The sequence below is a fragment of the Cupressus sempervirens genome, chromosome 3 (assembly GCF_028749045.1).
Source record: "Cupressus sempervirens isolate cs-2001-9-10 chromosome 3, ASM2874904v1, whole genome shotgun sequence".
NCBI classification, from domain to species: domain Eukaryota; kingdom Viridiplantae; phylum Streptophyta; class Pinopsida; order Cupressales; family Cupressaceae; genus Cupressus; species Cupressus sempervirens.
Window position 1 is genome coordinate 155,744,340 of NC_143120.1, and position 144,179 is coordinate 155,888,518.

Here is a 144,179-nt window from a genome sequence, read left to right on the forward strand (position 1 = left end):
AATTGTTAGATAACTAAGAGGGGGGGTGAATTAGTTATATTTAATTATCCTACAGCGCTTTCAAAATACTTTAGTACTATTAAAACTTCATAAACGACATTAGCAATAACTTGATGGTCACATTCAACTTCACAATTCAATCTTCTAATCAATTTACTTCAAATTAGTATCTCGCTATTTTTTTAAATTACCAAGTATCAGAAATATAACTTAGCTTTTAGTGCAATGGATCTCAATTCATATATATATATATATATATATATATATATATATATATATATATATATATATATATATATATATATATATATATATATTATCATTATATATTGAAAACAACATATGTCATCATTTAATAGAATATAAAAATTATCATTAAATATTAGAAATGACATAGTATACATATGAATTCTTTTTAAAGGAAACTTTAAATATGATTTAAGTAATTAGACAATATTAAATACTACCATTATTTAATAAGTACTAACATTATTATTAATGAAAAAAGAAGAAATAAATTGAGTAAAGTATAGTCAAAGTTAATTAAATAAAATAGTAAATAAATACAACATCACCCATGCCAAGTGACATAGCCATGGGTCACGTCACGTTGAAATTAGGTAAACACATATTTATGGCCAATTAGATCCTAGATAGTGAGGGCAACATAAGATATAATATCCAATCATAATTCATGATGTCTAATTCGCAAAACTCCACTCTCGAAGAGAAAGACAGGAAAATCTAAATCGGTTCTAAACGCAACATAGCAAGGTCCATCAAAATAATCCGTGGTGACATGTAACATTCCTTGACCCATAACATATCAACGAGTCATCTTTGTTGAAGGGAGGTAGAAATCTAGCCAATATCATAAAGGCCAAACCACCAAAACTGATATCACAATCCCCAAAAGGTAAGTGATATAGTTATTTAGCAGCCTTTTACATATGGTATTAGTTATAAACATATGTGAGTGTATGTTTTTGAATAATATCTTTTATTTAAAATAATGTAGAATAATAATATTTATTAAAGGACCATAAATGAGAAGAATTTAGTATGTAATCATAAAATGAAACAATTCAATACATGATGATATTTTATTTTATTAAAGGATCATAAGAAGAAATAACTTGATAATGGAAAGGATTAACAACTACCTTATAAAGGGAAGATTGTAACTTCATGTATTTGTATAAAAGATGGGTGCACTCCTATATGGCTAATACGATGAATTAAATAGAAAACTCTTAGTGTTAATATCAGAGATGGGTATAGCTACCTATTTGGTTGATACAACAAAGATGGATGTAAAGTGTTGGTATCAGAGATGAGTGTAACACCCATTTGGCCAAACACTACTTAATGGGTACAATCTCTATAATGTTGGTATGTGAGAACTATCTCCATCTAACCAACATGCTTAAGGAAGTTTAATGGATGGAATATTCTAATGGTGTCAACATATGCATATGTGAACCTTAAAGGGTGCATTGTAGAAAGGATAGTTGACTAGTTGAGGTTAAGGAACATGATCTAGAGATGTCTTTAAGGTTTAGGGTTAAGATTAATGGGTAGAATAGTATAATGCAATTCATGATTATTATGATCCTCACAAAAAAAATTTGAAGGTATTTTAGTGTGTAGTAGTAGGGTAATTACAATGGTATCAAAGCCTAATCATGACAATTTGTGGATCCTTGGTTAAGTTTACAAAATAATGGTTGAACAACTATCCCAAGAACTAAGAAACTGTATGGAACAAATTAATGAAAGGATTGAAAACTCCAATAAACTACTAGTGGAAGCTATACAAAAATTAACAACAATAATAATCAAGGCGAAAGATATAACCTCCAAAGGGATTGTCATTTTGACCATGAGAAAAATGAACCCTCATCTCATGCACTTTTTTAGTTTGACCTTGTTAGATGGGTTTAACATAAAGATCATCTAGACCTTATCACTCCTTGATCTTGTCTAAAGATTTGCCTTCCCTAAAGGACTTACAAGTTCATCACTAATTGAAGTTACTATATAGTATTTCACAGACTTGTTAGCTCCACTTAGTTAAGAGACTAGCCTTAAGGGTTGTACTTCCATAACTCTTTAAGGGGAATCTAACTATTCTAAGGATTATCATAAGGTGTCTCACACATATCATACAAGGTATAATCCTCAACCCTATAGTTATCTTCCATATTCTCAACCCATTCTTCCCCTTCCACCTCATCTTTGTCAAAATCTTGGAATGGGGTATGATTTGGTATCACAAATATGTAGTATCCTTGTGAATATTTCTCTTTGGGAACTTCTTTAAACATATCCTATATATCATGAAGCCTTGAAAAAATCTTTAACCACTCTTCCAAATCCATCTTCTACTCAAGATAACATCAATGCCTTTTTCCAATGAATGAATGATACATAATCCCACTTCAAATTGTGTTTACTTTTGATGATTTACCTCCTAAAGAGATTCAAGATCACTATGATGCTCTTATGGTAGTTCTCCTAATCAATGGTAAACTTATTCATTTAACCTTAGTTGATAATTGATTTGGGCTTTATATTTATAGTATGGACATGATCAAAGCAACTAAAGTCAATATTTCAAATATTAAACCTAACATTAAATTTATTCATGGTTTTGATAATCTTTCAAAGAAAAATTTAGGCATCATTAAATTACATATTAAAGTAGGTCCATTTATTCTAAATACTCATATTCATATTATTCTTAGACCTCTTATTATAGCCTTCTTTTGGGTAGACATTAGTTATTATTCCTTGAACTCTTCATCAAACATTTGAGTTTATATACCATAATGAGATATACACTCTTTATGTGGATACTAAAAAAAATAGTTTTCTAAATGTTAAGGAATGACAAAATCAAGAACATAATAAATATCCTCCTCCAACAAGTATTCTTTCAAATATTAAACCTATAGTAACTTTATTCATGGTTTTTATAATGCATCTAAGAAAACTTTAGCTATCAAAAAATTACCTATCAAAGTAGATTTAGTTATTTTGAATACTCATATTCATATTATGCTTGGACCTCTTATTATAGCCTTCTTTTGCGTAGACCTCGGTTACATGCTATGAATGTGTTCCTTCAAATATTCATTAAAGAGTTGAGTTTATATACCATAATGAGATATACTCTCTATTTGGAATGACTGAGAGGGGCATAAATTAGTTATGTTGGAAATCTAATTGAAAAGATTATTATTGAAGAAGAAAGACTATTGCAAAGAAGGTGATTGTTGATAAAGAATGTGTTCAATCATTATTTTCTCACTAATGCCAAACCTTTTATTCGCTAGAATGACAATTGCTTATAAGATCCAAGTACTATCACTTAGTTGATTGATGAAGAGGATTTAATCAACAAGATGTAACAAAAGTACCTAAGGGAAAGGTTGAGCTATGGTTTTGTAAAGAAGTGCAAGGATTAGTTAAGACAATGGTAAAACTATGTATTGATAGTATACTTGAAGATACAGATGTTGGCCACACTTAGAAACACTGGAGGAATAAGTTGTAACAAGGTTGTCTACAAAGCTTAACTAAGTTCATGAGTGAGTGCTGAGCAAGCTAGTTCATGTCAAGAAAATTTTCAGTTAGTGTCAGGCAGATGCAAAATCTAGTGTATGCCAAGTGATACAATAGGAGCTAAGCAAGTAATAGGTATCGAGCATCAAAAAACTTAGTAGATGTCAAGTAACTCCATAGTAGGTGTTGAGCATCAGTAAAATGTAGTTGGTGTTGAATAACATAGTATGTGCTAAGCACCAAAATTTTAATAGTGTCAAGCTATTGCATTATGTGAAAAGTCAAAGATTCACCAAATCTGAGCCAACAAGGTTGTTACCTTGAATTTTGTGAACCAGATGGAGGATAAGGATGATGAGCTAGAGGCATAGAATTTTAGATAAACCATATTTAGGAAAATTCAGGAGGATTCTTCGTGATGTTTCTATAAGAAACAAGATATGGGTTAGATTCATTGATTCCTACCTAATTCATTTGAATAGAAATTAAAAGAGGGAAGAATCGAGTGAGAAAAGCAATTCTAGACTTCTATTTAAGAAGTCATAGGCCAAGAACATACAGTTTTTGGTGTGCCAAATTGTGAAGTGGTTGAAGGGTGTCAAGGAGAAGGCATTGAGAAGAAGGAACAACAGAGAACAAAGACTCCGCTTTGGTAAGTGGTCACGCAGAGATTGCACTAGTATATCAAGCATGATGACTCAAGGAGACAAAGCTTGAAAGGAGGACAAGTTATTAGAGTTGCAAAGACTGAAAGCCAGACAAATTGTGAAGAGCTAAACAAAGATCTAAAATCTGGAAGTTAAGTTGTGAGTTATATCACATCAAAAGCCCTTCTTGTTACTCTCTAACAATTGTATCAGTTAGGGTAAAATCCTATAGACTTAGGCTGGTTTAATAGCCATTTGTAAATCCTTTATTAGGGTGGCATTCCAAGTGAATGTTCTAAATTCCTCTAACCAAACTCACTTCTAATAGGGTGGTTAAATCCTTTAACCAAGTCACATTTAATAGTGTGTTGTAGCCTTTAACAGGGCAGGCCTTTCATAGGGCATCACTTCAAAAGAGTGAGAATTGAGTAGCATGTTACTAGTGGTTTTTCCCAAATTGGGTTTCCACACAAATCACTATGTTATGTGTTGATCTTTCAGGTGTTACTCTTGCATGTTGATTTACAGTAACTTGCTAAGTAGGAATGTTTAAGCTTAGATGCATGAATAATTTGACTGACTTAATTTACCTACTAAAAAAGTTTTATTAGGAAATTTGGACCTTGAATAATTGATTCACACCCCCCACCCCCTGCCCTTTATTTATTTTAAAACATTTCTAACAATTGGTATCAAAGCCATCTGTTGATTTAGTTTAAAGGTACTAGAAGCAGAAAAGATCAAGATGTCCAAGAGAGAAGTTCTCAAGCTTAACAGAGATAACTTCACTGCATGGCAAAGTCTAATGAAGCTACACCTAGGATCAATAAGTGATTATGCACAAACCTCAACTAAAGTAGAATATTTTGTTCCAATTGTGCCCACTGCAAAACATATGAAGAAAAAGAAAGAGCACAATCAGGCAATGTTGGAGATTACCTTTGCCCTCAACTATGTTTAATTTGATGGCATCAAAGGATGTGACTCTGCATTCAAAATGTGGAAAACCTTGACTGAAATCTATGGAGGAGATCAGAATGTTCAAAGAGAAAAAAGAGAAAGACTCAAACGAAAGTTTGATGACATGAAAATGGAAGAAGGTTAGAATGCTGCTCAATATGCCTCTCGGATGGAAGAAGTAGTAAGTACAATAAGAAGTTTAGGTGGTCATTTAGATGATGACACTATTAATAGAAAATTCTTAAGAACCTTACTCCCCATCTATGCTATTAGAGTTTCAACCGTCTAGGAGTTGAGATGTGTACCAGGAAATGCACTAACTTTTGAAGGGATAGTAGGAAGACTTACTGCATTTGAATTGTCCAACTTTGATAGCTACAGGCCTGAGAATCTTGAATCTACTTTCAAGGCCAAGCTGAGATTAAAAGACATGGAGGAGGTGAAACCAAAGAAGAAGAAGACAAAGTATGCATCTAGTGACAATAGCACAGATGAAGAAGATGTGGAACAATTGGAAGCATTACTGGCCATAAGGTTTCAAAGAGGCAAAGGTAAATTCAAAGGTAAGCTTCCTATCATTTTATTTAATTGCGATGAAGTAGGACATATTGTTGCAAGATGCACTCAGAAGAAGAACTACATAGAAGGAAACAAGTACAAAAACATAAGAGAAGATGATAGTAGAGATTACAAGGACAAAGGCAAAAAGTGCTACATTACTGAAGAAGAAGATTCTGATGATAATGATGATGAGGTGGTCTATGTAGCCATGAAGGATGAAATAGACAAAGATGAGGCAACATCACTATTAACCTATGTGAACAAAAATGACAAATGGATCATAGACAATGGATGCTCAAATCATATGACAGGAGACAAAAGTAAGTTTATTACTTTACTCAATATGATGGAAATAGTGTTATATTTGGAAATGATGCTCCATATCAAATCAAAGGTAAATTTTCTATTAAACTTACAGAGAAAATTTCATGTGACAATGCATATTATGTTGAAGGATTGAACTACAATTTTCTGAGTGTATCACAGTTAGGCAATGTAGGTTGCAAAGTAGAATTTGAAAACAAAACTGCCAAAATCTATGACACTGATGGAAATCTAATAGGAAAAGGTGAATAAACTAGGAGTAATTTGTTTTATCTAGATATGGAAGATGCAACCTATATCATTGTAAAACCTGATGATGTGTGGTTATGGCATAAAAGGTTGTGTCATGTTAACTTTGATAATTTGATTAGTATTAGCAAAATGAAGAAAGTTAGGGGTTTGCCAAAATTGAAGAAGCCTAAAAATACAATGTGCAAACAATGTCAACTAAGAAAGATGACCAAGTCAAGTTTTAAAAGCAAAACTTACACCTCCAAAGAAGTATAAGAGTTAGTCCATATAGACTTATGTGGGCCAATACAAGTCCAAAGCTACCAAGGAGATAGATACATAATGTTGTTTGTAGATGAATACTCTAGGATGATGACTTCCATGTTATTAAAACAAAAATCTAATGCATTTCAAATGTTTAAGTGGCATTTGGCTAGGGTTGAGAAAGAAACAAGAAAGAGTCTGAAGTGCCTAAGATCAGATAGAGGAAGAGAGTTCACATCAAAAGAGTTTGAGACATTTTGCAATGACAAAGGAATTAAAAGAAAAACATCCGCACCACAAAGTACCCCACAAAATGGCATTGTAGAAAGAAGAAATAGATCAATGATAGATCGTGTTAGAACATTAATTATGGAGAAGAATGTTGCATTGAAGTATTGGAGAGAAGTTGTTAGTACTACAGTCTACACCCTGAATCGAGTACAAGTCAAGAAAGGCACAAATGCAACACCTTTTGAATTATGGTATTGTCACTCACCCAATGTAAAACATTTCAAAGTATTTGGTTGTAAATGCTACATTCTTAAAGATACTAGAAATGGCAATTTTGATGCTACAAAGAGTGATGAAGGCATATTTCTTGGATACTCCACTAGAAGAAAAGCATATAAGTGTTTGACTACTAACATTAACAAGATTGTGGAGAGTGCAAATATAAATTTTGATGAGCATGCAGAAGCTCAAGATGATGAAATTAAGAAACTAGAAGAGTATAGATCCTTTGTATATTTCTATGAAGGAATGCCTACTAAAGAAGAAGTTGCCAATCAGGTCAGGATTTAGCAACAAGTTTTAGTATCATCCAAGTCACAGCCAGTAAATGTTGAGCTACATTTAGAAGCCGAGTTGTAGAATGAAAATAATGCACATTCTGACTCTAAAGTCAGTACATATGGGAGAGATGGTGATATATCAGAAAGAGATGTGCATAGTGACTCTGAAGCTGAAAGATCAAACATGGAAAGAAGGATAGAACCAAGACTATCTAAGTATATGAGAACACATCACCCTACAGAACAAATCATTGGTGACAAGGAAGCTAGACCAATGACAAAGAATAGACTAAGAAATGAATCATGTCTGATGAGAAAGATTGAACCTAAAATAGTGAAAGTTGCACTACAAGACAATGACTGGTATAAAGCTATGGAAGAAGGAATAGATCAGATAAAGATGAACAAAACCTAGATTTTAGTTCTAAGACTAGTTGATATGAATGTGATTGTTGCCAAATGGGTGTTTAGGAACAAGCTAGATGAGAATGGTGAGATCACAAGAAATAAGGCTAGATTAGTCTGCAAAGGTTATGCACAAGAAGAAGGACTAGACTATGGGGAAACACTTGCCATGTTGCAAGAATGGAAGGAGTAAGAACACTACTTGCATATGATTCCTACAAAGGTTTCAAAGTCTACCAAATGGATGTAAAGTCTGCTTTTCTGAATGGTATACTAGAAGAGGAAGTCTACATAGAACAACCAGAGGGATTTGTTGATGACAACAACAAGGATATGGTTTTTAAACTACACAAAGCACTCTATGGTTTGAAGCAAGCACTTAGAGCATGGTATGAGAGAATACACAAATATCTTGTGAAGATAGGATTTGAGAGAACATATGATAACAACAACCTGTATATCAAGATAGAAAAAGGTAAAGAGATTTTGATATTTGAGATCTTTGTTGATGACATAATATTTGGAGGAAAAGATGCCCTATGCAAAGATTTTTCTGATCAGATGAAACATGAGTTTGAGATGTCAATGTTTGGAGAAATCAAATTCTTTGTTGGATTACAAGTACATCAACTAAAGAATGGTATATTTAACCCAATCAAAATATCAAGGAGATAGTAAAGACATTTAGCTTAGAAGATTCAAAACCAGTTAGTACACCAATGGTAATGGGACATAAGCTATCAGTAGAAGTGAATCAGATATTGTATAGATCAATGATTGGAAAGTTGTAGTATGTTGTACATAGTAGACTAGACATTGCATTAGCTATTGGAATAGTGGAAAGATTTTCTGCTAACCCAATCAAAAATCATCTAATGGCAGTAAAAAGAATATTGAGGTACTTAAAAAGAACTAATGGCTTTGGCTTATATTACAAAAGGAGTGAAAAGTTTGAGTTAAAAGCCTACACTGATGCAAATTGGGGAGGTAATATTGATGACAGAAAGAGCACCAGTGGAGGAGCACTTTTCTTAGGCAAAAGATTAGTTACTTTTACTAGCAAAAAGTAAAGTTGTACCTCACAGTCCATAGTAGAAGCTGAGTATATTGCTATTACTATCAACTGCACCAATATTGTATGGATCAAACATATGTTGCAAGGTATAAAGGAAGAGGTAACTGAACCTATGATACTTTATTGTGATAACACAAGTGCCATCAACATATCAAAGAATCATGTAATGCTCGCCAAAACAAAGCATATTGCAATTAAGTATCACTGTGTAAGAGAATTAGTGGAAGACAAGCAAGGATGGAATATGACAGCTTGAAGGAACAAATTGCTGACATCTTCACAAAAGCATTACCTAAAGATGCATTTGAGTATCTTAGAGGCAAGTTAGGGGTGATACCCCTAGCTAAGGATACTTAAGTAACAACAAGATTTCCCTGCATCAAATGAGTTGATTGCTGAAATGATTCAAAGTGATGTAGAGGATACTTACTTTAGGATTTTTTTGCCTGAAGTAATCAAAGTGCAAAAGTTCCAAATCAGTCACAAGAGAGGTGATAGAGGGATAAATTGGAAGTTCCAAAAGATGCTATACTTGCATGCTAAGATGCTAAAATAGTATGTCTTTGGCATTGTTGTCAAAGAGGGAGAAATATTAGAAATTGATCAATGCAAAAAGTGATCAAATAGACAAAGGGAGAAATAGCAGAAACTGATCAATGCATACAAAGGAAGAAACAAAATGTAAGAGGGAGTCATACTAGTTAAGAAGAGCAGAGTTGATCAAAAGTAGTAAGCTACAAAAAAGAGGGAGTCATACAAGAACTAATTAGACAAGTAGATGGAGATGTGAAAACTAATGGTAGCACAATTTCTTTTTGGCATTTGATTTACTATTTTAACCTAGTTAGCATTTTGATAACTTGGTTGATCAATTTGGTTTGTCATCAATGCCAAAGAGGGAGATTGTTGGAAATGTGATTGAAAAGATCATGATTGAAGAAGAAAGACTATTGCAAAGAAGGAGATTGTTGATAAAGAATTTTTTCAATCATTTTTTTGTCATTGATGTCAAACCTATTATTTGCTAGAATGACAATTTCTTATAAGATCCAAGTACTATTACTTAGTTGATTGATGAAGAGGATTTAATCAACAAGATGTAATAAAAGTACCTAAGGGAAAGGTTGAGTTATGGCTTTTTAGTGAAGTGCAAGGATCAGTTAAGACAATGGTAAAATGATGTATTGATAGTATACTTGAAGATACAGATGTTGGACACACTTATAAACACTAGAGGAATAAGTTGTAATAAGGTTGTCTGCAAAGCTTAACTAATTTCATTAGTGAGTGTCAAGCAAGCTGGTTCATGCCGAGTAGATTTCCAATTAGTGCTGAGAAGATCCAAAATCTAGTGTGTGCCAAGTGATACAGTAGGAGCCGAGCAAGTAATAGGTGTGGAACATCAAAAAACTTAGTGGATGTTGAGTAAGTTCATAGTAGGTGCCGAGCATTAGTAAAACATAGCTGGTGATGAGTAACATAGTATGTGCTAAGCACCACAATTTCAATAGTATTGATTTGTTGCATTATGTGAAAAGTCAAAGATTTTCCAAATCCGAGCCAACAAGGTTGTTACCTTGAATTTTGTGAACTAGATGGAGGATAAGCATGATGAGTTGGAGGCATAAAATTTTAGATAAACCATTTTTAGGAAAATTCACGAGGATTCTTCATGATGTTTCTATAAGGAAAAAGATATGGGTTAGATTCATTGAATCCTACCTAATCCATTCAAATAAAAATTAAAAGAGGGAAGAATCGAGCAGGAAAAGTAATTCTAGACTTCTATTTAGGAAGTCACAGGCCAAGAAGATAGAGTTGCTAGTGTGCCAAATTGCAAAGTGGTTGAAGGGTGTCAAGGAGAAGGCATCGAGAAGAAGGAAGAACAAAGCAAAGAGACAAGTATGATGACTCAAGGAGACAAAGCTTTAAAGGAGGACAAGTTATCAGAGTTGCAGAGACTAAAAGCCAAAAAAATTGTGAAGAGTTGAACAGGGATCTGAAATCTACAAGTTAAGTTGTGAGTTGTATCAGGTCAAAAGCCCTTGTTGTTACTCTCTAACAATTATATCAATTAGGGTAAAATCCTATAGACTTAGGTTGGTTTAATAGGAATTTGTAAATCCTTTATCAGGGTGGCATTTCAAGTGAATTTTCTAAATTCCTCTAACTAGACCCACTTCTAATAGGGTGGTTAAATCCTTTAACCAGGTCACGTTTAATAGTGTGTTGTAGCCCTTAATAGGGTAGGCCTTTCATAGGGAATCACTTCAGAAGAGTGAGAATTGAGTAGCATGTTACTAGTGGTTTTTCCTAAATTGGGTTTCCACGTAAACCACTATGTTATGTGTTGATCTTTCATGTGTTACTCTTGCATGTTGATTTATAATAACTTGCTAAGTAGGAATGTTTAAGCTTGGATGAATGAATAATTTAATGGACTTACTTTACCTAGTGAATAAGTTTAATTAGGACATTTGGACCTTGAATAACTGATTCACCCCCCTCTCAATTATTTTAAAACATTTCTAACAAGTTATCCCCAGGTCTAAATGTATAAATCAAACACTTGAAACTTCAAAAAACTTAACCCAATAATTCACTGATTAAAATTGTTGACTATAATCCAACTTATTCATTCCATTATAGCTCTATGTTAGATATGTGTTGACTTGTATAAAATTATCATAGTCAATAATAAACTTAAACTTTAAAATGGTAAGTAGCATAAACACACACAAAATATCCACACAATGTTTGATACTAGGAGTTAACATGGAATCCTAATTTGCGAAAAACCACTAGTAACATGCTACCACTTTTTCCACTCTTATGAAGTGAGATTTGTTAGGAGCCAACCCTATTAAATTTTACAGAACACACTATTAGGTGTGACCTTGTTAAAGTATTTAATCACCCTGTTTGGAGTGACCTTGTTAGAGGACTTAAGAACATTCTATTAGAATGTTACCTTGAAAAAGGATTTACAAATGAATGTTATATCAACCTGATCAAAAGGATTTTATATGAAAAATCAAAATATATCAAAAACCTCCTTAAATAGGTAGCTTTGATCCTTTTTTTTCTTAAATAGAATCGAAGTTCTTAGGGTTTAAAATCAGATCCAAAACTTTTAATGAATCCATCCACATTCTTGGTCTTCTTCTCTTCTCAACACTTCTAGAAACATATACTCAAATATTAGCCTTTGATCACTCAACTAATCCTTTCCTTGCATCAAATAATATAGCTCATAAATCCTTATCATCAATACATTTTCCTTATTCCAAGATTTCAACTTTGTCGGCCACAAATCTTGATTCTCTCATAAACTGTGTAATGCTCCACCCAAAGATCCTTGGAAAAGGATAAATGAAAGCCAAGATATATATTTTTTAAAACAAGTATGGATGCACATAAAAATCAACATACAAGGATAACAAAGATCATAATGGAAGACTCAACCAACCATTCCAACAACCAATGAATCTCCGAGTGTCACTACCAAACTGACATGCTCAAATAGAAAGAAAAGAACCAAACATGACAACAGAACATAAAATCTTCGATCTGTCAAAACCTAGAAAAATAAGCAATCCTAAAGGGTACTCAAAAAACTAAAATATATTGCCCAAAAAATAGTAGAGGTACCACCTATTTTCTACATGAGGAAGGACAACAACAGTCTTGCATGAGAAAGTATGCTATGCCATGTGAGGAACTACCCTCTTGCATGAGGAAACTCTTTGGGACAACCAAAACATCTCTTCACTCTACTAACAAAGTTCATGCAAGAGATTACTCATGTGTGTGTGAGGAAGTGCCAAGTCTCATGTGAGAGAGAGTACTAACTTGTATGAGCTTCCTTTGCTCTTCAAGCAAGAGAATACCTTCTAGTGTGAGAGATCACATTCTCGCGCTAGAAAAAACTTCTCTAACATGAGGAAGTATTAAAAAAATAGGGAAAATGCAAAGAGAACAAGTAGGAAAAACAATTCCTCCATACCAGGTAGTACCGAATCTAAAAATCAAGGCTTGGACACTCGAACATAAGAGCAGCAAGATAGAAAAGAAACTAACCATTTAAACCATAGCAAGAAGGAAAATATATTGAGAGCAACATTACAATGAACAACAACAACAAAACTCTTGTGCAATTCCTCTCAACCATAATAGCGTCATGAGACCTCGAAAGGCCTAGCCATCCCTCACATGTAACATCCCAAACTACCAATTGGATAGTCAGAGTTGTCTTACAAGGGTGTCACTACTAAAACACAATAAAATCATAAGAGCAAGAACATATAATCATGCTACAAGAATAAAGTAGAAGATATTACAACTAAGTAAAGCTCATCATCTAACCATATGCTAACATCATAATAAAAGAATGTTTCAATTAACTAACATCATCTAAACACGATATCTGAGCATCCCCATAAAAGCATAGATCACAAGATAACATACTCTGAAACCTAAAGTATCAAGTGAAACAACACACACCGATCACACTTGAATAATAGATTGTCTTTGTACATCAATCTCAAATAGTGGTATAGGTAACTATGCCTCCCAACCACGTGAAACTCATAGCTCCACTTCTATTGTGTTGATAGAGATAATGATCCAACTACAAACACACATAAAGAAAATTTTCATGGCTAACACTCATGCCAGATAGTAAAGACGATTGAAACCAAGATCATGAGACAATGTACGTACAACAAGTCCTAGTCAGATACTAAATGGGTCAACTATGTAGGGACTCACCTAGAGGGGAAATAGCTTGGCATCGCATGGCCTAAGCTAGTAGTAGCATCTCGCACTCTTAGGGGAGGAACACTATTCTGTGTCTTAAGACTTAACCAAGTGCTCAAAACATTTAATTATTTTAAATTTATTACCCAATTAATTTATTTAGTTATTGCTTGTTTAAAACTTTTTCACACCAACCCTCTGGGCACAATAATCACTAGGTTGCGAGATAGAAGCTCACTCCATGCTACCCTACCCTACCCATACTCATCAACCAATGAGTGCCCATAGGCATGCATATTCCCAACACAACCTCAAATAAATATAACTCCGCCAAAATAAAAATGGGAGTTCAGGCCTTACAAGTCACCAGAAAAATGCACACGCATGTGCTCGTGTATGGCACACCACCATCACGAAGATCATAAAACTAGGACTAGATGAGAGCATAAGAAAATAACTCTCAACCAAATACAAGCTCAAGAAGATGGATTTGGCACACATCCCAATGAAATAAAAAGGTACAAAAATGGCCTAATTGATATCCTATGGATGATCCAAGTCCATGACCAACATTATGCCAAAAAAAACTGAGAAAATTGGGTGACACACAAATCGAGGTAAAAACCTCAAAACTAAAAAACTTTGAAAATAAAACCAATTTGGTTTTAGGCCACAAAAGCCACAAAAATCCAATAAAATTTAGGTTTAGACATCGTATGCAAAAATGACCAGCATAACAATGTGAAAACCCAAACCCTTATCCCAAAAATTGTGGAAACATTCATACCCATCCAACTGGGCAGAATTAACAACCAAAAATGGAGGGGAATACTAGTTCTCAGCCTCATAACATACAACTACAACAAACAAAAGTTGAAACAAAACTAGAACATGAAAAAGGGAGAGCCCTACCTGATAGCCAAAAGGGTTAAAATGAGAATCAGCCAGATAAAATAAATATCCTGCGAAAGCTGCCAAAAATTGTCGCAAACCAAAGTCCAAGACCAATCTCACAAAGATCCCATGCCCATACCTCTCACAATGAACAGAAATGCAATTCTATAGAAGAGGATTTTTGAAAAAGCTCATAAATTTCTAATTTCCAAAGGTAAGAAGTGAGGAATAAATTTCCTCTTTGGATACTTATTCACTTTTCAAGTGAATAATCGATTAGGGTAAATAATCAAGTAGCCTAGTTAAACCCTGAATTAACCCAAATGGAAATAGGCTATTCCACATAAATTGAATTAATCTATGGAAAAGCTACCAAAAATTAAAGTTAAATCAAATAAATCCCGAAAACCCTTAAAGAAAAATCACATAAAACCTTGAAAACTTTAGAGACAAGGCGAACCTCTAACTACATAGACACACTCATGAGTCTAACCACATAATTCAAATGAATTTAGATTTATTAAATCATTAGAAGGTTTAACCTAAAAAATTAAAAGATGTGTCAGCCATACAAGGATGACATTGGTTAAATGTGAATAGCTAAATCACTAACTCCATGTTCCACTACCAAGGATGTAAATCCTACACACTAAAACACATGATCAAGTGTAATTGCATATAATAACATAGTTGAAGAAATAAATGCATTAAATAGCCTAATTTAACCATTTATTTAATTATACTAAAATGATTCATTTACATCACTCACATTCACATAAAGCATAACAAAACAAGAATGAAGTAAATTACCATAGCATTAAATCTAGTATACAAAATAATCAGAGATATGTTCAAATACCAGATAACCAAATATCATCATAAAACATACTATCATCTCAAAATGGCATCATCATGCAAATTTGATCAACTGAACAACATAGTAATCTAACATCTATAATACTAGAAATCAAAGTATAACATTTGACCCTTAGTTCATCTCAAATGTAAACATATAATAATGTACAGATTGCAAACATGAGAGGCACTACATCCTCCCCTACTAGGCATAAGCTTACTCCTCCCAAGTAAGCTTATCAATAAGAAATAGGACTAATCCTCTCAACAATCTCAAATGGTCCAAAATAATGTGGCGTCGACTTAGAGCCTTTCTCATAATGAATGGGGCTCTTCCTTGAATGCACTCTCAGAAACACCCTATCACCAACAGAAAACTGATGATCCAACATATGGCCATCTACATACTTCTTCTAACTATCTTGAGCAGTAACCAAATGCTCTCTAATGTGAATAACCTATTGCTCCATATCCTGAAGCATCTCTGGACCCATAAGTACATGATCCTCCAAAAGATCCCAACTCAAAGGGGTACGACATGATCTACCATACAAGGCCTTAAAAGGTGACATGCCAAGAGAACTATGATACCCATTATTGTATGAAAATTCAACAAGGTATAAATAATCCTCCCAGTTCACCTGTCAATCCATCACATACATGTGATGCATGTCTTCTAGAACCTATTTTACTCTCTCTTTTTTACCATTGGTCTCTAGGTGATAAGCCAAACTAAAATTGAGTTGCATGCCCAAGGCATGTTGGAGAGACATCCACACTAATAAAATAACCATTGGATCTCTATTTGAAATAATCCAACAAGGGATCCCAAGCAATCAAACAATATCTTCCAAGAAAATATGTGCTACAGAAGAAACTATGTAGGATGTCCTCATGGGTGGAAGATGTGCTACCTTGGACAACTTTTCCACTATCACCATGATACAATCATGTCATCATGATGACATTGGCAACTCCATGATAAAATCAATAGATATTGTATCCCATTTCCACTCTGGAATGGTATGTGGCTGCAAAAGAATTGCCAAATACTAATACTCTGCTTTCACTCTCTTGCACTTGAGACATCAAGCAACAAAATTAGTAAAATAATGCCTCATCCCTACCCAAAAGTACAATTTTTTAAGGTTTCCATGCATCTTCTTGATGCCAGGATGTGTAGAATATGGTGCATGATGCGCTTTCAACAAAACCAAGGTACAAAGATCACCAGACACTAGTACATAAATATACCCCAAGTGTTATAGCAGTGCATTAGACTCAAGCAAATAGCCTGAAAACCTCCCCTCACCTCTTTATACCAAGTGTCAGTAGGCAAGGCCTCCAAGACATGACCTCACAAATCCACTCCCAATGACAACACTAATATCTCATGTCACCTCCTACTCAAGGCATCCATGATGACATTTTCTTTCCCTTTAATATAATGAATACCAAATTCATATTCACACACAAACTCCATATAGCAATGTTGTCATCCATTCAAATTTGGCTGAGGAAAGATATGTTGCAAGCTATGATGAATGCTATGCATCTCAAATCTATGTCCCAAAAGGTAATGCCTCTAGCACACAAGAGCATGCACCACGACTACAAGTTCCAAATCATGAGTGGGGTAGTTAATCTCATGGTCCTTGAGTTTTCTAGACTCATATGAAATCACTCGACCATATTGAATCAACACCACACCCACACCTTCCAACAAAGAATCCGTGCAAACAATAAATTGCCTACAAGATTAGGCATTGCAAGGACTAGTGCACTGGTCAAACACTCTTTAAGAGCAATAAATGTTACCTCACACTTGTCTGACTAAACATACTTCTTCCCTTTCCATTGAAGAGAAGTGATGGGGTGAGATACACATGAAAGATCCTTCATGAAGCAATGGTAATAACCTACCAATTCCATGAAACTACAAACCTCTGAAACATTAGTCGGTACTGGCCAATCCATGAAAGCTCAAATTTTCTTTGGATCCACTACAATACCATCATTAGTGATGATATGCCCCAAATACTTCACCTCTAAATGGAAGAATCGACATTTACTCAAGTTTCCATACAACTGATGATCTCTCAAGCACTACAATACCTAGTGTAAATGGACCTCATATCCCTCTATAGTCTTAGAATAGATCAATATGTCATCCAAGAATATATTGAAACACTGATCAAGGTATGTTCAAAATACTCCATTCATCACACTCATGCACACTGATGACTCATTAGTTAACCCAAAGGGTACAATTGTGAACTTATAATTCCCATATAGTGAATGAAAAGTTGTCTGATGAATGTCAGCCTCATGAATACTAAGCTGATGGTATCTTGACTTAAGATCAATCTTTGAGAACACGCATGCTCCCTTTATCTAATCAAACAAGTCATCTATCCTTGGCAATGGGTACTAGTTCTTCATCATTACCTTATTCAACTAGCAATAGTCAATTCATAAATGTGATGATCCATCTTTATTCTTCACAAAGATGACTAGTACAATCCACGAGGATACACTAGGATGAATATGGCCCTTGGCCAACAATTCTTCCAACTACAATCTGAGCTCACTCAACTCCTAAGTAGTCATGTGGTAAGGAGCTCATGAAATTGACTCTGCTCTTGGTATGAGATCGATACAAAAATCAATTTTAGGCTACGGTGGCATACCTGGTACCTAACTAGCAAACACATCTGCATACTCATGAAGGAGTGGGTGATCATTGAGTGTCACCATACAAATCTCAGCCTACTCAAGATCATTGAAAAAGATAAAAAAAATTTGACATCCCTTCTACCCACTCCACTTTAGCTGATTAGTTGTGATCATCCAAAGTGAGACTAGTCTTTGGACCCCTAACAGCTTGACCTACCCACTTATGTCATCAATACATTGCACTAACTTACATTGACAATCTATATTCTCTTGATGGGTAGCTAACCAGTTCATGAACAATAGAATTTCGTACAATCCTAGTTCTAGGATATGAAGATCCATTGTGGTGGTGAAGGTACCCAAGTTCTATCTACAACCACTGGCCAAGGAGTCTACAACCACTTTGAATCTTGTGGCTAACTCAACTTGCCACCTATTGAACTGTTGTGTTGTCGCTAGCCCACATCACTGAACAAGAGATGGTGAGATAAAAGAATCTGAAGCACCTAGGTCAATTAATATTGAAGATTAAATACCATGTAACATACCTATAGCCTCAACTATGGTACCTTGATGCTCAACTTGACAATTATAAACTACCATAAAGACTCGATGGCTTGTACCTTCATCTCCCACAGTAGGTTCTAATCTAGTTATACCTCTACTAGGTGTTGAAGAAGGTTTAGTAGGACAATTTTCTACTTTATGTCCTAGCTATCCAAAAGAGTAACACACTCGTACAAAGATGGAACTGGGTCCATCCACACCGTAAACAACACTAGAATATGGAGCACTTCCCTTGCTCGATTTTTGTTGATTACTTTGAGTGGGATGATTTTGATGGGGCTTTTGGCCACAACTTTGGTCATGTCCTCTCTTTCCTAAGGCACCTGAATACTATCCACGCTTTGATCAAAACTCTTTTTGATTCCTATGATGATGTCCACCTTGAGAGGGTACTAACTGGGTTTGGCCCTTTCTTGAGGACTAAGTAAACTAGGCATCTTGCCCTAAAATCTATGCACTATGGTTCTACAAACCTAATTTTCCACTAAACTCTCTAGCCAAATTACTCTCTGCAATTTTTTCCTTCTTCATAGCAAGGATAAGGGTCCTAGGTTGATGCATCTGAACCTCTCCAATAAGGGCATCCTTAAAACTTTAGATAAAATGTTAAGGAGTATCTCATCATGATTATAGCATAAGTATTGCCTAAGATCAAAGAATCTGATCTCGTACTTGTCCATTGATATATGTGACATATTCCCTTGTTTAATCTCTTGGAACTCATTGACATGAGCCTCTCTGAACTGAGGAGACACAAATCTTTCTCTGAATCTTTCCTCAAAGATCTCCTAGGTGAGATCTGTGATGTTGATCTAAATGTTTTCCCCCTCTATATTCCACCAAATAGATGCATGGTCCCTTAAATACATAACTACACAACAGGCCCTCAGATTGGTTGCATATGGATACATGGAAAAACAATGCTCCATGTCCAATAACCAAGTCTCTACCCTAAGGCCACCTCCCTTGCCATCATAGAATGATGGTTTGGACTACTGAAGAGATTTCATAATATTCAAATGGATTGAATCCTCATCATCACAGTTCCTACCACCTCAATGGTGTCTTCTGCCACTTGGTGGTGTACAAGACCGTTCATGCTCCTCCTCTCTATTCTTAGACATGTGGGAATCTCCATGATGAGATTCTTCTTCTTGGCCCTAGTTACATTGGTTTTCCTCTACTCGAGGTCCCAACAGAGCTATGATCTACAATAAAGGCATTAGTGCCCTAATGTCACCCTAATCATTATTACCCTATTCTTCCCCACCAACCTAACATTCTTCTTCTCGGTGTTCTTTGTCTTGGTTATTTTTTCAATTGCTACCTTGTCTACCAGGTATATGTGTAGGAGACATCACTATGGAAGAAATAGGATAAAGTTATAATCATTTGCCACAATCATAAGAGTCACAAGCATGAACTGCAACAAGATATCAAAATAGCAAACACAAGATAATAATATATGCATAGAAAGAAATAACCTAGTGGAAGCATAACATAGAGATCCCAATGTTGCAACATGGGCTCTGATACCAAATGCAATGCCCCGCCTGGAGATCTTGGATCAAGGATAAATAAAATCCAAGATTTTTTTTTCTTAAAAAAGTTTGGATGCACACGATAATCAACATACAAGGATCACAAAGATTGCAACGGAAGACTTAACCAACCATCCTGACAACCAACGAATCTCCAAGCACCACTACTAAACTGACACACTCAAACTAAAAGACGAGAACGAAATATGACAACTGAACATAAAATCTTTGCTCTATCAAAACCTAGAAAATTAAGCAATTCTAAAGGGTACTCAAAATACTAAAATGTGTTCCCCAAAAAATAGTGGAGGTAACCCTATTTTCCACATGAGGAAGTACATCTTCACACAAGAATTTGCACCATGCCACATGAGGAACTACCCTCTTACATGAGAAAATTCTTTGGGACAAACAAAAAATCTCTCTACTTTATTGCAATGGTTCGTGCAAGAGATTTTTCACATGTGCATGAGGAAGTGCAAAGTCTTACGCAGGAGAGAGTAAAATCACACATTAGCTTCCTCTACACTTCACACAAGAGAATGTCTTCTAGCATGAGAGATCACATTCTCGCACGAGAAAACACTTCTCTAACAGGAGAAAGTATAACAATAAATAGGGAAAATGCAAAATGAACAAGTAGGAAAATTAATTCCTCCACACTGATGAGTACCAAATCCATAAATTGAGGCTTGGACACTCAAACACAAGAGCAGCAAGATGGAAAAGAAACTAACTATCTAAAATATAATAGTAAAGGAAAACATACTGAAAGAAACATCACAATGAACAAAAAAAAATAAACTCTTGCACAGTTCCTCCCAACTATAATAGCATCATGAGACCTTGAAGGCCCTAGCCATCACCCTCATGTAACATCACAAACTATCAAATGGATAGTGGAAGCTATCTTATGAGGTCGCCACTACTAAAACATAATGAAATCATAAGAGCAAGAACATGTAATTATGCTACAATAATAAAGTAGAAGATATTCCAACTAAGTAAAACTTGTCATCTAACCATATGCTAACATCATAATAAAGGAATACATCAATTAACAAACATCATCTAAACATGATATCCAAGCATCCCAGTGAAAGCATAAATCACAAAATAACACACTACAAAACCTAAAGTATTAAGTGAAAATAAATGTACAAGTTGTACTAGAATAATAGATCATCTTTGTACACTAGTCCCTAGCAGTGGTATAGGTAGCTACATCTCCCAACCATGTGAAACCCGTAGGTCCACTCCCACAATACAAATGGAAATAATGATCCAACCACAAACACACATAAAGAAAATGTTCATGGCTAACACTTACACCAAATAGTAAAGATGACTGAAACCAAGATCATGAGACAATGCAAGTACAAAAGATCCTAGTAAGACACTCAATGGGTCAACTATGTAGGGACTCGCCTAGAGGGGAAATAGCTTGGTATCTCATAGCTCAAGACAGTAATGATAGCTGACACTTCCCAAGGAGGAGCACAATCCTATGTCTTTGGACTTACCTGGGTGCTCATGATATTTTATTATCTTAAATTTATTACCCAATTAATTTATTTAGTTATCACTTGTTTAGAACTTCTCCACACCAACCCTCTGGGCACAATAATCATGAGGCTGGGAGATACAAGCCCCCTCCATGCTATCCTACCCTACCCATGCTAATCAAACAATAAGTGCCCATAGGCATGCATATTCCCAACCCCAAATGAATATAACTCCACCAAAATAAAAATGGGAGGTCAGGTCTCACAAGTCACCCGAAAAATGCATGTGCATGTGTCATGTGGTGCACCACCATCATGAAGATCATAAAACCAGGACTGGATGAGAACACAAGAAAAATAAAACTCAAAAAAATACAAGGTTGGGAGGACGGATGTAGCATGCATCCCAATGAAAAAAAGGTGCAATAGTGGCCTAACTGATATCCTACAGATGATCCAAGACCACAACCAACATCTTGCCAAGAAAACTTGAGAAAATTGGATGGCACACAAATCACGGTAAAAACCTCAGCACTCAAAAACTTCAAAAAATAAAACACATTTGGTCTTAGGCCACAAAAGCCATGAAAATCCAATAAAATTCAAGTTTGGACACTATGTGTAAAAATGGCTAGCATAACGGTGCAAAACCCCAAACTCTCATCCCAAAAATTGGGGAAACATTGATACCCATCCAACCAGGCATAACTAACAATCAAAAATAGAGGGGAACACTAGTTCGCAGCCTCCTAACATATAGCTACCAAAAATGAAAGAACAAATGGATCTCTAATATGAAAATGGGAGAGCCCTACGTGAAAGCCAAAAGGCCTAAAATGGGAATTAGTGAGATAAAATAAATATCCCATGGAAGCTGCCAAAAATTCCAAAAAACAAAGGTCTCCCCGAGCTAGATCCAATAAGACTGATCTCATATTTTATTGCCTCCACTTTGGTCAAAATCCCAAAAAAGCAGAAATCTCCTAGCTCAAGGCATACTTAGCGTAGTCATTGCCTCATCAGAAAATCATCCACGCTCCCCCACTGCAATCGAATCTATCTAGTTCCTTGCTTTAGAACAATCCCAAATCCAAAGTCTCTCCAAATCATCCCCCCCAGCCAACTAGCAACCCAATCCAAAATTACACCCAAGCCTTTAGAGAGTGTTTGTCATTCTGCTAGAATTTGCTATCCAATCAATCCGACCAATCCACCAGCCTCACCAAGGTTATCATTTTGACAAAGCTTTATCTAGGGTAATCTAGCTTTGTCACTTGTTATCCCTCATCACCTTGAGCTAAAGGTTGGGATCCACAAGTGGTCAATCTCATGTCATGCCCATAGGATCATTAGTCTATCCTTTAGTTGACACAATCTCCACCAATCCAGTGCATAGGAAATCAAAACTCTCACTTTTTGACAACATGCCCTTGAAGTCTTCCACCCACAGGAAAGCCAAAAATCTCCAGCCAATCCTCCTTAGCTCTGTCATATAGCTTTGACTCTCCCTAGGAAATCCTTCATCAGCCAATCCAAAATCTGCGCTTAATCCAAATCCAACCATGAGCTTTCGTGTTCATCCATATGCAAGACCCCATCCCCTTCCAACTCATCATCAAAACATGAAATCCCAAACCTATCATGATGTGTTTGGTCGTATTGTCCTTTCTCCTGCTACATCCTATTCCAATGATGATGAAAATCTTGTTGACTATGACGGGTATCTTGAGAGCCTTAGAGGCCTTCCACCAACCATCTCCCAAAATCCAAGAGTTATTCCAAACTATCTAGTCATGCCATCTGATATCCCAGCTTCTCCTCCATCACCCAATCAACCAATCTTCCAATCCTCCACCCTCATCACACCAGCTATTCCTATCAATCCACCACCTCCACCTTTGACACATGAGTCTCCAAGGAATCTCCTAGAGGAAATACAAGAAAAGTCGCCTCCAATAGTCGATAAGCCATGTCATCTAATCCAACCATGTGAAGTAGTCAGTGATGAAGCTTCCCCATCTATAATACAACCTCCATCTCCCATAGCTACCATCCCCATACCATCCATCAAATTGCTTAAAATCCTTCCACTTCCCACAAGCATCAAATTCCCACCACCCATCAAATCGCTCCAAATCCCATCCACATCTCCTCCTCCAAGCATTATCCAAATCCCATATAATGAACCTAATGCATCCACTCCCATCCATTCCTGTCAAGTCTTCTCCAAAAGCATGTTGAAATATCCTCTGATAGAACAACAGATCTCGCCATCCCACTTATTCCCCTACATGATCCACTTTTACCATCCCCTCCATATCTAAATCCTACCATCTTACTTACTCCATCTCAAGATCCCTTTCCCTCAGCCCACCCAACTCAAGATCCTATCCTCCCATCTCCTCAGCTTCATGATCATACATCTCCCATAATCCATGATGATAGATCCATCGAAAAAGAACTAATTATCATATCCGAAGCTCCAACTCCTTCAGCTAGTAATGGACTCACATCTTGTGTTCCAAATAATGAACATCATATTGAAAAAAGCAATGAAAATGTATTTCTAGATGTTGGTATCCCTGCTATTCCTGCATGGTCCCAAGTCCTTCCATCTCCACCCCAAAGTTCCCATCCATCTTATTCCGCATCTATCTTGGGCCCTTATCCTACTCCTTATCTCCAACCCTCCATTTTGGGTCCATATATCCCTTATCTAAATCCCACACCCTTTCCATCCATTTTGGGTTCTTACATACCTAATATGAATCCTTTATCCCCTTCATCTATTTTGGGACCTACACCTTCCCCATTTCCATCTATTTTGGGCCCATATCCTTCCTTCCCACCATCCATTTTGGGAAATTATATCCATCCATATCCTATGTTCCAATCTATCCTTCCATCTCCTCAAATCCACCAGCTAGATCATCAAAGGCACTCACCCTTGAATCCCTTCCAACCTTTAAACCCTATCACTCCATCAATTATCCCTCCATCTCCTCCATGCTCTTGTTCCAATCCCATGGCTAATAGAAGCATATTGGATGCCAAATTATAAACGCATAAATCCAAAAATCCACAAAAATCCAAGTCTCAACATGTCCCTTCTAAAATACATGTTCAAAACAAGAAACATTTAATCCCAATCAAAGAAAAAGTCAAGAGGCCACAAAAGCCCAAGCTAAAAAAGTCAAAAATCATGTGGATACCCAAGATACTCATAAAAGAAATGCATCTCAAAGAAAAATCTCAATTGGCATCCATTCATGCTACTCAAAAAGCCTCATCCATCCATCCTTCATCCAAAACCCCATTTTCACTTAAGCTTTTTGCAAACCATCTACCTATCCACCTATCACCTATTATAGACATCCCATCCTTCACAAACATTTCCATCTCACAAAAAATAGAACATGAACAAACTTGTACATTTGTAACATATCTTGGTTCGTCACCTTGTACATCCTCTTTAGCTTAGTACCATTGTATCTATCCAGCGTTCGTGTCAGTTTGTCCTTGATCAACATCTTACACCCATCGCACATCTTGGTTACCTATTCCAACACATCCTTTAGCTAGATTTCCTGTCACCAAAGTGTTATCTTTCTTAGTTCAGCTTGCCAGATGCATCACTCATCCAAATCCACCAACTTTGGTGCTCTCTGATAGGTCCTTGTAGGATATAGCTTTCCTCATGTCTGATCTTGGTCCATTAGTACCTTGTCCTACCCATCTCGTTGGCAAATGGCTCTCTTTTGGATTTTCACTTTCTTTTTATTTGGGATCTTCCCTTTTGGGTCTTGAAGTATCTTTTCCAAGCAATCTCCTTGTTCCCTCCTCAAGGTTGCCACGATCTTCCATATCATGGTATGCTGCGAATGGGGCAATTAGAGCATAAGGTCTTGATTAGGTCTTTCGTTTATTTTTCTTTTCTGCTTGTGGGTTCTCTAGTGTCGTTTTCACGCTGCTTCCTCTAGGATTCATGTGTGATGTTGGGGTAATCCTTGCATGTTTGTTTTGAGTCAGTTCATTAGTCCTTTGGATGATTGGTGAAAAGGCCTTGATGTTCTTGGTAACCTTGGAAATTAACCAATAGTCCTATAGAAAATCTAGTGCTCAACTACATGGTGGTACTTCTCTTTGAAGTATCCCCTCGCTCAAAAAGCTTTAATGGAATCCCTTCATCTCCATTATCCCCCATCCATATCCAACATATGTCTCTTCTACCCCAGCTTATGCATCAGTATCTCTTTGAATCACTCCTCACCTTTAGCTTTAGGGATCCACAATCCTAGCCTTAGGGATTCACCAATCCAAATCAATCCACCAAGCCTCATCTTTCGAGATCCACAATCCTAGTCCTAGGGATCACCGAAACCCATCTTCCGCCAATCTGACTCTTTGAAATCCTATTGCATCAGCTTTATAATCCCCTCATCCATCTCCCTATCCTGGATTCCTTTTTATAGCGCTCTGCTCCTTCATCCTCCACCTTCCCTAAAGTCTTAAGCTTGCTTCCTCTTGTGCATCTGATTCTCCTTTATCATTCTCCCATAGTGAGAGTTTGAGCTAATTTAGCCCCTTCTCTTTGCTCATCTGAGTCTTCTTGCTCATCTTGGATTCTTGTACTTTTCAAAAATTCGTCGAGCCTCGCTTTCTCTCCCCGCCGCCTTCTTGAGGGGGCATCTTGCAGTCCATTCTCTCCTCTTCTGCTCTAGCCTTAGGCATCTTATTTTCTTATCTTTGATGCCATGCCACTTGCGGCATCACATCAAAGAGGGGCAAAATGTAGACACCTAAAAATCTTTAGAAAATAAAGTATTTTTATTTTCTAAAAAATTCCTGATGACATCATCATTTATTAATTAATTAATTATTTTATTTATTTATTCATTTTTATGCCATTAAATCCCTTTATCTTAATTAAAAATATTTAATTACGGAATCCCTCCCAAAAATGTTTAAATCTTATTTAAACATTATTTCCTTATTTATTAATTATTTAATTAATAAATTGACCAAAAAACCCAAAATAAATAAAAAATTTATTTTTTGCCCAAAACTTGGCCAGTTTCCTTAAGACCACTAACCTCTTCCAAAATCTTATAATCCTTCTTTAATTTTGATTAAAGGCTAATCCCATCATTTCCTACCCCTAATCCCAACTCAAAATATTTAATTAAGATTAAATATTAATCTCCATGTTTATTAAAAAAGTTTTAATAAATATCTCCTCAACCCAAACTCTTGAAATAAATAAAACTTTATTTATTTCCTAAAAATCTAATTTATCCTCATCCTAAGAAATTCTAGACTCTTCTAGAAAGTCTTCATCCTCGTCCTAGGAAATTCTAGACTATTCTAGAAAGTCTTTATCCTCATCCAAAGTCTAGATTCTTCTAGAAGATATCTTTAAACCTAATCCTAATCCCCTCCTAACCTTGTCACATTCCCTAAACATGAGTTAAAACTTCCTAACCCAAGCCAAAGTTAACAAATATCTCCTCCTTCACCCACCCTCATTAAATGCCATCCACTTGCCTATCCCTAAGCTAATCCTAAACCATCCTAATCCATCCTCTAATCATTTGCACAATCCTAAGCAAGCTTCAAACCCTCCTAATCAATCCCAAGTCAAAATTTCTCTGATCTCCCTCAAAATATCTCAACCATAAAACTTTATGAAGCCCACTAGGCCATAAATGACTCTTCCAAGCCCTTTTATTGCTCTTACAAGCCATTATGAGGGTCTTTATGAAGATTTTATCCTTTGAGCCTCCTTTGTTGACTCATCCTTCCTCTTTCCTCCATCCTCTCACCATGTGACATGTGTCACTCCTTGATTGGTTGTAAGGAAGCACAATCCATGTGCTCTCCTCTCATGCAATCTGAGCCCTCCATGAGCTTTTTCCCATCCTTGCATCTTAGCCCTCAATCCCTCAAGCCTCTTGCCTATAAATTGGATCCTTCCCCTTTTCAAAATAACACAATCCATGAAGTAAAGTCATAATGCCATTTTACATCAAAACCATACACTCACACCCAAATTCCAACTCCAATTGAAGCCCTTTTTGAAGCATAAGCTTGAGCATACATCCTAGCTATTTAGACAAAACCACTCAACAAGAGAGCTTCTCATTGAGAGAGTCCATTAATGGCTCATATTCCCAATTGAGAGTTCATCTTAGTCTATCTTGAAGTTTATGAATTTTGTTTAGTTTGTAGAAGCTTTATTTAAATTTGGTTTCTATTAGCATACTAACATTGCTCATATACATTTTGGCACGCCCGGTGGGACCCCGCATGGGTCATCTTTATTAGCTTTTTTAGTCAAGTTTTGTATGTCATTTTTTGCTTATTTTTGTGATTGGTAGGATTGTATAAATCGGTTTTGTAGGTCCACATGAGCATGAAGAAGACAAAGGAACTCATGGTATATCTCATAGTGTTTGCAGATTTTTCAAGCTTATAGGTGGACAAAGCACTTGGAATTCTTCTTCCTCTTCTTGTCTATATTCTTCTTATTCCATCTACTTCTTCTTCTTCTTCTTGTGGGAGATCTTGGCCATTTTTTTTTAAGGAAGCAAAATCATACACACTTCTTTTTAGTGCTTAAAATGAACCCCCAAATCATACTTAAATCCATTAAAAATTTAAACATTTGCAAAAAAGAAAAAATCTTTTAACAAGTGAAACTAAACCAATCCAATCATTTGCATCCTTGCAACATCAAGGTTTTAGATGCATTCATGCAAAGTTAGGAACACTTCATTTTTGGGAATTTAAAAAGAACTTCAAGTTTCCATTTCAAAAGGTTCAAAATCAACACTAAGTTCACACTAAAATCTAAATCAAACTCAAAGCATCAATCAAGGATAAAATGAACCTCATTTGCAAATATTTTAAAGTTCTTTTAAAAATATCATGAAAACTAAGAGTCCTAAATGGTTGCCAAAAATCGTCCTAAAAGCTTTGTTATTTGTTCCAAACAAATGTCTTGTTGCAAAATCTTGAATATTTCTTAGGTTTTTCATGTATCAAAACAATCTAGGAATATCATTTTTGGGCTTAAAATATGCAAACTAGAACACAAAATCGTGAATGAGAACCAAAGTCCAAAGAGTCATTTTCACTTTTGAGTCCAAAACAATCTTGAATGATCTAAGGTTAAAACAAAGCACTTCAAAGTTCTTAAAACAACACACAAAATCTCAATCTTGAATGCTCAAAGGAAAAAACTTGAATGTTTAATCACTTGTCTTTGAATGCATGTTGCTAAAATCACTCTTGAGTGCCATGGATTAAAATCAAGTTTGTTTTTTTTATGAATGCATGATTAAAACAAAAAATCCAATCTTGAATGCCATAGATCAAATAATCATCTTTTGGGGCATAAAAAGAATCCACATTTTTGAAATCTTCTAAGTTATAAAAGCTAATAAAGACGCTTTGAGTAAGTTTGTAGTTGGACTCACCCTCTTTAATCACCCATCAATTTAACCATTGGTTGCAATCTCAGTGCCATCTATGGGGATGGGTCTACCTAAGAGGGTGTTAAGTGCTCCACAAAGATCAAACTCCACTCACTTGGGTTTTTAGTGGTTTTTCTAAGTTAGAAAATTCTTTGAATGCGCATTAATCTCGCTGACACTTCATTTGGGCATAAAAATTGGACAAATCTTGACGTGGAGGGCCTTCGGGCGTGCACTTGGCAATCGAATTTCACACATCTTTGTTTTGGGCTTAAAACACTCTAACACAATCTTGAATGCCTAACAGTCAATGAACATTGCATGGTTTTGATGCATTTCAATGACGCTCACATTTCTTACACTAACAAATTCTCGATTTCCATTATGTTGACGACGCTGTCAAGTTGGAATGAACATTGTATGCCCTAATCACAAGTGTCTTCAATCATAGCTTACAAAATCTAAATCATCAATTGGAAAAGAACTCTGCTTTTTAGCCCAAGGTCATCTGAATCTTCTCTCCCCTTGTCACCTTTGCAGGCCATCTTGGGTGCATAAGACTAGGGTCCAAAACCTTGTTTTTTAGTTTTAGGAGGCCTTCTTGGGGATTTCATCACCCCTTGGGACGACCTCAACTCTAGCGTTCCGGCGAAGTATAAAGATTGGGAGGTGAATCCAAAGACACCTCTCTTGGAATCAAGATTTTGTCACTCAGGCTAAGCCTCAAGGAACTTTATACCCTTGAGAAGTGAAAGAGGAGAAGTGGGTTACCGCTCCTCTCGGCTATGTGACATCTTTTTGCTTTCATCTACAGATTTGGGCCTCACGTACCTTGCGTATATCAAGGACTCCCTAGCTATAACAAATTTCATCCATGTAGAAAGCTTCCTAGGATGTTGGTGTGTTTGACGTGCTTGCTCCAAAATTTTGTCTGCTTGTTTGTTCATAGCTTTTGAATGAATGTTTGCCAACTTTGGTCAAAATCCCAAAAAAGCAGAAATCTCCTAGCTCAAGGAATACTTAGCGTAGTCACTGCCTCATCAGAAAATCATCCAAGCTTCCCCACTGCAACTGAATCTATCTAGTTCCTTTCTTTAGAACAATCCCAAATCCAAAGTCTCTCCAAATCATCCCCCCCAGCCAGCTAGCAACCCAATCCAAAATCACACCCAAGCCTTTAGAGAGTGTTTGTCATTCTGCTAGAATTTTCTATCCAATCAATCCGACCAATCCACCAGCCTCACCAAGGTTATCCCTTTGATAGAGCTTTGTCTAGGGTAATCTAGCTTTGTCACTTGTTATCCCTCATCACCTTGAGCTAAAGGTTGGGATCCACAAGTGGTCAATCTCGTGTCATGCCCATAGGATCGTTAGTCTATCCTTAAGTTGACACAATCTCCACCAATCCAGTGCATAGGAAAGCAAAACTCTCACTTTTTGACAGCATGCCCTTGAAGTCTTCCATCCACAGGAAAGCCAAAAATCTCCAGCCAATCCTCCTTAGGTTTGTCATATAGCTTTGACTCTCCCTAGGAAATTCTTCATCAGCCAATCCAAAATCTACGCTTAATCCAAATCCAACCATGAGCTTCCGTCTTCATCCATATGCAAGACCCCATCCCCTTCCAACTCATCATCAAAACATGAAATCCCAAACCTATCATGATGTGTTTGGTCATATTGTCCTTTCTCCTGCTACATCCTATTCCAATGATGATGAAAATCTTGTTGACTATGATGGGTATCTTGAGAGCCTTAGAGGCCTTCCACCAACCATCTCCCAAAATCCAAGAGTTATTCCAAACTATCTAGTCATGCCATCTGATATCCCAGCTTCTCCTCCATCACCCAATCAACCAAGCTTCCAATCCTCCACCCTCATCACACCAGCTATTCCTATCAATCCACCACCTCCACCTTCAACACATGAGTCTCCAAGGAATCTCCTAGAGGAAATACAAGAAAAGTCGCCTCCAATAGTCGATAAGCCATGTCATCTAATCCAACCATGTGTAGTAGTCAGTGATGAAGCTTCCCCATCTATAATATCACCTCCATCTCCCATAGCTACCATCCCCATACCATCCATCAAATTGCTTAAAATCCTTCCACTTCTCACAAGCATCAAATTCCCACCACCCATCGAATCGCTCCAAATCCCATCCACATCTCCTCCTCCAAGCATTATCCAAATCCCATATAATGAACCTCATGCATCCACTCCCATCCATTCTTGTCAAGATCTTCTCAAAAAGCATGTTGAAATATCCTCTAATAGAATAACAGATCTTGCCATCCCACTTATTCCCCTACATGATCCACTTTTACCATCCCCTCCATATCTAAATCCTACCATCTTACTTACTCCATCTCAAGATCCCTTTCCCTCAGCCCACCCAACTCAAGATCCTATCCTCCCATCTCCTCAGCTTCATGATCATACATCTCCCATAATCCATGATGATAGATCCATCGAAAAAGAACTAATTATCATATCCGAAGCTCCAACTCCTTCAGCTAGTAATGGACTCACATCTTGTGTTCCAAATAATGAACATCATATTGAAAAAAGTAATGAAAATGTATTTCTAGATGTTGGTATCCCTGCTATTCCTGCATGGTCCCAAGTCCTTCCATCTCCACCCCAAAGTTCCCATCCATCTTATTCCGCATCTATCTTGGGCCCTCATCCTACTCCTTATCTCCAACCCTCCATTTTGGGTCCATATATCCCTTATCTAAATCCCACACCCTTTCCATCCATTTTGGGTCCTTACATACGTAATATGAATCCTTTATCCCCTCCATCTATTTTGGGACCTACACCTTCCCCATTTCCATCTATTTTGGGCCCATATCCTTCCTTCCCTCCATCCATTTTGGGCAATTATATCCATCCATATCCTATGTTCCAATCTATCCTTCCATCCCCTCAAATCCACCAGCTAGATCATCAAAGGCACTCACCCTTGAATCCCTTCCAACCTTTAAACCCTATCACTCCATCAATTATCCCTCCATCTCCTCCATGCTCTTGTTCCCATCCCATGGCTAATAGAAGCATATTGGATGCCAAAATACAAAAGCATAAATCCAAAAATCCACAAAAATCCAAGTCTCAACATGCCCCTTCTAAAATACATGTTCAAAACAAGAAACATTTAATCCCAATCAAAGAAAAAGTCAAGAGGCCACAAAAGCCCAAGCTAAAAAAGTCAAAAATCATGTGGATACCCAAGATGCTCATAAAAGAAATGCATCTCAAAGAAAAATCTCAATTGGCATCCATTCATGCTACTCAAAAAGCCTCATCCATCCATCCTTCATCCAAAACCCCATTTTCACTTAACCTTTTCGCAAACCATCTACCTATCCACCTATCACCTATTATAGACATCCCATCGTTCACAAACATTTCCATCTCACAAAAAATAGAACATGACTAAACTTGTACATTTGTAACATATCTTGGTCCGTCACCTTGTACATCCTCTTTAGCTTAGTACCATTGTATCTATCCAGCGTTCGTGTCAGTTTGTCCTTGATCAGCATCTTGCACCCATCTCACATCTTGGTTAGCTATTCCAATGCATCCTTTAGCTAGATTTCCTTTCACCAAAGTGTTATCTTTCTTAGTTCAGCTTGCCAGACGCATCACTCATCCAAATCCACCAGCTTCGGTGCTCTCTGATAGGTCCTTGCAGGATATAGCTTTCCTCATGTCTGATCTTGGTCTGTTAGTACCTTGTCCTACCCATCTCGTTGGCAAATGGCTCTCTTTTGGATTTTCACTTTCTTTTTATTTGGGATCTTCCCTTTTGGGTCTTGAAGTATCTTTTCCAAGCAATCTCCTTGTTCCCTCCTCAAGGTTGCCACGATCTTCCATATCATGGTATGCTGTGAATGGGGCAATTAGAGCATAAGGTCTCGATCAGGTCTTTCATTGTTTTTTCTTTTCTGCTTGTGGGTTCTCCAGTGTCATTTTCACGCTGCTTCCTCTAGGATTCATGTGTGATGCTGGGGCAATCCTTGCATGTTTGTTTTGAGTCAGTTCGTTAGTCCTTTGGACGGTTGGTGAAAAGGCCTTGATGTTCTTGGTAACCTTGGCAATTAACCAATAGTCCTATAGCAAATCTAGTGCTCAACTACATGGTGGTACTTCTCTTTGAAGTATCCCCTCGCTCAAAAAGCTTCAATGGAATCCCTTCATCTCCATTATCCCCCATCCATATCCAACATTCGTCTCTCCTACCCCAGCTTATGCATCAGTATCTCTTTGAATCACTCCTCACCTTTAGCTTTAGGGATGCACAATCCTAGTCTTAGGGATCCACCAATCCAAATCAATCCACCAAGCCTCATCTTTCGAGATCCACAATCCTAGTCCTAGGGATCTTCGAAACCCATCTTTCGCCAATCTGACTCTTTGAAATCCTATTGCATCAGCTTTATAATCCCCTCATCCATCTCCCTATCCTGGATTCCTTTTTATAGCGCTCCGCTCCTTCATCCTCCACCTTCCCTAAAGTCTTAAGCTTGCTTCCTCTTGTGCATCTGATTCTCCTTTATCATTCTTCCATAGTGAGAGTTTGAGCTAATTTAGCCCCTTCTCTTTTCCCATCTGAGTCTTCTTGCTCATCTCAGATTCTTGTACTTTTCAAGAAGTCGTCGAGCCTCGCTTTCTCTCCCCGCCGCCTTCTTGAGGGGGCATCTTGCAGTCCATTCTCTCCTCTTCTGCTCTAGCCTTAGGCATCTTATTTTCTTATCTTTGATGCCATGCCACTTGCGGCATCACATCAAAGAGGGGCAAAATGTAGACACCTAAAAACCTTTAGAAAATAAAGTATTTTTATTTTCTGAAAAAATTTTGATGACATCATCATTTGTTAATTAATTAATTTATTTATTTTTATGCCATTAAATCCCTTTATCTTAATTAAAAATATTTAATTAAGGAATCCCTCCCAAAAATGTTTAAATCTTATTTAAACATTATTTCCTTATTTATTAATTATTTAATTAATAAATTGACCAAAAAACCCAAAATAAATAATAATAAAAAATTTTGCCCAAAACTTGGCCAGTTTCCTTAAGACCACTAACCTCTTCCAAAATCTTCTAATCCTTCTTTAATCTTGATTAAAGGCTAATCCCATAATTTCCTACCCCTAATCCCAACTCAAAATATTTAATTAAGATTAAATATTACTCCCCATGTTTATTAAAAAAGTTTTAATAAATATCTCCTCAACCCAAACCCTTGAAATAAATAAAACTTTATTTATTTCCTAAAAATCTAATTTATCCTCATCCTAAGAATTTCTAGACTCTTCTAGAAAGTCTTCATCCTCATCCTAGAAAATTCTAGACTATTCTAGAAAGTCGTTATCCTCATCCAAAGTCTAGACTCTTCTAGAAGATGTCTTTAAACCTAATCATAATCCCCTCCTAACCTTGTCACATTCCCTAAACATGAGTTAAAACTTCCCAACCCAAGCCAAAGTTAACAAATATCTCCTCCTTCACCCACCCTCATTAAATGCCATCCACTTGCCTATCCCTAAGCTAATCCTAAACCATCCTAATCCATCCTCTAATCATTTGCACAATCCTAAGCAAGCTTAAAACCCTCCTAATCAAGCCCAAGTCGAAATTGCTCTCATCTCCCTCAAAATATCTCAACCACAAAACTTTATGAAGCCCACTAGGCCATAAATGACTCTTCCAAGCCCTGTTATTGCTCTTACAAGCCATTATGAGGGTCTTTATGAAAATTTTATCCCTTGAGCCTCCTTTGTTGACTCATCCTTCCTCTTTCCTCCATCCTCTCACCATGTGACATGTGTCACTCCTTGATTTGCTGTAAGGAAGCACAATCCATGTGCTCTCCTCTCATGCAATCTGAGCCCTCCATGAGCTTTTTTCCATCCTTGCATCTTAGCCCTCAATCCATCAAGCCTCTTGCCTATAAATTGGATCCTTCCCCTTTGCAAAATAACACAATCCATGAAGTAAAGTCATAATGCCATTTCACATCAAAACCATACACTCACACCCAAATTCCAACTCCATTTGAAGCCCTTTTTGAAGCATAAGCTTGAGCATACATCCTATCTATTTAGACAAAGCCACTCAACAAGAGAGCTTCTCATTGAGAGAGTCCATTAATGGCTGATATTCTCAATTGAGAGTTCATCTTAGTCTATCTTAAAGTTTATGAATTTTGTTTAGTTTGTAGAAGCTTTATTTAAATTTGGTTTCTATTAGCATACTAACATTGCTCATATACACTCACAATGAACAGAAATGTAATCCTCTAGAAGAGGATTTTTGGAAAAAGCTCTCAAATTTCTAATTTCCAAAGGTGAGAAGTCAGGAATAAATTTCCTCTTTCGATACTTTTTCACTTTTCAAATGAATAATCAACTACGATAAATAACTAGGTAACATAGTTTAACCTCGAATCGACCCAAACGAAAATAGGCTATTCCAAGTAATTAGAATTCATCTATGGAAAAGCTACCAAAAATTAAAATTAAATCAAATTAAGCTCGAAAAACCCTGAAACCAAAATCACAGAAAACCTTACAAACTTTTGCAGCAAGGTGAACCTCTAACTACACAAACATGCTCACGAGTCTAATCACATAATGGAAATGAGTCTGGATTTATTAAATAACTAGAAGGTTTAATTTTAAAAATTAAAAGATACATTGACCATACAAAGATGACATCTATTAAATATGAACAAGTGAATCACTAACTCCATGTGCCACTACTAGGGATATAAATTATGCACACTAAAACACATGATCAAGTGAATTTGCATATACTAACATAGCCAAAGAAATAAATGCATTAAATAGCCTAATTTAACCTTTTTTTTTATTATACTCAAATAATCCATTTACATCACTCAAGTTTGCATAAATCATAACAAAGCAAGAATGAAGTAAATTACCATAGCATTAAATCCAGCATGCAACATAATCAAAGATATGTCCAAATACTGAATAACCAGATATCATCATAAAACATATTGTCATCTCAAAATGGCATCATCATGCAAATATGATCAACTAAACAAAATAGTAATCTAAAATCTATTATACCAGAAATCAAAGTATAACATCTAACCCTCAGGTCATCTCAAATGTAAAAATGAAATGAGTAACAAGTATCTCTCAAATCAAAATATAACAAGCTACAGGCTGCAAGCATGAGAGGCACTACAAACTATTATTTTATTATCACTTGGTCATCATTATGTTCTTTTGCTCAGTCTTCACTTGATCTGTCAATCATCACTATGTTGTCTCACTCAGTCATCACTATAAAACCTAATTGATACTCTCACTTAGTAATATCTACCACTCCTGCAACACTGTTATGCTTGATAGTGCCTAAGTTCCTTAATCTTCTATTTTTGTTCCTTGATTGACCTTGCAATACTGATACTTGATCAAGCTTATCATTATGACTTATTTCAACTCTAAGCTTCAACCAGTTATCACCTTCACTTGATGTATTAATTAAACAATAAATTGTCTTTCCAAGTACTAACTTATCAAGTCCCCATTGTAATTCCATCTCACTTACACATCTCAACTCAACCTTTCACTAGGTCATCTCATGATCTCTTGATTTCAAATCCTCTTTATCAGTAAAATGATATAGAACTCTAAACTATTAGTGGATGTCTCTCCAATAGCTTTGACAATTTTCTTACCAATAGATTTGACACTTGCCTTACAATTAGGCTTGACATCAATGACAATATAAAAATTGTTCCAATTAAGCTCTCAATAATTTTTACTCCAAAATTCTCCCTTTTTACATTGATGGCAACACCTTTCCATCACGTTGTTTTTTCTAAGATCATTTTATACAAATGTACTAACATGGCCATTGTAATTGATGTCTTAAAAATGTAGATTTGAAGACTCATAAATATGAGAGGAGGAGACATGTCTCTATAGTTAATCATCATTAGTTAATAAATAACCATATGTATAACTCATCTTTAAGCATGTATGTAATATTAATAGACATATGTGTGTTTGTGTGTCTATATATATATATATTCTATTAATATTACATATATGCTAAGGAAGATGTGAGAAATACTTTATGAAATATCAGAATTTATGATATCTATACACAACACATTATCTAACTTTAACACTCTAAAATAGTGACTTGTCAAATAATTATAATCACCATGTTATGAACACTATAATAACATATGTTAAGATCTCTAATTGTCCAAAACAATATCTAGAGTAATTATAATTCACTCGTTATCAATTACAAAGATTACCTTCTCTCTGTTAGTTATCATGATTTCTAGCACTATGGGACAACAATTTAATAAAGTTTGTCATGATAACAGGTCTTCCATTTATAAGACCATCATCTTATAATGGTTACCTTTTGTTCATATATGTCAATGAGAGATCATCACCTTTCATTACATATCATATGTGAAATAGTACCCAGTGTGAACCTAGTCAGAGGGTCATACAAAGTTTTTCACCTCAATTCTATCTCATAAAGGAATACATTACAATAAATTTGACTTAGAACTTCTCCTAATAGAGAAGATATCATTCACAAAGGATTTCACCTGAATATTCTCCCTCTAAACAATGATCCTGGGGAGTCTAGTTACTCCCTTAGAGACTCTCTTCTCATAAGGATTCTTGTCAGAATCTCTGAATGTGATATCAATTTTCTAATCTTCTAGTGATAAGTCATCACTTCCTCATGATATACATAGGAGTAGGTTGATCAACATCATGTAGACACATACATGTACTCCCTCTAAGTATCGATCTTCTAAGCTCCTATGTCACCTTCAAAGAAGTGTCATGCTCCCTCTTAATGTAGAAAAATCTCATAATCTTAATCATGAAAGGTGTTTTCTTCAAGATCCTCATTGTATCTTTTATTTAAGATGTACACAAGGGGTAGGCCCATTCACATAGTTGTATGAATTTTAGTCCTCTTGATTGTTACAATTTATCAATTGCTGAAGATTCATCACAATATTGGTTTACTCCTTCTCAATCAATATGATCAATATCACTGACAGTTGACGAAACCATATCCTCTATTTGATCCCTCTAATAGATGTGTCAAAATCCCTCTTCGTCTTAATGTCCCCCTTTTTCTTGCAAGAACAATCTCAGAGGAAAAGATAAAGGCAAATCAATGATATAGTACGTATTAAAAATAGAAATAAGAAAGAAAGAAAGAGACTAACATAATGCTCAAGAATAATGATAATATTAGGAATAATTAGATATTCATAATAATCATAATAGTGTGATATTGTTCCTTTGGAATAACATAATTACTCTATTCAGGATGACATTCTTATTTATTATCCATAATAAAAATATTAGAGACTCTCAATAATATGTGTTTAATATATTGATTCTTACTGTACTACAGAGCCCAACTTTTAAATAAAAATATACTAATATCTTAAATTAGTAAATGAAAACAATTTATATAATGCTATCATACCTTATAGGATAGGGAATCCATTGATCCCTTTATTCTTCACATCATAAATGCCAAAAAACTCTACATCTTACCATGCATTTTGAATTTACCCTAATTTTGTATATTATATATGTGGCCAAATATATTGGTGTCCTCTCCTTATTTCCCTTGGTAAGACACTTTGTTTTTGTTTGAAATGCATGTGGACCTAACGAGAATGGCTCTATAAGACCTCCTAAATGTTGATCAAGTATAGCATTGGGTTTAGAAGGCCCAAGTGGAGGACATGTCATGGTTGAGGGTGAATGACTTAAGATGTCATGACCTCCTACGTCCGGAAGTGTCTAAGACTTTAAAAGATGGTTTCCCATTGGTGGTTTGGATTGACACCTCTTAAATGCCCTATCTTTAGACTCTCTACATATAATCATTTGGAGAAATATTATCGCAAGCTATTGAAGTATTTGTTATTGAGCATGTTGGTTAATTGTACGCTATCCAAATATCTTCATCGAGGCCAATAACCACATAATCAGTATCCTTATAGATATTTCATAATTTAATGAGTGGTTCTAATGATGTCATGAGTATTCTCTTTAATGTGCACTTTATTTTTCTATCTTTCGTTTGATGCTTTTAATTTTCTTATCAACTTGTCATTTTGTGATATGCAATTCATTGATTCAATGGTTATTAATTTGTCAACTTTTTTCATAATTACACTTCTTCTATTTTTATTGACCCTTCATTTTTGTCTATTCTCTATACTTCATATGATCAAGGAAGAATTATTTATTTATTTATGGAGTTTGTCAATTTGGGAGTGTGTTTAAGCTCATTACTCTGAAATCGTATCAATTCAACTATATGTGGATTATCTCCACCCCTACAACATATCTTCTTACTTGCCAAGCAGTCTAATGTACATGAAATTTACAAGTTTGTTAAATATGTAAATCTTCATAATTTTTGTCATTGTTTCCTAGACTCAAATGCCCTTAAATTGCTTTATATTCAAACAAGGCATAGACCGCTTTCAAAATTGCAAGCTCGTAAGGTATATAGCCCCAACAACCAGGGCAACTACAGTCATAGTCAACTTATAATTTATTTCTATAACACTCACTATGAATAAAAAATTCTTTTCAATAAATACAAATTTCTCCTTCCTTATAATCTTTATCACTTCATTGAATATCTACCATGCCATACTTTTACAGCCTACTCTGATACCATCTTGTTTTTTCTAAAATTATTTTTTGCAAATGAACTAACATGGTCATTGTAATTGATGTCTTACAAATGCAGATGTGAAGAGTCCTAAATATGAGAGGAGGAGACACATCTATATAATTAATCATCATTAGTTAATAAATAACCATATGTATAACTCATCTATAAGCATATATGTAATATTAATTGATATATATATATATCTATATATATATATATATATGTATGTATGTATGTATGTATGTATGTATGTATGTATGTATGTATGTATGTATGTATGTATGTATGTATGTATGTACGTATGTATGTATGTATGTATGTTCATGAATAAAAATACTCAATGTAATCAGAATATCACTTTGACTGATGATATAAATCAACACATCATTCACAAGATATGCAATATCTTCAAGTTACCATGCAATCCAAAAAATAAAAGAACACATTAAGTGTTCAACTACATTTCTCCCTCTATGTTCAATAGGTAGATCTTCAATAATATCCTTAGTTTCATTCTAATTCTCATCCACTATACAAGTGTAATAACAATAGTCTTCATCACCCTCTTCCTTTTTCATGTTCATTGCCATACATCTCTCTTATACATATTGATCTTTAGCTTTAAGTCCTTCAAACTTTCACACAAGCACCAAGAGATCTAATAGAAATTATTAGAGTATTTGGAATAACTAAGAGGAGGGTGAATCAGTTCTCCCTAGGTCCATATGTATAAATCAAACACTTGAAACTTCAACAAAATTAACTTAATAATTTACTTATAAAAATTGTTCAATACAATCTAACTTATTCATTCCATTATAGCTCTATGTTCTATATGTGGAAACTTGCAAAAACTTATTACAGTCAATAATAAACTTAAACATAAAAATATTAAGTAGCATAAACACACAACAAACATCCACAGAATGTTTGACACTGGGATTTAACGTGGAAACCGAATTTAGGAAAAAACACCAGTAACATGGTGCCACTTTTTCACTCTTCTAAAGTGATCTCTATTAGGAGTTAACCCTGTTAAAGATTACAAAACACACAATTAGGTTGGACCTTGTTAAAGGATTTAATCACCTTTTCAGGAGTGTCCTTGTTAGAGAACTTAAGAACATTCCAGTAGAATGTCACCTTGATTAAAGGATTTACAAATGATTGTAATGTCAACCTTATCAAAAGGATTTTACTACTGCCACAATGGTTGGAAAGTAACAGCAAATTTTTGATTTGATAACATACAATTCACTTTGTAAATTTATATTATTTTTTTGTCTCAACTCTAATCATTGACTAGACTCCATTATTCTCATCATCTCAGATCTACATAATAACTCTTCAAGCAATCCTTAACATCACAAACTTTGCACTTCTCCTTGTAAGTATGTCCACCACTTGTCTTCACAAATTTCAATCCAACAACCCTCTAAAACATATTAGATACCTTCTTAAATAGCTACCTTTGATCTTTTACCACTTAATCAAAATTGTAGATCTTGGGGTTTATGATCATATCCAAAAAATTCAATGCATCTATCCACCTTCTTTTTTTTCTTCTCTTCTCAACACTTCTAGAAACATCTACTCAAATATTATCCTTTGATCACTCAAATAATCATTTCCTTGCATGAAATAATATAGCTCATCCATCCTTATCATCAACATGTTTTCCTTATTCCAAGATTTCAACTATGTCGACCACAAATATTGATTCTCTAATAAACTATTCTTTTGTTGTCACCCATTCATCACTATGTCCTTTTGTTTAGTCTTCACTAGATCACTCATTCATCACTAAACTATCTTGGTTAGTCACCACTGAACTATCTCAATCAGTTATCACCATACAACTCAGTCGATACTATCACTCTAAAATCTTTGTCACTAGTCCAACAGTGTTATGTTCAGCAATGCTTAGGTTCCTTAATCTTTTGCTTCATATCCTTAATTGACCATGAAACACTGGATTTTGATTAGAAATGGCGACCCCCTACTTTCCTTTTTGGCTTTTCAAAGCCCTAGCCTAGGGTCTGAGTCCTTTTTGATGTCTTGTTTGGTGTTTTAATTCATGACCAGGTCCCAACTAGAGAACTTGGTTCTTAGAAATTGGAGTTTTGGGAGGATATAGAGCTTTTTTGCAAATAAAAGGTGAACCAGCACACCTCAACAAGTGTGCTAGTGCGCCAAATCTTTTAAAAAGAAAGAAAAAGGCATTTTTGCACATTAGCATAGCTACATAGCACCCACTGAGGTGGGGGTCTATATAACCCCCCACCCCCTTCTCCTCACCAATTCCTTTCTTCATTATCTTCCTACCACAATTGGACACCCACAAGGTCTGCTTCCTTCGCTCTCCACCTGCATAAAAAGATGCATAAAAACAAAAATGTTAACAAACTAAAGGTGCACAATAGTGCACCTATTTAGGTGTGCTACTACATACCTTTTCTAACTATTAAAATACTACAAAGAAATTAAAATATATATAAAGAATGCATTTTAAAATAGGTGCACTGATGTACACCTATTTTATTATTTAAGAAACTTTAAAAAACAAAAAAGCCTTCGCACCCAAAATGATTTGCGCATTATTGCACCCCACGAGGTGCGTTGATGCATGGCACATAATGAGTATAGAGAAAAAGAAGAAAGGGCACATCAAGCGCACCTTCTAGGTGCACCTAGTGTGCCATTTTTTTTATTTCTTACTTTTTAGAGGTTAAATTTGGTTTTTTCAATGATTTTCAAAGAAAACTAGTTTTTGGGTTTTATGTCAGTTAGTTTTAGGGCATCATTGATTCATTTTTCTTCAATTTTGGACTAATGGACATACTTATTTTGTAGATACAATGGTGTATTCTTCATCCTCCCTTGGCAAGAAAATGGTACCAAAACTAGTAGTGTTCAAGTTCCAGGGTGTTCCTACAAAATCACGATTTCAAGATGATTACTTAGAGATTTGAGACATAGATTTAGGTCACACAAATTTAGGGGAGTTCTTAAAGATATGCAAAAAACCAACTAAGAGGTCCTAGATGATCTTTGCATTAATCTAATCAAGGCTCATTAATGCAACATCACACACGGTGTCAGTACAGTCCTTAGAACTAATCATGACACTTGTAGAACATTTTGTGCCTAAAGAGAGGGTATTCAAGAGCATAATAGGAGAGATAGTTCTTGATCTTTGACCTAAGAGCATTGAGAAAGTGTTCCATCTCCCATGGTAAAATCAATTCATTAGACTAAACTATGAGCAAGTAGAGAGATGGTATTGGGAACATATTGACGAGGCTTCTGAGATCATCCAATCTTCATACCTTGTAGAGAAGACTCCTCTGGGAAAGAAAATGGGCAAAGTAGACATGGAAAGAGGATAAATGAAGGAGGATATTGGATACTCAACCATAATCTTGAGTAGAGTTAAGGTTTGCCGGCAGTCAGACACCTGAATATTTTTATGGTGCATTTTATTGAGACAATAAAGAAAGAAAAGATGCCATTGGATTGGGTTTCTACTCTCAATCAAAATTTGGGTGAGAAATTGGTGAGGAAGAGGCTTTTAGAGAAAATCAAAGAATATAGGATTGTAAATGATTCTTTTGTAAATGATTCTTTCATATTCATAATAATCCGGTTCATAGAAGGGGATTATGCGAAGAGAATATCAAAGGAGGTAGTTGCATAGATATCATTAGTCAAGGCTTACTATATCTAGTTCAAAAAATTTACATATGTGAGGGTAGAAAGTACCAATATTAACTCTAAGAATCTCCCTAGGTATCTCAACAATAGGCTTATTCTCCTAAAGATCTCCTGACAACTCTTGTCTACATATGACAGAGTTAGAAAGCAACACAAAACATGTTGGATGTGGCCCATGACTATAGGACCTTTTTAGATGGATCAAGGAAAGATATCCCCTCTTTTGAATGTAAATCAAATTAGTATCCCTTGGAAGAATATAATTCTCCTAGACCATATTTCAACAATATTGAGAGAGTATATTATTTAGCAGGCAAAACATTTCAACATGAAGAAGCCATTGAAGATCACTAGATGAATGCGACAAATGACTACAATGTCCACATAAGGGATTATTGTAGGATGACTTTGTACCTAGAAGAGAAGGCCTTGAAGATAAATATTTCATTGAAGATAGTGCAATAGGACATGGAGGAGTTACTTGATCTATTATTTAATAGAGATAAGATTGGTGAATGACCTATTATGAATGCCAAGATAGATAGAGAAGAAAACTCGAACATCAACCATAGGGTGAGGCACATCATCAAATTGACATTGGATTGGATCAAGAAACCATTCAAACTTGATCCAATTCTAGAAATAGTAATATTCCATGCACAAGCTCATCTAGCTAGAGGTAGAGGAGAAAAAGTCACTATGCCTATGTTTACAGCTCAGTCACCAGTAAGGTTAGAAATGGTGCACCAACTTGATAGGCTACTTGGTTATTATCAAGCTCAAAAGGGTAAAGGTAAGGGAAAGAGGAAGAGGAATTCTCCTCAACAAGCCAAACCTAAAGAGGAAGAAATTTTGGCACCTCCATAGCAAGGAAAGGAAAACATATAGGAGCTGGAGAATGTAGAGGCTACACAAGCCCAATCTGATCCCCAAGTATCGCCAGTTGCACCAAGACAAGAGGAAACAAAAATTAAAGAAAAAGAGGTTTCCCTACATTGACAAATAGAGCAAGCCTCCCCCTCTATGCCTAAAAGAAGGAAGATTAAGACTTCGGTAAAGAGGAGACAAAAGGTGATCAAGAAAGTGATTCCTTTTCCATCAATCCCCAAACCCATTCTAGAAGAGGTAGAAGAAGAAGGTGTTGAGGAGGGAGCGAATAATCCACCTTTGAATTAGAGAACTCAGTTAGCTAGAGCCACAAAGGAGGAATGAAGGAGAACTTCCATGATCATACTACCATCTTCCCCTAATGAACCCTTGCAGACCACTACATTAGAAGATGAAATGCAATAGTGGATAGATGAGCAGGATGTGATGGGCATTGATGTCTTTCGGTTAGATTTTAGCTTTATGCCTATGGACACTATGTTGGTTGGGGATAAGATAAGAGATACTCCAACTAATCAACCTAAATAAGAGGATTGGAGTCGGATGCCCCCCTAATCATAAAGACCCAAGGAGGTTGTATCATCCCAATTATAGGTCACATTTTGTGTAGACAAGGGATTAGCTACCCCTCTTCCTCTAGGTACCAAAGTTGAACAGGTCCAAATACAGCATGAAGAAGAGTCACAACAAGTATCCACTGATGAAGTGTTAGAAGAAGGACAGGTAAGTGAACGACCATAGAAAACTTCCCAAGACACTGAGGTGAGAACTATTGGCTCCACAGATACAAAGACTCCAGGTGCAGATATCTCACAAAGGGAGAAGACTCCAGAAAGGAGTGATAAGGGGAAGAGTATAGTTGAGAAAACTCCTTCATCATCTAAAGGTAAATCTCCAGTACAGCATATCCCAAGGTGGCTCAAAAAAGAAGAAGTGACAAGAAACAAGAAACAACAATTCACTACTAAGGAGGAGGATAGAATGGAATCAATAGAAGTTCTAAGCAAGCCTGATTCACCTCTAGAGGATGCATAAGCACTAGCCTTTGCCATGAGTGATCAAAATTAGGACCTTTTTTCTCATGTAGCTATCCATCCTCTAAAATCAAACATTGAAGAATTAACTCCAAGGGATTATCAGATCTAGGAAGTTATGCTTGGAAAGCCAACCTTGGAGACTATGAAGCTGATGGTAACATTAGGGATGAAGGAGGTGTTTAGGAGCTTAGAGCAGGATGGGGAAAAATTGATAAAACTTTGGCATCAAAACAAAATCCTAAAGGGATATCTGAGCAAATTTTTTGGTCCCTTGGATCCCACAAACCCTTAAGATATTTGAATGCAATAATTGAAAGAAGAGATAGGAGTGCGGTGCAGTTGGACCCATTTTTGAAAGATTGTTAACAATGGTGAGAAATTTTTGAGGAGAAAGGCATATTAATCATTCAAGGGAATCTTAAATTATTACATGTTATGTAGGATAATACAAACAAGTTAGTGACAATTTTGAATCAAGATTTTGATTTGATGGATGAAGTGCGTACCTGGGGGAAAGACTTATAGGCATTACCGGCAATCAAAAGCCAAAGGTATTGAATATTAATGGATGTATATATAGTTGAGGAACTGGATAAAATAGATTATTGGATTGAGAAGATTGCAGGTATAATAAAGTAATGGAAACATTACACACAAAAAATCATAGGCTCAAGGACCAAGCCTAAGAGCGAATTTCGAAAGTAGAGAAACATTATAATGATCCATGTCCAGATATTTTTGAGGATGATACATGAGAAAAGCTAATACTAGTGGAGGTAGTAGTTAAGATATTTTGGAAAAATTTTGATGAAATTTCTAATGATGAGGATATTTGGCAAGCATTTAGAATGGAAGAAGCTTTATTAGAGCTTGATGTAAAACTTGGATATTTTGCAAAGACTCGTATAGAAGTGAATAACTACAAGCAAAAAGTAAAGGATAAATATAATGCCTAAGATTTACCAAATGTGGCTCAGGTCACTAAGATAATAGAGAAATTCAAGGGAAAATATCTAGACATACCTTTAGGATAAAGGGGAACAAAACCCAGATGCCAGAATTTCAATTCTGACACTTGGTGAAATTTTGCCTTTTTAGAGTTTGCTTTTTGAGGTGTCTTGTTGTGTCAGGTGTTCCAGGTGTGCTGTTGCACCAGGTGCGCTACTCTGCTAGGTGCACCAAGTGCATTACTATGCTAGCACACTTTTTGAAATAATGTCTTGGAAGCTTTTGAAAAACTTAGAGGTGCACCTATAGTTAATTGCCAATTCCAAAATTAGAGCTTTTCATGCATCAAGAATGCACTCTAACAGTAGTTTAACTTTGACGGACACCTAGTGAAGATGGAGCTTCTATTTTTGCCTCTTCCAGACACTTCAACATCAACTAAAGGCTCTCTTCTTCTTATTTTCTCATGATTTTGTTGTTTTATGACATGCAAAGGCTCATGCATCCAATTAATGATATAAAATGGATGGAGTCCTACTTAGCACCAGTTAAATAGATAGTTTGTATATAAATAGATTTTTTTTAATAGTTTAAAGCATATGATTTCATAAAGATATCTCTCACTCTTAACACAAATTAAGGAGAATATTTCTTATAAATTATGGATTGTAATATGTAATCAAGGCCTCTGTTATTTTGCAATAATATATGTTTTTGGTGCTTGCATTTGGAGTGTAGTGAATCTTGCCTAAGTGTGTTATATTTTGTGGATGTATATTCATGGAATTTAACTGAGCCAAAATTTTATTGTGTTAGTTCTAGTTATGGGATCTTTTAATTCTGGTGTTTTCTATGTGTTTACAGATTTTTTTGCCATACTTAGTTCGAGAAGAGATCCTCATATTGTTCATGCATATCTTTTTCTCTCGCATGAGCGCACTTTCTATGGCCTCACAATTTGATGAAAATTGAAACATCTTATAGTTATTGAATTCTCATTGATGATTGCACTAGTGGAATTCAGAAAGCATTGCTCCTATTTTCATTGGTTACCCACCAATCTTTTCAAAAGCTTAACTCACAGACGTGTTATTTTCGTAGCTTATTTCTATTAGGATTTACTTTGCATGTTATTTTCTTAAACTTCTTGTCACCTTATCTTTGTTATTTGTTTTACTAACCCCTTGGTTAAATTAGGAATTTAGATAGTTGCATTGTTAGACTACATTCATCCTTAAAAACAAAAAATACAAAAATATACTCCATTTTGTGTGGTTATTCTTTTGAAGTAGAAAATAGATTCTACATCTTATCCGAAGTTATTAGGACTAGCAAAGGCCTTCTCATGAATATTCACATTTATCTTCAACTAAGAAGATTCCAATAGGTCACAAGATTTCCAAGAACCTTGGAGTTAATCCTCAGATTATCTTTTCAAGCGAGCAGTTTGAAAGGATTCCTATTATTAAGCATCGTGCAAAACAACATCTCAACAAGACACAACCAAAAAAAAAACAAATGTGTTATTCTAACTCATAAGTGTAATTAGAGTAGAGAAGATGTGGAATCCCATTAGAGGCAATGAAAAATGTGATCCATGCTAAGTGAAGTGTCTGTAAGTAGGAGGAAGAAAAGTGGAAGGAAAAGAAGACCAAATAGTGAGTTGGATCAGCTAGTTCAACATGATGAACATGAATCAAGAAACCCATGATTGCCTAGTCATGTAGGGGTAAGAGTGCACTCAACATCACATTTAATGGTGATGAAGGAAAGGATCAAGGAATAGTTAAAAGAATTCAAATTTGAATTCTATCCAAGAATAGTAAGTTGTCAAGAATACATGGCACATGTGACTCATGTATGAACATGCAATAACTTGACAAGAGTGTCCACTAATGCTAGAGGAGGACTAGCTAGTAGTATGGTGGGAATCCAAATTTTGAATTATTAGATAAATTCTTCTAAGAGAAGAAAGATGAAATTATAAAATAAAATAGAGTTATAAGAATGAAGGTCAAATTACCAAGCAAATAGCCAGAGAGCAAGAAAGATGAGATAAAGTGGAATTTCATAGAGTGAAGGTGACTGATCAAAGAAAGATCATCATCAACGAGTGAAAATGATAAGAAGAGGAGAGTGAGCCCTAAATAGCATAAGATATATCATGTGCACAAGAAAAGAGAGTCAAGCACACAAGTGAACAGAGCCTAAAGTTGCAAAGGTAGGAGAACGAAGAGCCTAGTTCTAATCTGGTTAAGTGAGCTGAAGAAGGATCTATTTCAAGATAAATTCAATAGCTAAATTGTTAGATCATTTTTCATTGTTTACTAACCTTTACAATAGTAAATCCCATCAAGGGTGGACCCTAATAGGTTCTTTGTACAAATTTGTTAACATGGTGACACATTAACTTATGTTCCAAAGTCCTTTAACTAGGTTTCTCCTAATAGGGAAAGACAATAACAAGTCTTATCAAAATCTCCTAACAAGGTGGCACCTTACAATGTCATTGTAGTCTTTTAATAGGGATAACCTCTTGATCAGGTGCACTTTAGAAGATGTGGTTTTTACCCTAACTAGGTTTCCACAAGATACATACTATGTTATTTGTTTTGATTTTTCATGTTATGATTTTTTTCTTAATCTTGACCAATTGATTTATAGCTAGCACAAACTTGTAGATTAGTGAGAAGTGTGATTTGAAGTAAAAAGTTGAGATTAGTGAGTATATGGATTCACCCCCCCAACCCTTAGTATATTGACCTGTGGTAGGGACAATATTTACTACTTTCCCTCATGTTCAATCTCTCAAAACTAGTGATATGGATTATTATTTTCATCCTAGTTATCATAGATTCATTGAGGATTTTTTTGATAAAAAATAACATAAAAACTATATGCCCTTAGGAAATGAGGGGCATGAGAAATATTTTCATACCATTGTCAATCATAATTTAGGATATTTGCAACAAAGTATTGAATCTCATTCTTTGTCCCCATCCTCTCCTGACATATCTTATCCTAGTAATCAAGAAAATATATTACCTAAACTTCTTCACACTAAGGTGATTACTAGGCCTAAACATAGAAATAAACATAGTCCACAACTTATGAATCTTCCATTTTCCATGTATTATTGTTATCATGATCACTCTACTAATGATTATCAAGCTCTACATTACAAAATTAAACAACTCATTACTACTAGGGTTATTCACATATCTCCATGTGATGAGCTTTATTTTAATCCTTTTTCCTTCAAATAATATCTAGCTCCCTACTATATTTGTGTACACCATGTAACATTGTTGGACTTACCTCTTGGGGGTTCATTTTCATACCTGGTTTTCTTTGTGACTAGCATAATAGGTCTTGTTTTCTCTATGCATTGTTCCTAACTTGATTATTTCTTTGTCTCCTAAGTCATGATAAGATCATGTTTCATTTTTTATCCACTTTACAGTAAGTTTGTGGTAACTCATAATCTCACTAATGTGGGGGATAAATGTACCATCTTAAAATGGATGTTTTAAAACCTATTAGTACATGTCCTTTAGTGACTTCCTAGACTATAGATGGATCTCTTCTCAATTATCTTTTTCTTCTATTAGACACCATATATTTCACTTTCACCAATATCGTATTTGAGACCTTTGAGAGATATTTCTTTCTCTAGTATATGTTGACCAAGTCAACTTGGTCTAGTCTAGGTCAACTAGGTCAACCTTGACCTTCCCCAAGTTGACCTTGACACTCTCAAGTTCACCTTCACCTAATTGATTTTAGAGTAAGGATCCTAAAGTGTCTTGAACTTTTTAATTATTTTAGTTTACTCCTTAGTTGTTCTGAGTTGTTTTCCTACCCAAAAACTAGTATAAAAGGAGGCTTGAGTGATTAATTTTCATCAACTCACATAAATAAGTCACAAGATATCTCCAAGGAATCAAGCAAGCAAGACAAGGAGTTCAAGTACTCAAGCATTCAAGAATGCAATTTTTCTTCAAGCATTCAAGGATCTTTTCTTAGCATTTCCTTTTCAAGATCTACCATTTTGTTGGCCATCAAGGGAGGATATCTAAATTAAGACTTTCATCATCTTCTTTATTGATGCACATTTACATCCATGGATCCATGATGTGGTTATGGTAGATCCATTACAATTGTGGAGATATCCTACATCCTTCATACCAAATTCAAGATATATAACATATAACATAACAAATCCTTATTGACAAGGGTTTCTACAAGCAAGGTGAATACTTAAAATTTATTTTGTTTACTTCACATATATTTACATTTACATTTCAAGGTTGATTTCTCAATCTATGGCTTTGATTTGATGGACGGATCTAGACTAATTGCAGTATTGAATGCTTAAATAAAATTGAATTAGCGAAAGTCTTAATACATTTAACATAAATGAAATTAAGCATCACAAACTCAAAATCTTGAGGTGAAATAAACAGAATTGAGAGAGAGAAGAAGATAGAAAGTGCAAACAAAGTTTGATTTCGGAGTTTGCCACAAACGTGACTACATCTCCGGGTCGGCTCCAATACAGTACAACCGATTCGATTAATCTCCAAAAATCAATTACAATTATGCACCATGACCATTTCTTCTAGCACTTTGATAGCATAGCAATTCTCCCAAGTACAAAAATGGCTCTAAAAATCTCCTTAAAAAATAAAAATAAAATCTCCCTATTCCTTTGGAAAACTTCACCAAGAGCAATTTCTCTCCAAGTCTCCCTTAATTTTTCGTTGCCTCCAAATGACATCCTACCCCGCTTTTTATAGAAAATAATTGGCTTAAATTGGATCAAAACCAATCAAGGGTATAAAAAAAAACATCCCCTTCAAATAACCCCCTTTGCCATTTTTACATTTTTTCATTTATATAATTTTACGGGTTAATGTTGTTAAAAATAACAAATAAATCTATTTTAAGGGGGCTCCGCTATTTGATACAGGTTAAATAACACATTTTCCATGCATTTAACAAGCCACATCAGTGGTGTATTGGCACATAGCTATTTTAGGGGTGGCCAGGTCAAAGGGTTCAACTCCCACCTATGCATCTTTTCAAACGGCTTTGGAGGCATTGATAGTTTAAATAGAATATTTGACAACTACATCATAAACACTCCATGTGACTCAATGGCCATGCTTTATTTTGGCAAAAGGGTGGTTGGGGATTCGACCCTCACCAGACCAAGTCTTCAATCCACTTGTGTAAATGCCACATGTCATGATGATGTCACCATTTTAAAATTTTTGCCTCCATCTTCAAACAAGCATAACTTTCACATATGAAGTCCATTTTTGATGAAACGAACGCCGTTGAAAAACTTGTGATGAGATATTCATTTTAAAATACATTTTTGACCACTTTAGAGATGGCCTAATTTTTTCCCTTATCTAGCCCTTTGGTCTGCTTGTTGACCAAAACTTTGACTGAGCGTAACTTTTACATCCAGACTCCATTTTTGTCCTTTCAAGTTGCATTGGAATCAAGACATGGAGATCTTTTTGATGGTGCAAATTTTGGATAGAAATAAGACACTTCAATTTTCACTAAAAATATCCACCAGATTAGGCCTCCCCACTTGTCTTGTATCATCTGTACATCTAAATACCTGACTCACAAGCACAATGAAGACTGCAACAACACTGTTGATCATAAACATTATTCTATCACTTCCATAAGCATCTACATCAACTGTCATAGGCAAAAACCAACAAACATTGACTAGCATCAAGTTGAACAATAATGTAGAAATGAAAGAGAATAAATCAACAACATATCGATCCTTAGCACCAGGAAAATTTTTACCCAAGGAACCATCAATGCTTTCAATCATCATTCCCTCATGTTGTACTGTGGGTAGATCCTGCAACATCTGACCCTAGTTAGCTACTCCAAGTTCAAGTGTAGAACCACCTGTACTGACAAACATAAGAGTTAACTCTTTACTTGTATTAATTACCCTCTTTAACTGCCCTGTGTTTGCAAAAGAACGATCAGTCTTAATCCTATGAGAATGCACAATATATTGAATGCCATCTTTAAACAAGTGATAATGATTCTTCACCCTATAGAAAATTGCTTTTCTATCATAAAGATAAGGGCTACCAAGCACTATCCCACAGATATCCAATGGAACCACATCAAACTGTACTTCATCCACAAACTTACTAGTGATTGCGAAGCTTAAAGTGCATTGTCTTGTTACGTGCAACTTATCATTTTCACAAATCAAGCCTAGTGGATAAGGTTTCTTATGTAATGTAGTTTTCAATCCCAAGTTTCTTACAATAATTTCAGAGATCAAGTTCACTTGAGAACCACTATCTCTGAGTGCATCAATTTTAGTGTTCTTAGCAACAACCCTTAAATCAAATAGATCATTCTTTTTCTTATCTTCAGACAAATCATTTACTGTAGAAGTAGAAGCACAACTATGAATAGAAGTGCTAGAAATAGGAGCTTTACCTTTCAAACCCATAGTTGTTGTCTTAGTCTCATCATCTAAATCTGAACCAAGATCCATAACAACATTTGTTGCTTTCTCCTTACCTTTCTGTTTCTGATCAAATTTCTGAGCCCACTTAGGCTTCAATTCGGGATGCAACTTCCAAAAATGTTCTTCATCATGACCCTTCCTATTACAATGAGCGCAAGAAAGTTTCTCATCCTTCTTGACTGTAGTTACCTTCTTTCCTTTCTCTATCTCTGCATTCTTAGAAGATTTCTTTACATCATTATCAAAGTTATCAATAAAAGATCCCTTACCCCTTGACTCTAAGTGTGTAGCTTGAACAGACACTTCATCCAAATTACAAGGGTTCAATACCAAAATAGAATGCCTAAGGTAGGAATGAAGACCTCCTATGTACTTCAACAAAGTATCCTAGGTGTACAAAGGAACATTCAAAGCAATAGCCCTTTTCCTAAATTCATGGGTGTACTCTTGGATAGTTTGACCTTTCCCTTTCCTAAACATTTGCTAGTCCATCATTAACTATTGCATATGTCCTAAGGGATAAAACTGATTCTTAAGAGCATTAACAAACTCTGCCCAAGTTAAACGAACTCTACCATGCCATGAAACTTCTACCTTGGTCTTACTATCCCACTAAGTTAAGTTGTACCTCCTAACCAAAGAGTAGCTAATTGAATCCTATCAACATCATCTAATAGGTTCTGGACTCTACAATAGACTTCAACTTGTTGAATCCAATCATCCAATTTTTTAGCATTAAGTTCACCACAATACTTAGGCAAGTCAAATTTTACATCCAGTTTGATCTTAGGCTTATACCCACTCTTGAAAGGATTAAAAGAAGTAGAATGAGAAGAAGATGGAGAAGAAGGAGAAGATGAAGAAGATGATGAAGATGGGGATGGAGGTTCAAGAGGGTCACTACCACCTCCTACTCCTTTGGCTTTGTCATCCTTTAATGAGGATTTTGCTTCATCCTTCTTCTTAGCCTTATTTTCCTTTCTCAATTTTTGTTCATGTCTCTCTTGGAGAAGAATGTCCACCTTAGCCTTCATCTCAAGGAATGCTCTTCAAAATTCTTGCTCACTAATCTCATCGGGAACCTCCATTCCAAAAATAGACATCTTTGGAAATGTTCTACGCTTCCCGATCTCAGGATTAAATTCTTCAAGCTTGCCTTTGCCCTTTTGAATCCTAGATCTTGTTAGCATTCAATAAAACAACTACAATAATATTCAACTGGGCTCTAATACCACTTGATCTGATGGACGAATCTAGACTAATTGCAGTATTGAATGCTTAAATAAAATTGAATTAGCAAAAGTCTTAATACATTTAACATAAATGAAATTAAGCATCACAAACTCAAAAGATTGAGGTGAAATAAATAAAATTGAGAGAGAGAGGAATATAGAAAGTGCAAACAAAGTTTGATTTTGGAGTTCGCCACAAATGTGACTACGTCTCCGAGTCGGCTCCACTAGAGTACAACTGATTCAATTAATCTCCAAAAATCAATTACAATTATGCACCATGACCATTTCTTCTAGCACTTCGACAGCATAACAATTCTCCCAAGTACAAAAATGGATCTAAAAATCTCCTTGAAAAAAAAAAAAAAAAATCTCCCTATTCCTTTGGAAAACTTCACCAAGAGCAATTTCTCTCCAAGTCTCCCTTAATTTTCTGTTGCCTCCAAATGACATCCTACCCCCCTTTTTATACAAAATAATTGGCTTAAATTGGATCAAAACCCATTAAGGGTATAAAACAAAACATCCCCTTCGAATAACCCCCTTTGACATTTTTACATTTTGGCATTTATATAATTTTAGGGGTTAATGTTGTTAAAAATAACAAATAAATCTATTTTAAGGGGGCTCTACTATTTGATACAGATTAAATAACACATATGCCATGCATTTAACAAGCCACATCAGTGGTGTATTGGCACATAGCTATTTTAGGGGTAGCCAGGTTGAGGGGTCAACTCTCACCTATGCATCTTTTCAAACAGCTTTGGCGGCATTCATAGTTTAAATAGAATATTTGACAACTACATCATAAACACTCCATGTGACTCAACGGCCATGCTTTATTTTGGCAAAAGGGTGGTTGGACGTTTGACCCTCACTAGTCCAAGTCTTCAATCCGCTTGTGTAAATACCACATGTCAAATGATGACATCATGATGATGTCACCATTTTTAAATTTTTGCCTCCATCTTCAAACAAGCATAACTTTCACATATGAAGTCCATTTTTGAAGAAACGAACACCGTTGGAAAACTTGTGATGAGATCTCCATTTTAAAAATTATTAGACCACTTTCAAGATGGTCTAATTTTGCCCCTTATCTAGCCCTCTGCTCTACCTGTTGACAAAAACTTTGACTGAGCGTAACTTCTGCACCCGAACTCCATTTTTGTCTGTTCAAGTTGCATTGGAATCAGGACATGGAGATCTTTTTTATGGTGTAAATTCTAGAGAGAAATAAGAAACTTCAATTTTTACTAAAAATATCCACTGGATCAGGCTTAACCAAGAAAATCCCTCCCCCACCAAAATCCCAAGAGAATATTTTTTTGTGTTTAGGTGTAGGCTATCAATTTGGCACATGTGGATCTAGAAATAACTCATTGAGATATTTCTGGAGAAGTTTGTTCAAATTTTGTATTGTACACCTTGTACATGTCAACCTCATGAGAATGTGACCCTTCAAGTCAACCTAGACCCTTTTTCTTTTCTAGAAGAAGGATTTTTCAGTTTTGTTCATTTCATCATTTCATTCATGAAACTACAAGTAGATATTCAGAAATATGTTTGGATCTACAATTTTTGAAGATAAAATACATCTTCTATGCTTGGATCTACAATTTCATATTTTATTTCCTTGCATATCTTTATCTTAGATCCATATTTTATTTGGGTTGATTGTGTGCACTTAGCATCTAGATCTACATTATTCAATTATTTAGTTCAATTTTGCACACACATTATCCTATTAGGGCCAAAGAGTGTATTTCCTTATATTGCATTCTCCTTTGTAATTCAAATTTAGGATTTGCATCCTTTCTCCTTTTGGTCCTAGCTAATTTAATTTGGGTTGTAAAGAGGAGTCATATTTTGACATTCCCTCTTTTCCTCACATAAATATTTAAATGGGTTAGTGTTATAAAGTGGAGGCCTCCATCCCATTAAAGTGATTTCATTTTACCCCTAAACAACTTCTTTCAACTATAATGAATCTCAAAACCCTAAAACCATATTAAGTCGCTATGAATTAACTATCAAATTCAAGAATAGAAGTATCTTTAAACATTTTTAAAAATTAAACATCTTATTTTCTTTTATTTTCCTTGTATTCTTTTAAATAATATTGTTTTTTCTCCAATGATTTTTCTTTTTAGTGTTTTGACTAATATAGGGGTCAAACAGATCAATTTAACATTATTTAAGTAAATGTATGAGTTTCACCTTACACTCTTAAGTGGATAATAGAAGAAAAAATGAAATCATAATAGGAATCTAATTTTAAAGAATAAACATAAGTGACAAGGTATGCTATAATAGAAGAAAAATATAAGCTAAAACAAATACAAAATTAGAAGCAAAAAAGGAAGCTAAATAAGATGCAAAATCAGGAGAAAGGAAGCTAAATTGGATGCAAAATTAGGAGGAAGAAAAGAACTAAACTATTAGGATTAATGAGACAAAAATAACAATTACATGCAAATACAACTAATATTAGAAAATAATAAATTGCATAGAAGAGAACACAAGACACAAATATGACTTAGTGATTACAGAGAGTCCAATATTCTTATTATCTAACTTGATTACAACTTGATTACAATTTGTAATCTCTTACAACTCAATACCATTGCAAGAACCTACAATATCATTGTACATAATAAAATCCATAACCATAATCTATTTTATACAATCTTTTTTTGCTTACAAAATTAGGGCTGGATAATTTTCACAAGTTAACAAAAAAATCCTTGATGAGTCAACCTTGGGAAATGGTACAGTACTTCCCTAATTAGTCACAATACATATCAACAATCTCCCACTTGGGAATTGATCAGGCTCCACACTAAACCACCTCTGACTTGGAGACTAACCTTGTAGTAATATCACTACCATATGAGGCTCCCACTAGTTAAAACCACCCTAGGCTAGGTTGTTCCTTTATTATGTTTAGTCTAGAAGACCAACTAAAGCTGAAGAGGAGTTCAAATTCTGCCTTACCACAACCTTTGTAAAAAGATATATTGGATTATCATATGTATGTATCTTTTCCATATTTAACTATCCATCATCCAAAATAGACCAAATGAAATGTTACCACAACTGTATGTGTTTTTACTTTGTATGTAGAGCAGCAATTTTGGAAAGATAAATGGAACTCTGGCTATATGTAAATAAATAATTGTCTCTCTATGGGTGTCCTGATTCTTTCATGAAGAATTGAAACCATATCATCTCCTTGGATTCATCTATAATAGCAACATACTCTACCTCTGTAGTGGATAAAACATTCACCCTATGTAATTGAGAAGCCCAACTCATTGTTGTCCGACCAATACTAAATAAATATAATATAGTACTCCTCCTAGTATCGAGATCTCTTGAAAAATCTAAGTCAACATATCCCTAAAAATTAGTAGTAGAACCCACAAAATGTAATCATGTACTAGATGTTCCTCTCAAATATTTGAGAATCCATTTGATGGCATTCCAATGCTCAATCCAAGGGAGACTCGTATATGTGCTAATGACACTTACTGTATGTGCAATATCTAGCCTAGTACATACCATAGCACACATCAAACTTCCTATAGTTAAAGCATAAAGTACCTTGGACATTTTATCCTCATCTTCCTGTATCTTTGGACACATATCCTTAATCAATTTTAAATAGTTAGGCAAAGGTTTGTTGAGAGCTTTGGCATTCTCCATAGAGAAACATTGAAACTCCTTCTCAATATAATCGCCCTAAGATCGAATAAATTTCGTATGCTTCCTATCTTTGCAAATTTTCATACTAAGGATTTGTTTTTCTACCCCTAAATCCTTAATAGAAAATGAATGTGCTAACTATTGTTTCAACTGCATGACAAGATCCATGTTAGATCTAGCTACAAGAATATCTTCAATATATAAACATAAAATAATGTAGCCCTCATCATCCAACCTCTTAAAATAAACCAAATGGTCTAAATGACACCTAGTCTAACCATGCTCATTCATAAAACTATCAAATTTAAGATACAGTATTCAAGGTGCTTTCTTCAAGCCATATAAATTTTTCTTCAATATGCACACTAAGTTCTCCTTAGACTTGACCTCAAATCCTTGTGGTTATTCCATATATATTTCTTCATCCAAATCACCGTGAGGAAAAGTTATTTTAACATCAACTTGCTCTAAATGGAAATATTCATTAGTCACAATACTTAAAATAGTATGAATAGAAGTCATTTTATAGCTAGAGAAAATATCTCATCAAAATGAATTCCCTTTTTCTACAAATCCTTTTACACATAACCTATCTTTAATTTTTTTCTTACCTCCATCCTCTTCTTTCAGCTTGTAAACCCATTTATTTTGTAAAGTCCTTTTACCTATAGATAACTTATGTAAATCCCAAGTCTTGTTTTTCAAAAAAGAGTCTATTTCCTCTCTCATAGAAGACTCCCATTGAATCTTTGTATCCACCTATACAAATCCATCATAACATTTAAGTTCACAAACATCTATTAATAAAATAAAATACAAAGAGGGAGAAAATATTTCTAGATATCTACTTAGCCTTGTGGACCATCTAATATTCATTAGGGTTTGGGGTATTTTTTGTTGCGATAATTGTAGAGAATAGCGAACTACTAGACCATCATGTTTTGGAGTATAATCTAGTACTACATAATCATTTTTTTTCTTTTCATGGTGCTGCAACACATCTTTGTATCACACTTTCTCATTAAATATAACATCCTTGCTTCTTACAATTTTACAATTTTTAAAATCTCAAAGCCTATAACTAAATTCATCAATTCCATATCCAAAAAACACACATTTCCTTGAATTAGCTTCCATCTTGGTTCTATTTTCAAAATCTATATGTGCAAATGCTTCACAACCAAAGGTACTGAGAAAAGAATAACTTTCTTTCTTACCATTTGATGCTTCCTCTAGAATACTACAAACTAAAGGAGTAGAGGGACCTTTTTTGATCAAGTATACAATAGTATTGATAGCCTCTTCCCACATGTTCAAGGGAATTCCAACATGCAACCTCATACTTATTGCACACTCCATTATTGTCATGTTTATGCATTTAGTGTTAGTTTGTGCTGACTGATCAGGGAAGTATTGTACATACTTCATAAATTCCTTGGGGCTCAAGATTTTGGGCTGACATGTAATTATTAATCATAACTGTACGGTAGTAAAAATACATTTATAAAAGGGCTTAGGGTTAGGTATTGTTTCAAAAGGTGATGCAAAAATTGGTTCTTGTGGTGGTATTGAGCTGTAAGGGCTTAGGAATTGTAATCAGGTTGTAATCATTGGATCGTAAAAATATTGGTATTGCTATTTGGTGGATGTAGCCCAAGGTTTGGGTGAACCACATTAAATCTTGGTGTCTTTTATTCTTTTCTATGTGATCTATTGTTTTTTGATATGGTTTATATTTGCATGTAATTGTTATTTATGTTTGAGGTTTAATCCTAACATATCTCCCACTTGGGGACTGATCAAACTCTACATTACACAACAATCTCCCACTTGGAGACTAATCTTATAGCAATACTACTACCACATGGGGCTCCCACTGGATCAAACCACCTTGGAATGTGTTGTTCATTTAGTCTTGTTCAGTCTAGAAGACCAACCAAACTTGAAGAGGAATTTAGCTACTCCCTTGTCACTACCTTTGTAAACATATCTGCTAGATTGTCATTTGTATGTATCTTATCCAACTTTAACTGTACTTCATCCAAATCAAATGAAATGGTACCGCAACTATATGTGTTTTGTCTTTGAATGCATAGCCAAATTCTTTGCAAGATGAATGGCACTCTGACTATTTGTAAATAAATAATTATCCTTCTAAGGATGTCTGAATTCTTCTAAGAAGAACTGAAGCCATATCATCTCCTTAGATACCTCTATAGTAGCAACATACTCTACCTCTATAGTGGATAAAGTATTTACCTTCTATAACCTAGAAACCTAGCTTATGACTACCCCACCAATAGTAAATACATAACCTAAAGTACTCTGCCTAGTATCAATATCTCCTACCAAATCTGAGTCAACATATCCTTGTAAATTAGTAGTAGAGCCCCCAAAGTGTAAACACTTTCTAGATGTTCCTCTCAAATATCCAATAATCCATTTAACTACATTCCAATACTCAATTCTTGGATGACTCATATACCTACTAATGACTCCCACTGCATGTGCAATATCTAGTCTTACACATACAATAGCATACATCAACCTTCCTAAAATTGAAGCATAGGGTACCTTGGACATCTTATCCTCCTCTTCGTGTGTCTTCAGACACATCTCCTTATTCAACTTCAAATGACTAGGTAAAGGTGTGTAGATAGCTTTAGCATTCTCCATAGAGAAATGTTGCAACACCTTCTCAAAATAATTAGCCTGAGATAGTATCAACTTCATGTTCTTCCTATCTTGAAAAATCTTCATAGCAAGGATTTTTTTTTCTACCTCCCAATCCTTCATAGAAAATGTATTTGCTGATTGGAATTTCAGCCCCTTAATGTGATCCATGTTAGACCTAGCTACAAACATATCATTAACATATAAACATAAAATAATGTAGCTATCATCATCCATCCTCTTAAAATAAACACAATGATCTAAATGACACCTATTGTATCCATTATCATGCATAAAATTGGCAAATTTCATATACCATAGCCGAGGTGCTTGCTTTAATCCATATAAACTTTTCTTCAATTTGCACACTAAGTTCTCCTTACCTTTGACCTCAAATCCCTGTGGTTGAGCCATATATACCTCTTCATCCAAATCACCATGAAGGAAGGTTTTTTTTAACATCAAGCTACTCCAAATGCAAATCTTTAGTAGCCACAATACTTAAAACAATATGGATAGAATTCACTTTAACAACAAGAGAAAATATCTTATCAAAATTGATGCATTTTTTCTATACAAATCCTTTTACAACTAACCTGGCTTTAAATATTTTCTTACCTTCATTCTCTTCTTTTAACCTATAAACCCACTTATTCTATAAAGCCCTTTTGCCTATAGAAAACTTGCATAAATTCCATAACTTATTTTTCAACAAAGAGTCCATTTCTTCTTTCATTAAAGACTCCCACTGAATCTTAGTATCCACCTCCATGGCTTCATCATAACATTCAGCTTCACCAACATTTGTTAGTAAAATAGAATACAAAGAGGGAGAAAATATTTCTAGAGGTCTAATTAGCATTGTTGACCATCTAACATTTTTTGGTATGTGTGGTATTTGTTTTTGTAGTTGTTGCACATCATGAGGAATTGCTAGAATATCAACTTTTGGAGTATCATCCAACACTACATAATCATTTTCTTTCTTTTCATGTTCCTACAATAGATCTTTGTACAACACTTTCTCATTGAATATGACATCCCTACTTCTTACAATTTTATGATTTTCAAAATCTCAAAGCCTATGACCAAATTCATTAATGCCATATCCAAAAAATACACATTTCTTTGACTTAGCTTCCAACTTGGTTCTATTTTCAGAATCTATATGGGAAAATGCTTCACAACCAAAGGTTCTGAGAAAAGAATAACTCACCTTCTTACTAGTCCATGCTTCATCTAAAATACCACAACCCAAATGAGTAAAGGGACCTCTATTAATCAAATACATAGTAGTATTGACAACCTCTACCTAAACGTGTAAGGGCAACCTAGCATGCAACCTCATGCTCCTTGCATGCTCCATTATAGTCTTGTTCATGCATTCAACCACTCCATTTTCATGTGGAGTCCTTAGAATAGTTTTCTATCTACAAATACCATTAAGGGAGAAATAATCTTCAAATTCATGACTGCAATACTCACCACCATTATCAAGTCTAAGACATTTTAGTTTCTTACCAGTTTCGTTTTCAAACAAGCATTTCCATTTATTAAAATTTTGAAATACATCATATTTTTGTCTAAGGAAATAAATCCATACTTTTCTAATTGCATCATTGATAAATGTAACATAATAATGAGAGCCACTAAGGAAAGATACCTAAGCCAGTCCCCATACATTGATATTCACAAGCTCTAATTTCTCATTTTTATTTTCCTTCCCAAAAAAAACTCACTCTCTTTTGTTTTTCATACACACAACTTTCACAAAAATCCATATTAACACATTTTAGACCTAGTAAAACTTTCTTTGAATGAAGTAATTGCATACCTTTCTCACTCATGTGCTCAAGTCTGTTGTACCATAGTGTTGTATCAAAATTTATGATAGCTATTTGTTCGCCCTACTCAACTGCAATGACTATCCCTGAACATTCATTTTTCTCTAAAATAATTAAAGTAGAAGGAACAATATGACCTGTACAAAGATATAAGGTGCCTAATTTCACACCTTTTGTTACTACAAGGGAACCTTTTGAAACCTTCCAATTTTTCTCATTAAAAGTAACTACACAACCCTCATCACCAAATTGCCCTCCTAAAATTAAATTCCTACTCAACCTTGGAACATGTCTAACCTCATGTAGTAGCCAATGATTCTCATTCTACAACTTAATCTTAATTTTTCCCTTTCTAACAATTCGATAGGGTTCATTATCCCCTAGATAAACAAGTCCAAAATCCCCTTGGACATAATCAATGAAATAACCTCTATAAGGTGTAGCATGAAATGAAGCACCAGAATCTAAAACCCATGAATCATCAACACTTTCTGAAGATAGAAGCAAAGCATCTTCTTTGGATTTATTACATACCACACTTCCCTCCTTGTCTCCATCTTGCTTTTCCCTTTCATTTTTCTTTCGAGTCCAACAATATTTATTTTTATGCCCTATTTTACCACAGTACCAATAGTCCTTTGGTCCTCTCTATTGAGACCTCCTCCCCTTTGACTTTCCTCTTGATTTCTCACAATTTTTGGAATTACTTCCTCTCTCAGTCATTCTACCTCGACTTTGTGTGTTCAAAGCACTTCCTAATTTAGATCCACCTAAGGTTTTCTTATGAGTTTCCTCACTCAAAATAGCACCAATCACATCATCATATTTTAGGGTATTAGATATAGAAGCATAATTACTCACAGCCATTACCATGCCATTCCAACTTTCAGGAAAAGAACACAAAATCAAAAGAGCTCTAATTTCTTCATCAAAATTAATACTCATAGAAGATAACTGACTAGTAACACTATTAAACTCATTTAAATGATCTGCAATAGATCCACCTTCTTCCATTTTCATATTAAATAAATATTTCATGAGAAATACCTTGTTTGAAGCAGAGGGTTTTTCATACAATTTCTTTAGGGATTTCATCAAATTTTTAACTATCTTTTCTTTTGTAATATTAAATCTTACCGATGGTGCTAGGCATAATTGAATGCTTCCAAGTGCCTTTCTATCTAAAAGATCCCATTAGTCATTTGACATAGATCCTTGATTCTTGGTTTTTCCTTCCAATAGCTTCCATAAATCCTTCTAATAAAGATAGTCCTCCATTTTCATTTTCCATAAGTAAAAGTTCTACCTATTAAACTTGTCAACCCTTAGCTTACCCTTGTCTTCCATCACTCCCACTCAACCATGAGACTTTCCTACAAAGGATAACTGAAAAAATAACCTCACTCTGGTACAACTTTTTAGGATTAAACCTCAAACAAAAATAACAATTACATGCAAGTATAAACCCTATCATAATTTAATAGATCACATAGAATATAACACAAGACACCATGATTTAATGTGGTTCACCCAAACCTTGGGCTACGTCCACCAAATAGCAAGTCCTATATTTATGATCTAGTGATTACAACTTGATTACAATCCCTAACCCTAAGCCCTTTAATACAAGTATTTTTACTAGTTTAGGATTATAATTAATAATTACATGTCGGCCCAAAATCCTAATAAAATAGGGCCCAAAAAAAAAATTATGCAAGCCCCAAAGAATTTATGAAGTATGTATAGTACTTCCCTAATCAGTCACCACAAACTAACAATCTCCCACTTGGGGATTGATCAAACCCCACACTAGACAACATTCAACCTCTCCATTTTCTTGTGGAGTCTATGGAATAATTTTTTATCTACAAATACCATTAGTATAAAAATAATTTTCAAATTCTTTGCTGCGATACTCACTATCATTATTAGATCTAAGACATTTTAGCCTTTTACTTGTCTCATTTTCAACCAAGCATTTCCATTTCTTAAAAGTTACAAATACCTCATATTTATGTTTAAGAAAATAAACCCATACTTTTCTAGGTGCATCATCAATGAATGTAGCATAATAATGAGAGACACCAAGGGAAGATACCTAAGTTGGTCCCTATACATCTATATTCCCAAGCTCTAACTTTACATTTTCGTTTTCCTTCCCAATCTTCACAAAACTCACTCTCTTTTTCTTTTCATACACACACCTTCTATAGAAATCCATATTGACACATTTTAGACTTGGAAAAATATTCTTTGAATGAATTAATTTTATATCTTTCTCACTTATGTGCCCAAGTCTTTTGTGCCACCATGTTGGTTTACAATATAAAACAACTATTTGTCCCCCCTGCTCAACTACAGCAATCATTCTTAAACATTTATTCTTCTCTAAAATAATCAAAGTAGAAGGAATAGTATGACATATACAAATATATGTCTATTTTCAAACATTTTTCTACTACTAAGGAACCTTGTAAAACTTTTCAAATTTTATCATTAAAAGTTATGTGCAGCCCTCATCACACAATTTCCCTATTGAAATTATATTCCTACTCAATCTTGGAAAATGTCTTACCTCCTTTAGTATCTAATCATTCTCATTTTGTAACTTAAACTTAATTTTCTCATTTCAAACAATTTGATAGGGTTCATTATATCCCAACTAAACTATTCCAAAATCCCCCTGGACATAATCAAGAAAATAACCTCTGTGGGGAGTAGCATGAAATGAAGCCCTTGAGTTTAAACCCCATGAATCATCAACATTTTCTAAGGAAAGAAGAAAAGAATCCTCTTCAGATTTTTTACTTACCACAGTTTCCTCCTTGATCCCTTCTTGATTTTTTCCTTCATTGTTCATTCAAGTAAAATGATCTTTCTTCATATACTCTACTTTCTTATAGTACTAACAATCTCTTGGTCCCCTAGATTGAGACTTCTTCCCCTTTTATTTTCCTCTTGATTTCCCACAATTTCCAAAAGTATTTTCTCCCTCATTCATTCTACATCTTCTTTTTGTGTTCAAGACAATTTCTAATCTAGATCCACCTAACCTCTTCCTATGATTTTCCTCACTTAGAATAACACCAATAACATCATCAAACTTTAGGGTATTGGATCAAGAAACATAATTACTCACATCCATTAACAAGCCATTGTAACTTTCAGAAAAATAACATAAAATCAAGAGAGCCCTAATTTCATCATCAAAATTGACATTTACAAAAGATAATTGACTAGTAACCATATTAAGCTCATTTAAATGATGAACAACTATTCCACTTTCTGTCGTCTTCATGTTAAATATCTAATTCATGAGAAATGCCTTGTTTGAAGTGGAGGGATTTTCATATGACTTTTCTAGGGTTTGCATAAACTCTTTAGTAATCTTTGTTTTCATAATATTAAGTGTCACCGATTGTGCCAGGCATAAAGTGACACTTCCAAGTGTTTTTTGTCCAAAATATCCTAGCCCTTATCCATCATAGCTATCAGTTTCTTAAATGTTCCTTACAATGGCCACCATAAATCCTTATGACAAAGATAATCCTCCATTTGCATTTTTCATAATTTAAATTTCTACCCATTAAACTTATCAACATCTAGCTGACCTTTATCTTTCAATGTTCCCCAATCAATCGTGAGACACTCACTCAACCATGAGACCTTCTTATAGAGGATAACTAAAAAACCAACCTTACTTTGATACTTGTTAGGATTAACAAGACAAAAATAACAATTACATGCAAATATAACCAATATCAAAAAATAATAAATTGACGGAAGAGAACACAAAGAGAACCCTTGATGAGTCAACCTTGGCAAATAATTGATGAGTCAACTCAAAAATTCTTAATGAGTCAACCAAAAATTTTCTTTGGGGGGGGGGGGATGTCCTGAATCCTAAAGAATTTATGAAAAGCGTACAATGCTTCCCTGACAAGTCACAACATATCAACAAAAAACCATATGCAAAATCAGGAGCAAGAAAGGAAGATAAACTAGATACAAAATTAGGAGAAAGAAAGGAATCTAAATCAAATGTGAAATCAGAAGAAAGAAAGGAAGATAAGCTAGATGCATAACCAGGATACATAAATGAAGAGAAACCAAATTCAAAATAAGAAGCAACAAAGGAAGCTAAATAAGATGCAAAATTAGAGGCAAAAAAGGAAGCTAAACTAGATGCAGAATTAGAAGCATCAAAGAATCTTATAATAGAAGAAGAACTAGAAGCAATGCAAGAAGAAAAAAAGCAAGTGTGGATGCAGCGTAGGGATTGGGTGAACCACATTAAATCTTTGTGTCTTGTGCTCTCTTCTATCAATTTTTTATTTGATATTGGTTATATTTGCATGTAATTATTACTTCTATCTCATGAATCCTAACAATTGTGTTATATCTATTTGGTGAAGCTAAAGATCATTTAGTGGGCTTAGATTATGGAAAAAGACATGTTCAAGATGCTATGGTTAACATGTAAGAATCACATCGTCATTGTATGAATATTTATGAAGATTGTTCAACATATTATTCCCATGATGCCAGTCATTATTAAAATATTTTTTAAATGTAACATATAATGTAATATCTTAATGTGGTCCTATATTATTCATTGTAAACTGTGAAAGCCTCAAGGCCAACTCAATGTTTCTTTTAGGACTTGGTATAGAGGAAATATTTGTTGGATATAATTGTTAATTGTGTATTGTCTTTGATGTTACACAAATGTCATATCAGTCATCAAACAGAGTCTACCAAGCTCAGATGGTTAGCAAAGCAATTTATAGTGACTACCGAGCATTCCTGAACATTACAAAGGCAAGTTAACTTTTACCGAGCTCACTCGATAAGCAAAGGCAAGTTAACTTTTACCGAGCTCACTCGGTAAGCAAATGCAAGTTAGCTTTTATCGAGCTCACTCGATAAGCAAAGGCAAGTTAGCTTTTACCGAGCTCACTCGATAAGCAAAGGCAAGTTAGCTTTTACCAAGCTCACTCGGTAAGCGAAAAAAAATTAGCTTTTACCGAGCCCACTTGGTAAACAAAGGAAGGTTAGTATTTACTAAGTTAACTCGGTCTCTGAAGGAAGTTGCAAGGTTTGTAGTGTTTATCGAGCTCCACTTGGTTAACACGGGGAAACCATTTTGAAGCAGTGGTCACCGAGCTGGGTCGAGCAGCAAAGAATTTTATGATTCTAAAGAATTCAGTTTAATTGTTTTGTGCAGCCGATTGATTTATGTTTTTCCAGTTGTTGTAAACTTTTAATTGAGCTAGCTTGACAATCTGTAAGGTATATATGAAAGGTCAAGTTGTGAATTCAATAGATGTAGAAGTGTGTGGATGCATAAAAGTGCAAATGTATAAGCAATTGCATGAGTGAATTTTGAGGAAGAACTTGTCATCTCTATGAAGCTGCAGAGTTGCATTCGATCAGTAAGGATTTAATGAAGTAGAACAAAGATCTATATTCAGCAAAGATAAGTTGCATATATCTCATATCACTTCATTGTTGCTTTCTAATCATTGTAACAGTGATTCAAAATCTCTTAACAGAGTTGGTTTCATAGCCATTTTGTAAATCCTCTAACAAGGTGACAATTCAGTTGAATTGTTTTAAAGACCTCTCACAAGGCCACTTCTAACAAGGTGATCAAATCCTCTAACAGGGTCACACCTAACAGTGTGTTTTGTAACCTTTAACAGGGTTGACTCCTAACAGGGCTCACTTTAGAAGAGTGAAAATTGGTAACTAGTTACTTAGTGGTTTTTCCCAAATTGATTTTTCACGTTAAATCTGGTGTCTCTTGTGTTCATGATTTTTATTTATGCATGCATGTTAATCACTTTAAATGCTTAATAAAGTTAACAGAACATTTATCAAGTTTCAGCATCTATTTGTGTGGTTACCGAGTGTCATCAGCAGTTGTATTTTAAAGACATCTAAGGGTCTGTAGAAATATTTTTGTGGTAACTGATTCACCTCTCCCCTCTCAGTTACTCCATCTCTATTTCCAACAATTGGTATCAGAGCTTTTGGTGCTTGCAGGATAAGATTTCAAGGATCTAAGCCAAAGATCAAGATGTCTTATAAAAGGGAAATCCCAAGACTTAATAGAAATAACTTCTCAGCATGGCAAGGACTGATGAGACTTCACCTAGCATCCATTGGTGATACAGGACTGAAGTAACTTGATGAAAAATATGCAGAACAAGCTGGTACACTATATGTCAATGATATTGCTGAAAAGAAGACTCACAACATTATAATGATAGATATAGCATCTGCTCTGAGTTATGAAGAATTTGATGATATCAAGGACTGCAAATCTACCTTTGAAATGTGGGAAAAGTTGAAAGAGATATATGGAGGAGATGATAATGTTAGAAGAGCCAAAGCAGAAAGTCTAAGAGGACAATTTGATCAAATGAGGATGAGAGAGGATGAAAACATTGCAAATATGTTAAAAGAGTTAAAGCATGTGTTAGTGAAATCAAAGCTTCTAGTGGAGATATCAATGAAGAGACAGTTATAAGAAAAGTTCTCAGAATTCTCCTTCCCATTTATGCAATCAGAGTCTCTGCAATTCAAGAAAGAAGATGTGAATCAAATCATAAGATAAATCTAGAGGCTATAGTTGGAAGATTGACTACATTTGAACTCGACAACTTTGATAACTATGTTCCAGCTTCCAAAAAAATTGAATCAGCATTTGAAGCCAAACTTTCACTCAAGGAGAAAGGCAAAAAGAAATCTTTGTTAGAAAGTGAAGATGAAAATACAAAGGTAAAGTACCCCTAATCTATTTTTTATGTGAAGAAGTTGGTCATATTGCTGCTAGATGTCCAAACAAGCAGAATATAGATGAAAAGAAAGATCAAAAATGGAATGGCAAGAAAGATTTCAAATCATTCAAGGACAAAGGTAAGAAAACATGTTTTATGGCTAAAGATTCTAATGACTCTAATGATGAAGAAGAAGATGAGATTGTCTATATTGTTGTGAAAGATGAATCTGATAGTGATGAAGAAATGGCACTCATTTCTCATATGAGAAAAAATGATACATGGATCATAGATAGTGGTTGCTCTCATCACATGACTGGCGAAAAAACTAAGTTTGAATACTTTGAAGACTGTGATGGTGGCAGTGTAAGATTTGGCAACAATGAACCTTGTTATATAAAAGGAAGAGGAAGAATCCCTCTAACCAAAGAACTTATATGTGATAATGCCTATTGGGTAGAAGGACTAAAGAATAATCTGTTAAGTAGAATTCATGCATGGTAAAACAAGACTGTTGGATGGGAAAGGAAAGCTGATTGGATTAGATACTCAAACTAAAGGTAACTTGTTCTATCTTGAACTAGGTGAATGTTCATGTTTCATTGCTCAAGTTGAAGAAAGTTGGTTATGGCATAAAAGGTTGTGTCATGTAAACTTTGATAATCTGGTAAAGATAAGCAAGTTTAGAAAAGTAAAAGGCATTCCCAACATAAAGAAACCTGAAGTCGGTCTATGCAAAAATTGTCAAATTGGAAAGATGGGAAAGACTAGTTTTAAAAGTAAAAACTATCAGTCTAAAGACATATTAGAAATTGTGCATACTAATTTATGTGGACCTATTGGAATTGAAAGCTATACTGGAAAAAAGTTCTTCATTCTTTTTGTTGATGATTACTCAAGAATGATGACAGTCATGTATCTAAGAAATAAATCAGAAGCATTTGAAAAGTTCAAATGGTATTTGGCCAGAGTAGAAAAGGAAACAAGAAAAAGATTAAAATGCTTGAGATCAGACAGAGGTGGAGAATTCATTTCACAAGAATTCAATAACTTTTTCATTGAAAGAGGAATCAAAAGACAGGTATCAGCACCTGGAACACCCCAGCAGAATGGAATAGCTGAAAGAAGAAACAGATCCATCATGGATTGTGCAAGAACATTAATTATTGAAAAGAGCATTGCTATTAAATACTAGAAGGAAACAATCAGCACTGTAGTCTATACCTTGAATCGAGTACAGCTGAAGAAAGACTCATTCAAAACCCCCTATGAGTTATGGTATGGCTATAAACCTAATGTAAGTTATCTTAAAGTATTTGGAAGTAAATGTTATATTTTGAAAGAATCTAGAAAAGGAAAATTTGATGTAAAAGGTGATAAAGGTATATTCCTTGGATACTCATGCACAAGTAAGGCATATAGATGTTTAAACTTGTCTACTCACAAAGTCATAGAAAGTGCACATGTGAAAGTTGATGAGTTTGCAAAAAGGACTGAGGAAGAAAGAAAAAGGGAACCGAAAGATTATAAAAGGTTTGTCTTCAGTGAACCTGATACAGTACCAGTTACATCAGAGAATCAGGAAACTTCTACTCCTAAGTCATCTGTAACCGAGTTACAGGAAGTTCAAACCGAACCACAGCAAACTGAGTTAAACTCAGTATCTACCGAGCAAGTATTTACCAAGAAAATATCTACCGAGCCAGAACAGAAAGAGCCTGAAGTTGAAATGCAAAAGGATAATAATGAAATCCATTCAAAAGGCAAGGAACCTATATTAGCCAAGTATGTCAGAAGACATCATTCAGCAGATTAAGTCATTGGAGATAAATCTGAAGGAACCATGACAAGGAATAAGCTGAAAGGTACTTGTTTACTTGTTGATTTTGAACCTAGAAATGTCAAAGATGCATTGGAAAATGATAGTTGGATTGAGGCTATGAATGAAGAAATAGAGAAAATAGAGCAAAACAAGATGTGGAATCTTGTACCCAGACCTAAAGACAAAAATGTAATTGGAACTAAGTGGGTATTCAGAAACAAGTTGGATGAAGATGGTAAAGTATCAAGAAACAAAGCTAGACTAGTATGCAAAGGATATGCTCAAGAAGAAGGAATAGACTATGGAGAAACTTTTTCTCCTGTTGCAAGATTGGAAGGAGTCAGAACCTTACTAGCATATGCTGCCCATAAGGGTTTCAAAGTTTATCAGATGGATGTCAAATCAGCATTCCTCAATGGTATACTAGATGAAGAGGTTTACATTGAACAACCTGAAGGTTTTTTTAATCTAGATAAGAAGAACATGGTCTGCAAATTACACAAGGAATTGTATGGTCTGAAACAAGCCCCTAGAGCATGGTATGAAAGATTGCATAACTATCTTATTCAGATTGGTTTTCAAAGAACTAATGATAACAGTAGCTTGTAAATTAAGGAAGGACCAGATAATAAGATTGTCTTGGCAGAAATATTTGTAGATGATATTGTTTTCACAGGGAATGATGATCTATGCAAAGAATTCTTAGAACAAATGAACAAGGAATTTGAAATGTCCATGTTTGGTGAGATCAAATTCTTTGTTGGTCTTCAAATTAAATAGAATAAAAATGGTATCTACATTAGTCAATCAAAGTACATCAAAGAGATATTGAAAAAGTTTGGAATGGAAGATTGTAAACTAGTTGGGACTCCTATGTGTACCGGATTAAAACTTACCAAGGAAGATGAATCAAAGGAAGTAGATCAAACATTGTATAGATCTATGATTGGAAAGTTGCAGTATGTAGTTCATACAAGGTCAGATATTGCTCTTGCAGTTGGTATTGTAGCAAGATTTTCAGCAAAACCAAGAGAAAACCACTTGATGGAAATCAAAAGAATAATGAGATATTTAAAAGGAACTGAAGAGTATGGTTTATGGTATAAGTTTGGAGGAAGTTTGGATTTGAAAGTATTTACTGATGCTGATTGGGCAAGAAACCTTGATGACAGAAAAAGTACAAGTGGAGGTGCATTCTTTCTTGGAAAAAGGTTGGTTTCTTGGATAGAAAAAAGCAGAATTGTACATCTCAATCAACAGCAGAGCAGAGTATGTTGCTACAGTAGTAAACTGCTCTAACATTGTTTGGTTTAAAAAATTGTTGGAAGGCATGAAGATGGAAATCAAAGAACCTGTTGTTATGTTCTGTGACAATACAAGTGCAATCAACATATCTAAAAATCTAGTGATGCATTCCAAAACCAAGCACATTGCAATAAAATATCATTTTGTTAGAGAATTGGTGCAAGATAAGGAGATTAGATTGGAATATATTCATACAAAGGACCAAATTTTTGACATATTCACAAAACCATTACCTAAGGATGCATTCTTTTATCTAAGAGGTAAGTTAGGGGTCACTCCCCTATCTGAAGTTCACTAAAATAAAGTTCTAGTGATGCATCAACTCATACCAGATTGAAGATCTATCAATTGATGCAACATAACCAGGAAACATTGCATATGAATCAGTACTAAAGGTACACTGAAATTCATTTGAGTTTGAATTTTCTTTGGCATGTGTTGTCAAAGAGGGAGAGTTTATTACTGTCATATCTCTCTGAAATTTGTTCAAAATAGAAGGAGATTACTGTAAGAGGAAAAGTTTTCTATCTTAGAGGAAGAATTGTCATATCGACATGCTGTGTTGCCATATAAGTAAAAGACTTGTTTTCAAATTTCATTTCTGCTATGACATGTTGCGTTGCCATCAATGCCAAAGAGGGAGATTGTTGGATACAATTGTTAATTGTGTATTGTCTTTGATGTTACACAAATGTCATATCAGTCATCAGACAAAGTCTACCGAGCTCAGATGGTTAGCAAAGCAATTTATAGTGACTACCGAGCATTCCTGAACATTACAAAGGCAAGTTAACTTTTACCGAGCTCACTCGATAAGCAAAGGCAAGTTAACTTTTACTGAGCTCACTCGGTAAGCAAAGGCAAGTTAACTTTTACCGAGCTCACTCGGTAAGCAAAGGCAAGTTAACTTTTATCGAGCTCACTCGGTAAGCAAAGGCAAGTTAACTTTTACCGAGCTCACTCGATAAGCAAAGGCAAGTTAGCTTTTACCGAGCTCACTTGATAAGCGAAGAAAAATTAGCTTTTACGGAGCTCACTCGGTAAACAAAGTAAGATTAGTATTTACCGAGTTAACTCGGTCTCCGAAGGAAGTTGCAAGGTTTGCAGTGTTTACCGAGCTTCACTTGGTTAACATGGGGAAACCATTTTGAAGTAGTGGTCACCGAGCTAGGTCGGGCATCAAAGAATTTTATGATTCTAAAGAATTAAGTTTAATTATTTTGTGCAACCGACTGATTTATGTTTTTCAAGTTGTTGTAAACTTGTAATTGAGCGGACTTGACAATCTGTAGGGTATATATGAAAGGTCAAGTTGTGAATTCAATTGATGTAGAAGCGTGTGGATGCATAAAAGTGTGAATATATAAGCAATTACATGAGCGAATGTCAAGGAAGAACTTGTCATCTCTATGAAGCTGCAGAGTTGCATTTGATCAGTAAGAATTTAATGAAGAAAAACATAGATCTGTATTCAGAAAAGATAAGTTGCATATATCTCAAATCACTTCATTGTTGCTTTCTAATCATTGTAACAATGATTCAAAATCTCTTAACAGAGTTGTTTTGACAGTCGTTTTGTAAATCCTCTAACAAGGTGACAATTCAGTTGAATTGTTTTAAAGACCTCTCACAAGGCCACTTCTAACAAGGTGATCAAATCCTCTAACAGGGTCACACCTAACAGTGTGTTTTGTAACCTTTAACAGGGTTGGCTCCTAATAGGGCTCACTTCAGAAGAGTGAAAATTTAACAAAACATCTATCAAGTTTCAGCATCTATTTGTGTGGTTACCGAGTGTCATCAGTAGTTGTATTTTAAAGACATGTAAGGGTCTGTAAAAATATTTTGTGGTAATTGATTCACCCCTCCCCTCTCAGTTACTCCATCTCTATTTCCAACAATATTGTTTCTTTGATTGTAAGTATGACATTTGGATTAGTGAGATCATTATATTATTTATGCAATCTTAGATGTGAATAATGTATGATCAAAAAAGAGATTGATGTTGAGGATGTACTATGATCTTTAAAGAAATTATTCCTATAGTCCTTCATACTCTACAACAACCACAATAAAAAATACCACACACCCTAGTGAATGTTAGACATTCAACAAGGCTAAGTAGACCTTTAGACATATTTTTTTCTTTCTTTCTACTCTATTTTACTAATTGATGTTGGTGAACCAAAATTTTATGATGAAGCTCTACAGGTGGATAGTAAGATTCAGTGGGAGTCTACGATGACAGAAGAAATGGACTCCTTTCTAAAAAAATAGACTTGGCATTTATGCAAGTTGCTTGTATGTAAAAAAGATTTATAGAATAAATGGTGTTATCAACTAAAAGAAGAGGATGGAGGTAAGAAATGATTTAAAGATAGGTTAGTAGTAAAAGGATTTGCACATAAAAGGGCATTGGAATAGCTTTATGTTAAAAATACATTTATTCATGGTGATTTGGATGAAGAGATATATATGGCATAGCCATAGGGATTTGAGGTCAAAGGTAAGGAGAACTTATTGGAAATTACATTGGAACAATTTTTGTGTTGTCATTGATGTCAAATCTATTGGTGAGATTTTTTTTATCTTATCTAAATTTCATATCTATTTTATTGATGAAGAGGATTTGAGAAGTTTTTCGTAACAAAAGAATATAGAGGAAAGGTTGAATTATGAAGAGGAAACTAAAAATGGCCATTTGATGAATTAGACTTTGACAAGATAAGGTAACAATAATGTATAAGTCTTGGAAGTGTGAGCAATGATAGATCAAATGTGTAGGCTTGACTGAGTAATAGAGTAAACGACTGAGGAATTTTCATGGACATGTTGAGTGATGCTAGTACCAATCGAGCTACAATAAGCGTTGAGAAAATTCAGTAATGATCGAGAACCAATATTGACAGAGTGACAATGTTAATGCTGAGAAAGAAGTTTTATAGTGACCAAGTAACTCAGTGATGATTGAGTGTCAGAACTTCGTGTTGGTCGAGGAACAGAATTTTAATTGTTTTCAAGGAATCATAATTCTAGTTGACTGAGTTGATTTCTTGGGATATGGAAAACATGTTGAAGATAAGGATCGATGAGTTCAATAAGTTAATTCTAGGAGAGGATCAGGGGATCGACTTAAGATATTAATTCAAAGAGAAGTTTCTAGAAAAGAAAAGATTAAAAAATGGTTATTAGATACATTATATCTGATGGATCAAATCATGAACCCTATGATCTATAGTGATTTTTAAGTAGAAAAGTATTAGAACTACCAATTTAAAGAGGTATAGAGGAAAACTTTGAGAGGTGAAAGAGAACAGAGAGAATAGAGCATAGAGGTTGTGAGCATGTGAAGAAGTTCTAGAGAGTTGGAGCTATTACTTATGTTGTTGACTGGAGAATCTAAGTAGAAGGCTTAATTGAGTTGATAAGAAGTGAAAGATGATTGCTTGAAGGGTTTCCAAGTGAATCTAAGATTGAGATGACAATGGAGGCTAGACAATAAGTTAGTATTAGGATTTGAACATGCAAAGTGAGTTGTACTTAATAGATCAATACTATTGTTAGTTTCTAACCATTGTGGATAGTATTTGAAATTCTTTAATCAAGGTTTACCTAACAATCATAAGGAATTAACAATCTATGTAAATCCTTTAACCTAGTGACATTCTAATAGAATTTTCTAAAGTCCTCTAACAAGGCCACTCCTAATAGGGTGATTAAAACTTTTAACCATGTAACATTGAATAGTGTGTATTGTAACCTTTGATAGGGTTGGCTCCTAACAGAGCTCATTTCAGAAGAGTGAAAATTGGTGACATGTTGCTGGTGGTTTTTCCCAAATTGGATTTCCACATTAAATCCTAGTGTCAAACTTGTGTGGATGTTATTATGATTCTTTACTAATTAAAGTTTATATTCTACAAGTTTGTTATTTTAGAACATTAGACAACTAGCTAATGTTGAAAATATTTTAAAGTAGAGACCAAGAAATGAAATAATAAGATCTAAAGTTGTTTAAGTGTATGTTTGTTTAATTGTTAAATCTCAAGTATTCTAAATATTGTAACAATTGGTATCAGAGCATTGGTGCTTGTACAAAGAAGTTTGAAGGTACTCAAAACTAAAGATCATGGCATACCAAAGATAGGTACCAAAGTTGACCAAATAAAATTTTCCTACATAGCAGAATATGATTAGACTACATATAGATAGTATTGGTGATGTTGCATTAATTTTTTGGATAATGCATATATGGAGATAAGAACATAATCGGTCAAATGTTTGAGATTTCTTTAGACATAAGCTATTCTAAGTTTGATGACCTAAAGGAATGCAAAAATTTGAAGGAAATGTGGGATAAACTGAAGGCCATCTATAGAGGAGATGATATTGTCTTGAGAGCCAAATCAGAAAGTCTAAAAGGTAAGTTTGATGAAATGAGAATGATAGAAGGTGGAAACATAGTGCAATATAGCACAAGAATCAAAGAAGTTGTCAATGCTATTAGAGGAGCTAACAAAAAGATTGGATATGAAACAATAATTAGCAAGGTATTGAGAACCCTACTTCCTATTTATGCCATTAGGGTTTCTACAATACAAGAACTAAGATGTACACCACGTAATGACCTATCTCTAGAAGGTGTAATTTCTAGACTTACTACTTTTGAGATGTTCAATTTTGATAATTACACTCATGCCACTATTGAATTTGGTTATAAATCAAAATTGGTTCTTAGCATGATAGTAAATAGAAAACATGTAAAAAATGAAAGTGATACTTCTGATGATGAAGTTGATGAACTTGAGGCACTAATAGCTAAGAGATTTGGAAGAGGCAAAGGAAAATACAAGGTAAAAAAAATTTCCATATTCTATTTGCCATGCAACAAGGTTGGTCATATTGCTACAAGGTGTCTTGACAAAGAGGACAAGGATGAAAGAAAGGAGAGAAATTACAAAGGAAGAAGAGATGATTGAGACTTCAAGAAGAAAAAGGACTAAAAGTAAAAAAGGTAAGAAATCTCATTATATTGTTGAAGAATAAATTGATATAGAATATGATATTAATGATGAAGAGGTAATCTATGTTGCTATGAAAGAAGATCCAATGAAGATGAGAAAATTGGTTTAATCTCTTATGTGAACACAAGTGATATATGGATAATTGATGGTGGTTTCTCTAATTATGTGACTAGTGATAAAATTAAATTTGAGGACATTGGACCATACAAGGGTAGCTGCATTAAATTTGGTAATGATGTTTCATGTCTTGTGAAAGGTAAAGGAACAATTCAACAAACTAATAAGATCAAATGTGACAATGTTTACTAGATTGAAGGACTTAACTATAATATGATGAGTTTTTCATAGTTAAAAAAATTAGGTTACAAATTTGAATTTTATCATAGAAAGGGGAAAATATTTGATGTTGGTGGTAAATTGATTGGAAGTGGTGATCAAAAAAGAGGTAAATTGTTCTATCTAGATTTATCTGATGAGACATGTTTGTTTCTACAATATGAAGATATTTGGTCATGGTACAAGAGGTTATGTCATGTAAATTCTAATAATTTGGTTAGCATTAATAAAATGGAAATAGTCAGAGGTTTTCCAAAACTAAAGAAACCTAACAATGTTATGTGTAAACAATGTCAATTGGGGAAAATGAAAAAGTCTAGTTTCAAGAGAAAAACATATTAATCTGATGTTATTTTGGAATTAGTTAATACTGCCTTGTGTAGACCAATTAGAGTTCAAAGCTACTATGGTTATAAATATTTCATTCTATTTTTTGATGACTGTGATGATTCTTAAAGAAAAATCTAATGTTTTTTAGTTGTTTAAGTGGTATCTAGCCAGAGTTGAAAAGGAGACAGGGAAAAGTCTGAAATGTTTGAGATCTGATAAAGGTGTTGAATTCATTTACAATGAGTTTGACATATTTTGAAATGATAGAGGAATTAAAAACAAAAATTTATACACGTAGGACCCCTCCTCAAAATGGAATAGCTAAAAGAAGAAATAGATCAATTATGGATTGTGCTAGAACACTAATGATGGAGAAGAATGTGTCACAAAAATACCAGAGAAAAGATGTAAGTATTGTTGTTTATACTCTAAATAGAGTGCAAGTCAAGAAAAGTACAAATGCTACACCTTTTGAATTGTGGTATGGATATGCACATAATGTGAAATATTTTAAAGATTTTGGAAGAAAATTTTACGTACTTAAAGACAATAGGAATGAAAAACTTGATGCTAAAAGTTTTAAAAGTATATTCCTAGGATATTCCACTAAAAGAAAAGCGTATATGTGTTTGAACTCTAACATTAACAAAGTTGTCGAAAGTCCAAATGTGAAATTTAATGAATATAAATAGATAAATGAAGTTGAATGTAAGACAAAACTTGAACATTATAGTTCATTCATATATGTGAATGATAGTGCTCCAGGCACTCCAGCTAAACAAGAAATCAAAGTTGTAGATCCTCAATAAACTAGGAATGTCAAGTTGCAACGACCAGTTTTTGAGTAGTGGAATGTGGGTGTCAAGCAACATATAAATGATGTCAAGCCATAGAAAAAGGAATTCAAACAGCAAGAAGGCAATGTCAAGTGTGCAAAAACCTAAACCAGAACAAGAAAGGGATAATGAGCTTTGAATTATTTTTCAAGATGAACTTGTTGAAGAAGAAAGAAGAAAAGAGCCTATGTTAGAAAAATGTGTGAGAAGACATCATGTGCCTAAACAAATCATTAGAGATAAAGAGTCTGGTGTTATAAGAATAAAAATAATTAGAAGTGATACATGTTTACTTTGTGAGTTTGAGCCCAAATCTAAGAAATATTGTTTGGAGAAAGAAGATTGGATACAAGCTATGAGTGAAGAAATTGAACAAATTGAAAAGAACCAAATATGGTCTCTAGTACCCAGACCTAAAGGTAAAAATTTTATTGGAACAAAGTGAGTATTCAAGAATAAGCTAAATGAGAAAGGTGAAGTCGAAAGGAATAAGGCTAGATTGGTAGGCAAAGAATATGCACAAATGGTAGTTGTTATTATGGGAAAAAAATTCCCCTATAGCAAGATTAGAAGGAGTTAGAACACAACTTGCATATTCTATTTATAAAGAATTCAAGGTATATCAAATGGATTTCAAATATGCATTTATGAATGTGATACTTGAGGAAAAAGTATACATAGATTAGCCTGAAGGATTTGTAGATCCTGACAAGAAGAATATAGTTTGAAACAAGCCCCTAGAGCATGGTATGAAAGACTTCATAATTATTTGGTCAATATTGGTTTTGCAATGACAAATGAAAACAACAATCTATATTTGAAGACTAGAAAGAACAATGAGGTATTGTTATCTAAAATTTTTGTTGATGATATCATATTTGGAGGAAGGGAAGCATTATCCAAAACTTTTATTGATGAAATGAATGAGTTTGAAATGTCAATTTTTATTGAGATCAAATTCTTTGTTGGCTTACAAGTATATCAAATGAAGCAAGGTACCTTCATTACTAAGTCTAAATATATCAAGGAGATGCTAAAAAATTTTGGGATGGAAGATTCTATACCAATGTGTACACCTATGGTTATTGGACACAAACTATCCAAAAATGATAATTTGTTGATGTGAACTAGACACAATATAGATCAATGATTGGTAAACTACAATATGTTGTTCATAGTAAAATAGATATTACATTAGTTTTTGGGATAGTTGCTAGATTTTTAGCAAGTCTTAAGGACAATCATATGATGGTAGTAAAAAGAATATAAATATATCTGAAAGGAACAGAAGACTATGGATTTTATTACAAGAAGAATGATAAGTTTGAACTAAAGGTATTCACTAACTTTGATTAGGAAGAAAATGTTGAATGTAGGAAGAGTGCAAATGGTGGTGCATTCTTTCTAGGAAAGAGACTAATTTTATAGATAAGCAAGAAGCAGAACTACATTTCCCAATCAATAGCTAAAGTCGAGTATGTGGCAGTAGCAAACCCAATTTGGGATAAACCACTAGTAACATGCTACTCCTTTTCACTCTTCTGAAGTGATGCCCTGAAAAAGGCCAACCTTGTTAAAGGTTACAATACACACTATTAAATGTGACCCTATTAAGGGATTTCAATCACCCTATTAGGAGTGAGCCTTGTTAGAGAACTTTAGGCCATTCGCTTGGAATACCACCTAGTTAAAGAATTTACAAATGACTATTAGGTCAACCTTAATCTAAACAATTTACCCTAGACTGATACAATTGTTACAGATTAATAGTAGAGCTTTGATTTGATACAACTTTCAACTTCTCTTGTAGATTATAGATCTCTTTTCAGTCCTAAATTATGCTTGGCCTTCATACTTTGTAGCTCTAATATCTTGTTCACCCTTCAAGGATTCATTTTCTTAAGCCTTCTTTCCTAACATTCCATTGTAGACTCTTCTATTAGGTCACTTGATGAAGAAAAACCCTTAACTCCTATTCTTCCTTAGTTCTCACACATGACAACTTTGCTTCATGACTAGACATTCCTATATATAGGAAATTATGATATTTTCCTACTCATTTTCCATTGTCCAAATTAGGGTTCAGATGGATTAGGTAGGATACAATGTATTTACCCCATATCTCATATCTCTTCTAGAAACTTCTCCTAGAATCCATTTGAAATCACCTAAAAATGATTTACTTCAAATTTAGTGTCACTAGCTCATCAACCTTATCTTTCTCCTAGTTCACAAGTTTTCAAGAAAACAAACTTGCTAGCTCAGATTTGACAAATCTTCAATCTTTAAAATAGTACAACATCTCAATATTATCAACCTGTTGATGCTCAGCATAGATTGCATTGCTTAGCATCAACTAAATTTTATTGATGCTCGACATCAACTAAACTTTACTCAGCATCAACTGTCTTGCTTAGCATCCACTAGAGTTTGCTTTTACTTGGCTCCAACTGACTTTCTACTTGGCTTATACTAACTTTTCTCGGCACCTACTACCCACTCGATCAAGCTTGGTAGATAAACTTTATGTAACTTGTTCTTCTAAACTTTCTAAGTGTAGAAAACATTTGTAACCTTAAGTAGATTATCAATACATCATGTTATCACAGTGTTAACTAATCCTTGTACTTCATTACATAACTAGAACTCAACCTTTTTCTCTAGGTGCTATTGTTACATCTTATTGATCAAGTCCTCTTCATCAATCAACTAAGTAATAGTACTTGAATCTTATAAGTAGTTGTCTTACCAGCAAATAGTAGGTTTGACATCAGTGACCAAACAATGATTGAAACACATAGTCTTCTTCAACAATCTCCCTCTTTCAATAATCTTTTCAAAAATGATATTTTCAATCAGATCTCAACAATTTCCCTCTTTGGCATTAATAGAAAACAAAACTAATCAACTAAATCAATCCAATGATGAACATCTTGTTTAACCAAATTGACTAGGTTAAAAATAGTAAGACAATACCAAAAAGAAAACTTGTATCAAAATATCTCCCTCTATCAGCAACTTCCATCTTCTGATTAGGTTACAAAACTCTTTCTTATAACCCCCTCTGAGTTCCTTCTTGTATCTCCCTCTTACTAGGTAGATTAGGATTTCTCCTCTTTATTAAATTCTTCTCTATCTCCCTCATCATACATGTGTCCTCTTCTAATCAGCAATATCATCAACTGTATAATCTCCCTCTAAGATCAGTAACACTCTCTAGCTTTTTCACAACAATCTCTTGATATCTTTCTCTGATATACTTTCTCCCTCTTTGACAACAATGCCAAAGACATATACCAAAAATGTGTCATCTTGAAATATGTAGATATAAGCTTATGCAGTTTCTTCAATTTCTCCCTCTGTCACCTTGCTTGTGATAGATTTCATGTTTCAGCTCTGTGATTACTTTAGGCAACTCCTAAAGTAAGATCCTCTGCATCAATTTATAACATATGAACATCAACTTTTTTTATGCAAGGCACTCCTCTTGTTACTTAGATAGCCTTTGACCCCTAGTTTACCTCTTAGGTACTCATGAGCATCCTTAGGTAATGGTTTTGTGAAGATATCAGCAATTTGTTTTTTTGTGTTGACATATTTCATATTCACCTCTTTATCTTGAACTAACTCTCTCAAGTAATGATATTTGATTGCAATGTGCTTAGTCTTTGTGTGCATCACTAGGTTCTTTGATATATTGATAGCACTTGTATTATCACAATAAAGTATCACTAGTTATGTGATTTCTTCCTTCATTTCTTTGAGTAGTTGCTTGATCCATACAATGTTTGTGCAATTTACAATAGTAGCGACATATTCAACTTCAGTAGTAGATTGAAATGTAAAACTTTGTTTCTTACTAGTCCATGTAACTAGTCTCTTTCCTTAGAAAAATGCTCCTCCACCTATGCTCTTTCTATCATCAGTGCTTCCAGCCCAATCAGTATTAGTGTAGACTCTCAATTCAAACTTTTCATTCTTCTTGTAGTATAGACCAAACTCTTCTATTCCTTTTAGATATCTCATTATTCTCTTCACAGCCATTAAATGATTCTCCCTGGGATTAGTAGAGAATCTTGCAACTATCCCTACAAACAATGCAATGTCAAGCCTTCTATGTGCTATATTTTGTAATTTTCCAATCATAGACCTATACATGGTTTGGTTTACCTCAACAGAATCATCATTCTTTAACAACTTGTGTCTTGTCATCATAGGTGTACTTATTGGTTTGGAATCCTCCAATCCAAAAGTTTTCAATACTTCTTTGACATACTTTGATTGAATGATGTATAGATTGGTGTTATCATCAATCCTGTCAAATCCAATATTCACAAGATAATTATGAAGGCTCTCATACCATGCTCTTGGTGCTTGTTTCAAACAATATAGAGCTTTGTACAGTCTACATACCATGTTCTTATTGTTAACATCAACAAAACTTTCTAGTTGTTCTATGTAAACGTCTTCCTCTAATATGTCATTCAGAAATTCAAATTTAACATCCATCTGATAAACTTTAAAACCTTTGTATGCAACATAAGCAAGTAGAGTTCTAATTCCTTCTATTCTAGAAATAGGGGAAAATGTCTCCCCATAGTCAATTCCTTCTTCTTGTGCATATCCCTTTCAAACTAATCTTGCTTTGTTTCTTGTGACTTCACCTTTTTCATCTAGCTTGTTTCTGAATACCCACTTGGTGCTAATTGCATTCTTATCTTCTAGTTAGGAACTACACTCCATGTTTTGTTCTTCTCTATTTGTTCAATCTCTTCTTCCATAGCTTTATACCAGTCCACATCTTCTAATGCATCTTTCATTATTTTGGGTTCCTTCATGCTCAACAAACATGATTCACTTCTCAATATATTTCTTGTCATTGGCCTAGCATCTTTATGCCCAATGATTTGATCAGCAGGATGATGTCTTTTGACATATTTGGACAATCTTGGCTGAACTCTTGTTTCTTCATTTTGTCTTTCAACTTCAGAATCATTGTGTATCTCTATCAGGTATCTCAACATCTCCTTCATGTATACTAATCTTAGAATCAGAATGTGCATCCGCTTCTTTCTCAAACTCAGCATCTGAATGTAGCTCTGTCCCTAAATACAACTCGGCATTCACAAGATATGACTTGGTAGTCACTAAAGCTTGATGATGGTTTTTAGTTTTATTTACATCATCTTCTTCAACAATCATACCTTCATAAAAGTATACAAATGATTTGTATTATTCTAGTTCTTTCATAGGTTCAGCCTCATGTACTTCTATATTTTCATCAAAGTTCACATTTGCACTTTCCACAATTTTGTTAGTATTAGTATTCAAACACTAATAAACTTTACTTCTTATGGAGTAGCCAAGGAATATACCTTCTTCACTTTTTGCATCAAGTTTACCATTCCTAACATCTTTAAGAATGTAACACTTATTTCCAAATACCTTAAAATATTTTACATGAGGTGGATATCCATACCGTAGTTCAAAAGTTGTTGAATGAGTTCCTTTCTTGACTTGCACATGGTTCAAGGCATAGAAAAAAGTACTTATAGCTTCTCTCCAGTATTTTAGAGCAACATTCTTCTCCATCATGAGTGTTCTAACATAATCCATTATAGATCTATTTCTCCTTTTAGCAATCCCATTCTGTAGAGGGGTTCTAAGGGTAGATGTTTGTCTTTTGATTCCTTTTTCCTTATAGAACATCTCAAATTCATTTGACGTAAATTCTCCTCCTCTGTTAGATCTCAAACATTTCAGACTCTTACCTATTTCTTTTGCAACTCTTGCTAAGTACTAGTTTAACATTTGAAAAGCTTCAGATTTTTGTTTTAGAAACATGACTATCATCATCCTAGAATAATCATCAACAAATAGTATTTTTTACTTATCTCCCTTGTATCTTTGCTCCTTAGTTGGTCCACACAAGTCAGTATGAACAATCTCTAGTATTTCTTTAGAGGTATAAGCTTTACTCTTAAAGCTTGACTTTGTCATTTTTCCTAGCTAACATTGTTTGCACATTGTATTGTCAAATTTCTTCAACTAAGGAAAACCTCTAACTTTCTTCATGTTACTAATACTACCAAGTTATCAAAATTAACATGACATAATCTTTTGTGCCAAAGCCATACATCATCATATTTTACAACAAGACAAGTAGCATCCTCTATATCAAGATAGAATAGATTACTCCTAGTATGATCACCTATTCCAATTAGTTTCCCATTTGTGTCATATATCTTAGCAATCTTGTTTCCAAATTCAACCTTGCATCCCAAATAGTTCAATTGTGACACACTCAAGAAGTTAGAATTTATCCTTCAACATAGTAAGCATTGTCACATGAAATCTTATCTATGAGTTTGATAGAACCTTTTCCTTTTATCAAGCATGTTGCATCATTACCAAATCTTGCACTATTTCCATCATAATACTTTAAGGTAATGAACTTAGTTTTGTCTCCAGTCATGTGATGTGAGCATCCACTATCAATGATCCATCTATCATTTTTGTTCACACAAGTTACAAGTGTAGTTGACTCATCTTTATTAGATTCATCCTTCATTGCAACATACACCACTTCATCACCATGTTCATCAAAATAATCTCTTGTTTCCTCTTCAGCAATGTAGCATGACTTCTTGTCTTTATCTTTGTAATCTTTGATGTCATTTTTGTTCTGATCTTGTACTTGTCACCACCTCTATAGTTTTTCTTCTATGTACATCTTATAGCAATATGACCAACCTCATTGCAATTGAAACAAATGATAGGCAACTTACCTTTGAACTTGCCTTTACCTATGTGGAATCTTCTTGCCAGTAGTGCTTTTAGTTGTTCAACATCTTCCTGAATTGTATCACTATCACTAGACACATATTTTATCTTTCTCTTCTTCTTTTACTTCTTCTTATTAGAATCCTTCAATAACAACTTGGCTTTGAAAGTAGATTCAAGACTCTCAGGTTTGTAATTATCAAATTTAGATAGCTCAAAAGCAATGATTCTACCTACCAGACCTTCAAGGGTTAGATCATTTACTGGAATACTTCTCAATTCTTGAATTGCAAAAACTCTAATAGCATAAATAGCTAGTAGTGTTCTCAAGGCATTGCTTAGCACAATATCATCATCTATCTAACCAATAGCTCCTTTTATTGCACTAACAACTTCTTTTATTCTAGAAACATATTGAGCAATATTCTAACCTTCTTCCATTTTCATATCATCAAACTTACCTTTGAGACTCTCAGATTTGGCTCTTTCAACATTTTTTTCTCCTCCATAGATGGTGGCTAGGGCATCCCACATTTTCTTTTCACTGTCAAGACCTTTGATATCATCAAATTTGACATAGCTTAGGGCAGAGGCAATCTCTAACATCGTCTGATTGTGTTATTTCTTCTTCTTCATATCTTTAGTAGTTAGGGCTCCAACTAGATCAACATGTTTCATAGAAATGGTAGATTGTGCATGATCTCCAAGTCCTCCAAGGTGTAGCTTCATCAAAAATTTCCATGTAGGAAAGTTATCTCTATTGAGCTTGGGTACTTCTCTTTTAGACATCTCAATCTTTGTGCTTCTAGTACTTTCAAACTAGTCCTCTTAAGTAGATGGATCTGATAACAATTATTGGAATACTTTAAAATAACTAGGAGTGGGGATGAATCAATTATCTAAGGTCTAGATGTAATAATAAAACTTTTCACAACTTAGTGAACCCATAAACATTCATATCCATGCATGCATCCAACTAGATTATGCAATCACTAAAACTTGTATGTTATTGTCAAATCAACTTGCAGAAATGTAAAACATGAAACATAACAAATTCATCAACACACTTGACACAATGATTTATGTGGAAACCCAATTTGGTTAAAACTACTAGTAACATGCTACTCCTTTTCACTCTTCTGGAGTGATGAGCTATGAAAGGCTAACCCTATTAAAGGTTACAATACACACCGTTAAATGTGACCTTGTTAAGGGATTTCAATCAACCTATTAGGAGTGAGCCTTTTTAGAGGACTTTAACCCATTCACTTGGAATGCCACCCATTTAAAGGATTTATAAATGACTAATTGGCCAACCTTAATCCAAAGGATTTACCTTAGACTAATACAATTGTTAGAGAATAACAGTAGGAGCTTTGATCTGATACAACTTACAACTTCTCTTGCAAATTACAGATCTCTATTCAATCCTCCATTATGGTTGGCCTTCATACTTTGTAGCTTTGATAGCTTATTCACCCTTCAAGAATTCATCTTCTTAATCCTTCTTTCTTAACATGCCATTATAGACTCTTCTCTTAGGTCACTTGATGAAGCAAAACCCTTAACTCATTTTCTTCCTTAGGTTCTTGCACATGAAAACTTTGCTTCATGACCAAATATTCCTATAAATAGGAAATTAGGATATTTTTCTACTCATTTTCCATCATCCAAATTAGGGTTTGGATGGATTAGGTAGGACATAATGTATCTACCCCATATCTCATATCTCTTCTAGAAGCTTCTCCTAGAATCCATTTGAAATCACCTAAAAATGTTTTACCTCAAATTTTGTGCCACCGGCTCATCAACCTTATCTTTCTCCTGGTTTACAAGTTTAAATAAAACAAACTTATCAGCTTAGATTTAGTGAATCTTCGATCTTTAAAATAATGCAACAGCTCAGCATTATCAGCCTTCTGACGCTCGGCACATACTATGTTGCTTAGCATCCACTATAAAATCACTTGGCATCAAATAAACTTTACTTGACATCAACTGTATTGCTCAGAATCCACTAGAATTTTTTTTTACTCAGCTCCAACTGACTTTCTGTTTGGCTTGTACTAACTTTTCTCAACACCTACTATCTTTTTAGTCAAGCTTGGCAGACAAACTTTTTGTAACGTGTTCTTCTAAACTTTCTAGTGTAGCTAACATTTGTAACCTTAAGTAGATTATCAATAAATCATGTCATCACAGTCTTAACTGATCCTTGTACTTCATTACATAATCATAACTCAACCTTTCCTCTAGGTGCTTTTGTTCGATCTTATTGATCAAATCCTCTTCATCAATCAACTAAGTAATAATACTTGAATCTTATAAGCATTTGTCTTACCAGCAAATAGCAGGTTTGACATCAGTGACAAAACAATGATTGAAACACATAGTCTTCTTCAACAATCTCCCTCTTTCAATAATCTCTTTCAACAATGATCTTTTCAATTAGATCTCAACATTATCTATTGTGATAACATAAGTGCTATTAACTATTAGAAAGGACAAAGTTATCACTGCACCAAAAGATTGACCTATCAATACCCAATACTACCAATAGTCTGATAGAAAAGTTTTTTCTGATAGAAAAAATTTTTCAACATCAAGTTTCTCTAAATGAAAATATTCAATAGCCACAATACTTAAAATAGTATGAATAGAAGTCATTTTAACAACTAGAGAAAATATCTCATCAAAATCAATTCCTTTTTTTTGCAAATCCTTTTACACATAACTTGGCTTTAAGTCTTTTCTTACCTCCATCATCTTCTTTCAGCCTGTAAACCCATTTATTTTGTAAAGTGATTTTACCTATAGGTAACTTACGTAAATCCTAAGTCTTATTTTTCAGCAAAGAGTTAATTTCCTCTATCATACAAAACTCCTATTGAATCTTTGTGTCCACTTACACAACTTCATCATAACATTCAAGTTCACCAACATCTATTAATAAAATAGAATAAAAAGGGGGAGAAAATCTTTCTAGAGGTCTATTTAGCCTTGTGGACCATCTAACATTCATTGGGGTTTGTGGTATTTGTTGTTGTGGTAATTTTAGAGCATAAGGAACTACTAGACCATCATCTTTTGGAGTATCATTCAGTCTTACATAATCATTTTCTTTCTTTTCATGATGCTTCAACACATCTTTGTATGACACTTTCTCATTAAACATGTAATGTAGGTACAGCTCTGATACAACTGATGAAGGGCCACACCACCCTTACCAACTCACAACCAATAATGCAACAATATGAAGACAATTTTATTATACCTAAAAATTCAATAGCAATTACAATAACATTTTTCCAAGATCTCTCAAGATCCAATCCAAATCCAGATCCACACTCTGGTAGAAACCTCTGAGATCTCAACTTGTGCTCGCAAGCCACCAAGCAACCTCCTTGTTTCTAAACCACAATCACTAGCTCTTCTCACAAACCTAATCCAAGATCCAAGTGTAAACTACCTCACATTCGGCGCTCTGTCTACACACTCACAATTCCATCACAATCCTACTGTAAACTGCCTCACATTTGGCGCTCTATCTACAGACTCAGGAAAACTCACTCTTCACTTTCTCCTTCCTTTCACACCTTGAAGCCTTCCAAGCTTTCTAAGCTTCACCTTCCACAACATTCACCTTTCCAAGCTTTCCTTCCAAAGCTTCTACTTCCCACGCTACTCCTTCTTAAGCTTCTCCTTGAGCTTCCACTTCTCAAGCTTCTCCAAGCTTCTACTCCTCAAGCTTCCCCTTGAGCTTCTCCAAGCTTGCTTTAGAAATACTCATATGCCTTGCTTAAATAGGCATTTACCACCCAATGCATGACTTATCCACAAGCTTCTAGAATTCCTCCACAACCTTCTACAATTTCTACAACTTTCTACAATATTCATAACTTTCTAAAATTCTACCCACTCACCTCGATAAATGGAATGACAACCATTTATTTTTTTATTTTTTTCTATTATGCCACCTATGCACCTCGAAAATAGAAATCACCTTTTCCTTTCTTTTCTCCTTTTTCCCTTTTTTTATTTTTTTATTATTTCTCCTCTAATTTTCGTCACTTTCTCTCTCCACAAATTTTTTTTTTTTTCAATTTTTTTTTTTTTCCATGCAAGATGCTCCTGCATCAACATGACATCCTTGCTTCCTACAATTTTATGATTTTCAAAATCCCAAGTCCTATAACCAAATTCATCAATTCCATATCCAAAAAATTCAGATTTCTTTGAATTATGTTCCAACTTGGTTCTATTTTTAAAATCTATATGTGCAAATGCTTCACCACCAAAGGTACTGAGAAATGAATAACTTTCCTTCTTACCATTCAATGCTTACTCTAGAATACTACAACCTAAAGGAGTAGAGGGACCTCTATTGATCAAATATATGATAGTATTGATAGTATCTTCCACATGTTCAAGGGAAGTCCAACATGAAACCTCATACTTCTTGCACACTCCAATATTGATATGTTTATGCATTTAGCCACTCCTTTTTTTTGTGGAGTCTATGGAACAAATTTTTGTCTATAAATACTATTAGCATAATAATAATTTCCAAATTATTTACTATAATAATCACTACAATTATCAAATTTGCGACATTTTAGCCTTTTACTTTTCTCATTTTCAATCAAGAATTTCTATTTCTTAAAAGTTACAAATACATCAGATTTATTTTTAAGGAAATAAACCCATACTTTTTGAGTTGCATCATAAATGAATGTAACATAATAATGAGAGACACCAACGGAAGATACCTAAGTTGGTCCCTATACATCTATATGCACAAGTTCTAATTTTACATATTTTTTTTCCTTCCAATCTTCACAAAGCTCACTCTCCTTTCCTTTTCATACACACAACTTTTATAGAAATCCATATTGGCACATTTTAGACTTGGCAAAACTTTCTTTGAATGAATTAATTTCATACCTTTCTCACTCATGTGCCCAATTCTTTTGTGCCATCATGTTGTTTTAGAATCTACAAAAACTATTTGTTCCCCTTGCTCAACTACAGTAATTGTTCCTAAACATTTATTTTTCTCTAAAATAATTAGAGTACAAGGAACAGTATGACCTATACAAAGATATAAGTTGCCTACTTTCACACATTTTTCTACTACTAAGGAACCTTTTAAAACCTTTGAAATTTTATCATTAAAAGTAATGGTGCAACCATCATCACACAATTTATCTATTAAAATTAAATTCCTACTCAACATTGGTTCATGTCTTACCTCCTCTAGTATCCAATAATTCAAATTTTGCAACTTAAACTTAATTTTCTCTTTCAAAAAATCTGATGGGGTTCATTATCTCCCAAATAAACTATCCCAAAATCCCCCTAGACATAATCAAGAAAATAACCTCTATGGGGAGTAGCATGAAATAAAGCCCCCAAATTTAAAACCCATGAATCATCAACATTTTCTAAGGAAAGAAGCAAAGAATCCTCTTCAAATTTTTTACTTACCACATTTTCTTCCTTGTTCCCTTCTTGTTTGTTTCCTTCATTGTGTTGGAAATATTCAAGATATGATAGGTTACTAAGAGGGGAGGGGTGAATTAGTAACTTCAAAACTTTAATCAATTCAGCACTTTAACTATTCATCATTTACTTATCTAATCTACTGCATATATGAGAAATAAAACATCCATAACACATGTACACAGTGATTTGGTGACCCAGAAACCTTCCAAATAGAAAGTAAAACTGGGGTGGGGATGATACCCACAAAACTTTGTTACTACAGTATGAAGTTGGCCTATTAAGGCTTACATTGATCACTTCTAGTGATCTGCCCTATTAGGAGCATAAAGGACTGCTAGGTCCACCTTGTTAGAAGATTTACAAATATACACTTAAGTATGCACTTTGTTAGGAGATTTATACAAAGACTGTTAAGTCTACCCTGTTAAAGGATTTACAAAATTGATTCACCTGTTAGGATGAAATAGTAGATCTACTTACAAACTTGATTTTTTGATTAGATCCTTGAAGTATATATCACCTCTTGGGACTGATAAATCATTACTGCTCCTTGTAGACCTTCCTGAATACTTTTCTATTATGGTGATTCGCTTTCATTCTTCTCAAAACATTACATGCCTCTTTTGATACTTTTCTTCACATTACATCCTCACTCTTATTGCAAATGATATAATACATTACATATATACCATTCCAATCATTACAATTGCAAGGTCGGTTAAAACACAAGTGAACAAAATATTATTGAGTCAGCCAAACAATAAATAACTTGAGTTCACTAAACTAACTCGGTGACCTTCTAATACTCAGCATCCATTGCATTACTCGGCATCGTCATGCACTCGATAGAAGTGAAGGCTCGATCCATGCTAATCACCTGACGTAGCTCTAAACTCGGTAACCATTGGAGACTTAGTGGATATAATATCACTCGATAAAAACTGAATCCTTCGTTTACCTTGCTTTCACTCGGTAAACACTGCGCTTGCATCACTTGGTAGGCACTGCACTTTCATCACTCGGTAGGCACTGCACTTCCATTAATCGGTAGGCACTATGCTTTCATCACTCAGTATACACTGCTGGTTTGCATATTCACTCGGTAGCTATACTTAGCTCGGTTAACAATTGAATGCTCGGTGTGAACTGCGAAGCTCGGTGTAAACTATTTCAGTGATGAGTGTACAAGGTAACCACTGAATATTTTGTATACATTGTAGACTGAGTGATGAGCTCAGTAGCTATACTGATACAGATAAGTGTTGTCACTAATGGAAATAATAACTTAATGCCAACAATCTCCCCCTTTGGCATTAGTGACAAAACACTCATAGGCCAAAACATATGTACACAGCTTAACTGAATGAATTTTGGTTTTTCAAAATTGATCTTTGTAGAACTGTTGCATATACAAATATACTTATTTACATATGAAAACTTTATTGTGTGCTAACTCTCCCTATCACTTATAGTGATGAAAATCCTTTGAATCTCTCCCCCTTTTTGACAATAATGCCAAAGGATTGCATATATACAATTTATATGGCTACACCAAAATGAGATAGAAATTCTTGATGTACCTTAAGAATGGTCGCAAAAGTACTATCCCATGTCTAATACAAAATTTGATAGGTGGAGAGGGCAATTTGAACTTCTACTGATAATTGAATCAAGTGATCAACCACTGAGAAGTTCTGATCTTGGATCAATATTTTGCAATGTACAAGATGTTTTTGCATTGTGTCCATGATAGGAAGGATCATATTCTAGATGTCTATGAGTGTGGATTGGATCTTTGCTTCTTCTCTCAATAGTTCTGCCTGTACATCTACCAAATATTTGATCTTGGTGTGATGGGAGGTTGTGGAGGAGAAGTCCACCTTCAACTTTGATGCACTTATTTGCATATCAATGTCAATCTTGTTTAACTTATCCTTTATTTCTTTGGTGAAGCCAGAAACATCACAAAGTTTAGCAAAAAGTGATGTTGCATTATTAAAAGAATTTTCAAAATTTTCAAAAAATGTTGACAATTCAACTTGCTTTATTGCTATCTTTTGAGCAATGTGCTCTAGGACCTTATTATCAAATTTCTTTTTAGCTTTCTCAATAAGTTTTTCTTGTCTGGAAGAATACTCATTGAATTTCTATACAGCCTTTTCTAACTGAATCAAAATGTGTTGAGTAGAATCTACTTCAACACCTATAGCATCTGTAATTATATTCTTGGCATTCTCAATTATTCTATATTCCTTATCCCTTTCAGACCTTAACTGCTTCTGTGTAGCTTTCATCTCTATTAGTTGACTAGCAAACCTCATCTCTTCAATGGTAGCATTTTCATAGTCAATCTTTGGAATTACTATTTCTGTGTCTAAGTCAATATCTTCTAGAATTTCCTTTCCAGTGATCAAAAGTCTTAATGGATGCTTTTGTTTGACTTCAGTGATGACTAGTTTGACCTTAGGAACAGACACAATAGTGGAGATGGAAGGGCTAGCAGTAAAAATTGGGATAGGACTTGAGGATTGAATGCCAATAGAAGTATTAACTAGATCAAAAATTGGAATACTTCCCAAAAATGGTAATACACTCGGTATAGCAGTATCTGAACTAATTGGAGTGGAAGTGGATATAGTTGATGCTAATGGAAACAAAATTGTAGAACTTGTTGGAACTGATGAAAACAAAAATGTGGAACTTACTGGTACACTTTCTGTTGATGAAGGATTTGAGGAGGTTGTCTTGGTAGCTAAAGAAGTGGCAGACAACTCGATAGATGAAGTGCTTGGCACCTCTATTTCAGATACCTGGAGTTGGGAGGTGGCCGGTGAGGATTGAGCAATTGATGTGGCAATTGTGCTCACAATCTCATTTGCAGAAGTTGTCTCCATAGTGGATGTAATAGTTTTTGGTGGAGAGTGAGGAAGGGATGCAATCACTTCTGTTGCAATTTTAACTAGATCTTCTTCTTCCTCATTTGCTTCTTCCTCCTTGTCTTCTTCCTCTTTGTCTTCTTCCTCTTTTTCTTCCATAAGTGCATGTAGCTCTCCTAGAGTAACTGTGATGGATGGAGTGCTTTCAAAATCATCATCATCACTACTATCATCATCCTTGATCTCACCTAGATCTTCATTGGGCTTTTGCAAATGATAGATGTTCTTCCACATGTTTGTTGCATCATTTACAACATGCTCAATGTCTTTAATTAAGATCAAACATGTGTGAAACCTAATCATTTTACCTTCATGGTTTTTCATTGCTACCTTTATGTCTGCTCCAGTGAGACTCGGTAGGAGATTCTTCAGAGATTGCTCATATATGTCTTTAACCGTTTGGGTGGCTAACTCCCATGTCAGTTGCAATCTCTCCAATAGTTTTTTGGAGATTTGAGAGGCAATCTGGTCTAGGGAGTATTTCCATTTACCCATCTTATTGAGTACCAATTCCTCAATCTGCATTTTCTCAGCATCAGTTCTAGTTTCAAATTTCAATGCCTTGAAATTTGTGATGCCAGCTCCTTCCAATTGTTTAAGCCTTTCCTCTAATGTGGGTGGAGGCCTAACCAGTATAGGTTCCTACTTTCCTTTTCTAGTTCTTCTGGTGAATACTGCAGTGGTCTTTTTCTTAGGTTTGATAATAGTTACCTTACCTTTCTTCTTTGGTTGGTCCTCTTCATATTCTTGTTCTTCTTTTTCTTCTTCTCCTTCTTCTTCTTCATCTTCAACTTTTCCCTCAGTAAGCATAAGAGGACCGGTAGCAATTTTCAATTTGGTTATCTTCCTCTTGCCTTTGCTTATGGCCTGGGGTAGCTTGATTTCAAGCTCAATTCTAACCTTTACCTCATCATAAGTTCCAAAGATTGGTTGCCTTGGGTCTACTAGCTCATTGACTAGTGCTTCAATGATATCCCTGGTCCCATCAATATTTACCTCATAAGGAAGAGGTTTTACCCATGCAACTCGGGGTCTGACTGCCTGAATATATACCTTATCATAGTCAACCATAAAACATACATCATCTCTATAGTATTCAACTAGTTTTGGTGGAATCCAAAATCTATTATTCATTCTCTCCTTGAAATCCTCAAAATAATTGTCCATAATGCTATTAAAATTTTCACCTATTTCTGCTACAAACTCATCTATCTGATACAAAATTGGAATGTCTTTTCTCCATACAACTGTTCCTTTTGATGGAAAGAATTTTTGAACATAGAAAAATAAACAAATCAATAGAGAGCCGAATTTACAAGGATTATTCTTTGAGGTCCTTATACTATCCATATTTCTATTTAGTTGTCTCAATAGTAATTCTGAAAGATCAAATTCAAGGTTCTTCTTTACAATTTTAAAGGCCAAATCCATAGCTTCACAAGGTACATTGTTCAGTCAACTAGAGCTATAGATTTTGTGGGCAATGACATGAATGCCAAATCTTAGTTCGACATCTAATACAGTGGTGACCTTTAAACCTCTACCGTCCCACTCAGCTAGGGTTTTCTTTTGTAACTCCTCTTGACCTAGGGTTTTGGTGGTTTTTGCCTTGCTGAGCATTGGGAGACCTGTGATTTTGTGAATCATCTTCTTTGTAATCAACACTAGATGTTCTAATCACAATTTCCCATTGTGCAACTGACTCAAAATATACCTAATCCATTTGGTTTGGAAGCTTCTAGGCATATGCGAGATATGAGTCAAACCTTTGGTTTCAAGATGTGTGTATTTGGGTTTCAGAGAACCATCTACACATATTTCTCCTAGGGCATTGTCCATCTCTAGGTTTCTAATTTCTTGAATAAAAAATTTGAAATGAGTACGAATAGCATTGATAAGAAGTACCTTAGGTGGAATTTGCGATTGAGCTCCATTCGGGTTGAGTGATTCTGCAATGGCCAGAACAATTTTGAAGTTGGGTGCTTTCCATTCTATGCCCTTTACCAGTATTTTTGAACCTCTTTTCACCTTGGTGCCACTGCTGCTTTCGAATGCCATTGCTACTCGGTAAGTGTAAGAAAATTCTAAACAGATTTTATGCTTTAAAAAATTGCTTGAAATCACTTGGAGTCGCTTGGAATTTTCTTGGGAATCACTGGAAATTTCTTAGCTCTGAAATTGCGATGAAGAATGAAATAAAATTCTTCCCTTTTGTCGAAAATTCTATCATAAATACTTGGTATGAAGGTAGATGAGATGACATAGTGATTGACAAGTTGTCATTTACTTGCTTGATAGAAGCTTGCAACTCGGTGATCGAACAAAAACTTTTAGTTGTTACTGACCTAGCTCCGTAAGATCTTCAACCAACTTCCCTCAGTAGATGCAACTCAACAAAAGATATGTTTTCTTTGATCTTTGTGCATCTAGAATACTAATTTGATCATTCCACTTTCTTGCATTTAGAACTACTCTAGATATAGCTTGATGATACAATTCCAGATCCTTTATGAATCTAATTGGAAATGATGGAATCACCCACTTCTTGAGTGACATTGCCTTTACTTGAACTATCTTGCTCAGTAGATTTTGGAATCCACAGTTGCCTCATTTGCTTCTGAATATTTTCAGCTTTAGCTTTCTTTTCATCTTCAACTCTTCCTATATTTATGTAGTTTTTAGCTATATGACCGAGTTCAATGCATGTATAACATCTTACTGTTGTGTCTCTTTTCCTCAAGTGATGCCTTGAGCAGTCTTTGCCAATGTGTCCATATTATCCACAATAATGACATCTGCACCAAGTATTGTACTCCCATCCAAAGATTGCTTTAAAAAGTTGTTCAGCTGGATTGAATGATTTGGATCTGCATTAGAATGCCTTGTGACCATACTTCTTGCACTTGTGACAATTGCCTTCAAATTTTGGTTTCTCCTTGCATTCATTAGCTTTATGACAATGCTAATTACAATTGTAGCATTTAGCATTGAATTTATATTTTCCATTGCTCCAACACTTGTTTGATGTGTGACCTAACTTACCACAGTGATTGCAAGTAGGTCTTTGATTCCTTTGGGCATCTTGTTTGGAGGTTTCACCTTCTTCCTTGTAACCAAGTCCAACCTTACCTTTTTGTCTATGAAGATTTTGCTCACTTTTCTGATTTAATTGAGTCATGTCTGCTTGAGATATCATCATTCTCTCATTGATTTTCTTTTTAGTGATCAAGTCATTTTCCAAACTTTCATTGATTTGTCTTTTAGTGATTAGATCATTCCTCAGGTTTTCATTTTTAGATCTCAGATTCATAATTTCTTCATTTGCATTAGATAGTTGATTTACAAGATCTTGATGTTGAAGGGATTGATTATTTCTTACCTCTAAGTCTTCATTTTCCTTGTCTCTCTATTCCAAAACTTTACATAGCCTGATTGATTGAATTTCTTGTTCTCTTTTAAGATTTCTTACTTCTTCCTAAAGATAACCATTCTTTGCTAGGAGTTCCTTAATTGCCTCATTAGCTTCATTTGACTTGCTTGATGGTAAAAGGTCTTCAATCTTTTCTTCAACATACTGATGATCATTCATTTATCTTGCAAGTTCCTTCCTTCTCTTCAAGGATTGAGAAAGATGCTCCTTAGCTTCTTTGAGTTGATCCATGGCCAATTCCAGATCTAGCTTTTCATTTTCAATAGCTTTGTCAAGTCTGAATATCTCCATTGTCCTTGATCTTTGCTCAACCTATCAAGATTTTTCCTAAGAACCAAAAAGCTTGGATACCAATTGTTGGAAATATTCAAGATATGATAGGTTACTAAGAGGGGAGGGGTGAATCAGTAACTTCAAAACTTTAATCAATTCAGCACTTTTACCATTCATCATTTACTTATCTAATCTACTGCATATATGAGAAATAAAACATCCATAACACATGTACACAGTGATTTGGTGACCCAGAAACCTTCCAAATAGAAAGTAAAATTGGGGTGGGGATGATACCTACAAAACTTCGTTACTGCAGTATGAAGTTGGCCTGTTAAGGCTTACATTGACCACTTCTAGTGATCTACCCTATTAGGAGCATAAAGGACTGCTAGGTCCACCTTGTTAGAGGATTTACAAACATACACTTAAGTTTGCACTCTATTAGGAGATTTATACAAAGACTATTAAGTCTACCCTATTAAAGGATTTACAAAACTAATTCACCTGTTAGGATGAAACAATAGATGTACTTACGAACTTAATTTTTTGATTAGATCCTTGAAGTATATATCACCTCTTGTGACTGATGAATCATTACTACTCCCTATAGACCTTGCTGAATACTCTACTCTTTTGTTGATTCACTTTCATTCTTCTCAAAAAATTACATGCCTCTTTTGATACTTTTCTTCACATTACATCCTCACTCTTATTGCAAATGATATAGTATATTACATATATACCATTCCAATCATTACAATTGCAAGGTCAGCTAAAATACAAGTGAACAAAATATTACTGAGTCGACCAAATAGTAAATAACTCAGGTTCACTGAACTAACTCGGTGACCTTTTGATACTCAGCATCCACTGCATTACTTGGCATCGTCATGCACTCAGTAGAAGTGAAGGCTCAATCCATACTAATCACTTGACGTAGCTCTAAACTCGGTAACCATTGGAGACTCGATGGATATAGTATCACTTAGTAAAAATTGAATCCTTCTTTTACCTTGTTTTCACTCGGTAAACACTATGCTTGCATCACTTGGTAGGCACTGTGCTTTTATCACTCCATAGGCACTGTGCTTTCATCACTCAGTAGGCACTATGCTTCCATCACTCAGTAGACATTGTGCTTCTATCACTCAATAGGCACTTTCCTTTCATCACTCAGTATACACTGCTGGTTTGCATATTCACTCTGTAGTTATACTCAGCTCGATTAACACTTGAATGCTTGGTGTGAACTGTGAAGCTCGGTGTAAACTGGTTCAGTGATGAGTGTACAAGGTAACCACTGAATACTTGGTATACATCATAGACTGAGTGATGAGCTCAATAGCTATACTGATACAGATAAGTGTTGTCACTAATGGAAATAATAACTTAATGCCAACACATTGTTCATTCAAGTCTAGTGATCTTTCTTTGTATCCTCTAATTTCTTATAGTACTAACAATCTCTTGGTCCCCTGGATTGAGACTTCTTCCCCTTTTATTTTTCTCTTGATTTACCACAATTTTGGAAAGAATTTTCTCCCTCATTCATTCTATGTCTTCTTTGTGCATTCAAGACACCTCCTAATCTAGATCCACCTAATCTTTTCCTATGAGTTTGCTCACTTAGAATAACACCAATAACATCATCAAACTTTAGGGAATTGGATCAAGAAACATAATTACTCACATCCATTACCAAGCCATTCAACTTTTAGAAAAATAACACAAATTCAAGAGAGCCCTAATTGTTTGAGTTGATAAAATCCAACTCTAAAGATGCCCAAGATCACTTGCATGCAATAACCTATCAAAGGGAAGCCAAGGAAGGAAGAGTGTGGAGCAAGGGAAAAATATTAAATGGACATGAGAGAGAAAAAGATATTGCAACACAAGAAAATATGTATTTACAATATACAAGAATGTGATATGAGTTGATGAAATACAATGAGGGAGCTTGAATATAAAGAGCTCAAGGAATCTCCTAGAACAAGCTAGAAGATGCTAGGAGATAAGTGTGACAACTAAGCATACATCCACATGAGGTGGAAAGTCCTCAAACAAGGTGAGAGGATAAGTATGACTTAGGAGAGAACAAACTCCCGTATTGTCAACAACTTATAACTAACTACTAGACTACAACTAATAAATGAAATGAATTTACCTAAATAAGCTTAAGTAAATAGGATAAATAATTAATAATTAATTATTTACTCTAACACCCCCCCTTAAGTGAAGCTTAGGGAAATTCCTTAAGCTCACAAAACTAAGAAATGCATAAATGGGTCTCAGCAACAAGGCCATGTTAGGTACCCATGTACAAAGCAAATACATGCAACCTCTGTAAATGGCAAAAGAGAGAAAACCACATGGGAAAAACCCTCCCCAAAAAAAAAGTTAGAACCTAGTGAAGAAATGAAGAAGCCTCCAACTAGGGAAATGTCCCCTAAAACAAGAACAAGGAATGATCATGAAGAGCATCACAAAAGCATGAAGAAGACACAAATCTACCATTAGAAGAAATTGCTGATCTGAAGAACCTCCATGGAAGAAGAAGGCACGAACCGAGCATGTCTATATGGTAGATGATCCATCTCACCGAAATGCATAGGTAGCCAACCACTGCAATCACCTTGTATATAGGGTCAACCACTAAATACATAGTTTACACTATTGAACCAAGGATGCGTTAGAACAACAACATAACCCCCCCTTAATGCAAACAGGGTGAGATGACAGGAAACTGAGAAGGTGGGCCAAAAATCTCCTATAGACGAACCAAGAACGACGAGAGATGAAGAGGTACAAACACCTATAAAGACACGGACATAACGATGCTACATGGGGCTAATGTCATGGAAGGGACACTCACTTAACAAAGGGAGAATTCCTAAAATAGCAAACAACTATCCCCCCCATGGTGCTTTATAAAAATAGTGCACGTACAAATGACTCAAAAATAATGTTCATGAACCCGAAATGAAAAAGTGACACTTTACCTCAATGTGATACATAAAAGTGCTTACAAATGATGTCTACAATGATCAAAACAAGGAAAAAGCTGACACAAAAGAAAGTACAGCCTAAAAAAAAACAAACCATGCCGGGAAAATGATCCTCAGGCCTAAAACACTCAAAATATCTACCATAGAGAAAAAAATGCAAAAAATATGATAGAAAGAGCATGGGCCAAAAACTAAGAAAAAGAACTACATTTCTAGAAAGATGACAGAGCTAGCTTTCCAAAAATATAATGTTTTCAAAAAATTGACATTGGATGCAAAAGAAATGCATGCCAGAGTCAAAAACATAACTTCGGTCTTCAACAAAAAAAAGGGTAATAAAAATGCATCAAAACCTAAAAATACCTACACCAATGTTTCCATCTTGGAACCAACTTTCTGGCACTTCTTTTAGATTGGTAAAATACCTCAGTATGCTCAAGTTATGACCAAAAAATTAAGGTAGGTCCAAAATGACCTTGGAGATGTGCAAGCAAGGTTTGTTGATGCAGTGTTGATATCATGTTGATGTCAGCATTCTGCACCATTAAATTTGACAACCAGTCAGCCATTGCAGCAAAAAAAGTAGACCATGTGGTAGTGCCACATGGATGCCATGTGGCATATGGTTGATGTGTCCACAAGTGACATGGCAGAGGGGTGACATGGCAGGGGCCACATGGCAGCCATGCCACATGTCACACCCAGATTGGGCTCAGATCTTCCAAGGTGGCAGGAGTCTCCACGTAGGCAAGCTAACTGTACTGGTGGTGCAAACTATACAGAGGACCAGTAGTGGTGCACCGGTGGTGGAGGTATGAAGCACTGCTAGTGTGGGCGGAGCTGAAGTGGCCTGTCAACGGTTGAGGCCAGTGGGTGGCACCGCGGCGGTCTGCCAGTGTTGCTACTAGCTGCGGAGGTGTACGAGCCACGTGGTGGTGTGTAGGTAGTGGCCGCTAGGCGGCAAGCCTATAAATTGATTTTTTAATTTTATTTTTTGCAAATTCATCCATACAGTCCATATGGAAGGCCCTGTAACAAAAAAAAATTTGCCTCCCGGAGCTCTGTCTCCAAAAATAAGAAGTTTTATATGAATCTTGACTACAAATGACCTTCTGGATTCAATGGTAGTGTCTATTTGGGCCCAATGTGCTCCAAAATTTTTTTGTTCCCTTGATTTGAAGAAAATTACATAAACAAACTAGGGTTTGTGACTCCAAATCACGGCTTCAAAAATCTTTCAATAAAGCAACAGCAGGGAGGCTTTGATACCATGTTGGAGTTGATGAAATCCAACTCTGAAGATGCCCAAGATCACCTGCATGCAATAAACTATCAAAGGGAAGCCAAAGAAGGAAGAGCGTGGAGCAAGGGAAAAACCCTAAATGGAAATGAGAGAGAAAAAGATATTGCAACACAAGAAAATATGTATTTATAATATGCAAGAATGTGATATGAGTTGATGAAATACAATGAGGGAGCTCGAATATAAAGAGCTCAAGGAATCTCCTAGAAAAAGCTTAAAGACACTAGGAGATAAGTGTGACAACTAAACATACATCCACATGAGGTGGAAAGTCCTTGAACAAGGTGAGAGGATAAGTATGACTTAGGAGAGAACAAACTCCCGTATTGTCAACAACTTATAACTAACTCCTAGACTACAACTAATAAATGAAATGCATTTACCTAAGTAAGCTTGAGTAAATAGAATAAATAATTAATTATTAATTATTTACTCTAACACTAATTTCATCATCAAATTTGGCATTTACAAAAGATAATTGACTAGTAACTATATTAAGCTCATTTAAATGATCAACAACTGATCCACCTTCATCTTCATATTAAATATGCGATTCATGAGAAATACCTTATTTGAAGTGGAGGGATTTTCATATGAATTTGCTAGGGTTTGCATCAACTCTTCAGTTATCTTTGTTTTCATACTATTAAATGTCACTAATTATGTGAGGCATAAAGGAACACTTCCAAGTTTTTTTTGTCCAAAATATCCCAGCCCTCATCCTTCATAGCTACCAATTTCTTAAATTTTCATTACAATTGCCACCATAAATCCTTATGACAAAGATAATCCTCCATTTTTATTTTTCATAACTGAAATTTCTACCCAACAAACTTATCAATCTTTAGCTTACCTTTGTCTTTCATTGCTCCCACTCAACCATGAGACATTCTTATAGAGGATAGCTAAAAAAATAATCTCACTTTGATACTACTTGTTAGGATTAACAAGACAAAAATAAAAATTACATGCAACCAATATTAAAAAATAATAAATTGCACAGAAGAAAACACAAAGAGAACCCTTGATGAGTCAACCTTGGCAAACGATTGATGAGTCATTTCAAAAATTCTTGATGAGTCAACCAGAATTCTTTTCGAGGGGGAATGTCCTGAATCCCAAATAATTTATGAAAAGTGTATAGTAATTCCTTAACCAGTCACCACATATCAACAAAAACTATTTACAAAATCAAGAGAAAGAAAGGGAACTAAACTAGATACAAAATTAGGATAAAGGAAGGAAGCTAAACCAAATGTGAAATCAGAAGAAAGAAAGGAAGATAAAGTAGATGCATAATCAAGAGACACAAATGAAGAGAAACCAAATTCAAAATAAGAAGCAACAAAGGAAGTTAAATAAGATGCAAAATTAGAGGCAAAAAAGGAAGCTAAACTAGATGAGGAATTAGAAGCATCAAAGAATCTTATAATAGAAGAAGAACTAGAAGCAATGCAAGAAGAAAAAATGAAAGTGTGTCAAGAAGATAAATAGGAAGCATGGGTTGAAGAAAAACTACATGCCAAATCTGACATCATTTTTGGTATAAAACCCATTTCCAAGGGGATGCAATTTATCTATTATTTCATGGTGAAACAAATGGCACAAGGAAGGTTGCAGTGCAATAGTCAATACAAAACTTGTTGCAAGTCATGGTGTTAATTATGACAATAAATATGTTAAGCTTGAATTATTGATGTTTTCATAAGGCAGAGTTTTTTAGTATTCTAGGGAGATGATTGAATGCTTATGTGTTGCATTCATGATAGTTTTTGTCATTGATGTCAACATATCAATTTTCAAGATAATTCAACTAGAGTTATAGGGATGGATTCATTTGGTGAGGTTTTTGGTTAGTGATTTGTGTTATGTGCACTTGAAGGTATATTCAAGAACATCTTTTGATTTTATATCTATGTTTGTGGAAAGACTTATGAAAATTACAAAAAAAATTGTGGAGACTATTCTCAAAGAGATTTTTTAGTTGATAGATGGTAGTTTTTTTTGTGATGTGGATCCTAACCAGACTCAGAGGTTAATTTTTTCACACTTTATTTGGCGTGGTTTTCCCCCAAATTTTACTATACGGGTTTGGGGGTAGCACCCCAATTTTCTAGGGGTCAAGGGCAACACCCTTTGTAGGATCCTAGGGAAGCACCTTAGGCGTGGTCAAGTGGACATGCCTCTTGTGGGGTTTTGGGGTCAGCAACCCCAGGTGTGCTCCCTGTCATGATACAAGATGAGCTCAAGGGGTAGTTCCCCCAAATCCAAAAATAAATTTACTATTCTAGAAGGCATCAAACATTATATTTTCCTATTGGTCAGCTTATTCTATCCCTTATTTGTAAGCGACAAAAAGCTTGTATAAAATGACTTAGGATTAGAGATTTCATAATGTATGATGAGATTGTAGCTTCTTATGGTGGTATTGAGTTGTAAGGGATTACAGATTGTAATAAGATTTAATCACTAGATAATAAGAATATTTCACTCACTATTTGGTGGATGTAGCCCAGGGATTGGGTGAACCACATTAAATTTTTGTGTCTTATGTTCCCTTCTATCAATTTATTATTTTTTATATTAGTTATATTTGCATGTAATTATTACTTATCCCTCATGAATCCTAAAAATTGTGTTATATCTTTTTGGTGAAGTTGAAGATCATTAAATGGGCTTACATTATGGAAAAAGACATGTTCAGGATGCTATGGTTAATGTGGAAGAATCACATCTTCATTGTATGAATATTTATGAAGATTTTTTAGCATATTATTCCTAGGAATCTAGCCATTGTTAAAATCTTAATGAGAAGTGTTATTTTAAATGTAACATATAATTTAATATCTTAATGTGATCCTATATATTCATTGTAAACTAAGAAAGCCTCAAGGCCAACTCAATTTTTGTTTTAGGACTTGGTATAGAGGAAATTTTATTTCTTTGGTTGTAAATATGGCATTTAGATTGGTCATATCATTATATTATTTATGAAATCTTGGATGTGAATAATGTATGATCAAAAAAGAGATTGATATTGAGGATGTACTATGAGCTTCAAAGGAATTGTATTAGAAAAGGAGTTGTTGTTAAGTTAGTTCAAGAACTTGGATATGTTATCCTAAAGATTTTTTAGTAAAGACAGTTTGAGACTATATGAATAGTGGGTTCAATTGTCCTCCTTTCAACTCCTAACAGGGTTGGGACAACTACTAACAATGTTAGAATCTTCTAAGAGGGATTCAAAGTCTCCTAACAGGGACTCATGTGTATTGATTATATTTCATTGGTTCCTAACAGATTCCATCCTTTCACAAGGAACGTTTATATTAGTGCATCATCTTGTGGGCATCATTCCCACTTGGAACAAGGATGAAAATGTGGTAACAAATTCAAAGAGAATTCTTTTCTTCTTTCTTAGGAAAGTGTTGATGCTTCTTGGGTTCAAAATTCAGGGGCTTCATTTCATGCTACTCCCCATAGAGTTTATTTCCTAGATTATGTCCAAGGGGATTTTGGGCTTGTTTATTTGGTGGATATTGAATCATGTCATATTGTTGGAAAGGGGAAAGTTAAAATTAAGTTGCAGAATGAAAATCTTTGGCTACTACAAGAAGACATGTTTCAAGGCTAAGTAGGAATTTAATTTCAGCAGGGCAACTGGAGGATGAGGGTTACATAGTTACTTTTAATGACACAGATTAGAAGGTTTCCTTGTAGTATAAAAAGGTGTGAAAGTAGGCACCTTATATCATTCTATAGGTCATAGTGTTCCTTCTACTTTAATTGTTTCAAAGAAAAATGAATGTTCGGGAATAGTTGTTATAGTTGAGTAGGGAGAACAAATAGTTGTAGATTATGATATAATGCTATGGCACAACAGACTTGGGCACATGAGTTAGAAAGGTATGAAATTACTTCATTCAAAGAAAGTTTTACTAGGTCTAAAATGTGTCAATGTGGATTTCTATGAAAGTTGTGTGTATGGAAAACAAAAGAGAGTGATTTTTGTGAAAATTGGGAAGGAAAATAAAAATGAGAAATTAGAGCTTGTGCATACAAATGTATGTGGACCAACTCAGGTATCTTCCCTTGATGTCTCTCATTATTATGTTAAATTTATTGATGATGCAACTAAAAAAGTATGGGTTTATTTCCTTGGAAAAAAACATGATGTATTTCAAACTTTTAAGAAATGGAAATGCTTGGTTGAAAATGAGATTGATAAAAGATTAAAATGTCTTTGATATGATAATGGTGGTGAGTATTGAAATTTTGAATTTGAATATTATTGTTCCAGTAATGTGTTGAAAATAATTGTATATTTTATATTATCTTTTATGTTACACAAAAATTCAATTCTTTACCAGTTAGTGTCTGTCGAGCTCACTTGGGCAATGAAGATAGTTTCCAGTGTTTGTCGAGTGTTCGAGAGATAATCAAGTTTGAAGATAGTATTTTTCGAGATCACTTAGGCACCAAAGGAAGTTTGTAGGAAGATAGTGTCTATCAAGTTCAGTTGGGCACCAAAGAGAAGTTGGCACAAAACTAGTGTTAACCAAGCTCACTCGATTACTAAAGGAAGTCTGAAGAAAGTCTTTTTCTAAGTTAGTTTTGACTGAGTTGGGTTGGCTAACGAAGGATTTTCTTGATTCAACATATTTAGTTTGATGAATTTATTTGTTAAGTCTAGCCAACTTAAGGGATGAATATTGAATATGTGTAAGTGTATTCAAGCTGACTTGATAAGGCAAAAGATATAAGGTCAAGTTGTGGGATAGAAAAAGAGAAGCATGGGATTGAAAAGATAAACCAAGGAAGTGAATTGGAAGGATAGCAGAGTATCCTGAGTTGACTGAGCTACAAAGTTTTATCTAATCAAGGAGGATCAAGTATTCATGCTAGAACAAAGATCTAAAATCAGCAATTCAGTTGCATTAGCAATTAGGTCATATCATTGTTACTCTCTAATAATTGTAGCAGTGTATCAAATCTCTTTTAAAAAGTTATCTTAACATCTATTTGCCAAATCCACTAACAAGGTGGCATTTCTAGATTGAAGTGTCTAAAGACCTCTAATAATGTCATTCCTAATAGGGTGATTTAAATCCTTTAATAGGGTCACACCTAACAGTGTGTTTTGTAACCTTTAACAAAGTTGGCTCCTAACAGGGTTCACTTTAGAATAGTTAAAAATAGTAACTAGTTGCAATTGGTGGTTTTTTCCAAATTGGGTTTCCACATTAAATCTTGGTGTTATATGTGTTCATATTATTTTCTTTTTTGTTTCTACAGCTAAGTTAATCATGGTTAATATAAACTAAACATATTATAGCAGTATATTTAGTTTCAACAAAGTTTGGTTTTGATTTGTATTGACATCTAAGAGATTTGGGATTTATTTTTGGGGTAACTGATTCACCCCTCCCATCTCATTTACTCATTTTATATTTCCAATAATTGGTATTAGAGTGTTTGGTGCTTGTAGAGAAGGTTTCAAGGACCTAAGCTAAAAATTAAGATGTCTTACAGAAATGAGATCCCTAAGCTAAATAGAAATAACTTCAAGACATAGCAGGAACTCATGAGATTGCATCTGGAAACCATTAGAGACTCTAGCCTAAAGTACCTAGACACCAAGTATGTGACACCTACTGGAACTATGACTATTGAAGAAATTACAGAAAAAAAGAATCATAACATTAGGATGATTTATATTTCTTCAACTCTCAACTATGTTGAATTTGATGAAGCCAAATATTGTGGTACTGCTTATGAGATGTGGATCAAGCTGAAAGCTATCTATGGAGGTGATGAAAATGTAAGGATATCCAAGGAAAAAAGTCTCAGAGGTCAATTTGATCATATAATGATGAGAGAGGATGAGAACATTGTAAAATATAGTGATAGAATCAAAGCATGTGTGTGTCTAATTAGAGCCTCAAGAGGAAAGATAAATGATGAAATAGTGGTAAGAAAGGTTCTCATAATACTTTTTCCTATATATGCAATTAAAATTTTAGAAATCCAAGAAATGAGATGTGATCCTAAGAATGATATATCATTGGATGCACTAGTGGGAAGGTTGATATCATTTGAGTTAGATAACTATGATAATTATGTTCCTAAATCTAGCAACCTTGAGTCTGCATTTCAAGCCAAGCTACCACTCAAGAAGAAAGGTACAAAGTCTAAAAGGTAATTTGATAGTGAAGATGAAGATGGTTCTAATGATGATCTTGAAGTCATTGAAGCATTACTTCCAAGAAGATTTTCCAAGGGCAAAGGAAAGTACAAAGGCAAAATTCCTTTGATCTATTTTTCTTGTGAAGAAGTTGGTCACATTGCTACAAGGTGTCCAAACAGAGAAGGAAAAGAAGAAAAGAAGTATGAAAGCTACAAGTGCAATAAGGACTTCAAAAGCTACAAGGACTACAAAGACAAAGATAAGAAATCATATTACATTGCTAAAGATTCTGATAGTAGTGAAGAAGATGATGAAATGGTCTACATTGATGTTAAGGATGAATTAGATGATGAGAATGATAAGATGGCACTTATCTCACATATTAGTAAGAATGATATATGGATTATTGATAGTGGTTGTTCTCACCATATGGCTAATGAAAAATCTAAATTTGAGAACTCAGTACACTATGATGGTGGAAGTCTTAGATTTGGCAATGAGGAATCATGTTATGTTAAAGGTAAAGGTTGTATTGCACTAACCAATGATCTCAAATGTGATAATGCTTATTGGGTTGAAGGAGTGAAGCATAATCTACTTAGTGTGGGTCAATTGAATAACATAGGATTCAAGGTAGAATTCATGAATGGAAAGGCCAATCTGCTGGATCAAAAATGAAATCTAGTTGGGACTAGCAAGCAAACAAAAGGTAACCTATTCTACCTAGATATAAATGAAAATTTATGTTTCCTAGCTCAAGTAGAAGAAAGTTGGTTATAGCATAAAAGGTTGTGTCATGTGAACTTCGATAATCTGGTCAACATAAGAAAAAATAGAAGAGTGAGAGGCATTAAGAAACTTGACATGGGCAAGTGCAAGAATTATCAAATTGGTAAGATGGGAAATATAAGTTTTAAAAGAAAAAACTATTGTTTTTAAGAAGTACTAGAGATGGTTTATGCAGACCTTTGTGGACCTATTCGCACAGAAAGGTTGCTACATAGGAGATAAGTACTTTATTTTGTTTGTTGATGATTATTCTAGGGAGATGATAGTTATGTATTTAAAGGATAAATCAGAAGCTTTTCAAAAGTTCAAATGGTATCTGGCTAGAGTGGACAAAGAAATAGGAAAGAAACTGAAATGTTTAAGATCAGATAGAGGAGGAGAATTTATTTCTAATGAATTCAATGAATTATACAATGAGAGAGGAATCAAAAGGAAAGTGTTTGCACCTAGTACACCTTAGTGGAATGGAATTTCTGAAAGAAGGAATAGATCACTCATGGATTGTGCAAGGACCCTAATGATAGAGAATAATTTTGCTATCAAATACTAGAAGGAAGCAATCAACACTACAGTTCATAACTTGAACTGAGTTCAGTTGGTGAAGGATTCAAATCAAACACCTTTTGAACTATGGTATGGCTATAAACCTATTGTGTGTTACTTCAAAGTATTTGGCAGTAAATCTTATATTTTGAAAGAGTCTAGAAAAGGTAAAAATGTGAAAAGTGATGAAGGCATATTTCTAGGATACTCAAATAAGAGAAAATCATATAAATGTCTGAATATATCTACTCAAAAGGTTATAGAAAGTGCACATGTGAAGATTGATGAGTTTGCAAAAAAGAGTGAAGAACAAAGCAATAAGGAACCTGGAAAATATAGAAACTTTTTTTACTATGAGCCTAACACTTTATCTAATGCAATTGGGAATCAAAAGCCTTCACCATCCGAGTCCTCGAAATCTCAAGTTCAACCCAATTTATAGCTAGTGCAACCCAAGTCATCAAAAGGACTTAAGGTTCAACAAGTGGAAACTAATTCATAGTTAGATGGACCCAAGTCATGATCAATGGGGCTTGAGCATGATTCAAAAGATCATGGTGAACCTAGTGAATTCATAAAGAAGGAGCCTAGACTCATTGGATATGTTAGAAGTCATCATTCACTTAAGAAAATCATTGGATTCATTTGATTTGCATAATCCATTAGCAATACATAAGAATTTTTTATGGAATTTGATTGTTAATGAATTTTTAGCATCAACATTTTGGATCACACACTATGATCCATCATCAGGATGAAGGAGAGTGCAAGAGAATATAAAAATAAGTGTGTGATCCCAATTATTTTTCTATTCTTTTGAACTCTCCTTCATCCTAATGATGGATCACTATGTGTGGTCCAAAATGTTGATGCTTGTTGGTACCCACACAGACCCAGTAATTAAAATTTTCAATTTATGGTCTTGGACTCCTTTGAACCCTGGTTCAAATTGGTTTAGAGTGGTTTAGAATGGTTTAAAGTGGTTTAGGTTGGTTCATATGGGCTCAGAATAACTCATTTTTAGAATGGAGATCATATGTTGATAGCCTAAGTTTAGTGGTATTGAAAACTTTGAGAGTTGAAGTCTCTAATCCATGAAATTGAAAGTGTGAAATGAACACTTCATTAATGATTGACACTCACTAAATATCTCCAATTGAAGACAAGGGACATGTCTAGTGATTTGTAGAAGCCTTAAATCAAGACTCTAATGTTTCATAGATTATTCAAATAAAGATCTGGCATCATCAAACTCATGGATGAGTTGGCATACTAATTTTGGGGTATTAAATCAAAGCTTCCCATTGCAATACATTGATTGTTTCAAAATGTATGTATGAACTTATGGGTGTCATTTAGAGGTGTGGTATTGTGCATCAGATGTTCTTGCACCATGTTTTCTAGTCCAAGGAAGTTAAAATTCCACATGTACAAGAGGTAGAGCATTTCATAATATAGCAATTCAAGTGCACCCATGCAATATCAGTTCTACATATCATGAAAATTGAAAGGATAGTCTTGTGTAAAGAAAGACTGCAAGAATATATATAATTGCTATGAATCCATTGAAATACTCCATGTGTTTCTATGAGCAGGTGAGTTCACATGGTTTCTATATGAGATGATGGTCTTCAATTGGAAAATATTTAAGTTATGTTCCCCAAGTCTATCAAACCTTCTTTCAAGGAAATATGGACATATATGTAGGAACATAGCCATGTACACAACCTTCAGTAGTTCCTATGGATCATGTACCTCACAAACTACACCTCTCATTTTGATCCACATATACATAGCCAAGACATCTGGTAATCAGATTATTCTTCTCAACAAATAACCTATTATTGATGAATTGGGTTTATGCTCCATTAATTTAATCTCAGTCTAATGCAAGAGCATTCAAATAGTTTAATAAATGGTTAATTGGTGAAGGGATTCAATATTTTTGAAATGGGTACCCCTCATTTCATAATGATAAAGTGTGATTTCACAATGTTGGAGCATAATATAACCCATGTGACCAATGGGTATTCATAGCAATACAATTATTAGACATTGTGGGAACATCAAAGATGACCAATCATGGATTGGGCCTATGTCACACCTGATTATTAGAGTCGTCTGCCATTACTGAAGTCCAATTCTTTGCTCATTTTGAATAACTTATCATAGACTAATAGATTGAAATTTGATGTTGTAACCAGTCATGGGAAGAAATAATGGTGATGAACACACTACAAAGAGTTTGATCTACCTAATAAATCATCTAATTGGCACATGCTAAGAACAAGCATCTAGAGTTTGATCACTATTGAATAGAATTTGTCAACACCCAGGTCAAAGTATATGGAGATGCATTTGAAATGTTGGGTAAAATGTCTGTAGCAGTTTTGGGAAAATATGGTTGTTGCCACCTTCAATCATGCCCATTCTTGCAAGCTAAGGGGACACCCGAAGTGATGAGCGACATCCACAACCCATAGTCAAAACCTAAGCATTAGATTCATCCAAATATAAACACAAGAAAGACATGTAGAATTTTGATTATTAATGAAGTCAATCATATAATTTTTGGGCCATTAACCAATGCAATAAAAAAGAGGCATTGGGGCACAAAATTCACATACAGATTATTTGGTGTCGCACTCAATAGGAGGTTAGCAAGCTCTTATGTGGTTAGATGATTGTTTGAATGAGATGTCTACAAACGCATTCAATTTTTTTAGAAGCTTGCATGGATCACACACATGGAGACTCAACCTATGACATCCAGATAGAAGGTGACAATAATTCTTGACAGAGACCACGCTCTATCTAATCAATGAACTTGATATCCAATACAAGGGATTGTCATGAAATGTTTGGATTGTCATGAAATGTTTGACATAATGTTTATCAATTACCATAACAATTCCATGACATGAGTTTCATACAATCAATGCATTTGACACAAGGAAGACCTAAAATGATGTGATCTATTCATGATGCCAAGTGTCAAATCAAAATATAAAGGCATGGACAGTGCATTTGAATTATTTGATAAAGATGCCCATAAGATGGAATCCCAAGAACTTGTAAATAAACATTGAAACTTTTTAAAAATGTAAGTGGAGAAAGAGGGGTAACCTAGCTCAATGATTATAGGTGGCGAGGCAATATAGTTTTACTATTATTCTAAAATTAATCAAGTTCTATTCGAGCCATGGAGCATTGTGCCGATGGTATTCATTTTAATGTGGAAATGGTAATTAAAGTCCTCAAGAATATAATCATCAAAAAGGAGATAAAAGAAAACCTTATCAAGAAAAAGTTATGCTAACAACCAAACATTATAGGAATCATAGATATTAAATATGCCTTGACAAGTGAAAAAAGGGGTTCCATCTTTTCTAAAAAAATTTGGGGGAGACTTTGAGGGACAGCAAAATTAGGACTGTGAATATAGGGAGAGAAGGGAGATATTTTTTTTTAGATAGTAGTTTTGTATGTATCAAACAGAAATTTAATTTTATTTTGTTGTGTTCAGCGGAGTGTTTTAATACATCAAAACTTTGAGTTTGTGTTTTAAATCTCTGATCAATGTTGATCTTTGTATTTTCTTGGTTATCTCTGAATGTAGTTTGATATATATGATCACTGTCACGGTTATATTTTGGACTTTGTGCTTTAATTGTTTGTGTGTTTGGAAAAGACCATTCATTTTTCTCTCTACATTTATTATGTAATGCAGTGTTCGGGTAAATGAGCTTTGTATCATTTTCTTTTTGCTTTCTTTTAGTTAATTAGTTTCTTCTCATCTATGTCATGTTCATGAGTGGATGTTTGTCTACTTTTTGTGCTTTCTATTTAAAACAATCCATATTTATATTTTTGTAAATTCATTGTAAATCATACACGAGGAGCTATACTTGGATAAATTTAGAGGGTGCTTACGCTTTCAATAGTAAAGTGACCCAACTACTAGTGCATATTCAGTCTTCCTATCTAGGCTTTTGGGATTAATTTATATGTTTTTTCTTTGGAGGACAATCTAATCACTAAAAATGCTAAAAATTTAGCAAATTTCAAAAAAAACTATTATGTAAATCATTGAAGATCATTCAGTTGGTACAATGACAAGGAACAAATTAAAAGGTACATGTTTTCTTACTGAATTTGAGCCTAGACCTTTCAAAGATGCTTTAGAGAATGAAAGATGGATTGAAGCAATGAATGAAGAAATTTATCAAATAGAAAGGAAAAAGACTTGGATTCTTGTTTCTAGACCTAAAGATAAGAATGTAATTGGCACAAAATGGGTATTCATAAATAAGTTGAATGAGAATGGAGAAGATTCAAGAAACAAGGCAAGGCTAGTTTGCAAGGGTTATGTTCAAGAGGAAGGTATTGACTATGGAGAAACTTTTTCTCCTGATGCTAGACTAGAAGGTTTTAGAACACTCCTTGCATATGCATCACATAAAGGATTCAAAGTGTATCCAATGGATGTGAAATAAACAATCCTAAATGGAATCTTAGAAGAGGAAGTCTACATTGAGCAACCAGAAGGTTTCATTGATCCTAGCAAAAGGGACATGGTTTGCAGATTACACAGCTTCATCCGGTCTCAAACAAGCCCCCAAAGCCCGGTATGAGAGATTTCACAAGTATCTCATAAAGATTGGTTTTAAAAGAACTAGTGAAAACAATAGCCTATACATAAAAGAAGGACTAGATAAGAAGATTGTGTTGGTAGGAATCTTTGTGGATGATACATTGTTTAGTGGAAATGATGATTTGTGCAAATCTTTTGTGAGGAAATGAGTTAGGAATTTGAGATATCAATGTTTGGAGAGATAAAATTCTTTGTTGGCTTTCAAATTCAATAGAAGAAGGATGGTATCTATATTACTCAATCAAATTACATCAAGGAGATATTGAAGTTTGGAATGAAGGATTCTAGACCGCTTTGAACACCTATGTCTATTGGACATAAGCTTTCCAAAGATGATGATTCAAAAGAGGTAGATTAGACTACATATAGCTCAATGATTTGAAAACTTCAGTATGTGGTGCATACAAGACCTAATATAGCATTAGCAGTTGGAATGTTGGCAAGATTCTTTGCTAATCCAAAAGAAAATCACATGATGGGAATAAAAAGAATCATGAGGTATCTAAAGGGTACTGAAGATTATGGTTTGTGGCATAAGAAAGGAGGTAACTTTGAGTTGAAAGCATTCATTGATGTTGATTGGGTAGGAAGCATTGATGATAGAAATAGCACTAGTAGTGAAGCATTCTTTCTTGGAAAGAGGCTAGTATCTTGGAAAAGCAAGAAGCATAACTATATCTCCTAGTCAATAGAAGAAGTAGAATATGTTGTTGCAGCAATCAATTCTTCAAATATTGTTTGCTTCAAACAACTAGTGATATATATGAAGGAAGAAATCAAGGATCTAGTTGTTGTTTTCTATGATAACACCAGTCCAATTAACATTTCCAAGAATCCTGTGATGCATACCAAAACCAACAACATTGAAATTAAGTATCATTTCTTAAGAGAATTGGTGCAAGATAAGGATTTAAGATTGGATTATGTGAATTCAAAAGAATAGATTGTAGACATATTCACTAATCCATTACCTAAGGATGTACTTTTGTATCTAACAAGTAAGCTAGGGGTCATTTCCCTATATGAAGCTAACTAATCAGATTTTAGTGATGCATCAACCAAGCATGTTGAAGATCAGTCAATTTGATGTAGTACTATAAGGGCATGTTGCATATGAATCAGTACATTAGGTACATGGAAGTTCATTGAATGCTATTGTTGGCATGAGATGGAAAAGAGGGAGAATGAACTTGAGTTGATATCAAAGAGGGAGAGTTTGATATTGCAATCATTGCAATCAAATTTTGATGTCAAAGGGAGTTCACACTGATAGAGGGAGTTCTCATGGATGAGAATCAGAATGAAACTAAGGATATTTTCCTTATTCTATTTTTCTCTAAAATTTAATTGTATTATGACATGTTTTGTTTCCATCAATGTCAAAGAGGGAGATTGTTGAAAATAATTGTTCAACTATATATTGTCTTTTATGTAACACAAAATGTCAAGTCTTTACCAATCAGTGTCTGTCGAGATCACTTGAGAAATGAAGACATTTTCTAGTGTTTGTCGAGTGTTCCAGAGATAATCAAGTTTGGAGATAGTATTTTTCAAGCTCACTGGGGCACCAAAGGAATTTTTGAGAGAGATAGTGTCTACCGAGTTTACTCAAGCACCAAAGAGAAGTTGGCATGGAACCAGTGTTAACTGAGCTCACTCAATTACCAAAGGAAGTCTAAAGAAAAAAAAAAAATTTGATTTAGTGTTGATCGAGTTGGGTCAGCTAATGAAGTATTTTCTTGATTTAGCATATTTAGTTTAATGAATTTATTTGTTAATTCTAACCAACTTAAGGGATGAATATTGAATATTTGTAAGCGTATTGAAGTCAACTTGACAAGGAATATGATATAAGGTCAAGTTGTGGGATTGAAGAAGAGAAGAATGGGATTGAAAAGATAAAACAAGGAAGCAAATTGGAAGGATAGCAGAGTATCTTGAGTTGACTGAGCTCCAAAGTTTTATCTAATCAAGGAGGATCAAGTATTCAAGCCAGAATAAAGATCTAAAATTAAAAATTTAGTTGCATCAGCAGTTAGGTCATATCATTGTTACTCTCTAATAATTGTAGCAATGTATCAAATCTCTTAAACAGAGTTCGCTTGACAACTATTTTCTAAATCCTCTAACAAGGTGGCATTTCTAGATTGAAGTGTCTAAAGACCTCTAACAAGGCCACTCCTAACAAGGTGATTTAAATCCTTTAATAGGGTCACACCTAATAGTGTGTTTTGTAACCTTTAACAGGGTTGGCTTGTAACAAGGTTCACTTCAAAAGAGTGGAAAATAGTAACTAGTTGTAATTGGTGTTTTTTCTTAAATTGGGTTTCCACGTTAAATCCTAGTGTCATATGTGTTCATATTATTTTCTTTTTATTTCTACAACTAAGTTAATTTTGGTTAATAACACTAAACATCTTAAGAAGTAAATATTTTAGTAATTGTCGAGTAACAAATATTCTTAGTGTTTGTCGAGTGATTCAATGCTAACCGAGTTACAACAGTATTTTCAATTTTAGCAAAGTTTGGTTTTGATTTATATTGACATCTAAGGGATCTAGGATTTATTTTTGTGGTAACTGATTTACCCCTCCCCTCTCAGTTACTCCTCTTATATTTCCAACATAATGGTATTCCCAAATAGAAAACTATTCCATGGACTCCATAGGAAAATGGGGTGGGTGAATGCATGAATAGGACAATAATGGAGTGTGCAAGGAGCATGAGGTTACATGTTGGGTTGCCCTTAAACATGTGGGTGGAGGCTATCAATACTATTGTATATTTGATTAATAGAGTTCCCTGTATTCCTTTGGGTTGTGCTATTCTAGAGGAAGCATGGATTGGTAAGAAGGTGTTATTCTTTTCTCAAAACCTTTTGTTGTGAAGCTTTTACACATATATATTCTAAAAATAGAACCAAGTTGGAACCTAAGTCAAAGAAATTTGTATTTATTAGATATGATATTGATGAATTTGGTTATGGGCTTTTGGAATTTTGAAAATCATAAAATTATAAGAAGAAGGGATGTCATATTCAATGAGACAATGTCATACAAATATCTTTTGCAACAGCATGAGAAGAAAGAAAATTATTATGTAATGTTGGATGATACTCCAAAAGCCGATATTCATACAATTCATCATACTCTACAATAATCACAACAAAAAATACCACACACCCCAGTGAACTTTAGATGGTCAACAAGGCTAAGTAGACCTTCAAACATATTTTCTCATTCTTTGTATTGTATTTTACTAACTAATATTGGTAAACCTAAATGTTATGATAAAGTTGTTCATGTGGAAAGTAAGATTCAATGGGCCTCTGTGATGGCAGAAGAAATGGATTCCTTTTTGATAAATCAGACTTGGGATTTATGCAAGTTTCCTGTAGGTAAAAAGGATTTATAAAATAAATGGGTTTATAGGTTGAACGAAGAGGGTGGAGGTAAGAAATTATTTAAAGCCAAGTTAGTAGTAAAAGAATTTGCACATCAAACAACATTGATTTCGATGATATATTCTTTCCTATTGTTAAAATGACTTTTATTCACAATGTCTTAAGTATTATGGCCACTGAAGATTTGCATTTGAAGCATCTTGATGTTAAAAAAAAATTTCTTCATGGTGATTTGGATGAAGAGATATATATGGCACAACCACAAGGATTTGAGGTCAAAGGTAAGGAGAACTTGTTGGAAACTACAATTGGAACAATTATTGTGTTATCACTGATGTCAAATCTATTGGTGAGATAGTTTTCTATCTGATCTAAATGTCATATCTATTTGATTGATGAAGAGGATTTGAGAAGTTGTTCATAACAAAAGAATCTAGAGGAAAGGTTGAATTATGAAGAGGAAACTACAAATGGACATCTGATGAATTAGACTTTGACAAGATAAAATGACAGTAATATTCAAGTCTTGGAAGTGTGAGCAAAGATAGATCAAATGTGTACACTTGACTGAGTAATAAAGTAAAAGACTAAGTAATTTTGATGGACATGCCGAGTGATTCTAGTGACAATCAAGCTACAATAAGTCCTAAGAAAATTCAATGTTGACCGAGCATCAATATCGACTGAGTGGTAGTTTTGATATTGGGAAAGAATTTTTATAGCTATCAAGTAACTCGGTGATGATCAAGTGTTAGAACTTAGTGTAGGCCAAGGAACAACATTTTAACTATTTGCTAGGAATTGTGATTTCCAGCCAACTAAGTTGGTTTCCTGGGATATGGAAAATGTGTTGAAGATAAGGATCAATAAGTTGGATCATTTAATTCTAGGAGAGGATTAGGTAGTTGACTTAAGAGATTAATTCAAAGAGAAGTTTCTAGAAAAGAAGAGATAAAAAAAATGGATATTATATACATTATATATGATGGATCAAATTATGAATCCTAAGATCTATGGTGATATTTAAGCAGAAAAAGATTAGAACTACCTATTTTAAAAGGTATACAAGAAAACTTTGAGAGGTGAGAGAGAAAAAAGAGAAAAGAGCAGGGAGTTTGAGTGCACGTGAAGAAGTTCCAGAGAGTTGGAGCTCTTACTTATTCTTCTGACTTAAGAATCTAAGTAGAGGGCTTAATTGAGTTGAGAAGAAGTGAAGGGTGAATGCTTGAAGGGTTACCAAGAGAATCTAATATTGAGATGACAATGGAGGCCAGACAATAAGTCAATATTAAGAGTTGAACAAAGATCGTAACATGCAAAGTGAGTTGTACTTAATAGATCAAAATTATTGTTTCTTTCTAACCATTGTGAATAGTATTTGAAATCCTTTAATCAAGATTGACCTAATAGTCATAAGGACTTAACAATCTATGTAAATCATTTAACTGGATGAAATTCTAATAGAATGTTTTGAGTCATCAAAGCCACTACTAAGAGGGTGATTAAATATTTTAAACATGTCACATTTAACAATGTGTATTTTAACCTTTAACATGGTTGGCTCCTAATAGGGCTCACTTTAGAAGAGTGAAAATTGGTGACATGTTATTGGTGTTTTTCCCAAATTGGATTTCCACGTTAAATCCTAGTGTCAAACTTGTGTGGATGTTATTATGATGCTATACTGATTAAAGTTTACATTCTACAAATCTATTATTTTAGAATAGTGGATAACTAGCTAATGTTGCAAATATGTTATAGTAGAGACCAAATAATGAAATGATAAGATTTGAAGTTCTTTAAGTGTGTGTTTGTTCAATTGGGAAATCTGGACCTTGGATAACTAATTCACATACCCTCCCCTATTTATTTAAATATTCTAAAAATTGGTATCAGAGCATTGGTGCTTGTAAAGAGAAGTTTGAAAGTACTCAAATCTAAAGATCATGGTGTACAAAAAATACCTACCAAAGTTGAACAAATAAAAATTTCCTACATGGCAGAAGTTGATGAGGCTACATATAGCTAGTATTGGTGATGTTGCATTAAATTTTCTGGGTAGTGCATATGTGGACATAACAATAGTCCCTCTCACTGCTCAACAACTAAAAGAAAAGAAAGAACATAATTAGTCAAATGTTGGAGATTGCTTCATCCATAAGATATTCTAAATTTGATGACCTAAAGGAATACAAAAATTCAAAGGAAATATGGGATAAACTAAAGACCATCTATAGAGGAGATGATAATGTCTTAAGAGCCAAATCAGAAAGTCTAAGAGGTAAGTTTGATGAAATAAGAATGATAGAAGGTGAAAATATAGTGCAGTATTGCACAAGAATCAAAGAAGTTGTCAATGCTATTAGAGGAGCTAAAGGAAAGATTGAATATGAAAAAATAATCAGCAAGGTATTGATAACACTACTTCCTATTTATGCTATTAGGGTTTCTACAATACAAGAACTAAGATGTACACCAGGTAATGACCTAACCCTGGAAGGTGTAATTGGTAGGCTTGTTGCTTTTGACATGTTCAATTTTGATAATTACACTCATGCTACTATTGAATCTGGTTTTAAATCACAACTAGTTCTTAGCAATAAAGTAAATTGAAAAAATATCAAAAATGATAGTAATACTTCTAATGATGAACTTGATAGCTAAGAAATTTGGAAGAGACAAAGGAAAATACAAAGGTAAAATCCCCATATTCTATTTGCAACAAGGTTGGTCATATTGTTGAAAGGTGTCCTAACAGAGAGGACAAAGATGAAAGAAAGGAGAGCAAGTAAAAAGTAAGAAGAGATGATTGATACTTCAAGAAGAACAAGGACTACAAGGACACAGGTATGAAATCCTTTTATATTGTTACAGAAGAAATTGATACTAAATTTGAAAGTAATGATGAAGATGTAGTCTATGTTGCTATGAAAGAAGATATGATGAAGATGAGAAAAAATATTTAATCTCTTATGTGAACAAAAGTGATAGATGGATAATTGATAGTAGTTTCTCTAATAAAGTTACTATTGATAGAAGTAAATTTGAGGACATTGGACCATAGAAAGGTGAATGTGTTAAATTTGGTAATGATGTTACATGTCTTGTTAAAGATAAAGGGACAATTCAACTAACTGATAAGGATCAAATGTAACAATGTTTACTTGATCGAAGGACTTAACTATAATCTGTTGAGTCTTTCATAGTTAAAAAATCAAATTACAAAGTTGAATTTCATCATAGAAAGGCCAAAATATTTGATGTTGGTGGTAAATTGATTTGAAGTGGTGATCAAACAAGAGGTAACTTGTTATATCTAGATTTATTTGATAAGATATGTTTGTTTGCACAATATGAAGATATTTGGTTGTGGCACAAGAGGTTATGTCATGGAAATTCTGACAATTTGGTTAGCATTAGTAAAATGAAAACAGTAACAAGTTTTCCAAAACTAAAGAAACCTGACAATGTTATGTGTAAACAATGTCAATTGGCAAAAATGACAAAGTTTAGTTTCAAGAGAAAAACATATTCATCTGGTGATATTTTGGAATTGGTTCATACTGACTTATGTAGACCAATTGGAGTTCAAAGCTATTGTGGAGACAAATATTTCATTTTATTTTTTGATGACTACTCTATAATGATGACTGTAATGTTTATCAAAGAAAAAATTGATGCTTTCAGTTGTTTAAGTGGTATCTATCCAAAGTTGAAGAGGAGACAGGGAAAAGTCTGAAATTTTTGAGATCTGATAGAGGTATTGAATTCATTTCCAATGAGTTCAACATATACTGCAATGATAGAGGAATTAAAAGATAGATGTCTTCACCTAGGACCCCTCCTTGGAATGGAATAGCTAAAAGGAAAAATAGATCAATTATGGATTGTTCTAGAACACTAATGATGGAGAAGAATGTGTCACAAAAATACTGGAGAGAAGCTATAAGTACTATTGTTTACACTCTAAATAAAGTGTAAGTCAAGAAAGGTACAAATGCTAAACCTTTTGAATTGTGCAATGAATATGCACCTAATGTGAAATATTTTAAAGTTTATGGAAGAAAAGTTTACATACTTAAAGACAATATGAATGGAAAATTTTATGCTAAAAGTGATGAAAGTATATTCCTAGGATATTCCACAAAGAGAAAAGCTTATAGGTGTTTGAACTCTAACACTAAAAAACTTATGAGAAGTCCAAATGTCAAATTTGATGAATATATAGAGATAAATGAAGTTTAATGTAAGATAGAACCTGAATATTATAGTTCATTCATATATGTGAATGATGGTGCTTCAGGCACTCCACCTAAACAAGAAATCAAAGTTGTAGATGCTCAGTAGACTAGGAATGTTAAGTTGCAGCAGCCAATTACCAAGCAATAGAATGTGGGTGCCAAGAAACAGATAAATGATGTCGATTCACAAACAGAGGAAGCCAAACAATAAGAAGGAAATGTCGAGTGTGCAAAACCTAAACCAGAACAAGAAAGAGATAATGAGCTTGAAATTATTTTTCAAGATGAACTTGTTGAAGAAGAAAGAAGAAAAGAGCTTGTGTTAGAAAAATATGTGAGAAGACATCATGCACCTGAAAAAATCATTGGAGATAAAGAGTCTAGTGTTGTAACAAGAAAGATACACAGAAGTGATACATGTTTACTTTTTGAGTTTGAGCCAAAATCTATGAAAGATTCTTTGGAGAATGAAGATTGGATACAAGCTATGAATGAATAAATTGAACAGGTTGAAAAGAATAAAATATGGTCTCTAGTACCTAGACCTAAAGATAAAAATTTCATTGGAACAAAGTGGGTATTCAGGAACAAGTTGAATGAGAAAGGTGAAGTCAGAATGAATAAGCCTAGATTGGTATGCAAATAATATGCACAAGATGAAGGTGTTGACTATGGGAAAATATTTTCCCCTGTAGCAAGATTAGAAGGAGTTAGAACACTACTTGCATATTCTACTTATAAAGGATTCAAGGTATATCAAATGGATGTCAAATCTACATTTCTGAATGGGATACTTGAGGAAGAAGTATGCATAGACCAACTTGAAGGATTTTTAGATCCTAACAAGAAGAATATGGTATGCAAGTTGCACAAAGCTTTATATGGTTTAAAACAATTCCCTAGAGTATGGTATGAAAGACTTCATAATTATTTTGTGAAGATTGATTTTGCAAGGACAAATGAACACAACAATCTATATTTGAAGACTAGAAAGAACAATGAGGTATTGTTATTTGAAATTTGTGTTGATGACATCATATTTGGAGGAAAGGAAGGATTATGAAAAACTTTTGCTAATGAAATGAAGGAAATTGAAATGTCAATTTTTAGTGAGAACAAATTCCTTGTTGGCTTACAAGTTTATCAAATGAAGCAAGGTATCTTCATTACTGATTATATCAAGGATATACTAAAAAATTTTGGGATGGGAGATTCTAAACCAATGTGTACACTTATGGTTACTAGACACAAACTATATAAGAATGATAATTTTGTTGATGTTAACTAGACACAATATAGATCAATGATTGATAAAATGCAATATATTTTTCATAGTAAACTAGATATTGCATTAGTTGTTGGGATAATTGCTAGATTTTCAGCAAGTCTTAAGGACAATCACATGATGGTAGTAAAGAGAATACAGAGATATCTAAAAGGAATAGAAGACTGTGGATTTTATTACAAGAAGAATTATAAGTTTGAACTAAAGGTATACACTAACTCTTATTAGGTAGGAAATGTTGATGACATGAAGAGCACAAGTGGTGGTACATTCTTTCTAGGAAAGAGACTAATTTCATGGACAAGCAAGGAGCAAAACTGCATTTCCCAATCAACAGCTGAAGTTGAGTATGTGGCAATAGCAATAAATAGTTCAAATATCATTTGGATCAAAAAATTGTTAAAAGGTATGAAGGAATAGATTATTGATCCAGTGGTTATCTATTGTGATAACATAAGTGCTATTAACTGTTAGGAAGGACAGGGTTGTCGTTGCACCAAAATATTGACATGTCAATGCCTGATACAACCAATAGCCTTATAGAACCAAAATAGGTTGTTAAGCCATGTCACAAATCCTACAAGGGATGCTAGCACACTACCAACAATCCCCTCCCAGCATCATCTGTTATGGCTTGCAAGATTTGAACCTATGACCAAGCTCAGATACCAATTGTTAGAAAGGATAGAGTTTTCATTGCACCAAAAGATCAACCTATCAATGCTTGATAAAACCAATATTATTATAGAACCATAGGAGGTGGTTAATCCATGTCACAAATCTTGTGAGGGATGTTGGCCCACTACCAAAATTAACATAAAGAACCCTCTTATGCACACAAAGACAAAGCACATTGCTATCAAGTATCATTACTCTAGAGAGCTAGTTCAAGACAAAGAAGTAAAATTAAAATATGTGAACACAAAAGAGAAATTTGTTGACATATTCACTAAATATTTACCTAAGGATGTTCATGAATATCTTAGAGGTAAACTGGGGGTGATTCCCCTAGAAAAATCTACTTAAGCTACAAAGAAGCATTGCATCAAATGTGTTGATCAGACTATCTTACACATTGATGTAGATAGTTGTACTTTAGGAGTTACCTAAGGTAGTAGTGAATAAGAAGGATAGTATAATAGATCAGTAATATGAAGATGACAAATGAAGAATTCAAACCTAGCATGCAATTATCTACATAATCAAGATGTATGAGAAAGAGATATTGTCTTTGGCATTGTTGTCAAAGAGGAGATATTTCATATTGCATAGAATATGAAAGAGAGAGAGAGAGATTATCTAAGAAGCAAAGAGAGAGTATGAATCCAGTGGGAGAGAATATCCTAGAGGGAGACACTTGATGCTCACAGAGACATGCTAAGGAAGAGGGAGTGATTACTTAGAGGGAGTTCATAAAATTTTAAGAGGTGCTTCCAGATTAGAGATGTGCATCAAAATGAAACAAGGATATTAATTAAAGATATGATACATTGAGAGTGTTACTTGAAGACTACAATTTTTGGATTGTATGGTAACATGAGGTATTTCTAAAAATATCTTTTTGAGGTGTTGTCACCAATGCCAAAGAGGGAAATTGTTGGAAACTATAATTGGAATAATTTTTGTGTTGTCATTGATGTTGAGTCTATTGGTGAGACAATTTTCTATCTGATCTAAATGTCATATCTATTTGGTTGATGAAGAGGATTTGAGAAGTTGTTCAAAAAAAATCATTTAGACGAAAGCTTGAGTTATGAAGAGGAAACTACAAATTGATATTTGATTAGTTAGACTTTGATAAGATAAAGTATTTGTTTAAATCATGGTGCAAGTGGAGAAGACGGCAATGTTCATGTTTTGGATGTGTGAGAAAAGATAGATCAAATGTGTAGGGTTGACCAAGTAATAGTGTTAAAGACTAAGTAATTTTGATGGACATACTAAATGATGCTAGTGTCAACCAAGCCATAGTAAGTGTCGAGATAATTTAGTGTTGACAGAGCATCGATATCGACCGAGTGATAGTGTTGATTCCAAGTAAGACATTTTATAGCAACCGAGTAACTCAGCGATGATCAAATGTCAAAATTTAGTGTTGGTCGAGAAATAATATTTTAGTTGTTTCTAAGGAATTGTAATTTCTAGTCAACTAAGTTGATTTCTTTGGCTATAGAAAATGTGTTGAATGTAAGGATCAATGAGTTGGATCATCTAATTCTAGCAAAGGATTAGGTAATTGACTTAAGAGATTAATCCAAAGAGAAATTTCTAGAAAAGAAGAGATAAATAGAATGGCAATTAGATACATTGTATCTGATGGATCAAATCATGAACCCTAAGATCTATGTTGTTGTTTAAGAGTCAAAAGATCAGAACTACCGATTTAAAGAGGTATAGAGGAAAACTTTGAGAAGTGAGAGAGAATAGAGAGAAAAGAGTGGAGAGGTTGTGCACATTTGAAGAAGTTTCAAAGAGTTGGATTTGTTATTGATGTTGTTTTCTAGAGAATCTAAGTAGAAGGCTTAATTGAGTTAAGAAGAAGTGAAGGGTGATTCCTTGAAGGGTTTCCAAGTGATTTGGAGATTGAGATGACAATGGAGGCCAAAAAGTAAGTCAGTATTAGGAGCTAAACATGCAAAGTGAATTGTACTCAATAGATCAAACCTATCATTACTTTTTAACCATTGTGAACAGCATTTGAAATCCTTTAATCAAGGTTTACCTAACAGTCATAAGGACTTAACAGTTTGTGCAAATCATTTAGCCAAGTGACATTATAATGGAATGTTCTAAAGTCCTCTAACAAGGCCACTCCTAACAGGGTGATTAAATATTTTAACTAGGTCACATTTAATAGTGTTTATTGTAAGCTTTAACAGAGTTGGCTCCTAATAGGGATCACTTTAGAAGAGAGAAAATTGGTGACATGTTGTTGGTGGTTTTTCCTAAATTGGTTTTCCACATTAAATCCTAGTGTCAAACTTGTGTGGATGTTATGATGATGCTTTACTGATTTAATTTTACATTTTGTAAGTCTATTATTTTAGAACAGTGGACAACTAGCTAACATTGTAAATAGTTTACATTAGAGAGCAAGGAATGGATTGACAAGATTTAGAGTTGTTTAAGTGTTTGTTTATTTGTTCAATTGGTACATCTAGACCTTGGATAATTGATTCACCCCCCTCCCTTTCCCACCCCCCCCCCCCCCCCCCGCCCCGCCCCCTCAATTATTATAAATATTCTAATTGAACTTGGTGTACAGATTGATGAAAATTTTATATGGCTTGAATCAAGCACCTCGGCAATGGTATCTAAAATTTGATAGTTTTATGCATGAGCATGGTTACACTCAATGTCATTCAGACCATTGTGTTTATGTTAAGAGGTTGGATGATGATAGCTACACTATTTTATGTTTATATGTTGATGATATGCTTGTAGCTAGGTCTAACATGGATCACATTAAGGGGTTAGAATAGCAATTAGAATATTCATTTGCTATGAAGAATTTGGGGGCAGAAAAAAAAATCCTTGGCATGCAAATTTGCAAGGATAGGAAGAACATAAAATTGGCATTATCTTAGGCTGATTATATTGAGAAGGTGTTGCAATGTTTCTCTATGGAGAATGCCAATGTTGTCATTAAACCTTTACTTGGTCATTTGAAGTTGACTAAGGAGATGTATCCAAAGACAAAACAAGAGGAGGATAAGATTTCCAAGGTACCTTACACTTCAGTCGTAGGAAGCTTGATGTATGTTATGGTATGTACAAGACTAGATATTGCACATGAAGTGGGTGTTATTAGAAGGTATATGATTCATCTTGGAATTGAGCATTGGAGTGCATTCAAATATATCCTCATATATTTGAGAGGAACATCCAATAAATTTTAATATTTTGGGGGATCCACTACTGATTTACAAAGCCATGTTGACTCATATTGGTAGGGGATATTGATACCAGGTGGAGTACTACAAGATATTTATTTATTGTTTGTGGAACAACACTGAGCTAGGTTTCTTGGTTACATAAGGTGAATGTTTTATCCACTATAGAGGAAAAGTATGTTGTTGCTATAGAGGTGGGTATGGAGATGATATGGCTTAAATTCTTCTTAGAAGAATTGGAGCACCTATAGAGGGATAATTATTTGTTTACTGATAATCAGAGTGTCATTCATCTTGCCAAGAATTGTGCTCTTCATTTGAAGAAAAAACACATTTAGTTGTGGTACCATTTCATTTGGCCAATTTTGGAGGATGGACAGTTAAAGCTAGACAAGATACATAGAAATGATAATCCAGCAGATATGTTTACTAAGGTAGTGACAAGGGAGAAGCTAAACTCCTCTTTAGCTTCATTTGGCCTTTTAAATTGAACAAAATAAAAGTAAATCTGAGTCTAGGGTGATTTGATCCAATGGGAGCCTTATGGAGTAGCAACATTGTTATAGGCTTAGTCTCTGAGTAGGAGATTGTTGTCTAGTTTGGAGCCTAGTCAATCCCCAAGTGGGAGATTGTTAGTTTGTGGTGTCTAATCAGAGAAGCATTGTACATACTCCATTATTCCTCGATAAGGTTATGGGGCTACTTTATCAAAAAAAATTGGGCCAACATGTTGTAACTAATTTTACCCTAACAAACTAAAAAATACTTGCATAAAATGGTTTAGTGTTAGGGATTTCATAAGGTGTGAATTAAGTTGTAAGGGATTAAAAATTGTAATCAAGTTGTAATCACTGGATAATAAAAATATTGGACTTGCTATTTGGTGGACGTAGCCTAGGGATTTGGTGAACTGTGTTAAATCTTTGTGTCTTGTGTTCTCTTCTATGTCATTTATTATTTTTTGATATTGGTTATATTTGCATGTAATTTTTTTTTTGTCTCTCTAAATCCTAATAGCTAGCTCTTCTATAATTTGAATATGTAGAGGTAAAATATGTAAAGCTTGCACATCAAATTTGGCTTAAATTACAACATATGTTTGAAGGTGATGAATATGCAAAGAGGTCTAGATTACAGAGTTGGATATGTATGTTTCATAATGCTAAAAAACAAGAAGATGAAATCATAAGAGGATACTTTACTAGATTATGTGAGATTATTTTAGGAATTAGAAGTTGTGGTAGAACTAAGATAGAAGATGAGATTGTGTGGAATATTTTGAAAAATTTTGACACCTCCTTATCATCAAAAGGCACGAATGATTGAAGAAGTTATTCCTTGTACACCTAACTTTACAAAAGAGACCCTTCTTGGAAAGTTTGTAGGAATCTAAATTATGGATAAAATAGAATGATGAACTAACTAGAGTTGAAACTTCTTTTTGCATACAAAGTATAAGTGGGGACTATGCTAGAACAAAACAAGAAGAAGGAAAGAAGATTTAAAGACTTGCATTTCTTATGAAGAGAGAACTTAAAGGGTTAAAAAATATTTTTTGTTGGACATGTAAAGAACTTGGTCATTATCCATCCAAATGTCGTAAGAGAGAAAAGAAGATCAAGCCTAGGAATACTTACAAGTCTAAGGTACCTAACAATTGCTTCTTTGTTAATGAAGATTATGAACTTGATTTTAAGATGGTATATCTCATGGATGATAGTGATGATAAATATTATGAGATAGGTTATGTTTCTAATGAGGAAGAAATCCTTGAGAAATAAAAATAAGAGAAGAAAAAGCCTTAGTATCATTTGTTGAGAAGAAAAAGTCTGATTGGATTATAGATAGTGGTTGTTCCCATCATATGACTAGAGATATGAACAATTTTTTTGAATTCAATAGTTATGGTGGAGAAATAGTTAGATTTGGAATTAATCCAACATGTCACATTAAAGCAAATGGACCTATTACTTTTGAATGAAAGATTAACACTAAATATGTTTACTTTGTGGATAGATTGAAACATAATCAATTGAGTGTTGGATAACTTATTGACAAGAGATATCAATTGTAGTTTTCAGAGAAGAATTGCATCATCAAATATAAAAATGGAAAATTTATTGGTACTAGTATAAAACAAGAGGTCATATTTTTCAATTGAACCCTACTAAAATGATATGTTTGGTTGCTAAAGTTGATGATGGTTAGGGCATTAGAGATTTTATCATATTAACTTTGATAACTTTGTGAAGGTTAGTACAATATTTATAGTTAGATATTTGCCTAAGATTGTGAAACCTTCTAATATGATTTGAAAAGAATGTATGTTGGAAAAGTAGAAGAATATTTCATTTCCAATAAAAATATTTGCGACTTCAAATTTGTAGATTGTACATATAGATCTAAATGGCCCTACAAAAAAAGAGATTTTAATGGCGAAAGGTGTTTTATGCTTCTTATTGGTGATTTTACTTCAATGGCGTGGATGGAATTTCTTAGAGAGAAATCTAAATCTTTTGAGAAATTCAAGATATTTAAGAGTAGAGCTAAGAATGAATCTGGTTTGAAGATTAGATGTTTGAGATTATATAGAGGTGGAGAATTTATTTCAAATGAATTTAATATATTTTATGAGGATAATGGTATAAAGAGATAGCTTTTAACTCCTAAGACAATAAAATAAAATGTGACAAAAGTGAGAAGGAATGAAAAAATGACTGAAGAAGCTAGAGAAATGATGTTTGAGAATAATGTATCACATATCTTTTGGAGAGAAGCAGTGAAGACCACAATATACACAACAAACAAGGTTCAGATTAGACAAGGCACTAGTAAGACACCTTATGAACTTTGATTTGGACATACACCTACTATGAAATACTTTAGAATCTTTTGAAGTGGTATATTAAAAGAGATGATGATATTGGGAAGTCTGATTCTAGAAGTGATGAATGAATGTTTTCTAGATATTCATTAAAGAGTAAAGAATATAAATGTTCTAATCATAAATTTAAGACTATTGTTGAAAGTGATAATGTGAAAGTTGATGAAAAGCTCAAAATTCAAGAAATGATACTTGATTGTGGTTCTTATGGATAGACTAATCAAATGACTAACAATCAAAATGTTGAGCAAGAAATTATTTTTTCCCAAATTAGGTTTCTGCGTTAAATCCTAGTTCAAAAGTGTTATTTTCATGTGTGGATGTTATTGTTATGCATGTTATATTTTATAGTAGTTTATTTACTGGTAGTTGACACATATAGGAAATATAGAGTTAACAAATTTCATGAAAATGTTAAAAAACTAATGATATACTATATAGACTGAGTCAAAATATGAGATTGATTAAGTTTTTTAAAGTTAGTGATAGTTAAATTGGTACATCTGGACCTGAGGATAAATGATTCACCCCACACCCCCCTCAATTATTCTAAATCATTATAACAAATTAGAGTATTATTATTTTGTATGGAATGGATGCTTGATTCTTCTCCTATGTGGGAGTATCTATGTTTGAGATGAGTCATTAAGGACTCTTGGTAATGGTATTTAACACTGTCTTTGGACACTTGAGAGTTTTCATATTGGATTAGAGATGACTAAACTTTGAGAATTAACATAATGGCACCTTTGTCATTGATGTTAATGGGAGAGAGATGAGAATGAAAAAAATTCTTTATGAATGGGGGAGAATAACCTATGAAAAAACTTTTTTTTATTAGGAGGGAGTGTAATACATGGAAGACATTGATTATTGATGCCAATGGGGAAGAGAACCTTCATCATGCATGGAAGTGATATGTGAGAGTAGAACATGAAAAGCTCTTTACAACCTTTATGACAAAGAAATGTATGTTTTTATTCATGGGTAGCATGAATGGGGGAGTAAAGGTAGATGAGGAACAAATGTATTTTGGTATTCACGGTACTTTGATTTTTTTCCCCTTATGTGCCTTCAATTCTAAAGGGAGAGATTGTTAAGAATGAATTCTTGATTTTTTTGTATGGGAGATTTTTTTAGTATGTCAAATAAATGATTGAGTACTTATGTGTTGCATTCATGATATTGTTTTTCATTGATTTCAACATATTAGTTTTCTAGATCAACTAGAGTTACAGAGGAAGATTTTTCAGTGAGGTTCAATATGGTCAATGAGTTATTTTATGTGCACTTGAAGGTATATTCAAGAACATATTGTGATTATGTATCTATGTTTTTGGAAAGAGTTGTGATGAGAGCTATATTTGTCCTAAATTATACCACATTTTATCCTCTGTATAAGCCTTCACATTCATTTCAATCCCTATCTTCTATTACATTTTCTACTCCATTTTCTCTTTCTATGTTGCATATGATCAAATATTTATGAGTAATATTTAATATAGTTATTAGATACAATATGTGAATAAATAGATGAGATTGTATTTATCTAACAAGTTATGGTTCATCCTATCACCCACTATGCATGTTCATATAGCTATTTCGGAAATACAAATTCCCATCCACTTTTAAATAACTTAATCAAAATAATTAGCAACTAAAAATAAGGATAGGCAGTTTGGCATTTCCTTTTGTGAATAGATATGGACGAATCTCAAAAATCTGAGACATGGGTATTGTTCAGAATGTGCCCAATTACAATCCTTCGCGGCAAAATCTTCAGAATGTGCAAGATGGAAAAGTTAGAGACCATTTTTCCCAAACATGATTTTTCTATTACGAATTTGAACTTCAATTTTAAAAGTTTGTTAATTCTTCTGCTGATGTTACCAGCTCAACATAGAACTCCTCCAGCTTAGATGAATTCATATGTGGAGATGATAGCAAGGACACTTACGTGGATGCATGTTAAAAAGTCTTGTGATCCATATTTATCAACTAAAACAAACCATGGTTCTCTTGATCCATTTTGAAATATATATATTTCAAATACTCACTCATAGGGATATCTATTTGAAATAGATATATTTCAAATAGGGATATCTCTTTCATAATTTTTTCTTTTTTTTTTCTTTTTTTTTTCTTTTTCGTTTCTTTTCATTTTTTTATAGCATCATGGTTCAAAAGGTTTTATATAAGAGAATTTATCTCAATTTGCACAAGAGGAGTTTAAATGGGTGAAATAGGAGGGATAAGAGATTAAACAAAGGTTATTGTATGATGGATATAATGGATAGTATGATGGGTTTAGTAAGGATGACAGATGGAAGATAATATGGTGACAATCTTCCCCCCAACTTAAAGGTTGACTGTCTATAGGAAACAAGGAGAGGATAGGAAGGGGTGTTGCATTGTGATCAATATAATAAGCAATACAAATAAAGTTAAGAGATAAAATAAGGAAAAACAAAATTGATTGATTTACCAAGATGCATGTGGAGAGAGACAAAGTGGGAACATATAATAGCTCAACAACCAGGACCACCAAAATGGATGAATCATCAAGAAGGAACAAAGAGAGGTATCCAAAACTAAAACACCATAGAAGACCACCATCTAACTAAAATCACTGAAGAGCATACCACTGGAAGGAACCAACAAACTAGGAGAATGACTGCAATTGGAGGGGCCACCATCAGCAACTGAACTAGTATAGATCATATAGGAAGTAGCGCATTCCACTGAAAACACCTCAACTGATCATGCAACATGTACTAGGGGTGACTAAAGATTTGAGGATCACACTAAAGAGGAGTAGAGCTACAGGAGTGAGCGACAAGAGGTGCCAAAAAGGAAAGAAGCACTAAAACTAATAAGTGTTCCTGAAAAGAATGATTAGCAGAAAAACCAAGAACACCAATTATTGCATTTTTCAATTTTGCTTTTTTTTTTTGAATAAATTTTGATAATGACAAGTGACTGTTGGCAAGCCACTTTTCAATCACTCACCACTTAATGGTGCTGTAAGAATAGTTTTCACCACTAAGAATTTATTTTGCAGTTAACATCCGCTAGAAACTGGTTTTTAGATATTAACTGGCCAACAACGCCTGAAGGTTTTCATTGTTGGATCTTTTATTTTTTTAATTTTTTTTTCCTTTTTTTTCTTTTTTTTTCATTTTTTTCAATTTTTCAATAATTGCATAAAATGACCAAAGAAATGAAATCCTGACATGGATGATGAAAAATGATACCATCCAAAGCTCAATTTTTGTCCATGACCTCACAAAAGGCATTGTTGAAACTTGATTGCATAATGAACTTGAAATGATCACCAAGAATAACCTCATCAAAAATGGAACCACAAACCACTGCACTTGAAACATTTTTGATCTATGTATTTCTTCACCACTGAATCTGAAATCTACTTGGAGAACTTGGGAATATACTAGCACACTTGGATGAAAGAACTACTCACAAGGATGATGATTCTCATATTTCTCTATTCTGATTGAATAAGAAGACATCTCTTGAAGATATGAAACCCTATTCTTGTGAAGCTTGTGAAATATCCATTATAGGAAAATGTAAAGTTGCGAGTAGCACACCTTCATTACCAAATACATGGGTATGGAGTGAAAACCAACAGTAGTACTCCATTTCAAATACCAACCCAAGAAGATCAAGGTATGCATTATGTTGGTGACATATATTATCACTCTAATTCATTACAAAGCCAACATATTTCTTCAAAATGTAGTTCTCCACCTCACATGCACAATGAATGTAATCATGCATACTCACAACAATCGCCATATCCATCCTTACCATCTTTATTCCACCAATCATACTTATTACCATCTACTTTATCTCCTTCACATTTCTTACCACATTTGTTATGTCATTCACATCATATTCTACCCACTCCACCATATCCACCAAAGACAACTATATTGTCTCATATACCACTTCATAATAAGGTGGCTAATGATACATATAATATTGAGCTTTTAAGGATCCCTCCACAATCTAATGATGTGCTCGAAATCGATAAATCAACATTGGATTGTATTGATTTATATAAGGGATGTGATTTTGGTTTACTTAAACTAGAAGAACAATATTATTTGTTGAAATATAATCAACTTTGTTCTTCTTTTCTACTTAGTGAATTCAACATACCCACAAATGAGCCCATGCATCAAATTGCATCAATTTTAATTAACGGACTCATGAGTATGCATGTTTATGTTAATCATTCACTAAGTAATATTAAACCATATGCATTCTATATTCCACAAACATGCTACTAGATCCTTCAAGATCTATATTTTATTTTTGCACTTATACATATTGATATTTGGAGGCCTATGGTTAAAATATGCATCCCTCACATACTTGTTGATTTGGGACCAATAATTGATTAAGTACAATTATAAGGGATTTTATGCATTAATGGCCAAAATGTTAAAAATGGATGATCATTAATCCTCATTGTTGATTCTTTTCATTGTCCTAGGATGACCAAATACACTATGGATGATTCATCTATGTAGCAAGGATCAAAGTATTACTTTATGTATATATTTTTCATTCTTGGTTCTTGTATGTCCAACTGATCATTCATTGATTACACATGTTGATTCTTGATTCCTTGGATGATTTGAATTCCCTATACTTTTATAACCTATAGTTAATTTGGGAATACATCCATTGAATTATTGAAATATTTGATTCATCTATCATTCAAAAAAAAAGCACACAAAATTCTAATGATGTGTTACTCTCTTTGGGTTACCTAATTTCTTTGGTTATCCTAATGTTCTCATGATCTTGTAGCATGAATTTAAGTTGGGGGGGAATCCCTTCAATTGTTGGGTTCTTGGATGATTTTCAATAAAGCTTCGTTGATTGTTTCATTGGTCCTTTTAACAAACCTCCACATGTGACATCTCCACAATTCAAGGTATGTGTTCTCATGTTAACTAGCATTGCCATTAAATGAACACAAGAGTTTATTTGTATTTATCCATTCTATCAAGTATCTATTCATAGTAATAACTCTATCTATCATTTTTAATACTAAATAACCTACTTAATGATAGAGTTATTGAATGGATGATATTTATTAACTATACTTGATATGCTTGGTTTCGAGAGTATGGTTACAGGTTCCTTGTTGTGGTGTGATAATCTTAGAATCAATACCAGTTGATGATGCTTCTTTACACAAGCATTGCATAACACACTATGTTGGCTTTGTTCACATTGTGTGGGCTTTCTAGCTATATGGTGTATATCCATTTCACTGGTGCTTCACTATTCAAGATCATGTGCAGATTTTGGTAGAGGGTGTTGAACACCTTGAGATCAAATTTCTTGTCTTTGGTGATTTATCACTTGGAGGAAGATATGCAGCATGGTCTATGAGATTCGTGATTATTCAACAACACATCTAAAGATACTTTGAATATAGTGCTAGCTACTACACTTCTTCCTCGAGTTGTGTCTCTCTGGAGTTTTATGGACACATTGGTGACTACTATTGGTTTTCACTCCATACTCATGTATTGGTAATGAAGGTGTGCTACTCGCAACTTTACATTTTCCTACAATGGATATTTCACAAGCTTCACAAGAATAGGGTTTCATATCTTCAAGAGATGTCTTCTTATTCAGTCAGCATAGAGAAATATGAGAATCATCATCCTTGTGAGTAGTTCTTTCATCCAAGTGTGCTAGTATGTTCCCAAGTTCTCCAAGAAAATTTCAGATTCAGTGGTGAAGAAATACATAGATCAAAAATGTTTCAAGTGCAGTGGTTTGTGGTTCCATTTCTGATGAGGTTATTCTTGGTGATCATTTCAAGTTCATTATGCAATCAAGTTTCAACAATGCCTTTTGTGAGGTCATGGACAAAAATTGAGTTTTGGATGGTATCATTTTTCATCATCCATGTCAGGATTTCATTTCTTTGGTCATTTTATGCAATTATTAAAAAATTGAAAAAAATGAAAAAAATGAGAAAAAAAAGGGAAAAAAAAAAAATTAAATAAAAGATCCAACAATGAAAACCTTCGAGCGTTGTTGGCCAGTTAATATCTGAAAACCAGTTTCTAGCAGATGTTAATTGCAAAATAAATTCTTAGTGGTGAAAACTATTCTTACAGCACCATTAAGCGGTGAGTGATTGAAAATTGGCTTGCCAGCGGTCACTTGTCGTTATCAAAATTTATTCAAAAAAAAAAGCAAAATTGAAAAATGCAATAATTGGTGTTCTTGGTTTTTCTGCTAATCATTCTTTTCAGGAACACTTATTGGTTTTAGTGCTTCTTTCCTTTTTGGGACCTCTTGTCGCTCACTCCTGTAGCTCTACTCCTCTTTAGTGTGATCCTCAAATCTTTAGTCACCCCTAGTACATGTTGCATGATCAGTTGAGGTGTTTTTAGTGGAATGCACTACTTCCTATATGATCTATACTAGTTCAGTTGCTGATGGTGGCCCCTCCAATTGTAGTCATTCTCCTAGTTTGTTGGTTCCTTCCAGTGGTATGCTCTTCAGTGATTTTAGTTAGATGGTGGTCTTCTGTGGTGTTGTAGTTTTGGATACCTCTCTTTGTTCCTTCTTGATGATTCATCCATTTTGGTGGTCCTAGTTGTTGAGCTATTATATGTTCCCACTTTGGTCTCTCTCCACATGTATCTTGGTAAATCAATCAATTTTGTTTTTCCTTATTTTATCTCTTAACTTTATTTGTATTGCTTATTATATTGATCACAATGCAACACCCCTTCCTATCCTCTCCTTGTTTCTCGTGGATGGTCAACCTTTAAGTTGGAGGGAATATTGTCACCATATTATCTTCCATCTATCATCCTTACTAAACCCATCATACTATCCATTATATCCATCATACAATAACCTTTGTTTAATCTCTCATCTCTCCTATTTCACCCATTTAAACTCCTCTTGTGCAAATTGAGATAAATTCTCTTATATAAAACCTTTTGAACCATGATGCTATAAAAAAAATGAAAAGAAAGGAAAAAGAAAAAAGAAAAAAAATTATGAAAGAGATATCCCTATTGAAGAAGAAAAATAACAAATCTTGTCATGTAAAGCAGAGAAAGGGATTTGTGTTCATCTATGAGTTATCATGGTTCAGGGTGGAGAAAAAGCTAAAAACCATAAACCTAAAGTGCTTTTAGTTAAAACTAAAGACCTCATGATCATAATGATTGCATGAGGATGTGCAATAAGCTAAGTTGGGGGGAATGATGAGAGCAATATTTGTCCTAAATTATACCACATTTTATCCTCCATATAAGCCTTCACATTCATTTCAATCCCTATCTTCTATTCCATTTTCTACTCCATTTTCTCTTTCTATGTTGCATATGATCAAATATTTATGAGTAATATTTAATATAGTTATTAGATACAATATGTGAATAAATAGATGAGATTGTATTTATCTAACAAGTTATGGTTCATCCTATCACCCACTATGCATGTTCATATAGCTATTTCGGAAATACAAGTTTCCATCCACTTTTAAATAACTTAACTGAAATAATTAGCAACTAAAAATAAGGATGGGTAGTTTGGCATTTCCTTTTGTGAATAGATATAGATGAATCTCAAAAATTTGAGACATGGGTATTGTTCAGAATGTGCCCAATTACAACCCTACGCGGCAAAATCTTCAGAACGTGCAAGATGGAAAAGTTAGAGACCATTTTTTCCAAATGTGATTTTTCTATTATAGGTTTGAACTTCAATTTTTAAAGTTTGTTAATTCTTTTGTTGATGTTACCAGCTCAACATAGAACTCCTCCAGCTTAGATGAATTCATATGTGGAGATGATAGCAAGGACACTTACGTGGATGCATGTTAAAAAGTCTTGTGATCCATATTTATCAACTAAAACAAACCATGGTTCTCTCCGTCCACTTTGAAATAGATATATTTGCTGCAGACATCATTCATGAAAAATGTGATAAAAATGGAATGAAAATCTATGTGAATACGTGAAGATGGCAGCAGGCAAATTATGTGGATACATGCTGAAAACACGTGGTTCTTGTTATAACCATATTTATTCAATCTTCTCCTCATTATTTATTGGTTATTGGTCAAACTAAAACCATAACTTAATTAAATATGAGGACAAGAGTATTCTGTTGAAACGAAATGACTATTATCTGCAAATAATAGATTTCTATTATAAAGTTGTTATGTAAAAGCTAGTATAATGATGTGTATATATAAGCAGTAGGAGATAGAGTGTAGGGGAACATTCATATTAAAAAATGCAAAATATTGTAAAGGAGGAAGTTGGTATTATATTATATGAATAAAAGGATGCTTTGCATGATTTTTATAGTGTAGAAACAGTGTTTCTTCTATCCACCATGCAAGCCAGGAGTAAGGGCCTGCTCCATGGTGAAACACAGTGATGTATTTCATTAGTGCGTGTTTTTTAGATTTTTACTTCTTAATTAGTCTATTTGGTGTATTCAGCATTCGTGTTTTTATCTGATTTCTAGATTAGTTAATTTAGATTTTTAGATAAGTTTATTTAGATTTGGTATTTATATTTTCATAAATATTAATGTTACTATTATTTATTTTATAAATTATTTCTTTTATTATTTTTTTTGTAGATTAATATTTATCTCTGTTTCATTTGTTCCTATCGCCAGGAAGTGACAGTTCCTGTCGCTGGAATTTCCTTAGTTTTTCATAGATTCAATTTGTGTGTTCTAGCTGCATTCATAATCACTCAAGTCATAACTATCATCCCTTGATAGCATACTGCTCAGACACCTTTCACAAGCTTACGCTCTCAGATTGACACATATAGACCAACCAAACTTTATTATAAATCATCAATTCTTTATTATTATTTGTCCCAGTGTTGGCCTATCAAGTTTTACAGATTTGTGTGAGTTACGTAATTTTTTGTGGAGACAATTCTCAAATAGAGTTTCTGGTTGACATTTTCTAGTAATTATGTTATGTATTTTTGGTAAAGATGAAGATTGTTAAGTAGGCTTTGATTATGGAATAATACTTGTTTAGAATGTTATGGTTAACATGGAAAAATTAGATGTTCATTCTATGAACATTTGTGAAGATTGCTCAACATATTTCCCAAGAAGTTGACTATAGTTAAAATCTTTATGGAAATTGGTATTTGGAATGTAGTATATTAACATGGTCCTATATTATTCATTGTAATTTGAGAAATGCTCAAGGTCAAATGAATACTTTTTTAAGGACTTGGTATAAGGCAAAGTTGATTTCCTTGGTTGTAAGTGTGGCATTTGGATCAGTGAGATCATTATATTATTTATGTGAACTTGGATGCAAATTATGAATTATCATAGTAGAATTTTGATGTTGAGGATGTATTGTAAGCTTCAAAGTAATTGGATTGGAAAAGGATTTGAAGTTTAGTTATGTCATGAACTTGGATATGTTATCCTAAAGATTATTTAGTGAAGACAGCCTGAGGTTATTTGAACAATGGGTTCAATTGTCCTCCTTTCAACTCCTAATGAGGTTGGCACAACTCCTAAAAAAGTTGGAATCTACATATAGTGATTCAAAGTCTCCTAATAAGGACTCATATGTAATAATTTTAGTTCATTGGCTCCTGATAAAGTTAATTCTTTGACAAGGAAATTTTATATTAATACATCATCTTGTAGGCATCATTCCACTGGGGTTTTCCCTCTTATCAAGGGTTGCGCTAATTAACATATCTGGTGTTATTGTGCATGGTTATCTTTCTATGGTTGTTACATCTATTGATTATATGTTTCATATTTGATAAAGTTGTTAAAATTTGTTTTGAGCACATAACCAATTCACCACCCCTGCCTTGCCTAGTTATCTTGATGGACTTTACTTTCTAACAAAATGTGGGACTGGGTGATCAATATGTTTGGGAGATGACATTTTTCACCAAAATAGAGGCTCATTCATGAGCTAAAATTGCACTAAGATTTGACACTTATTTAGGCATAAATTCTTGTTTGTTTTAGTGGGAGACATTGATCTGCAAATATGTCATCATAATAGATGGAGAAGATAATCCATGACTTGAACCTATGCATCCACAAAAACAAAAAAAATTAGAAACTAGGGACGTGGATCCCACCAAGCATGCAAAAATGTAAATGCAAAAATATAGCTTATATTATTAATCTCAAACTTGTCAAATGTTAGTGGGTTAGCAATAAAAAACTCAACATATGTATATAAAAAAATTACAATTGTAAAATGCTTCATACAACCTCTAATAGAGCTATAATAAGTGCACCCACAACATGTTTTATTTTCTCTTTTGGGAGATGTGGGTGTGCTCTCCTAAACAAAATAGTAATATCTCCAAATGGATATGCACGATTTATAAATGATCTATTGAAGCTTATAATGCATGCAAGTGGACATCAAATGGGTTCAAACTAGTATGAGGGACTAGTTGAATCAATGATCCAAGATGATAGGGATGAAATGAAAGATACAAAGCTAAATGATTCAAAATATTCTTAAGATGATATGAAACAATATGTTTAAACTAACAAGCTAATATCTCTATTCAAGCATATGAAAAAGGGATGATTTTCTCTATGTAAGTATCTTATTCATAGATTTTTGAAGAAAGGATGGGGAATTGGATGAGGTGAAACCTATGTAGCATCCACATAGGAGCCACATAAGAGAGACATGGGCTAAAGGATAAGCCATGAAAAAGTCAAACTTGACACAAATTTGGTATTTAAGGTTTGAAAGGCTTAAGGATACTCACACATGTGTGAGAAATATTGAGGAAAGGTGTGGGGGAAAAAGATCTAAGGATATAATTGGAGAATTTAAGGAATTTGGTTGGCTTTCTTGGAATGAGTTTCTCACACGTGTGAGAAAATCGTTAGTGCTAATAGGATTGGAATCACCTTTTTAGAGGACTAATCATAGATTAGTCCAAAATGGTAGGCTTAGTGGGTGAGGTGATAAGTGTAGAGTAGGTTTTAGGTAGGGATTGGAATTAAATCAAAAAGGAATTCAATCAAATCATGGGTTAAGAAAAAAGAGGATTTAAATAAAAGTTTTATTTAACTAAGAAGGATGAAAGGGATAAATATGTCAAATATAATTTCATATATTTTATGGGGTGTATTTATAATAAAACTCAAATATATGCATTCAACTATATTAAACTTAATTAAATAGCTATATTATAACAACAAATATAGTTAACTAATTAAATTAATTATCTAGTGTTAGAGGGAACATTAACGAAATCAAATTTATTAATATTAAGTGTCAACAGGGGTATTTCGATGACTGCATTTATATTATTAGATATTGAATAGGTAATAATTTGAAAATAGGAGCCAAGAAATTAAATGAGCTAACAAACAACACTAAAGTTCAAGTGGTGCTCCTAGCAATCTAAAAGGAAAAGGAATTTAAAGTAAGAAAGCTACATTTGGAAGGGGACTTTCTGATCACTATTACAAAAATCATCAAAAGGGTATCTCTGGTATGATATCTAAAGAATTATGTAAAGAAAATCGAGTCTATTCTGGATGAATATGAGAGTTTTAGAATCATCCATATGAAGAATGAAGACAATAATGAATTCAATGCAATGTCAAAATTTGGAGTTAGATTGGTAGAGCTAGGGAAGGAAGAAGTCATGGAGGACTTTTGTGGAATTGGTGGGGATTGGTTGGATTAGGAGGAAGGAGTATTAGATAATGAGATTTAATCCTAGTGGTTGGATGAAAGGAATTAAGGACTTTTTCAAGGTAATAACTAGTTCATTCAAAAAAAAATTTAATTATTAATCGAGGTAAGACCTCACTATCCTTGACTAGAAACCTTGTATTTAATCATCATAAGGGATCTTACTTCATTGACCTTTTTGAATGATTTTGAACAATATTAACTATCATAAGATGATGGTGGTGGTATCAATGTCACATATGAGGAAATATTGAGGTTACATATGGTGTATAGAAGGAATGGTTATATGGTAAAAAGACTCTAGAATGTTTAGTGGATGCATAAAACAATTGTAGAAGCATCATATACATTTTACCACTATTCAAATTTGTAGAAATAAGTGAGGTGATTTTGGTGGAGTGCAAGAAGGAATAGAGGAAAACATTACCCTTAAAACCTTGAAATATCAACAACTCTTTTAAGGAAAACTTTAATTTGGAAGGATAAAGTGTATTTTCTTGTTCAATGAGCCAAATTTCTAGAAAAATTTTAGAGATTATATTGGGGGAGGATTCTATGGTAATCAAGAATAATTAGAGACTCAATGTAGATATTTCAGTTATTTTATTTTTTTTGGATCTATAATTTGATGGCAATATGGTCAAATAGATGTTTCAAGTGTTGTCATTTATGGCAACATGTATTCAGAATTTCATTTATGCATTTAGAGATAGAAAATTGTTTGAGTGTTAGATAGTTTGCAGTAGCACAGAGAATAGATATGATGTGTACAAATGACTAATTGAGAGTTAGCTTATGCATAGTTGAGGGAAGTTCTATGACATTTTCATGATGACATATACTAGTGCGCAGGTGTGTACAGATAGTATGACGTGAGTTATGATTGAAATACCAATACAAGTATTTCATAGAGAAAAACATAGCATAGTAGAGCATTGGATTGTATGACTTGAGGAATTATTTTGGTGAAAAAATAATTACCAAGTCATGACAAGTCAACTACATGGAGATTATTCCATAAGTTATTTCATATTATTCCAAGTGTGAGAAAGCATGAAGGCCAACTAAGCAGTGAATTGTGAATACGAGAGGTATAATTCCCAAACTTAACTACAAGTTTTGCTCAACTTTGCACCTCTCAGCTACTCCATGTTGAATTCATGATACCTTGATAATGACTCTAGACAAGACAAGACACCCTACTTATACTACACCAATCCATAGTTCAACCTAGCAAGCTACATTAAATACACCCTCACATTAAATACATCTTCAAGCCACAAGTCGGCTTGGCAATAGACACTAAATACATGAAATAATTAAATACTTTAGGCATGCCCCAAGTTTACAATGCAAACCTAACTCATATGGTAACATCAAAGTGTCTACCCTTAGGCATAGTTCCACATTCCATCCAAGAGCACAAATGCAAACTCCCATAGATCAAAGGTCATGAATACAATCTCCAATGTCTACTAGAAAATCAAGAACATGCAACCAAAAGTCACCAAAATGGCTCTAACTCCAAGATGGTTACTCCAAATTTCATGCACACTTAGGAGAAGGTTTACCAATATGTATTGAACACATCCTCAATCACACAAACCATGACTCCACAAATCCAAGATCGATACTCGTGCATTAGACTCCCTAGGTAGATTGAAAAGTATGTCGCATACTTTGATGCAAAAGAAATTTTTGCAACCAACTTCATATTCACCAAAGGCTTCCAATCCATCAAGAACAAGAAAACCAATCTACACAACAAGCATCTCTACTTCATCCATTCAAACATCAGAATTAAATAAACCTCAACAACCTAATCAACATGCTTACTCCTAGGAACAAATTGAACATAATGCTTCACCAACAATTCCTACAAATGATCACAACCAGCAATAATAACATCCTTAACATGAAATCAATGTTAGCAACATAAGATAACTCCATAACTAAATCAAAAACATGTAAGATCAAATCCACAATAAGAGCAATGTGTAAATCCTCAATCATGTCAACCACAAGTAGGTTCACATCAAGAACATACAAATCCAAATCTACAGTATGATGTAGATTCTCAACCACATCAGTAACTAGTGAATCCACACCAATAACATCCAACTCTGCATCAATAGCAATGTGGAAATCCAAATCACCTATATTGGAACTAGCATGTGCATCCTCAGTCATCTCAAAAACAACATATGAATTTAGATCCATATCAACAACCATATGAAAATCTTCATCCATATGTAAATTTTCATCAACACATGCTAAACTCACATTGGCAATCTCATTTCTCACAACAATTCTTTGTAACATGTAACTCATCACCTACACCAACCTAATTATCCATAACCAGGTGCTCTGTGATTTCCATGTCAAATCCAACCAAGTGATCATGAAAACAAATCTCCTTTCCAGTCTCAATAAGGTTAGGAATCTCTTCGG